The 116,513-nt window shown below is 42.8% G+C and overlaps 3 protein-coding genes across 12 annotated transcripts; 1 reads left to right on the forward strand and 2 right to left on the reverse strand.

Moving 5' to 3' along the window:
• Window positions 1–9,425: 9,425 nt before the first annotated feature.
• On the reverse strand, window positions 9,426–58,374 carry tom1l2 (target of myb1 like 2 membrane trafficking protein). 7 transcript variants are annotated; one of them, XM_068002959.1, is made up of 16 exons: window positions 58,291–58,374; window positions 50,377–50,461; window positions 45,502–45,580; window positions 44,336–44,485; window positions 43,249–43,383; window positions 41,903–42,073; window positions 39,985–40,101; window positions 38,943–39,076; window positions 33,655–33,703; window positions 33,106–33,229; window positions 31,020–31,149; window positions 30,798–30,873; window positions 20,326–20,382; window positions 16,663–16,699; window positions 16,455–16,518; window positions 16,083–16,167 (listed from the first exon to the last, which is right to left on the reverse strand). In XM_068002959.1, the coding sequence occupies exons 1-16, from the start codon at window positions 58,340–58,342 to the stop codon at window positions 16,161–16,163; spliced, it is 1,467 nt and encodes a 488-aa protein (XP_067859060.1). In that variant the 5' UTR covers window positions 58,343–58,374; the 3' UTR covers window positions 16,083–16,160. The 7 variants fall into 7 exon arrangements, with proteins under 7 accessions (XP_067859064.1, XP_067859058.1, XP_067859061.1 ...); XM_068002963.1 differs by lacking the exons at window positions 16,083–16,167; window positions 16,455–16,518 and adding an exon at window positions 9,426–13,277; XM_068002957.1 differs by lacking the exon at window positions 16,455–16,518 and having other exon boundaries at window positions 9,426–16,167.
• Window positions 58,375–58,593: 219 nt separating this feature from the next.
• On the forward strand, window positions 58,594–92,836 carry drc3 (dynein regulatory complex subunit 3). Of its 4 annotated transcripts, none has more exons than XM_068002966.1 (13): window positions 58,594–58,868; window positions 62,949–63,126; window positions 64,321–64,437; window positions 66,053–66,219; window positions 66,364–66,510; window positions 69,140–69,259; window positions 71,395–71,507; window positions 74,910–75,084; window positions 81,669–81,800; window positions 82,379–82,449; window positions 83,717–83,840; window positions 85,260–85,391; window positions 88,506–92,835. In XM_068002966.1, the coding sequence occupies exons 2-13, from the start codon at window positions 62,967–62,969 to the stop codon at window positions 88,614–88,616; spliced, it is 1,569 nt and encodes a 522-aa protein (XP_067859067.1). In that variant the 5' UTR covers window positions 58,594–58,868; window positions 62,949–62,966; the 3' UTR covers window positions 88,617–92,835. The 4 variants fall into 4 exon arrangements, with proteins under 4 accessions (XP_067859067.1, XP_067859066.1, XP_067859068.1 ...); XM_068002965.1 differs by having other exon boundaries at window positions 58,595–58,828; XM_068002967.1 differs by lacking the exon at window positions 81,669–81,800 and having other exon boundaries at window positions 58,595–58,828; window positions 88,506–92,836.
• atpaf2 (ATP synthase mitochondrial F1 complex assembly factor 2) lies at window positions 91,248–99,162 on the reverse strand. Its single transcript, XM_068002969.1, has 8 exons — window positions 98,885–99,162; window positions 97,827–97,871; window positions 95,802–95,950; window positions 94,843–94,940; window positions 93,804–93,884; window positions 93,360–93,472; window positions 93,024–93,139; window positions 91,248–91,492 (listed from the first exon to the last, which is right to left on the reverse strand). The coding sequence occupies exons 1-8, from the start codon at window positions 98,988–98,990 to the stop codon at window positions 91,355–91,357; spliced, it is 846 nt and encodes a 281-aa protein (XP_067859070.1). The 5' UTR covers window positions 98,991–99,162; the 3' UTR covers window positions 91,248–91,354.
• Between the last annotated feature and the right edge of the window lie 17,351 nt (window positions 99,163–116,513).

Here is a 116,513-nt window from a genome sequence, read left to right on the forward strand (position 1 = left end):
GGAATCAGGGGGAAAACTCTCCAGTGGCTGGAGTCATACCTAGCACAAAGGAAGATGGTAGTGGTTGTTGGAGGCCAATCATCTCAGCCCCAGGACATTGCTGCAGGAGTTCCTCAGGGCAATGTCCTAGGCCCAACCATCTTCAGCTGCTTCATCAATGACCTTCCCTCCATCACAAGGTCAGAAATGGGGATGTTCGCTGATGATTGCACAGTGTTCAGTTCCATTCGCAACCCCTCAGATAATGAAGCAGTCCGTGCCCGCCTGCAGCAAGACCTGGACAACATCCAGGCTTGGGCTGATAAGTGGCAAGTAACATTCGCACCAGACAAGTGCCAGGCAATGACCATCTCCAACAAGAGAGAGTCTAACCACCTCCCCTTGACATTCAACGGCATAACCATCGCCGAATCCCCCGTCATCAACATCCTGGGGGTCACCATTGACCAGAAACTTAACTGGACCAGCCATATAAATACTGTGGTTACAAGAGCAGGTCAGAAGCCGGGTATTCTGAGGCGAGTGACTCACCTCCTGACTCCCCAAAGCCTTTCCACCATTTACAAGGCACAAGTCAGGAGTGTGATGGAATACTCTCCACTTGCCTGGATGAGTGCAGCTTCAACAACACTTAAGAAGCTCGACACCATCCAGGACAAAGCAGCCCGCTTGATTGGCACCCCATCCACCACCCTAAACATTCACTCCCTTCACCACCGGCGCACAGTGGCTGCAGTATGTACCATCCACGGGATGCATTGCAGCAACTCGCCAAGGCTTCTTCGACAGCATCTCCGAAACCCTTGACCTCTGCCACCTAGAAGGACAAGAGCAGCAGGCACATGGGAACAACACCACCTGCACGTTCCCCTCCAAGTCACACACCATCCCAACTTGGAAATATATCGCCGTTCCTTCATCGTCGCTGGGTCAAAATCCTGGAACTCCCTTCCTAACAGCACTGTGGGAGAACCTTCACCACACGGACTGCAGCGGTTCAAGAAGGCGGCTCACCACCACCTTCTCAAGGGCAATTAGGGATGAGCAATAAATGCTGGCCTCGCCAGCGACGCCCACATCCCATGAACGACTAAAAAAAAATGTGATGAAACCTCCAGGAATACGTCCAACCAGAGTTGGCAACCTTATGTTGGAGACACTCGTGTGTTTCCTCCATCCCTATTACCACACCGCTGTATAAATGGAGGGGAGTTCTGTGTCTCCCACAGTGTCCAGGTCCCAAATTCCCTCTATTCCTATGATAACATGCTGTTGGAGACATTGGAAAATGTGAACCTACATCATTCCTCTTCAAAATTAGGGTTCAAAATATAGAAGATTAAGGGGTGATCTAATTGAGGTGTTTAAGATAGTTAAAGGATTTGATAGGGTAGATAGAGAGAAACTATTTTTTTCTGTTGGGGGAGTCCAGAACAAGGGAGCATTACCTTAAAATTAGAGCTAGGCCAGCCAAGGGTGATGTCAGGAATCACTTCTTCACACAAAGGGTAATGGAAATCTCGAACTCTTCCCACGCCACCCCAAAATGCTGTTGAGGCTTGGGGTCAATTGGAAATTTCAAAATTGAGATTGATAGATTTTTGTTGGAAAAGGGTATTAATAGACATGGAACCAAGGCAGGTAAATTTAGTTGAGATACAAATCAGCCATAATCTAATTGAAAGATGGAACAGGTTTGAGGGGCTGAATGGCCTACTCCTGTTTCTATGTTCCTAAAATTATGAGGGGTTGTGATAGAGTAGATAGGGAGAAATTGTTTCCACTGGCAGGAAGGTTGGTAAGCAGAGGACAGAGATTTAAGATATTTGGCAAAGGTACCAGAATTAGTCAAGGAGAATTTTTTTTTTACACAGCGAGTTGTTATGATCTGGAATGCACTTCCTGAAAGTGTGCTGGAAGTAGATTCAATAGTAACTTTCAAAAGGGAATTGAATATATACTCAAAAAGGAAAAATTTGCAGGGCTATGGGGAAAACGTGGAGAATGGGACTAATTGAATAACTCTTACAAAGTGCCGGCACGGGCACAATGGGCTGAATGGCCTCCTTCTCTGCTGTAAGACTCTATGATTCCTGTCATTACGATGGGCTCAATAGGGGCTGGTGGCACACTTCAAAAGAAAAAAAGTGGTGCTCGTAGGTCTTGGGTGTGCTTCTCTGCTGCCCTCCTAGCGCTCCAATCTACAACCTAAAGACAGCTCAAGTAACAGGGATTCATCCAGTAGAATTAGCATGCTGCTGATGTGCCTTGGAGCACCAGCACATATCGCCAACTGTAGTGCTCTTAGGCCACTCTCCTAAGACCCGAGACCTGTGACCTCCACACTGCTGCTTCCAATCGAGCCTGGTGACCTACAATTCCCAAAGCTCATGGGGAGGGAATCTGGCCTTGTGCTTTAAGTTTTAAATGCAGACATGATGGCAGGTATAAGACTCAGACACATGGGTCTCTGATTGTCAGAGGTGCTGACTTTAGGATGAGATGTTAAACCAAGGCCCCGTCTGTCCTCTCAGATGAATGCACGAGAGTTCTCCCCTGGGTCCTGGCCAATGTTCTTCCCTCGACCAACATCACTAAAATAGATTATCTGGTCATTTTCATGTAGGACCTTGCTGTGCATAATCTGACTGCCATGTTTGCTTGCATAATAATAGAGACTGTACTTGAAAAGTAATCTATTAGTTGTGAAATGCTTTTGGACATCCTAAGGAGGAAGTAAGATGCTATATAAATGGAAGTTATTTTTTTTCCCTTTAGACACTGCGATAGACTGCAAATGGCATGTAAGCTTTGAATGTGAGATTTTATGCTGCTATTACTGGACTGTTCTGTACTTTGACCTAATACATGAATCTCAGAGCGGCAATGGATAGACCATTACATCAATGCTGTATCATTTACACACATACATAATGGAAAGACTTAACACTTTTTGCAATGGATACAGTGTACACAATTCTACATTAGATCACTATACAATTAGTATCTGTGCTGTAATTGCTCATCGCACTGTTATAATACCCTGGGGTATACTTACTCAGCACATTGATTTTGGTTTTATTTATACCTCTCCTTAAATCTCTCCATTAAGATTCTGCTCACCATTGCTGTGACTGTCATGGTAATTTGAACCTCCATTTGCTGTCCGGTTAAATCAGTAAAATGTACTTCAGATAGCATAGAAGGGCCAGTGTCTGTTCAGTATAGGATCGGATGGTGATAATGAACTCCAAGCATACAATTCTCAGAGTAAGTCCAATACATATAGGGCTTTGGTTTAATGATCAACTACTACTTTATTCCGTCCCCCGCCCCAAACCTGTAGGTCAAACACACCACACTTGTTTAATGCAACTTTCCATATTTTATGTAGAACAACTAACAGTTAGGAGGTGAATTACAGAGCTGTTTGCAGACTAGTCATTTTAAATGGACCTTTGAAAATAATAGGGGTTGCACAGTTCTGCATTGAAAGAAGTTAAATATATACAACAGTAAGCTTTTGGCATTTCAAAAGAAAAAGTTTGATTTTAAATTAAATTAAATAATTATTTTAATGACACTGCTATAAGCCTCTTGTTATAATAAATCTATGGTGGGAGACATACCCAATAAAATGAGGGGTGCAGCCATTTCATGTGGTTTTGTTCCTTAGTGAGGGGGCCATGATAATGTGCATGGTTTTGCTACATCAAATTGTTTATAACAAGGGTCTGTAATTACCCTCTCAATGTGCAATAGCTGGCCTCAGCACCCCCAGGCTAAAAGGGGGGGGGGGGAAAGGGGGAAATCAGCCAGGGTTCTCACTCCCAATCCAGTGACCCCCTCCCCTCCCCTCCCAACTCAGAAAGTATGCATGTGGGGACTGTGATGACTCCCCTGGTCAAATATTCTGCATGTGAAGAATAGCCCAATTGTTCAAAGTATCAGAGGGCCGCTGGCACACGTGGAACTGTATCCCAGCAACAGTCAAGTGCTTCATGAAGGCAGAGAAAATGGGAAAAATAACAATACGTCTAACAGAGCGCAGCTTCATCCCATTCATCCACTAATCAGTAAAATTCCAGCATTGACATTGCTCAGTTGGTGCAGTGAGACCTTGGGGTGTGGCAATGAGTTTAAACTTTTTAAAAATAATTTTCTTGGCCTTCCCAAACATAATGCGAAACATGAAATGCAAATTACATAGGAGCAGGGATCAAAATTCCAGTAAGTTCAGGTGACCAAGATATTTCTCAAGCCAGCAAATTATGAATATCAGAAGTCAAGTTGACTATCCATTTCTTAATACACGACAACCTATTACACATTTATTCCTAGTTCTACAAATCAAAAAAGAGATAAGACATTGTGATTATCTTACCAATATTCTGCTCTGTGGTAAGACACGAAGCAGAACTATGTGGGTGCACATACAAATTGTTAATGAGTTTAAATAAAAAGAAGAAAGCAGAACCTTTCCATTCAATTAGGATTAGTCATTTAGGTCGTTAACTTCCCATGTGCCTTCTTCAGTATGTTTGTGTGTCTCATTAAAGCTTCCTGTTGCAATTTCAGTGCCATCTGCCCAGGGATGCAGTCCCTATGGGCACAATTTAAGATTTCCTACTCAGTCTTTGATATTTCCGAGTGGGCTGATTTCCGTGACAAACAAAAATAAAAAAGTAATAATACTGTGTTTGAAACTCAGAACCGTTCGAGCTCCGACATGCTGTGGCACCGAATGGTTTATTGCCCACCAGCCTCACTCGAAACCGAATTCCAAAATTCAGCTGCATCACTTATGGGAAAGTTGCCGAGTGTTAGCCAGGTGGTCCCTACAAGGAGATTGATTTTGAACTACATTTGCCCGAGGTGGGGCTGTATATGTGTGTACATGCTGGTTGTAGCCAGGACTCACGCCAAGATCAGTAAGATAAAAAAAGTTGTTGAAGACTTCGGTCAGCTTGAAGCAGCAACATTTCAGAATAAGACTTGTGAGGGGACTCCAGGGTGCCGTTTCCTGCTCTCGCGTCGCACTGGGAAATTTCATCAACTTTGCATCTAATTTCCTCCCTTCCCTCGCCTTCACATGGTCCATCTCCGACTCTTCCTTGATTTTTCTGAGGATAGGCTGTCAACCAATATCTAATTGTAAACAATTTTACAACACCAAGTTATAGTCCAGCAATTTTATTTTAAATTCACAAGCTTTCGGAGGCTTCCTCCTTCGTCAGGTGAACGATGTGCATCACCGGCATCTCCACATCATGACAACCAATATCTACTATAAGCCCACCGACACCCTTGATTACACTTCCCCCTGCCGCATTTCCTGTAAGGACTCTATTCCCTTCTCCCAGTTTCCCCGTTGCATCTGTTCCGACGATGCCACCTTCCACACCAGTGCGTCCGATATGTCTTCCCTTTTTCCTCAACTGAGGATTCCCCTCCACTGTAGTTGACGGGGCCCTCGATCGTGTCCGTCCCGTTTCCCGCAATTCTGCCCTCACCCCTTCCCCTCCAGAACCAGGAAAGGGTCCCCTTTGTCCTCACCTTCCACCCCACTAGCCTCCACATTCAACATATCACCCTCTTCCATTTCCGCCACCTCCTGCACGATGCCACCACTAAACACATCTTTCCCTCCCCTCCCCTTTCAGCATTCCAAAGGAACAGTTGCCTCCGCAACACCCTGGTCCATTCTTCCATCACCCCCCAACACCCGCTCGCCTCCTCACGGCACTTCCCCATGCGAGCGGAGGAGATGCAACACCTGCCTTTTCACCTCCTCCCTTCCCACTGTCCAGGGCCCCAAAGACTCCTTCCAGGTGAAACAGCCATTCACTTGTACTTCTTTCACTTTAGTATACTGTATTCACTGCTCACAATGTAGTCTCCTCTACATTGGGGAGACCAAACACAGATTGGGTGATTGCTTTGCTGAACACCTCCACTCCGTCCCCAAGCGTGACCCTAACCTTCCGGTCACTTGCCATTTCAATTCTCCGTCCCACTCCCGCTCCGATCTCTCTGTCCTTGGCCTCCTACACTGTTCCAATGAAGCTCAACGAAAGCTCGTGGAACAGCACCTCATCTTTCGATTAGGCACTTGACAATCTTCCGGACTCAACATTGATTTCAATAACTTAAAATCATAACCAATAGTCCCATTTTCTCAGACAGCAGCTGTTGCTAATGGTTCTGCTGTTGCCATTTACAGCTGTTCTAGACCCATCTTTTGTTTCTCTACTTGTCCCATCAACCCTTTTGTCATTCAATCACTCCTGTCCCCCACCCTATCACAGACATTCCCTTTTGTTCTTTCGTCTCCTCCCCTCCCTTTCCTCCTCACCTTTGTATGGCTCTGTACCAGCTTAAAAACTGTTAAATCTTTCATTTCTGTCAGTTCTGATGAAAGGTCATCGACCTAAAACGTTAACTTGTTTCTTTTTCCACCAATGCTGGCTAATTGCTGGTATTTCTGGCATCTTCTGTTTTTATTTCAGATCTCCAGCAGCTGCAGTATTTTGCTTTTGATCCAGGGCAATGATGTTTGCTTTGCAATACAAGGCTGCCTAAATTTAGAACTGAGATAAAAAAGGGGTATGATTGAAAAAAATGCTAGTCCCTGTGTGTCTGGGGGACTGGGAATAAAAGTTGTTTTTCCTTCAATTTCATTTGAAAAACAATACAAACACCTGCACTCTCATTCCATAGCTGGGTGAGATCCTTAGAGCATCCCATTCCTTTAATGTACACAGCCCTGCTGTGCATACATGTCAACAGCCAGCATTAAATCCTTGCCATCCTAGTGCCTCAGGTCATTTGCCAGTGGTGAAACTCTATGTTATCTTAAGTGAGGCAAAAGACTGCAGCTCAATATTGCATTACAGTTCAGCTACAACTTGCATTTATATAGTGCCTTTAAAGTAGTAAAATATTCCAAGGCGCTTCAAAGGCGCGATTATCAAATAAAATTTGACATTAAGCCACATAAGGAGATGTTAGGACAGGTGACCAAAAGCTTGGTCAAAGAGGTAGGTTTTAAGAAGCGTCTTAAAAGGAGAGAGGTGGAGAAGTTTAGGGCGGGAATTCCAGAGCTTAGGGCCTAGACAGATGACGGCAAGGCATGGTGGTCAGATTAAAATCGAGGATGCGCAAGAGGCAAGAATTGGAGGAGCACAGAGATCTCAGGATTGTAGGAGGTTAGAGAGAGAGGGGCGAGGCCATGAAGAGATTTGAAAACAAGGGTTGCCGGACCAGGAGCCAGTGTAGGTCAGTGAGCACTGGGGTGATGGGTAAACAGGACTTGGTGCAAGTTAGGATACAGGCAGCAGAGTTTTCGATGAGCTCAAGTTTATGGAGGGTGGAAGATGGGAAGCTAGCCAAGAGAGCATTAGAATAGTCAAGTCTAGGAGGTAACAAATGCATGGAGCTAAAGCAAAGTACTGCAGATGCTGGAAATCTGAAATAAAAAAAGAAAATGCTGGAAATACTGAACAGGTCAGATAGCATCTGTGTGGAGAGAGAAACAGAGTTAACGTTTCAGGTCGATGACCAAAGAAATGCTTGATTCATGATGCAATTAGGAACCTTGAGCTTAACACTTGGTTTTACTTTGCACTTAATCAGTCATTTATCTCTTATTGACACACACACATGCATTATAGAGAGATACATACCTACATATATCCAGAAATCTTCAAGTTTCAATTACTGTAGGACTGCAATACTTTGTAGGGCTGAGTGTTGTACATTTGATATTAAAATCATGGATCAATAAGTGCTTCCTTTCACATTATGTAATCAGGTATTGTCACGGTAATTATAGAGCTAAGGAACCATAAACAAAGTGTAGTTTTAATTGAAGTAGCTTGCCAACAGGGTCCAGTCATGAATGGGGTGCCAGGCATCAGTGCTGGGTTCCTTTCTGTTTATTAATGATCTGGAGGACGGTACAGGCAGCACAGTAATTAAATTGCAGATGACTCCAAATCGTGTGGTAATCAGGACCTTACAAGAGGGTTAAAAATTGCAACTGGATTTGGATTGGGGAAAGTGGTTCCATGATTGACAAATGGCCTTCAATAGACACATGTTGATTTATACACACAGATGTACATAACAGCATAGCATATAACAAGTAGATGTTGGCATCATTTCTATAGTTTGTAACTTGAGAAATGTGTTCTAAAGTGTCTGAGAAAGACATAGGGGTGTTAATTGACTGACCTGTGAAAGTTCAAACGTAGTGGCAGGAGGCTACAGTTAGGGCAAATAGTCCTGGACTGTATGGCATAGACCATTCATAACAAAACTATGACCACAGTAATCATGTTATGTAAGGCTTTGGTCAGGAGCTTGCAACAAAAAGAATGGCCAGATGTGTTCCTGGAGAAAGTGACGCTGCATGTTGTAAATCCATTTGCTGGATACTAAAGGGTACAATGTACAAAACATTGTTTACTACATTTTTATTGGCTGAATAGTAAAATATTTTTTAAAGATGTCAGAAAAGATGAATGTTTCAATAACTAATTTGTTACTGAATGGATGATGAGCAGTTGTTCAATGGTTCATTCATTCTGAAACCAAAATTCCAAGAAACAACTTGAAATAAAATCAATAAACTAGTGTATATTTTGCTTATAATTACCACAACATAACATAAAAACACTATAATGGTGGCTGTTGTAAGTCCAGTGGATTAAGTGGTCGCGTTATGAAGAATATAATTACATTGTACTCCGAAATGCATCAAATGAAGTGCCAAAAAGAAAATTTTCTGGGGGAGCATGTCTCCAAATTCCACTAGATGTAGCTTACCCACTTTTAAAATGGTCAATACACCACTGGCATAAGTGGATGTTTGGTCAGGACAGGATCAAGCTCTGTTATGACGCCCTATGATCGAATTACCTGCAGGCACTTGCTGTTCTGGCTCATGCATAAAGAACTGGCTGCTGGGCAAGGTAACTAAAGGTTGGTGGTGCCTTTGGAACCATATCCTAGGATGAGTCATTGCATACTGGAAGAAGATAAAGAGAAAATGGAGAGAGAGAGAGAGAGAGAGAGAGAGATTGATCACCAATTACCACAATCCCTCTCCAATTCATATCTCCAACAATATTGTCTTGTTGGCATCTTTATGCTGTTCTCCTTCAGGCAAGTCAAACATTGTGGCTGAAAGGTACCTGAAATATGTACATCACATGGCTTTTCCTCTCTCATGCCCTCAGTGCAAGATAAAATTGACAGAGCTAAGCACCGCTGAAACCCCCTCAATGAAACAGCAAAGCTTGAACATCTGCTAAAGCCTGGATTCAAATTTGAACCTTCTAGTTCACAATACAATGCACCAGCTCTAACTGCAGGTCTGTGCCACTATTAAGTAATGAACAGAACACTAGGGCAAAAAAAAAAACAGGTACACACACTAGTGTTTATTTATAACATTACATGCAAGGGTCAAGCACTACAGAATTTAAGCAGTAGTGACAGTTCAGTACAAACCACACATTCATTCCATTTTTACATGGATGACTGACATAATTTACAAGTCTGCAGAAACACAAAGTCAGTGAAACGACAGGTTACAGACAAGCATATATGCTGTGTATTCTCATATGTGGAAATTAAACCCAAAAAGCTAAAATGTTCATAAATAAATTAAACCACACTCCTACACCTACTGACTAACATACAGGGGTTTAGCTCTTACAGCCTACAAAGTTAGTGTTATATGAATGTAATTGAACAGGTCACTGTTAAGCTGCATAATTTTGAGTTGGTTATATGTATACCAAGCCTTTGTAAAAAGCAATCACTTCCCTGCAGTGGAAACCCACCATCGAATGGCAATGATAATCATGAACCTTACTTGTAATGAATGAGATCCAGGATCTAAACCGGGTTAATTCTTTAATTCATCCCCCTCCCCTGTTCATTTACAAAAGGGAAAGCTTTGTTTGAGAAAATCAATTAATTAATTTTTGAAAAAAGTTTACAAACACTCCTAGTACAGATCAACCACCGAGACAGCTTCATTAAAAAGCATTAGGTGTCCGTTTATAAAGGATCAAGTCTTTCCTGACGAAATTAGGAGTGACACCGGAGTCTGAGGTTGCATTTACACTGTAGCTACTGGTTGGAGATCACTGCAGTTTGGATTTTAGCCAAGGTGTACCTGGTTTAATTCCCTGCTGCCCAGGGGAGATTTGCACATGTATGCTTATACGCGACCAGAGGTTACTCCAAGCGTGTGTGCAGAGAGAGAATTAAACCTCCTGGCCAGACCTGTCCAAATGAACACCCTCAATTAGAACAGTTCTTTTTCCCAATCTGGCTAGTTAAGCCAGGAGTTGTAAGGACAATATACCTCCTAACAAAATGGAGGAAAAAAACACACAAAATCCATCATCTATAATTTTAAGCCTCATAATAACAGGATTACACAACTGGAAGCACAAAATGCCACTGGGGAGAAGTTAAAAAGCCACAATAATTTTTAACTGGGGGTGGGGGGGGTTTGGAGTTCACACTGCAGTCGGTTTGGAGAAGGCAGGGAATTTCACACTGCAGTCTGTGGCCCCTCCTCATCCCCTTCTGAACTTAAGTGAACAAGTGGAATAACATGACAGCATTGATGTGCTTTAGTTACTGAGCATTTGTAAATTATTTTATTGCTTTTTTAAATATTACATTTGTTTCCCATTTAAAAAAAACCCAACTGTTTTACATATCCTGACAAACAGTTTGCAGTTGGACAGCACTTTATTAACTTCAATAAAAATTTTAATATGATCAGACGTAACATCTAAAGCAACAGTTCATCTCGTGGGGAAGGGAAGGGTAGTGTTGTGGCCTTTTGACTATTTTAAATGGGGTCTCCATAATCATTTTGCTTAGTACCAGTAACAGGAGTCATATATCCATCTCATTCTCCCAAGATCCAGAGGGGAAAGGGATGTATGCTATCCAGTACCCAATAAGAAAGCCCTGGTCCCAAACTGGGGTGATTACACACAGTCATCCACAGGACAATGTTGTTTTGTTCGACGGCATTTCTGAGTAAGGTTGTAGTGAACAGTAAAACTAATTTTAGACACTAGTGTTTGTTTTTTTTTTGAAGGAATTCACAAGACACCAGTGAACAATTTAGTCCCATATTTACAATGTTTATCCCACATTATCTGCTCATTGGTTTAAAATTCTTTTAAATGTAGTCAGTGGTTAGTATCAAGAAACAATCGTTATTTGTAGTATATGTAATCCTTGTATTTTAACAGTAGCTGAGAATTTATGATGATTTAATGACAGATGAAGGTACCAACTCAAAAAATATGTATCTCAACAGATGAAAATGAATGAAAGAAAACCCCAAACCATCTAACTGGTTTTCCAAGCTGAAAGGCTGGTTTAGAAAACTCACCACTGCACTCTCATGAAGATTTGTGAAAGTAAATTTTAAACTGTTACAAAACGCTCACATTTTCAACCCATTCCTTTAACAAGCATTCGATTGAAGTGATTCGCAAATCAGAAGGATTCTTTTGCTACTATGCAAGTGGCAACACCTACAGGGGCTACCACTAAGGAGGTAACATTTACTCCACTCGGTTGAGGTTATTAATAATTACTACACCGTTTGAGATGATCAGATAGGTGTTGCTAAACACTGTTGATCATAAGGAGTTTAATGCTACTAGTGTCATTGCTATACACCATACTACCCTACAATAACAGAAATATTATATTTGAATTCCATTGCTGTTAATTGCTTGGGCACATCACTTTTATTTTTGTTAATTAACATGTTTGGCAGGTTATCAAATTATACATACCTTATACTACCAACACATTGTCTACTTATCAAAGTATCATTGAGGATTTTTTTGTTACTGAAAGTTTTTTTTTTACAATAAATCCATTGAACTGTACATTAATATTCGTATAAACAGTTACTAACCCTTTTATACACATTTGAACAGCATTCCTCCAGGATGGTATAATACTCTATTTTGATCTGCAGGGCTGTTTTTCCAGTTTTTTCCCCTTCAATCATTGCTTTACAATCATGTAACGTTTTGGGAAGGAAAATGAAGCAACTCGACTTTAAGCTCCTGGGAAGCTCATGTGACTGAGCACTTAATTCCCAAACCCGGGGAGTGGATTTTGCATCCCAAGCCAATTCAATCCATCCCACTCACCTGGATAGGAGGAAGAAACGAGGATACGTTCTAAATCATTCCTCAGCTCAATGGAGAGATGAAGCAAACTTGTAGATGGGAGGCAAGAATCTGCTAGAATCGGACTGCACTGATCAAAAGGACTCTAAGGCCTCAGTTTAATAGACCTGGATGGGTTCAAACAATATTCACACCTTCACTGTGGTGATCCTTCTGTTGTTTTCTTAGCTTTGACCTCTTTTCCACAAGTTACATCACCAGTGCCCCTCAAAACATTAAATAGGATGCACAAAAGGCTGAGCAAAGTACATCGGAAATGCAACAAACAGCTTCTACCAGCAAAGCTTGTTAATGTTATTTGGGCAATTTAATTGGGAAAAGCTCTGCAAAGAGATCTCACAACTACCCTAATCCTAATCCTTTCATATTATAAAGGTGCTTAAAATAAGTAACCACATGGCCACACCTTAGTGTTTGTATTTATACTGTAAAATAGACCAAGTTCGAAAACCCAACAAAATGCTAATTTAACAGCCATAGTGTCCAACAACAGCCCAGTACCTGAAACACTGATCTCTCAGCTGTGAAAAGCTCAGCATGACCAGCGAGTTAGATGCTCAATAATTACAGTTTGTCAGTCTTACAACAGTTCTTGATGGGTCTGAGCACTGATCAAGAGAAAAAAATTAATGGATTTATTTTCATTACCAAGCTTGGATTTTCTGTGTTGTGAAAAATAAGATTCATGGGTTGATATTTCATTACAAAGGAGGATACTACTAACCCTAACCATGCATAACATACATATACTAACCACCTTACCATGCATACATACATCCATCCATCCATCTTTTAATTGCAATGCAAGACAGACACTGATTCATCACACAACTGCATTAATTTGTGTATTGGGGGGTAGACTCAATAGATCAGATTCTGAATTATTTTGTATTACTTTGCATTGTTTGGTGTTCAAAATATTCTGGCAGTGCAGAAAATTTATAGCATGAGAATGCAAAGACAATATTTAAAATAGTTGAAATAAAAACAGAAAATGCTAGAAACACTCAACAGGTCAGGCAGCATCTGTAGAGAGAAACAGAGTTAACATTTCAGGTCAATGACCTTTCATCAGAAACGTTTAAGGTCATACGAAATTTAACCCTCTGGATCTAGTAACTTGGGTTTAAAAAAAATCCTTAGCGTCTACTATTTTTTTTACAAAACAATAAATCCTGAAACAGCACAATGCAGTTACTGTCGTTCGCCATAATTCTCATGGTGTTGACCACTTATACAGATGAGTTCCACTTTTTCAGAGAAAGAATTCATGCGAGTTTGAAAGGCAATAATTCTCTGTAGCTCTCCTGATTTTGAGGTGGTTTTATGTTTGGCACTTTTGTCAATCAGACTGCGGTAGATTGAAATCTGTGTGCTAGCTCCCCCCATTTATATTGTTTAACCTTCCCCCTATTCCCAACAGCAGAATCAGATCCACATTTTCATGGTTGTGATATTCTCCTGTGGGGATAAGGGAGCCATTTAAAAAAAAAAGTAATGGAAAACAGGTGAGAGATGGCTCATGCCCAAAATTGAAAAGGTTCTTAATGCATTAGACAAAGAAGGAAGAATAAAGATGCCACTTTTTTTTTTCAGAAAATGAGTTCAAGTGCCAGAGGCAGTATTATTCATTAGACTGAACAACTTGCATTTAAATAGCACACTTAACGTAGGAAAACGTTCCAAGGAACTTCACAGGAGCGTAATAAGACAAAAAATGACACCGAGCTAAAGGAGGAGATATTAGGACAGGTGACATAAAAGCTTGGTAAGTTTCAAGGAGGCTCTTAAAAGGAGGAGAGGTGGACAGGTTTAGGAGAGAATTCCAGAGCTAAGGGTCTAAATGGCCACCAATAGTATCATCCAGTGTGGTCATTAGACATATTTAGGACTTTGCTACCAATACACTATGGGGGAAAAAAACACTTCAGCAAATACACTTTAATGTATGAAACTCTTACTTCATCAGCTCAACTTGCTCCCACCATTAATGACCAATACTTCACCCTATTGCTTTACAGTTCAAAATACTCTCCATAGGGACAACCCAAGTTTGGGAAGGAGAAAATCTCAAATTACATTGCTGGTGTTTTTGCACAGTTCCAAGGGGCACCATAGGAAAAATTCACACCAATCGTTAAATTTTACTGAAATCCTTGTGATAACACTGGAATATATAATGACCAGCTTTCAGCATCACTCTTGGGTACTGTTACAGCTATACAAACTGGAAAGGGAAGATTGAAAGGAAAGAGAAAACATTAAAAATATAAATACATTAGGGCCATCATCAATAGCAAAATAACACACTAAATGCTCCTAAGGACTGAGGTACAAGAAAAGGGTCAAACTCTCCAGCCTTGAAAAGAGGCGAATGAGAGGGGACCTTGTAGAGAATGGAGAAGGCATAGAGAAGGATACAAAATGGTAAAAGGCAGGTTCAGGATTGAGGTCAGGAAGCACTTGAGTGAATAATATTTGGAATGGTCTTCCAGATAGGGTAATGGAGGAAGAAACTCTGGAATCATCATTCAAGAGACAGTTAGATGCTGCAGCAACGGAGCTCTAGGTTTCTATGGAAGAGTGAGCTAGATGGAATGAATGGCCTCCCTCATCTGTATATAACCCATTTAAGCTTGAAGGTGGAAGTGGCACAAGCCTACATTCGGTGTCCTCCCCCACCAAACAAACCTGAAGTAAGCAGCATCTGGAATTATATCAGTCTGACTTCAGGAGGTGAACTATTTTTCAGTAAAGCCTCCCTGTGTAAATGGGTTTTCCTGCCTAACAGACTATGGACATGGTTTCTAGGAATTGATGAGTCGTTTAACAGTGGCTCCAGGAAAATAACACTGCTCCTAGGCGGCACAAACATGCTAGTCAGTTACTCTAAAATCATCAGCACTGGCCCCACATAGCAGGGTTTAACTAAAAGAAAAGACCACACACACACAATCCAGAAATTGTCAATTCATCGCTTTGCTTCATATAAAGCATGCACAAAAGTGGCTGCTTGCGTGACAATCAGTATCTTCTCTTGGCTACAAGAGTTCATCTTGCATTTAATGCATATTTCCCAGTGCAGTTCTAGTTGCAACACACTGCATTTTAGTGTTACACATGTAATACAATTAGTATAGTTCAACACACTAAAATATAGATTAGAATAAACTTCTGAATTTCTCTAATGTCCCTTATAATACAGACAACTTCTATGATACCTATTGCACTGTACAAGGTGCTATGTCCCAAAACACTGAAGTCTGGCCAGAGGAACTAGTTTACTTTGAGATTTTTTTTAAAAGCACACTTGTTGAAATTTTACAGTTTTATGAACACTTCGTAATAATGCCAAAGTAGCCAGTTTTTTTTCATTTCCCTTTTACGAGATACATGTTAACCAGAAAGTATGTCCTTTGGGCTCGTACTGTTTTAGGAGGTAGTGGGTCTAAACCATTATATAATTATGTACTGCAAGCATGTTGCAAGTCTAGCTATATATGCGCATAATACTTCATACTGTGGAAAATGTTAAAAGCCAGTGGTTTGAAAAAAAAACAGCCCGTCAGTTTTAAACCAAAGAGTGCACACAAAATAAGGCAGTTTATGAATTAGTGGGGAGGTAACGGAAATGCACTAAAGAATTCAAGTGCATCACCAGCTGCGTATTGAGAAGCCATAGCTGACTGTACAGCAGCACTCTGCCCAATAACAGAGATTAACCACACGCACGTACGTACACGCAAAAAACACACACTTGTTATTTACAAAGCGAAGAGGGCATCCTTAGAACGATCCTGCTTCTTTACGCTTGCAGCAAGCACTGTCGGAGGAGTGGAGTTGCTGGAGGGAGGGGAGGGCAGGTTTGGGACTCTCTCTGCTGCTTTCGCTCTCTCTTCCAAAAATTTATCAAATTCTGGAAAAGAAAAAATACATCTAAAACCCAGGTAAGATTTGATGTGCTCTTGAAGGTAGCTGGCTGTTCCTTGTTGGTTTAACCCGTTGCCATGCACCATCAAATTGGTGAGAACATGGGCAGCCGACCTGCTCCCACGCCACTGCCAATGCCCCTCGAGGCAGCTGTCAGAGGGCACGGGAGAGTCGCCCAGTGAGACTCACCTGCCAGTTTTCCTTCCCTTTGGGAAAGTGTGTTGACTCTGTTTAGCCTCTTTCCCAATGGCACAGCCAAGCCTGTGAACTCACCTCTGTGGAGAATCACCAGAGCAGCATGTTGGTGCTCCAACCTCTCCGCCCTCACTGATTATTTCTAGGGTTTATGAACAGACAACATGATAAGAAATCCTGAATGTATGTATTAACACACTTTATGAGCTTAGTATATTAAAGGATGATCTACAACATACTGCTTTACCTGATAAACTACAGCTAAGATATCAGATCAGCAACTCACCTTCACTTGTTACTCCTTCTTCTGCATCATCTCCCTTCTGAAATTAAAAAATAAGTCATTATGACACCAGTCATGGCCTTCCCACAGCTAGAGGATATCCCATGGATATCAACAAAATTAGACATGTCTAGAACATTTCAGTTTAACTTCTTCCCCCCCCCTCAAAGATCTGAAACCGAAGTTAGTACAGTTCTTGAAAAAAAAATCTGTAACAATTTGAGTTTTCTTTTCAATAATTTAGATGATTACTCTTACCACACTCACCCTACATGATTATTAAGAGAATTGTGTAACAAAAGAATGTCATACCACCAACTGGTTCAAAACAACCCACAAAAGCATGCACACGCATACTGTAAGCAAACCAGTGTAGATAGATTTTAGAGACTAGGAGACAAAGCTGAAATCTCCAGCCACTTTTTCTTTATTTAAAGAGATAAAATTGTATAAAGTATTATTATAATAATAATAATAATGTAAAGAGAGAAAAGAGATTTTGTAACCCGGAGGTGAATTTGGAGGTATTATACAGTTTAATCTTTTTCCTTCCAAAAGGACAAAGCAACATTGCTGGGGTACAGTCTTTGTAATACATCCTACACATAATCTCCATGAGGACAAACGGTTAATATTGGGGAAATGTCAGGAGTGAGACTAGTATGATCAAGGAGAGCGAGACAAGATCAGAAACTCATTTAAATACACGGGGCTCTGTTTATTATGTGATCTACATCTACGAAACTCAAATTTTTAAACCAGACTGAGCAAGTTTCATTCCAAATGACTTTTTGCTCTAGGGCAGGATAATGACCCCATGTGTATTTGTACTATGAAACAATGGAGGCAGGGAACAGCAGCACTGGGTGTTTTTGTGCCTCAATCACTGTGCCAATAATCAGTCTCTCTTTCTCTTCCACCGTTCCCCCCACCCCGCCACCCCCACCTTAAAAAAAATTAAACCAGCAAATCCCTTGAATTATCAGAAACTTTCAACAGGATGTGTTATAAATACCCCAACAGTAGTTTTAGGACTTCAGTCTAATTATGTCTACAATTAGTCTGTGAACAGTGGATGCAATATGAGGAGAAACATGGTTCTCACCTGGATCTCACTTTGGGATAAGGGTGTTGTAATCACAAGCAAGGGCGCACACGCGCGCATACACACAAGCAGATGCAGTTTATGTCACAGTAGTTATAAAAAAAAATGTACATGGTTTTCAGTAGAAAACTAAAATCTAGGGGGTACACAAAAACATTCATGCATGGTTTTTGAACGTCTAACTATAAGAGTGACTTGTACATCAGTAAGATTTACAGGATTTTTTTTTAAAAAAGCAAAATAGTAGCAATAAAATAGTGAGAGTGAATTAAACACTCGGAATGTAACAGGAAATTGGAGTGGGAGGATGGAAGTTATTCTAGAGCACTAATGGCAACTAGTGAACCAAATCTAGATACACAAAGCTCTTGGATCATTCAGTTTTTAAGAAATACAAGAATGGGCAATAGATATACAGGAAACAAAACTGATTCAATACAAATGGTACAATATTTATCAGCATGAACTCCTTTGTTCAGTTCTGCCATTAATTATTTCATACTTGAGTCTAAGGTTAGCGGGCTTGTTGCCCTCTTTTGCTCCCTTAGGGGGTTCCCTCCAGACCACATACTTCCTGTGGGCAAGAAAGCAGATGGGTAGCCTGTTCCCAAGCCACAGTTTTAGGTCTTCAGCCTGATTATGACTATAATCCATTATCAGTCTGTAAGGCATGAATGCAATTTGAGGATAAACAGGGCATTGCACCCAAATCTCACCCCAGGAAGCACAGGCAAGAGCAACCTCATCATGAAAACTCTCCATCCAATTTCCCCCCTCCTCACCCCCAACAGAGACGCACCTGATCTCCACTAAGGACTTCTCTGCAACAGCTCGCTGGGATTGGGAACTCAGTGGAGGGTGGTGGTAGAGCAGAGTGAGTACAGGTCAAGCCTGCAACTCACCACTTTGTGGTGCCACTACTCCAGAGATCTAATGTCTAAGTATTGTAAAGTGATACACATCACCTGGGAGCCATCTGTAAAATATTACTCCCCCTGCACAAGACATTGCAAAAAAAAATGCTCTTGCACTTCAACTTTCTCTCCTGCCTCCACTAAGTGTGTAACCAATTTACAACTGAGTTGTAACTTTATTCTGATAATTAGGATAAATATTTCAGTATGCATCAACTTGGACAGAGAACTGATTATAGAATGAGCTACACAAGAATTCTTTCATCTGCATTAGCACCCCCATTCCTCTAGAATAAATCAGGCTGTAACAGTATTAATCATTCAAAAGAGATGTCAATACTAAAATGAGGTAGTTCGGCTTATTCTGGGAACATGGGCTTTTCCCATGAATTAATTACTCCTTTGTTTAGCTCACATGAATACTAGGACAATGTACACATTATGTGACGTAGACATTTTTTCAGAATCCACTTCTCCCTCCCCTTTTTCTATATCCCCACAGAACAGATTCTTCCAGGGGTACAATTCCACAGGCATCAAGAGCCCTCCAGTACTTCACCCAAATGGCCACGATTAATGCCTCACCCTGTAAGGTGACTATCAATCGGCTATTTCATCGTGGACTACATCACAGTTGAACCAGATCCTGTTTTCAATGAACTTCCATGCACGTGCACTTTCCAGGATTCGATGGAGAGGAGTCAGGAGCAGGAACCCTGGCTGATCTCTAACCCTGGGGTACTTAGGCTAACTCTAGCACACCCGCCAACAATAGCTGAAATCAGAATCCACTTTCTGATCATTATTGGCTCCAGTTCTAAAAGCACGGAGCACAATACATCTCGGATCAGATTAAATCTCTCTGATTAGATTACGTCAGCACTCCAAGCCTCTGCTGATGTTTTCGAAGCAATTATATTGCCAAAGCATCATGCAAAATTGTCAATCAGCAGCTCAATGGACCTGACATAAACCAATAGGACGCATCTTCGTTCACAAAATAATAAAATGTAAACTTTGATAAAATCTGAATTATAATTTTTTCTCCCCAATGTACTCCACAATTTTTTTGATTTGCTGATTTATACAATTAAATCAACTTTTTGCAACAAAAAAAAAGTTTCCGCAGTGGGAAACATTTTCAAAACTCAATTGTGCAAGTGCACTGGAGCCAGAATGCAAAATACATCTAATTTCTTCTCTCTCTCCCCCACCCATCAACGTTAGTCATCATACCCCCGCCACCAAACCATTTGGAAAGTGGGACAGCACAGACTATAATTGCCCCCGTAGACATCATGAACACTGTAGATTATGCATCCTGGCGGACCACACATATGGCAGGGGCAGACTTCCCTTCCCCCAACAGATGGCTGGGCAAAATTTCAGCGAGTGACTGGAGATCCTTTTGCCAACCAATACTTAAAGAACAGGATGTAATTCAAATCATAAGTCTATGTATTGCATATTTTAATGAGTTTGTTCTTTTTTTTTTAAAAAAAAGGAAAGGAGAAAATACAATTTTACTAGAAGCATCATTCATAATATGTTTTCACTCCTGATGTAACAATGGGGGGCGGGGGAGGGAGGCAGAGCAGTAATGAGAAAAGTTCAACCCAAAACAAAAAATAGCAAAAAGCCCCATACCACATCAGTGCTGAGCCATTCTTCAACGTCGTCCATGAGAGACTGTGCGACAGGAATCTACACAGCGGCGGGCAAACCAAACCAGACAACCAAAGTACAACACAACACAGAAAATAAAAAGGAAGAACAAAACTTAAAATGGGAATGCAAAAATTCAAAATTCAAAAAAAAGGACAACACTGCACAGAAATATAATCACAGTGATAACAGGATTCATATCAAAAACACACCAAGATCCAGCCATGAAAAAGTACATGAACCAACAGGCCCTCTAATGGCATCTTTAGGAGACACAAAAAGGACCCTCATAATGAGGAATACATTACAGAGAAAATATTTTATATAGCTACTCTTTTTTTTAAAGTTTTCTTCAGAAAAGAAGATACATATTTTGTGAAGCCACTCAGTATTTATACAAGAATATATGGGTGTCATCAGTACACACATTGGGAGCAGGGAGTTGGGATCATTTGCCGACAGTCCGTGGAGCTTAGCTGTGTCAGGGGGATATCGAGTCCCTTGCCTTCTTGGTGATGGGCCTTGTAGAGTTGGGTCATTGCTCTTTGTGTTAGCTTGTAGCCTTATTCTGGGGCATGGTCTGGGTATGTGTGGGAAGTGACTGGGTTTCCAGGAAAGGGCTCTAGGCTGCCTGGTACTCCCTGAGTTGCCGGTGGAGTCTGTGTTATAAGGTCACTCAATCAGAGGCACAGTCTTAAAGGGGATGTGGGTGGTACAGCACTTTGGAGCTCTAAAGCACCGTGCTAAGGAGTATACGGCATGCATTCTCAGATTCCCACACAGCGAGTTTCCAGTCCCAGCCATGATGTTAGGAGAGGCATGATGAAGCAACAAAGCACTTTGACAGAAAGGGGAGCTTTCCTGTTAAAAAGTGAGTAAATCAGAAGGTAGTGTGTCCAATGTCAGAATTTTCTAGTGTGGGGGGTTATACAGAGGTTTTATACAGTTTCTCCAAAGATGGAGCCATAAACAGTTATTGAAGGTTACCGCATATTCAGGTAATTACAATGAATGTATAGGGAAAGAAATATATAGACCTTGGTTCAAAGATGTTGTTAATCTGCTCCTCACGGAGGTAAGTATCAATTCAAGAAATAGACCTTAGTGTTTAATTGTAATAAAAACACAAAGTTCTTCAAATTCAGGAAGTTTTCACTCTTAATCATCTTATTAAGCAATTAGTTCACTAGGCTGTGCGAATATTAGCACATGAATGAATACCTTCCCATGAAATTCCTTTTTCTACTATTTTCATGGAGAGATTAACCCATTGAAAATAATTGTGCGCTAAAGTTTCCATTGTGTAGCTTCAAGACTTGAATTACTATAGTTCTTTTATTTTGAGGTTCATCATTGAAAAGGTTTAAGAAAATCAGGGATTAAACGACCATCGCAGAGACAAGGTTTCTTCATTCATGATTTCAGATGTGCCAAGATTTAAACCTGCTTCGCAGCAGCACCAAGATAACATTCCTCATGGACAATGCTCAGTTGTAGTATCCCCCTTTTGCACAGCTGCACAAATGGCAACAAGGAGACAAATGCAGCGTATGCTGCACAAATTTCGATCAGATCCTGCCCTGGAGTACAGAATTATCTTACTGCAATTTTTCAGTATTATGGAAAAAAATTAAAGCTCACAGCAATATTTCTTTTGCAGCCAAATCAGTGCACCTCAAATCAGTGACTAAAGATTTTGGGGGTGAAACTGGTCTTGGGTATTAGGGCAAAACTCACTCTTAATGAATCAGCTGCCCATTTTACACTGTGCCCAATTTTCTTTTCCATTGCAGTGTAAAACTTGCTGCCAATTTGCTATGAGCACGTTTCACACTACTAGTGGGGACTAATTTTACCCGTTGAGTAGATTTGTAAACATTTGGAAAAATTACAGCCTACAAAAAGGGATATTTTAGCCTCCAACTATGACCAGTAAAGCATTTAAATTGGGGAAAACAGCAACACAGTGTTACAGGTCTCAGGGTATAGAATTCAACTGGCATATATAAAAAGGAACAAAAGACAGCATCAGATAGGGGAAGATTCAAAAGGCCAGAGAGTTCTTGAAGCAGAAATTGTTAGTCACCACAAAGAGTTATCATTTTTGACCCATGTTTAGAAATCACATCAGTTTATAACTCAGGGTCACATCTTCCAGGGATGACAACTTTTAACATAGCTGTTATATCGGAATAGCCACCCACTAATATTTTTTTTGAATAGCAAAACATACAGATAATGCTATGTAATGTTCCACTCATCAAACATGGATATTCTTTGGGTGCAGGTATCAAACTACCAAGGGTCACACATCCTCTTCCTCCCTGTGCCCCTCTTCCATTCAGGTTCACAAACCAGCTATGTACCTCTGCGACCAAGAGCAATTTGAGCCCAGATCTCCAGCGTTCTTAGCTAGATGCTTGGAGATGCACAAGCGCAGCCGATGAAATCACCCTGCCCCATTCTCCCTTCTGTTTGTGGGGAGATGCCTTGGCTATACTCAGCATCTCCCTGTGCAGCACTGCTGGAGATTGGGAGTCCAGTGGAATGGGGAGACAATATTTTATCCCTGCACTCGCATGCTGGTGCAGAACGCCATCCACGTAAACACATATTAGACTCAGTAATGAGGAAACGGTAACTGGGAAGTGATCTTTGTAGCTCAAGGCCAATGAAATGTTGTACAGCTCACAACTAAAAACTAGAAACAAAAACAGATTCTGAGCACTGAATGCGTTTGAGATTAATATAATTCTTTAAGGGCATTCTTTATAGCTTTCACAAAATAGTCCAATCTCTAGCACTTAGGACAACTTAACATTATCATGACTGTGGAATATCACCATTTTAGATTCAAAAGACCCAGAAAATTTGGTTGAATAATTCTGACTTCCAAATATATTTAGACCCAAGTCACATTAATTTAATTAAAAGCTTGGGTTGTAATTGGAGCACTAAAATGATTAATATTTTGGGAATATTACATGTCCTGGGTTTTTACAGTTTTGTTGTAGTTACTTTATCTCCTCCCTCTCCCCCACCCCCACCACTAATTTTCTCCTTTTCTGAAGACGGTGACTGTTGCAGGACACAGATAGCCCCCAGTACCTCAACCAAATTGCCATTCTTTGTGTTGGCAGGCTAATATTCCATACAGGGAATCAAAGACAAGCCTTTGTGGCACCCTCAACTGCTACCTCAGCTGAGATCAGCTATAGCAGAGACCAGAAATCAAACTTGGGACCTTCTGGCCTGTATGGTGTACGGTACAGAGTGCTGTTTTTACCAACTACTAAACCATTGGCATGCTATCATTTCAGGAGCCTTAAGTGAGGCTCATTAAATCAATTCAACATTGTGGACTCCAGTGGACCTGATCCATCGGCATTGACTCTCAGAAGGGCACCTCCACAGTGATCTTCCATGTACTCGTATACATCACAAGGCTCTGTGCATACACAAATATCCATTATCTATGCCATTATTTCAATTTTGTGAAGTGGATTCCACAAAACCCCAGTCAGAGTTCACAATTGCTCTGCCTCCAAGTTGGTCCCAGCATAAAATCAACCTTGGGGCTCAGTTACTTTACTGGGACGGATTTGAAACGCAGAACCAGCTGCATTTACACTATCAATCGGGAATCAGATTTAGTTGTACATCAAGTTCATTGCAACGACTCCTGTATGAAGGAAGTGCAAGATCTGTGCTTGTGTGAGAGAAGTGACCCAGATTCCATCTATGTAGATGATTATGAAGATTGATCTTTTGGGAAGGAAACAAAAAAAGTCCAATTTAAAGTACACTGTTGAATTGTGAAGAACACAGCATCGTTGAATTAGGAAAGAGGTGAGCGCTAGAGAAGCTGAGGGCTGATTAACGATGGAGTGGGGAAGGTAAAAATCTGGGAAGTAGAAAACAAAATAGGTTGCAATCAAATACAACAGGAAATAACATTTTTTCTCAAGGGAAATGTATTGTTAATGATTATTGTAATATTCAATGTAAAATATCAGTTATTTTATATTTTTGCTTCTAGGACCTAGACAATTAGTAGGCTTAACAGAGTTAATAAATACTACGTTAAATCTTGTTAGGTTGCATTCCAAGCTGGACAGTAAAAGACCAATTGATTCACAGCCTAAATCAGAAGATGACGAATGCAATCGCTGCACAAAAAGAACATGGAAAGCAGGGTGCACAACACAAAGTCTGGCAAAAAAAACATTCTCTCCTCCCCCCAGAAAAATGAACATAGGTTTCTGCATTTTCCGTTGGCTCATCTGTACCATACAGTCGACTTTTATTAGTTTTCCCAAACATCTATACAATCTGATAACAGCCGCTATCTGTTGGCCTTTATGGTTCTACATGAAATGAGTCCAAGCTAGTGGGAATGGGCTGACAGCACAACGCTCCCTGTAATTCAGGTACCAATCTCACCCATAGTGACCACAAAGCCTGCTGGTGCGGGAAGTGGAAAATTCAAGCAGGCAGTGCTAAAACACGTTGTTGGAGTAAAGAGAAAGTCACTTGGCAGCTGGCTGTGCTACCCTTAATGCTGACAATGGATGACAAACTGTGCGAGAGGTCTTCCGCAATAAGCCCCTTCACGCTAAGGAGTGTAAAAATGAACCCTAACAGAGAGGAGAAAACACAGGAAAAAGAAACTCCCATTTGGTACTGCATGCCTTGTGAACATCTCATGTATCACACAGTTTGCTGTTGGGCTATCATAAGTGATATCCAAGATTAGGACAAGCTGTCTTTCCTATTGGAAGAGTCAGTATTAATTGATAGAAGTAGAGAAGCCACACAATTCATGTACTGTACCTCTCCAGCACAGTGCAATCTTCAATACAAACAGCTCTTATTCAAGGAATGGTATCAGAGAAAGATTGCAGCACGGAAGGAGGCCATTCGGCCCATCGAGTCCCACTCCCCCGCCCTATCCCCGTAGCCCTGCAAATTTTTTTCTTTCAACTACTTATCTAGTTCCCTTTTGAAAGCCACGATTGAATTTGCCTCCATCGCCCCTCCCGCACCCACGCATTCCAGATCCTAACCACTCGCTGCGTAAAAAAGTCTTTCCTCGTGTCACCTTTGGTTCTTTTGCCAATCGCCTTAAATCTATGTCCTCTGGTTCTTGTCCCTTCCGCCAATGGGAACAGTTTCTCTCTATCTATTCTGTCTGGACCCTTCATGATTTTGAATACCTCGATCAAATCTCCTCTCAACCTTCTTTGTTCCAAGGAGAACAACCCTAGCTTCTTCAGTCTATCCACGTAACTAAAGTCCCTCATCCCTGGAATCATTCTAGTAAATCTTTTCTGCACCCTCTCTAAGGCCTTCACATCTTTTCTAAAGTGCGGTGCCCAGAACTGGTCACAATACTCCAGCTGTGGCCGAACCAGTGTTTTATAAAGCCTTGTTTTGACTTCCTTGTTTTTGTATTCTGTGCCTCTATTTATAAAGCCCAGGATCCCGTATGCTTTTTTAACCGCTTTCTCAACCTGCCCTGCCACTTTCAACGATTTGTGCACATATACCCCCAGATCTCTCTGTTCCTGTATCCCTTTTAGAATTGTGCCCTCCAGTTTATATTGCTTGGCACAAATAGGTTTAGATCTATTCACGTTACACTGTAAGGATGCACACATCTACCTGATGCTCAAGCTTGGTCTTTTACTATCAGTGTTGGATCAGTAAGGATGTTGTTGGGGGGGGGGGGGGGGGGAGGGAGGGAAGGGAGGTTGTGCTTTTTTTAATATAAGTATAGCAGGGTACAGCAAATCAATGTGGTGAAAGCTCACCATTCCTTGTGTCATGAGCCACTTGTCTATAGGCTCGATGTCTGGATTGCCAGCTCTAATGCTCAGCTGCATCAGTTACAGAACATTCCCACAGGCCCAAGAAAGGAGAAGACAAATTAAAGAGAAATCCACATAAGATTACCGTAGAATATCTTTAGCACACCCTTGCTGCACACTGCTAAGCTTTTTTCAAAAAAAAACTTAAATACATGCACAAAGGTAATGACCTTCAACTCCAAAGTAATAAAAATAACAGATAGTTATGCATGGATTACAAAAGAAAGTCATTCGCTTGTTTGAAGTTGATACCAGGCCAAAAATAAAGAACCTCTTACTTGCCTTAGTAACATTCCCCAGCCATCATTTATCTAGTATGCCCACTGGCAAAACGATGGGTTTACCGAGATTTAGAGTGAAAATTGATTGGCCTAATAAGCGGATTACGTGGTCGAACAGAACAATGCATTAAGAAACAAATGCACGTATGTAAGCTTCTGAATATCCATCAAAAACAGCGCAAATTTGTGCACTTGAACGGGAAGCGCTGTGCACTCATCCAAAATATTTTAACACTGGTTAATAGCAGAAGAATCAGGACTCCGAAAGTGTGGATTTAACTGTGATGTGCATTTAACTGATGTGCACTTGAGTGGGCTTCAGTGTATGTATGTAGTTTTTTTTCCAAAAATGCCCCTTATACAAATTTATTTGCAAATTGCTGTAGTGAAGATTTCCTTTTGTTCTGGTTCTCAATCACTAGAGAAAAAAAATCTAAGCAATTCTCCGTGAAACATTTATAAAAATATTTGCACATATGTGTATTCTTATACAACTGTGCCAGAAACAGACCTCACAATGCACCTTCACATGCCGAGGAGCATGTTACTAAGTCAAGCTTGCATAGCTCAACTTAGCAGCTGATGTGGTCTAGGATATTAAAAACAATACTTGAATACAGTTCTGTGCTCCAATTAACCCATGAGGACTACAGCAGCATTTCTGCACCAAACTGTGTTCACAGTACCAGTTTACCCACAGATGATTGTGAATTGAACAAGGCTCAGAGTCCATTCACTTCTCAAGTTTCACTTTAGCACATTCGACATGGCTAAGATTCATGTCCTCTATTATTCAGAGGTACGTGCATCATGGTGTGATCTGTACAGACCAAGCAAATTCCAGGTTCTCTCTCCAAGTCTGTGGTGTCTTACTAACTCAGCTGGTGAAGTGGTGTGAACACTACAATTAGCCCAAGTGCTCAGTGCTCCTGGGATTGGGGGTTGGGGAGGAGCAGGTCAGCCACAGTTCTTCAGTCTGATCACTGTCTAATGACCTCTGCTGGAAGGACAGTGTTACATCGAAACTACAGCACAGAAACAGGCTGTGTTGCCCTCCCCTCCAAAAATCAATTAATCTGCCGGCGTTCACTTCTCATACATAGAGAATTGCTACATGGATGAGGTATCAGAGAGCTGCCGCTACCCAAGCACTAGTTGCTGTGTTTAGGAGAGGTGGGGTAAGGAGAGAAAGTACGAGGGAGGGGAGAAGAAGAGCTCAAAAAGTCCCTCCAATTAGGAAAATAAAATGCTTTTCTCAATAAAATCATTTTAAAAAAAACTGCATCACATAATAAAGCACACTCTGGAGCATTAATACTATTCACTCTAATTGATAAAAAGTGGGGAGGGAGTGAACACACTAACAAAAACTCATGGTTCAGAAAGCACTGCAACATCAGCCTTGGATTTTGCTGTTCTCTTCCATTACTTTGCTTCCCCTCTTCCTCCAAAACCTATCCATTATTCTTAAAATGAAACGCATTTTGGTGCAGAAATACAACTGCAGTCCTTGAAACAGCTTGATTAAATGGATTTGAATTTTTGATTTGCTGATGTATTTCAAACATTATCATTTTGCAGAGCAAGATTTCAGCCATCAAGATTGGTTGCCTTTTGAAATGCCTGTCAGTCCTTTCAAAACAGTTTCAGAGTGCACTTAACAGTAATAATCTGATATTCGCTGGTCTGGGAGGACTGTGACCATTTCATCAAATGTATGTATGTATGTACACACACACACACATCCTCTTTCATGTCTGAACATTCCACTTTATCTATATGGTAACATGACCCTTTCCAGCAATTTCTGAATATAAAAAAATGTAAAGTGAAAAAGTGAAGCCCTTGAAGTAAATAACCTTTACAAAAGACAAATCTTAACACCTGTCGTGACAATTACCAACAGATAACAACTATGGTTTGCCCAAGCAACAAATTATTATATTGGTTAAAGTCAAGCTCAATTAAGCAACAGCTTTGATTGCAGCTGGTGAACTGGGGTAAGTAGATAATCACAAACACAATAGTACGGTAATTTAGTGAAACATGCAGACAGAAAAATGACAGCAACAATTAGTAACATTTCAAGCATAAAGGGGATCCTCACAAAAAAAACCCCAACTGTTTACCAATCTTTAAAAAGGACACAGGTAATTATCCAGAAATAAAGCTGGAGAAGTTATATTTTTGCTTGTAATTACATACAATCACTCTAGGATCCTAAACCTATTAAAATATATACGGTTCCAGAATGAACATTCCATAAGGATGGAGAAACTATTATTCATGTTAGGTGGTTGTTTTCTTGTGATGTCACAAAGCCAGTGCCAGTCAGATTTTTTAAATTAATAACGGATGTGTGGACAGAATACTGTCAAGAGTTAACAGCAGCCCCCCCAAGAGTAGATGATAAGTGATGGTAAGTGCCAACAAAACTAGAGTTTGAATTTGGAGTTTTCATATTCAAATCTAAATCTGCCCATTCAGATGACTGGAGTTTCACACATTGATTAAAGTAATAAAGTAGATATAGAGCTAAATAAATGTCAAATTGTACAAATTACACAATTCTTATTTTCACCTAAAACAGAAGTCCACTGTAGCCAACACAATGCATAAAGTTAGAGAAAAGTAGGTTGAGTAAAAGTCCTCAAAAGTATTGTATCCAACTCTAATTTGAAACCCAGAACAAGCTATCATTAACCCTTTAAGGGTTGACGGGACTAGTATTTACTGACATACGTAAACCAACCCTGCATATAGATCACACTCCAAACTTGATCATGCCCCTATGAGGAATGGGGGGTTGGCAAAATAAAAACTTGCATATAAGCTGAATTGACAATCTGCTTTGGCTTTAAATCTATGCATAATTAATACAGGAGGTTTGGGGTCAGAATAGATTTTTGTTTCACATCAACATTAGATGTCCCGTACCATGTCGTAGCCAAGCAGTCGTGTAACTTCCCTATACCTTACCTCTGCATACTTCTTCAGCCCAATGTTTCAGCTTACTCCCTCCACTCTACTGCACATTCCCCTCTTCCTCAGCTTTGCCATCAGAAGTCGCAGAGCTTTTGCTGCATGCCCTTGTACTCTTCATCTTCTCTCACTACCCTCAAAAGCCTTCTCAAAACTTAATACTCTTGTGCCTTCGGTCATCTCCCCCAACTTCTCTCCTACTTTCTGCTCAGTGTGCACTGTTCGCGTGTAAAGTTCCTTGGGATGTTTTATTATGTAGAAGATGTTATATAAATGTAAGTAGTAATTGTTGTCGATGTCACTTTGAAACTGGGAGGTGTTGATGCAAGAGCATTTGTCAGACATTTATTCCTCCCTTGCGATGGGCAAGCATTTGGCCTGTAATCTGAACTTCCCTGTGATAAGACAGTCAAGATCAGGGAATCACCAACATAAACCTGCAGCCTACCGCTCTGGAGCACTGTAATCTACAGCATTAACGCATCGCTGCTCATATTTCTCCGGCTATATTATATTTAGCCATTCGATATATTTTCTAATTTTGCAGGTGTTACATTACAAAAACCATGTGTGTTTGAGAAATGATGAACCATCTAGCGGTTTGACGTATTGGGAGATTTACGTGCTACACCATGGAATGTTTATACCGGTCATTTTCCAAACCTTGCACCAATCTCAGCCGCAACACTGGGGAGGTGGCAAGTGAAGGCCTCATTGCTTTCCCACAAAGCCCATGAGTATCTGAATAGGACATGCACCCTGTGCTGATTTATTCTAACTACATTAGCAGCCAATTTCAGGACAGAATAGTCAGTGATATTAAAACTGGTCACCTGTCCCATGGCCTTTGGCCAAGAGCAGTGCAAGGGGAGAAGATATTTTATTAAAAGTTTCAAGGTTATTTAGTACTCAAAAAGGGATTAAAGGTAAGCTTTTCTCTTGAGCAGAATGAATAATATGAATAAAGCAACATCTAGCGGCATCTTCGGGACTGTTGGTTAAACTGAAAGCAAACTACAGCAGCCAATTGCAGTAGCACACAACATGCAAGACAACAAAAAATGTACAGCCAAAATACAACAGTTTATTCTGAAGCTACAAACGGTCTTCTTTTAAATTGAATTCCTTAACTACAGTTTTCATGTATATTTGGCGCCACTCGTCAACTGTGTAAGGCCAAATGTGTGGATAATTTACATCGCCAGTCTTTCAGATGAGATACCAAAATAGTTTACCATCATTAAAACTTAAAACATTTACACAGAAAGAATAGTTTATTTCAACTCAAAGATAACTTCAAAGAAAAGGTTAAAGCTCTTACCACTGCTGCATTATTTTGTCGAACATCGAGGGCAGTTGCCAATCCCCCAAGTGACTGTGGGTCCTCATATGTTACACTACAAGCAAGAAATGTACATTTCAAACATTCACAGTATATAAGCACCCGGTGGGGAGTTACAGCACTAACTCCGTATGTGTAAACATCACACATGTTCATGTTTAGACTATAAAATGCTCATGTACATTTCAGTAAGAGACTTACTTTTTGCGCTGATCAGCCAGGGAGCTGCTTCTGGTCTGTGCAAACATATCAAAGTTAGCCAAATCTCGAGTGCCAGGATTGCAGTTGGGCAATGAGCTCAGGGTGCCACTAACACTATCTGTACCCAGGTCTGAAAAAAAAATTTCAGTGGCAGTTACATCAATATCAGACTGGAGCTTAAAAAAAAACTTCATTCAAGCTTGTTTTTAGGCCTTCTCAATTTAATGTGTCAAATAGGCAGAAATTCAGGTTTAAAAAAAAGACATCGGTGAGGGTGATTTCCTCTAATTGCTATTTGTAGTAAGTTTGTAAACAAATGAGACACGATTTCCTCTGCTGATAACTCAGCAATTAATTCCAATATCAGATGCCTTATCCTAAGGTAACTAGTAACACCAAGCAGAGGAAATCTTTCTGTGTTTGTTTACAATGTTGCTACACACAGGGACTAGAGGAAATTGCTTCACAATGCTCCCCAATAACCCGGAGTAAAGATATCGCCTGCCAAAGTACTAAGCTTAACAAACCAGAAGGCTCCAGGTTTAATCTTCAGTCTGTGCCGAGTTAGCTATCTCTGTTGGGGTCCCTTTAGGGGTGCAATAATTGAACAGTATCCCTGGGTTAGGGAGAGGAAATCAGACAGGCATCCTGCTCCTGATCACTATCGAGTGATCTCAGAGTATGTGTCTACGTGAATATCGGGTGAGGACAACATTCGGATCCAGTTTGATTCTCTCCCTCAGTCAAACCACTTTGGGGCATCTTAAGGGCATGTTAAAGATGTTATGTAAATACAAGTTTTTTTCTGTTCTTTCTAAACAACAAGTGTTGGCAGGCGATTCAACTGTAGAAAGGCATCCTATCCTCATCTGACACATATATGTCCAACAGAGGTTACTGGATAGAGATCGGGGGGAAATGATGGCCAATTTTTCTCTCTGTAATTCAGGGGCGCTGAGGCTAATGTAGCACCCGTACTGCTTTGCAACAGGAGTTAGCCATTCAGCCCCTTGAGCTGGTGATTAGCTAACTCAAAACAAACCTGGTTTTGAATCTGAGACCATCTTGGTCTGCGTGGTTCAGCTACTCAACGGATACACTTGCTGAGCCATTAAAATTGTTGCGCTTAGATTTATCTTTGTTGATTTTGAAAACATTTTGAGTTTTAAAGTGTGCATGCTGATATCAGGTGAATTAATTGAGTGTGACTAAGATTACCAACTCAGTGTGCGTTATGGGAGAAAAGAGACGTGAATATCTCAATGGTGTATCTTCCATGGCGCTGCTCACAGCAAATTAGATGAAAAATATTTTATTTGACAGTAACACTATACGATGTGATGTATGATGTATTATTCTGCTGTTGCAGTGCAGCTGTGTTTAAGGCCACAAAGTCAAATTGCCGTAAAGAGGGACATCCGAAGATCAAACAGAAGTCAATTGTTGTTGAGGAGGGAATTTCGTAAATTGCAGGTGCTTGCAATTCCCTGCTCCAGGTCAGAAGAAACCAGCATAAAATAACTGGCTTACGTTTTTTTTTAAAAGGAAAATACTTCTAACTATTTGAAGTGTGACAAACTCAAAACATGTATACAGACAGAGAGATGGGTAGATAGATAGTTTAAGTGAACGATTGAGCAGGTCAGTGTAGTGTCTTAGGCACAAGACATTTTCAATACAGATCTCCAGCAGCACATTGAGGTAACAATATCAATCTGTTTGTGTCTTTTTTTTTAATGTTCACAAACCTTTTTTTATGCTGCAGGTAGTAATGAAACACAGGTGAACTTGAGGTTGCACAGGCTAATCTTGTCTGCTGAAATCCGACAAACATGCCAACCACCCATCACCCTGGAAAAGGTTACAAGAGAACTCACGTAGCCAGATTATGATAAACTCCAGTTGGGGCTACATGTTGTTGGCTGACAGACGAACAACTCTTCAGAGCAATTTTTTACATTTGGCAACAGTGATCATATTTTAATGCTTTATTTACTGGGATTCCAAGCAGGAGTCAGGGAATTCTGGATAATCTTGGCTGGGTCTGGTTATCCGGGTTAAAAGGCAATGAAATCAGCTTCCTTACCTAGTCCGGCGAGCTGCGAGGACAGAGTGGGGGCGGTCGTATTTCCAACCATCGGGCTCACTACTGCAGGGGACCCTGGGCCCAAGTCTATTAGATTATCCGCGTCTGTCACCTCATTCAATACCTGATGAAATGAGAGCGAAGTGAACAAAATGTGAGATATTAAAAACTTCCATCCTTTGAAAACTTCTGTCATATTTTAAAAGACATCAAGCTAGATTTTTCTGATTACAACTGGCATATACATTTATAGTCTCTCTTTTCACTTATTTGGTCAAAAGACCTCTAGAGCCCTTTAACACAGCATTCGAAGAAATTTACACAGGCATTAAACTTTTAATATAGATTACATAAAATAGATAGTGTAACAAGGTGCAGCTGGAGATAACTTGATTCCCTATGGTTGCTGGAGCCACAGACAGATTTATAGGAAATTACATTGGGTACCAATATACAATTCGCAGCCTAATGCCAACTCTAACAACCCTGGTTCAGCAGATGACTGTGATAAAGCGTGTTTTTAAAAGAAACTGTGTAGTTATTACTTACACCATCTTCTGCGTTCTGAGTTCCACGTCCCGATCTGCATCGTTCAAATCTGTACAGAAGACATGGCAAATTACAAAAAGCCATTTGTCTACATATCAACCGTTAGCTTCAAAGACTCCAGCATGTCCCCATGGAGATGCGCCTGAAATAGAGATCCCAACATCCTTGCGCTTGGTTAGTTAGTGTTAAGAGTTTCAGTTTGCTGTGACATCTCTCACATTCCTGCCTTATAAAACATCAAAACTAGGTACAGAATCTGAACCACTTGGGCTACAATATCAATGTTGCTTTTTGCTTCTTTCCTTCTGACATATCCCTCCAGTCTTCCCAATTTGGTTATGTTCCCAAGTTCCCCGCAACATTCCCTAAAATACAAGGTAACCACAGAGCCTATCGCAGGGTTCTGCCTATTTTGAATAGTAAATTATAGACTAGAATTGAGTAACTACTGTACCATAAGACCATGAGAGATAGGAGCAGGAGTAGGCCATTCGGCCCCTCGGGCCTGCTCTGCCATTTAATGAGATCATGGCTGATCTGATTTTTACCTCAACTCCACTTTCCTGCCTTTTCCCTATATCCTTTGACTCTCTTGCTGATCAAAGATTTGTCTAACTCAGCCTTGAATGTATTCAATGACTCAGCCTCCACAGCTTTTTGGGGTAAAGAATTCCAAAGATTCACGACCCTCCGGGAGAAGAAATTCCTCCTCATTTCCATCTTAAATGGGCGACCCCTCATTCTGAGACTACGTCCCCTAGTTTTAGATTCCCTCATGAGGGGTAACATCCTCTCAGCATCTACCCTATCGAGTCCCCTCAGAATCTTGTATGTTTCAATAAGGTCGCCGCTCATTCTTCTAAACTCCAATGAGTATAGACCCAACCTGTTCAATCTTTCCTCATAAAACAATCCTTCCATATCCGGAATCAACCTAGTGAACCTTCTCTGAACTGCCTCCAATGCAAGTATGTCCTTCCTTAAATAAGGGCACCAGAACTATACGCAGTACTCCAGGTGTGGTCTTACCAGCACCCTGTACAGTTGTAGCATGACTTCCCTGCTTTTATACGCCATCCCCTAGAAATAAAGGCCAATATTCCGTTTGCCTTCCGGATTACCTGCTGCACCTGTATGTTGATTTTTTGTGTTTCATGTAAGAGGACACCCAGATCCCTCTGTACCGCAGCATTTTGTAGTATTTCTCCATTCAAATAATATTTTGCTTTTATTTTTCCTCCCAATGTGGATGATTTCACATTTTCCCACATTATATTCCATCTGCCAAATTTCTGCCCATTCGCTTAACCTGTCAATATCCCTTTGCAGACACTTTGGGCTCGATTTTACCGTCGGGTTTCCAGCGGGGGGGGCCCCGAAAATCCCGATATCCAGTCACGTGACCGGATCGCGCCGAGATCCCGGCCACTTCCGGGTGCCGCGCTGACGTGCGGGGCTGCGTGCGCAGGCCCCGCTGGTGGGAATCCCGCAGGCAATTAAAGCCAGCGGGGTTCCACTTGAGTGTACTTACCTTGCTTGTTGAGGTCATTAAATGAGCTGAAGCAGCTGTCAAAACAGGAAGTGTGGGATTTTAGGTTCAAGGCAGTGTGTTTCACACACTGGGGGAAAACAGTCTCCCTTCCACCGGTCGTGTTCCAGCCAGCAGCCTGTGGCAGCTGCCAAGGTGCACTCCACAGCGGGTGGGAGAGCCCTCACCCACGCAGGAGGCCACCGCGTCACGTAGGGCAACCCCTGCCCTCCACCACCCCCCGCCAAGCCAGAGGACAGACCGACGTGAAACCGCAGCCCCAGTGCGAGGAACCACCTACCTACCCTGCACAACCCCTCAGACCAACACCTGCCAGATGGGTGGTGCGTTGACATCCTCGGAGGACGAACAGCATGACCAGCCCCAGCAGCCTCGCAGTCCACCTCTGACACGTGGAGCTCCACAACAGAGTGCTGTGACACATCCACCTGTACAGCAGGAGGGAGGGCTACCGCAGAGAGAGACGCGTCGCAGAGGGCACTACCCTCCGCACAGGGTCCACAGACCGAGGCACAGCTCCCCGGACCTCTCTGAGCAGCAGTGCACACGGAGGCGCAGATTCACTCGACATGTAGTCGTGGAGATCTGCAGGCTCTTTCATGCCGAGCTGCTCCTGGCTGGCCCCAGCACCATCTGCTTACCTGTCGCTGCCAAAGTCACCACTGCCCTCCACAACTTCTCCTCCGCATCCTTCCAGGGTGCAGCCGGGTACACCGCCGATGTCTCTCGGTCGTCTGCGCGGAAGAGCCCTGCAAATACACCTGCACCTACTCTGCAGTAACACAATGGGTGGCATCAGTGGTGGGTCCTCAGTGATACCCAGGAGCGGGCATTATTGGACACAACAGACAGGATTCGCGGAGACATGGCAGTGGTGGTGCCAATATAATGTGTGATGTTTGCTTCTCTGAAATTCAATATAGGTAACACCCATGGCAAACCCTCAGACACCCTTGTGCATCCCCTTCATGCTCACGACACGTTTGCCGTACGCTGCCTACTGCACGTATGCGATGCATGCCCTGTGGCTGCAGCACAGGTGGTGGCAGGTTGAGTGAGGCTGGCCGTGAGAGAGATGCACGAGAGGGTGAGTATGGGATAGAGCCATGAGATTGTATGAGGATTGGGTTGCGTGTTAGTGGCGGGTGAGTACTGGCGAGGTGAGTAGGTGCAGGTAAGATGAGGATGGGGTTTGAGTGGGTATGAGGGGTGATGTGACAGAGTAGTGTTGGCGGTGCCAAAGGAGATGTGGGGTGGGGGCAGTGTTGTGGCAGACGGAGTGTAGGGGAAAGACTACGTGTTCTCATTGTGGCTGACCTACTGAGGTCATTGGAGCGCCTCCTGCACTGTATGCAGGTGGGCGATATGTTGGTGGTGCAGGTGACCCCCTCTGCCACCTCGAGCCAGGCCTTCTTGGTGGCAGAGGCAGGCCGCTTCCTCCCGCCCACTGGGTGGAAGATCTGTGTCCTCCCCCTCCTCCTCACCCCATCTGATGATACCTGGGGTGAGGCATCATTAAACTGGGAGCAGCCTTCCCCCTGGGCTGCTCCGTGCTGTAATTTGTTCCATTGGTTGCAGCATGTCAGTGGAGGACTGCCCCTTTAAGTAGAGAGCCTCCAGCTGACAGATCGTACTGCGCATGCGCAGCCCGCCCGACGTGCAGACCAGCAGCGCGGAACCCAGAGGAGCAGGTAAGTGATTCCAATTAGTGGATTGCCTGCTACGATCGCGCGGGCAACCCACTAATTTCACCGGGCGCGGAGGCCACGCACCCGAAACCCAACCCGTCGGAAACCCGCAGGCCTGCTAAAATCAGGCCCTTTGTGTCCTCATCGCAACTTGCTTTTCCACCTATCTTTGTATCAGCAGCAAATTTGGCCACAAGACACTCTGTTCCTTCATCCAAGTCATTGATATATATTGTAAATAGTTGAGGCCCCAGCACTGATCCCTGTGACACCCCACTAGTTACAGATTGTCATTTTGAAAATGACCCTTTTATCCCGACTCTTTGTTTTCTGTTAGTTAGCCAATCCTCTATCCATGCCAGTATATTACCCCCAACACCATGAGCTCTTATCTTGTGCAGTAATCTTTTATCTGGCACCTTATCGAATATCTTTTGGAAATCCAAATATGCTGCATCATTTTATCCATCCTGCCCGTTACTTCCTCAAAGAGCTCTAATAAATTTGTCAGACATGATTTCCCCTTCATAAAACCACGTTGACTCTCCTTGATTGTATTATGAGTCTCCAAATGTTCTACTACTACTTCCTTAATAATGGATTTTAGCATTTTCCCCAATGACAGATGTTAGGCTAACTGGTCTATAGTTACCTGCTTTCTGTCTCACTCCCTTCTTGAATAGGGGTGTTACGTTTGCGGTTTTCCAATCCGCTGGGACCTTTCCAGAATATAGTGAATTCTGGAAGATTACAACCAATTACCAGTGCCCTCCCCCTCACCTTGGGAGAAAACTTCTGGCCTCAAGTGCCAACCTCCTCTGGGAAATTCCTCCCCAGCATAAGGTAATCAAGTAAATCTTAACCTTTGGAGGCACAGCTAGTTGGTGCACACATACACTGTGCCATCATGCCACAGTAACACACATTGATTTTCAAAACCATCTATGCAGATGTTGACAAGCAAACTAGTAGGGCTTCTTTGGTACACAAAGCAGGATTAAAAAAAGATGCAGTTAGAGACAAGGTGAGATCGCTCACAACTTGAACCTGGTAGTTGGGAGCAGAGTAATTTGTTGAAATTATAACAGGGTACTGGATAGGCAAGTCAGATTTCCTCATCTTGCAGTTCAGCAAGTTATTGGTAAAAATCTGGCAGAGTGTGAAATCCCCATCAATTCTTGTAAATGTTTACACTTACTGCATTTGGCACGATTTGTTATCCAACTACTGTACTTTGAATTAAAAATATGGAGACAGTGAAAATGCAGGTTTCTGAGCAGATCAGAGCAAGAAGAAACTGCTTGCCACAATAAATCACTTACCCTGGTGATAATTAATTCTGCAATTGAACTTCTCCACACAACGGAGAGAGGTTTAGGTGTCAATACTGACTGGAAGAGATCTAAAACTGTAAAAGGTTACAGCACAGAAGGAGGCCACTTGGCTCATTGCATTGGTGCGAGCTCTTTGCTGGAGCAATCGTAAACTAATCCTACTGCTCTGCTATCCGCCCCCCCCAATAGCCCTGTATCTTCCTCTGCTTCAAATATTTATCCACTTTCCCTTGAAAGATGCAATGGTCTCTGCCTCAACTAGTCCCTGTGACAAAGCATTTCATGCTCCAACAACTCGCTGTTTCAAGAAATTTCTGCTAACCTCTCTTTATTCTTAGTGACTATTTAAAATTGAGAACTCTGATCACTGACACCACAACTAGAGGAAATAGTCTTTTCCTATTCATCCTAAAGAAATCCTTCAATGGTTTAAAAAAAACCTCAAATCTCCTTTTGGCCTTCTCTGCTCCAGAGGAAATAGCTCCATAATTGCAGCTTCTCTTGCAATCCTGTCTTAAAACATGAAAGTCTGGCAGTTCTAAGGGTTGTGGCTACAAACCATTGCACACTGTTTTTGCATGGCAGAACTAGCCAGTGACATTTAGGAACTATAGTGGTGAAGTGCAACACATTTCGCTCAGTATTTTAGTTTCATGCTCAACCTGTTGCAAATGAGGAAAACCTTTTGCAGAAGACAGCAGGCAGCTAATCACTCACCTCTCATACCGAAGGAAGACATTATTAAGATCATCGTTAACGTGCAAAAGTTCCTCTGTGATCTCTTCATTGGTTACATTGGAGAGAAGTTCCACAACCCGTTGCTGCATCGCTCGGCATGTATGGTTCAGTTCCTTGTTCAAAGAGCACAGGACATGTTAATCAGTTCTTTGTCACTTGAAGTACAATAAAACAAAGGTTACTTTTTTGTTGAATGTACATTTTCATCAAGGCAATGAAGATCAGCGAATTGAAAATAGGTATTATTTTTTGCTTGTCTCAGTATCATATCAAGCAGTCCCGGGGTGGGTAACGCACAAGAATTGCCCCTAAAACGCTTAACTTCAGGCCATCTGTGTGAATTTTTTTCATTTCTCACATGAGTCATCCTTATGGCTTCTGGGTCAGGCTGTCAATTTAGTGACAATCTGTGCTGAATTATGAGGCATTTCAGCACCTCTTCAGAGGTCAAGACCGCCTCAGACCCTGGTACCCTGACGGCTTACATTACAGATGACTTTCATCCTAATTGGATAACCATTTGAAAAGGATGAATGTAAATGATACTGGTAAAAGACAAGGAAATGGAATTAGAGTAGATAGCTCCAGTTGAAGAGTGATGGGCCAAATGGCTTCCTTCTGTGCTTTATTTTCTATGACTTTGTGTGGACTGGATTCAGATCCTAGAGAGGAGAGTGTTCCAATGCACTCAAAACAGCCACCCTCCATTAAAACAGCAACCTCATGTCACTTATTCTAACAGTATGTTTCAACCATCTTATGAAAAGATGGCTTAAACTCTGGACACCTGAATAAGCCACGAGGCTGCATATAGACTGTACGGCAGATAATATCAAGTTGTCCTATTGGAGAACTCGTAGATATTGAAAAATTCTCTTGAGTTAGAAGCAATCTAAAATTTAGAGAATTTAGCCTCGACATTAATGAGATGTGGATCCCTGTTTTATTACAGTTTGGTACTATGCAGTAGAAACACTCTTTTGTGTAAAATGCAACTCTCAAATAAATTCAGTATTCTTACCTGCAGCAACTCAAAGTCCGATTGATTTTCCTGTCCAGGGACTGTTTCAGTCAGCATCTCAGACATCACTTTTGCATTTCCACGGACAACATCCAGCTCGCTGCGCAACCTGGCAAGCTGCCATACAAAAGGCTCAACTTAAAACAAAGGGTAAACCCTTAGATTAGCCAACACAGGTTACATTGCAAACACAGAAACAGACTCACTCACACATTGAAAAGCCAGAAGGAGGTTAGAAGTTCTTTGCAGCAGGCTGATTTTAGTCACTATTCACCAATTGGACTTTAAGAAAAAGACAGACTTGCATTTATATAGCGCCTTTTACAATCTCAGGATGTCCCAAAGCACTTTACAGTCAATTATGTACTTTTGTAGTGGTCACTGATGTAATGTAGAAAATGAGGAGCTAATTTGCACACAGCAAGCTCCCATATCAGCAATGAGACAATAACCAGATAATCTGTTTATTTAGTGATGTTGAAGGATAAATATTGGCCAGAACACCGTGGAGAACTCCCCTGCTCTTCTTCGAAATAGTGCCATGGGATCTTTATCATCCACCTCACAGAGTAGATGGGGCCACGGTTTAACGTCTCATCTGAAAGACAGCACCCCCGACAGTGCAGCACTCCCTTAGTACTGCACGGGAGTGGCTCCTTTCCTCACAATGAATGATCTTTTGCTGGGTGTTGGGCATTGTATCTTTAAAGCAACAGTACGTCAATCACGTATGAACAATTTTTTTAAAAATCACCCAAAAAATAACTTTTGTGACTTTCTGCCGATCAAGGTGAGGGATGATAGCGCTGAGAAATGGAACACTTTCCCATTCCAGACACCAAGTATCAGCAATAAAAACTTCCAAGCCAAGACACAGATTGAAGTATCCTTCCAAGAATGTGCCTTGGCCCCTTCAGAAAAAAGATAATCCCTACTGCACCAATCCAATATCACCCCCTACACCAAGTCTTACATCTTGAGCGACACCTCCCTCGCAGTGCTAAATCAGGGGTAGTTGTATGCTGTGGATCCATGCCAGTTAAGAATTGGATGGAGACTGTACGACCTCATTTTGTGTAGATCCTTATCTAAAATGCCCTCCATGACATCACCCACCCTACCGCTGCAACCTCCTCCAGCAGCCTTATATTCCACCTTGTACCCTCCATTTGTGCAGGGCTGACCTACTGTATGTTCCCCCTCCCTCTCGACGGCAGAGCCTTCAGCCATCACACACCCACTCTCCAGAACTCACTCCTTAAACATCTCCATCCTGCAACATCTCTCTCCACCTTCAAAAGCCTCTTCAAAACTTATTTCTTCAACTGTAGATTGTCACCTGCTGTTAACCCTTTTCCTAAGTCCTGTAACAGTGTCCTTTTCTTCTCCAACTCCTCCTGTGAGGTACCTTGCATCGTTTTGCAACATTAAAGGCGTTATATAGGTGCAAGTTATTGCTGACCTTTACAGCCAGTAAATTGATGAGGCTTCATTTTGACAGCCAGTCCTATGGGTGTAAGGCCAGTGTCTAACCCACTGCACCAACCCAGTCATACTCCATTTTCCTGATACTGTATCATAACAGACAGACATGATGAGTCCAGCATCACATCTTCAGAGCTGGCTGGAGCAAAAGCCAGCAGGAAGAAATGGTTTGAAGTGCGCTACTCCACTACTTAAACAACTCGTGCATTACCTGTCCCACAGGAGGGGTTAAAACAACTAAAAGTACGTATAACCCATTGATGTCCAAGGCAGAATGTACACCATATCATTAACTGTCAAGATAAATTATTATTTGCACTGATTTTGAAAATAATAAATGCTCCACTATTCTGCTTTCTGTATGGATAGAGACCTGAGATGTCTACAATGAAGTATGCAAGCTTTGGCAGGATATAGTCTCAATTTTTGGCACCTGGTCAGCATTTGCAGTGATCGGTCCAGTTACATGTACAGCTGGAAGGCCTTGAGGGACTGAATAGGTGGTCAGCGTGGACGGTGCAGATGGAAAGCTGTTTGTGGAAGTGGTTTTCTGCAGGGACTGAGGTATTGGTTTGTTCATTGCAGGATCGACCTCAGGAATAAACTGCAATTGAAAAAAATATATTCACATAATTGTATGGATTCTATATACTTAAGTGTAATATGTAGCAATGTTTGAACTTCAATAGCTTCCATTTTTGGACGAAGTTCACAATGAATGTTAATAATCATTTTCCAACTTCTGGCAAAGCAACCATATTCCCTCGTTGGTGCAAAGTGAGTTAAGATCCAATGGCTCATCCGGCTGAATCACTGTGCATTCTCAAAATGAGTGCTCTTTTTAAATTTAGCGTTTCAACAATGACATAATAAGTTTTCAAAGCATAGCATCAAATCTACCAAAAATCCTGAACAAACATGCACAGAATAGACCAGTTACAGTGATGGCAACATAAATTGAAAGCGGAGGCATCCCTAAACAAACGTGGAAATGCACAGAAACTCTAGAGCATAGATAATGATGAGGCTCTATAACTACACTCAGGGTGCACAGAAGCAACATCAGTTAGTGTATTTCAGAAATGTCAAGGAGCCAAGACTTGTAAATGGAAAAAATCTTTTTCCCAGATGAAGATAAGCTCGACAATTGCAGTATTTATTCTGTGGATTTATAAAAAACATAACTTGAAATTTGGCAACCAATCTGGAAGCAGATCATCCTCATTTCAAAAGGAAATAATTAATTCCAACATTCTACACATCCAAACCAAAATTATTGATTGTCCCCATTATGAAAGGCAGGGTTAGTTCTGTTGAGGTAATCTGCATGCAGATGGAATATAATTTTATTTTCATTCTTTTGAAAAATAAATGTGGAGATAAACTGGGGAACAGATTGCTGAATTTTCTTAATTAAATGGCTGCAATATGTAATCTACACCAAAGATGGCATTCATTACCATATTGACAAACATATAAGCTGCACACCAAGTTAAACCTCTCCCATAATAAAAGGCAGCCCCCTGTGCTTTTTAAAGTAGGTGTTAACCTGGACCAATGTTCCCATTAAAATAGTGAGAAAGGAGTTTGATACAAATATACTAATCATTTGTATCATTCTTTTGCATCATTTCCAGCTATTATTATTAATTCACCTATTGGCTGCATATTCAAGTTCAACAACTGATTTTTTTTTGTCTTTAACAAAATGCAGTCTATATGCAAGTTAATACTTGGAAGCATCCGGCTAATAACACACTGGCACATGTTAAAGCTTACTCTCCCTGGTGTGTGTATTGGAGACAGTGCATCCAGGTCTGCCATTGGGAATTCCATCCCTTTTCTCTTTAACTCTTCATAAATATGAACTACTCCAGTCAGATCTGGACTACTCCTGAAAGCATCAGCCCAAGCCTAGGAGTGAAGACACCAAGCATCAGAATCTTTCCAACACACATGGAAGATTAATAATTGTCACTGCGCAAATTCTTATAATGACCTGCTATGTCGGGTCTCTGCTCCTTTTAAATTGCCAGGGAATTCCCGGTTTCAACCAAGGAGCAGAGCAGGGCATGCATCTACAATAGGTGCAGGCCCACTATTCCACTGTTAATAAGGCCGAAGGGGATGTTCCCAGTCTTGCATCTAAATCTCCTGTGGTTGCAGCCTAGGGGCACAGAAATGCAGGACTGTCCCAAGAGGTTGGTGGTGGGCCTTGCACTGGGACTGACACCAAGTCTGGGTACAGCTCAGCTTGGACAGTGCAGCACGCTTTAGGGATGCCTCACTTGTCCAGCAACCAGGCAGGGAGTGATGGGGGTGCCAGAAAAATCGGCCCCCAAACGTGGGACCTTCTGGTCATGATGTCTTAGTACAGTACCATACTACACTGCACATTCACGCACTAAGCCATTGAGGGAGCTTAATGGCAGAACGATGCAACTGGCTGATGAAATTCCACTTTGGCACTCAATGTTACCCAATGGGCACTCACTAAAGAGCAGTTAAATTAATAAGTTAAATTAGTGGCTTTCACTGAACAACAAACCACGTTTATGACATACCAGCTAATCACTCGTGGTGTTACTTATGGGTAATATGGGGTCTGAAGTGCAGTTGTATTATTTATCTGCTAACCTGGTCCATCGCTTTAAAGCTTTTACTCAGGTATTCCCAGGAGGAATGGTCTAAATTGGACCTGAAGTCCATGAAAGGCTAATTATAGTTGGAAGTGATTTGTTGATGCTTTATGCCAAATATAACATCTCGAATGTGAAAGATGCTCTCAAAACTTTTATATGAATAAATAGATATTTGCACAATGAAGAAGCAATTTCACCGAATGTGTTTTTTAAAAAAAACACACCTGTATCAATCCAAGGACTTTATCCTGCACAATAGCTGGTGGATTATTCTTGGGTAAGACAATTTTTACCAATACGCCATCAATGAAGTCACGGTTGGCTACAAGGACATGGAAACGATGACCACAGTTCTTAACACACGTCTCCAAAATCTAATTTTGAAAGTGAGACAAATGAAGTTATTTATTGAACTTAAACATGCAGCATTTACTCAATACCTCGCAACAAGTTAATCGGACAGCAAGCATGTGATAAGAACATTTTTTCTGCCCTTACCCTATAAAACGTGGTGTAGTAGGAGTGTTACTTTGATTGAAGTTCAATTTTAAAAACTGCTCAAAGTTCTTCTTAGAGATTGCTGGTGGCAGAATTAGCTATATTACGCCACTCTTAAGAATCTTACTGAAAACCCTGACAAATAAGTTACACAATTGACTTTTTATTCATTAGGTTTCAGGATATTCTAAGTGAAGGCTGACAATACTGGCAACTACTGCAAGAGCTTGGATTCTGAAAGCCCATTCAGACTCCCACATTCAATCTTCAAGAGACTAATTTTAGAGTCAAGGAATTGAAGTGGAGAAACAGTTGGTCTTAAATATCTTTAGCATGGTGGTCAAATATAGTAATTATCCAAACAAGCATTGGCTTGCATGTCATCTAAGAACCCTTTTGTTTAGTAAAATTCAAAGTAGTTTCAAGGGGCTTTGGGGTAAAAGCAATAGCTGCCGAAACAGGGTGGGAGGGGAGAAACAAAAGGTGACGAGCAATGAAGTACACTTAGTTACTGCAGTGGAAGGGGTGCCTGCATGTGAAAAGCAGAAAATATTTTCACACACTTGTGGAATAGCGAGTGGATTGGACAAAGCGTTGCTCGTTAAACTGAGGCCCCATCTACCTGTTCAGCTGGATGTTAAATATCCCAGGGCTCTATACAATGCAAAGCATAGAGTTCTCTTGGTGTCCTGGCCAACATTCAGCCCTCAACCAACACCAAAAACAAATTAACTGGTCATTCAGCTCATTGCTGTACGTGAGAATCCTGCACAAATTAGCTGCTGCGTTTGCCTACATAACAACAGTGACTGCATTTTAAAAGTAATTTGTGCCAAGCAGTTGGAGACATTTCTCAGAGAGGTATATGAAAGCAATCTTTTTTTCTACTCACCGTTAAAGCAAGCATCACTTCCCGGTAGTTTTTGTTTCCACTCAGCCTTTTTTTGAGAGCCCTGATTGCATCCTTTGGCCTACAAAAAGGTGGATTTTTTCTTTTAAAAAGTCAGTTTTCCTAAGCAGGAGTGCAGCACAACATCAATTTTAATAGTGGAAGCAGGGTGATGGGAACCTGAGCAGGGAGACAGAGGAGGGGGAAACAAGGATAGAAACAAAAGACAGAAAGGGAAGAAGCAATAGTGGAAGGCAGAGAAAACAAGGGCGAAAAACAAATAGGGCCATAGTGCAAAATAAAACTAAGATGACAAGCAATCTTAAAAAGACAAGTCTAAAGGCATTGTGTCTTAATGCGCGGAGCATTCGCAATAAGCTAGATGAATTAACAGCACAGATAGATATTAACGGTTATGATATAGTTGCGATTACGGAGACATGGCTGCAGGGTGACCAAGGATAGGAACTGAACATCCAAGGGTATTCAATATTTAGGAAGGACAGCCAAAAAGGGAAAGGAGGTGGGGTAGTGTTGTTAGTAAAGGAGGAAATCAATGCAATTGTGAGGAAGGATACTGGCTCTGAAAATCACGATGTGGAATCTGTATGGGTGGAGATAAGAAACCCAAGGGGCAGAAAACGTTGGTGGGGGTTGTCTATAGGCCCTCAAACAGTAGTGGAGATGTAGGGGAGGGCATTAACAGGAAATTAGAGACGCATGCAAGAAGGGTACGACTATAATCATGAGTGACTTTAATCTACATATAGATTGGTCAATCCAAATTAGCAATAATACTGTGGGGGAGGAATTCCTGGAGTGTGTACGTGATGGTTTTCTAGGCCAATACGTTGAGGAACCAACTAGAGAACAGGCAATCCTAGACTGGGTATTGTGCAATGAGAAAGGATTAATTAACAATCTTGTTGTGCGAAGTCCCTTAGGGAAGAGTGAACATAACATGATAGAATTCCTCATTAAGATGGAGAGTGAAGTAGTTGAATCCAAAACTAGGGTCCTGAATCTAAATAAAGGAAATTACGAAAGTATGAGGTGCGAGTTGGCCATGATAGATTGGGGAACTTTACGAAAAGGGATGACGGTGGATAGGCAATGGCTAATATTTAAAGAATGTGTGCAGGAATTACAACAATTATTCATTCCTGTCTGGCGCAAAAATAAAACAGGAAAGGTGGCTCAAGCGTGGCTTACAAAAGAAATTAGGGATAGTATTAGATCCAAAGAGGAGACATATAAAATTGCCAGAAAAAGCAGCAAGCCTGAGGATTGGGAGCAGTTCAGAATTCAGCAAAGGAGGACAAAGAGATTGATTAAGAGGGGAAAGAGTATGAGAGTAAACTAGCAGGGAACATAAAAACTGACTGTAAAAGCTTCTATAAATATGTCAAGAGAAAAAGATTAGTGAAGACAAAAGTAGGTCCCTTACAGTCAGAAATGGGGGAAATTATAATGGGGAACAAAGAAATGGCAGAACAATTAAACACATACTATGGTTCTGCCTTCACAAAGGAGGACACAAATAACCTGCCAGAAATGTTAGGGAACCAAGGGTCTGGTGAGAGGGAGGAACTGAAGGAAACCAGTATTAGTAAAAAAAAGTGCTAGGGAAATTAATGGGGCTAAAGGCTGACAAATCCCCAGGGCCTGATAATCTACATCCCAGAGTACTAAAGGAAGTGGCCCTGGAAATAGTGGATGCATTGGTGATCATCTTCCAAAATTCGATAGAGTCTGGAACAGTTCCTACAGATTGGAGGGTGGCAAATGTAACCCCACTATTTAAAAAAGGGAGAGAAAAAAAAAAACAGGGAATTACAGACCAGTTAGCCTAACATCAGTAGTGGGGAAAATGCTAGAGTCTATTATAAAAGATGTGATAACAGACACTTGGAAGGCATTAAAGGGATTGGACAAAGTCAGCATGGGTTTATGAAAGGGAAATCATGCTTAACAAATCTACTGGAGTTTTTTGAGGATGTAACTAGTAGCATAGATAGGGGAGAACCGGTGGATGTGGTGAATTTGGATTTTCAGAAGGCTTTTGATAAGGTCCCACACAAGAGGTTAGTGCGCAAAATTAAAGCACATGGGATTGGGGGGGAATATACTGGCATGGATTGAGAATTGGTTGACAGACAGGAAACAGAGAGTAGGAATAAACGGGTCTTTTTCGGGGTGGCAGGCAGTGACTAGTGGGGTACCACAGGGATCAGTGCTTGGGCCCCAGCTATTCACAATATATATCAATGATTTGGATAAGGGAACTAAATATAACATTTCCAAGTTTGCAGACGACACAAAGCTGGGGTGGAATGTGAGCTGTGAGGAGGATGCAAAGAGGCTCCAATGTGATTTAGACAAGTTGGGTGAGTGGGCAAGAACATGGCAGATGCAATATAATGTGGATAAATGTGAGGTTATCCACTTTGGCTGTAAAAACAGAAAGGCAGTTTATTATCTGAATGGTGATAAGATTGGGAAAAGGGGAGGTGCATTGACACCTGGGTGTCCTTGTACACCAGTCGCTGAAAGCGAGCATTCAGGTGCAGCAAGCAGTTAGGAAGGCGAATGGTATGTTGGCCTTCATTGCAAGAGGATTTGAGTACAGGAGCAGGGATGTCTTACTGCAGTTGTATGGGGCCTTGGTGAGACCACACCTGGAGTGTTGTGTGCAGTTTTGCTCTCCTTATCTGAGGAAGGATCTTCTCGCCATGGAGGGAGTGCAACGAAGGTTTATCAGACTGATTCCTGGGATGGCAGGACTGACGTATGAGTAAAGATTGAGTCGACTAGGCCTTTATTCACTAGAGTTTAGAAGAATGACAGGTGATCTCATCGAAACATATAAAATTCTATCAGGACTAGACAGACTAGATGCAGGGAGGATGTTCCTGATGGCTGGGGAGTCCAGAAAGAGGGGTCACATTCTCAAGATACAGGGTATGCCATTTAGAACTGACATGAGGAGAAATTTCTTTACTCAGAGGGTGGTGAACCTGTGGAATTCTCTACCACAGAAGGCAGTGGAGGCCAAGTTATTAGATGTATTCAAGAAGGAGATAGACATATTTCTTAATGCTAAAGGGATCAAGGGATATGGGGAAAAAGCGGGAACAAGGTACTGAATTAGACGATCATTTTGAATGGCGGAGCAGGCCCAAAGGGCCGAATGGCCTACTCTTGCTCCTATTTTGTAAGTTTCTATGTCAAAAATAAAAATTATGGCCGTCACATCAACTCATCCCACTCTCTGAACCAACAAATACAAATGCACCAGTGACCTCAGGTGGCAGCTAACAAATACTACAGCAGTTAGTGGCTTGGGTGATAGCAAAATCCAAACAGTTCGAGTAACTTAAACATATATTTGTGCATTGGGATTATCTTATATCATTAAACCCACTTAGCTATGCGGATTCTTGTTGGTTTTAAGGTCTTAAACATTTGCCTTGTAATTAACTGTCCAGAATTAGTTTGATGTAAATAACAAGAAATCAGACATTGGATTCTTACATTCCTCCTACTTTAGTTCCTTTGTTGAAGTGCCACAATTGTACTTTCAAGGACACATGGAGCATTTTGGTTTTTGTGGAAAACAGAGTTTTTTTTATTCTGGATTCAAATTTTCTCTTCTTTCCTGAAGGGGTATACTTGCCTGAGCATTTCCAGCCCTCCAGTACCTTCCCCAAGTTGCCATTTCTCATGTATGAGCCTGAGTGAGGCTCTAAATGTGGGGAAAACGTGATTCTAAAGATGTGCCAGAGTGAGGGAATTGACATAACAAGAGTAAACTCAGGCAGTCATCCCCCCTTATTTCTATTGATTCAGCAACTGGGTCTCCACATTGCTGGTGGAACCCAGCCCACCATCACCCAACTAAGTGAAAGAGGGAGAATGTTGCATGGAGGTGCTCTCCCCAGACAGGAACACCAAAATTACAAGCAATATCAGAGCGCCTTAACAGTATTCCAGAACAATTAGTAACAGGCTCGAGGAATTATACCAGTGGGGCTGCATTCTTTGGCCTTGTTACCACAGCAATATGTATTTTTGTCATGACCTATGACTTGAGTTGTGTGTATAGAGGGTCTATTGGAGACCAAAGACAAGTCTTGCAGAGTATGAACTAACATAACAGTTACAGACGAAGTAAAATAGTTTCTTAGCTAGTTGCCAGAATGAAAACTCTTTCCTTAATCTCAAATATCCTTTAACAAGGCTAAGGCATCTATGACCTGAAAGAAATAATGGGGTTTTTGGATCAGTGTTGGGTTACCACCTTTGGCCAAGTCCAAAACTGACAGAGGCAAAAGCATAAAGTGGGATAATTGTTGCAGTTCTGAGATTTGCTTTGTTACTGTGGAAAATTCATTGAAAACCTTAACATTAATAATTATAGATGCAAATGATGGAAGTAATTGGAAAAATGGTCTTTCATTCAAAAAGGACTGCGTGTGTCCAGCTTATATTTTAGAAATTTCTAGTCAGCTCAGTCAAAAACTGGACAGTCTTGTCCAAAATTGGATGGGTGGCAAAACTAGATCAATGTAAACTAGAAATTGTATGAAATATTTAAGCTACTGTTCTCATAACAGAAGAAATTCAAAAGATTCAAATAATATGAAATAATAGAACACATTCTGCAAGTGGGAGCATGTTCCATTCCATCAGATATTTGAAGAGATTAGAAAGACCACAGGCAGCACATAAATTAGCTCACCCATGTACTGTAATGTACATGTCTTCGCCCACATATTTAATATTCATATACTCAAACATTTATTACTTTCCCTGTTTGAAATCATCTGATACACAAAAGGACCATAACATTTCACGACACCCCTGCTTAATTCTCACCCTTCTTCCGTCTCATTGATAATATCACAGATTTCCATATTCAGAGCCCAGTCTTCTGTCTGCAGGGATCCATCTGTAGCTCGTTCTGTTAATACAGAATAGCAAAATACAGGAACTTTGTGTAACACATTGCCTTCAACAGGTGCCATAAGAGTAAGACTGTAAATAAAACAAATAGCTGAGAGGCTATTTGTCTTAAAGTTGCCTGTGCACAAAAGTCAGTTCACCAGCCTGATGAGTGAAATCTAAGAGACCAACAAGGCTCTAATTTGAAAGGACTATTGCAAGTTTGGGTGCAATATGCTGGTTACACTGCAAAGCAAGGATCAGAATCACTCCAAATTAAAAATTCAACCAAAACATTGTTTATATGCAACTCAAACCAGCCAATGTGAACATACAAACATAAAAAATTGATGGGCAGGAAAAGACCAGCTGGTCCATCAAGCCTGCCCCACACTATAATGGCCGGAGCACCATGACGAAACACTTTCTCCCCCCCCCCACCGCAACCCCACCTCCCTGAGTCCAATACCAAAGCACTGTATCAGGGAGATTGAATAGATGGGGCACAGTCTATAATAGAACATGTCGGTTGAGGGAAAAGGCCAGATGAAGAAATGTTTTTCCTTATCCACATTTTTTCATCTTCTTGTCTCTGTTGTGCTAGAATGACGGCTCATAAAGTATTTGGGAGAGAATTGAAGATAACTGAAGTTCAGATTTTCATTAATAATACAGAAGTCATGTTAGTATACCATTACTTCATTAACATAAATACTAAGAATTCAAACTTATGTTACATATGCATATTAGATTTATGGATTACACGCTAGGCTTTCTGGGTTTTAGTTCTAACTTCAAACCTGTTGCGCATATTATTTATGTAAAAAGTGAAATGAAATATCCAAATAAACATACGGAGACAAAGTCAACGGCCAAAGCACATTTTACACTATTGGCTCGTCTATAATCTGCAATCCATTCTGGTAAGACTATCAGTTGGTCATGCATCATTCTGTTAAGGACTTCAATTTTACTGCAGTCTTTGCATTTCAATTTGGTGACTGATAGCTTTCCTTTAGTTTCTTCAGCGAAACTAATTTCAGAGAGATTTGTACATCAACATATAATCAGAGCAGCGGTTTGAAGGAATGCAGTGGGATCATTAAGGAATTAACCAAGCCACAGAATTTCCTGCAGAATGAATATGGATGGAATTAATTTTGCATTTTCTTCTTTTTCCCTCATCTTCAGAAGGCATGGACTCTTGATGGGATACAGTTCTATGGGCACTGGCAGCCCTCCAATACCTACCTCACTTGAAGAGCTGTGCTCCATACCTGACCTAAACAGTAGGTATGAGCAGGCCATTTGACCGCCAGTCCTCTTCACATATACACACTTTTCAGCAGGGGATATTAGATAATGATCAGCAGTGGTTGATTTTTCCCTCCCTATCCCAAAGGAGCTGAGATCAGCTAACACAGCAAAGAAATTATTTGCATTTTTTAAACCACCACCTCCTCAACACTTGATAGTCAATTAATTACTTTTGAAATGCAGCTACCGTTATGTAGGCAAATGTGGCAGCCAATTTGCATACTGCTAGGTCCCACAAACATATAATTAGATATATGACCAGTTGCTCTGTTTTGGTGTTGGCTCGCACACCCTGTTCTTCTGTCATGGGATCTTTTATGACATGGGCAGATGGGCCTTCGGTTTAATGTCTCATCCAAACGATGGCACCTCTGACAGTGCCGCACTCCCTCGGTACTGCATTGAAGTGTCAGGCTAGATAATGTGTTCAAGTCCTACTGTGGGACTTGAATCCACAGGTTTATGGCTCAAAAGCATGAGTGCAACCACCAAATCAAATTGACACAAGTGAATCAAACCTTGTGTCCTCTACTCTGTACTAGAGCTTAGGCTTCAGTTCTGAAATTATGGAATAGCTTTGATTCAGGTTTCAGTTCATTTGGCACCTTCTCAAATTGGTATCACTAGACAGATTGCACTGTTTGGCACAATAATGTGTGACTAAGAACACACACGACATTCCGTTAGTAATACAACACTTGAGCTCTAAATATCAAGTCCATGTCCTCTCAAGTCCTTGAATGTTTAAAAGTGCATGGTTGCAAACAGATGTGACAGAACTTCCTATAGCAGGTAGAGGTCAGAAACTTATCTATAAATAGAAAGTACGTTAGACTCCTGGGTGGAGGGAGTAGGTCTGTATATGCGAGTAGAGGAATAAATCACGGTCAAAGAAACTGCTATTTTGAAGCTGTGGTTCTCCTTCACCCACGTAAACGAGATCAAAGAAACACTGTACACTGCAGGTTGCAAATTTATTATAGGCATACTGACAGAAATATTTTTAAAAAATTGTTTACAGAATATTCCATGTTTCAAAGAGTTTGACAACAAAATGTGGAGTATGTTTGTCTTGAACATACTATCAAAGACTAATTTCACCCCTCATCGACAACCAATACACCACAGACTAAAGTAAAAGGGTAGGAGGCCTTTATGAAATATCCTGAAAAGTCTAGGTCGTATAAACATTATATTAGTCCAATGGAATGAGAACTGATGCACCATCGTTGAAATAACCTTGTTCTGGAAGTTATTTTCTGCTGTCTTGTCATTTCATGCACTCTCTCTGGCTAAAAGGGAATGCTGCCAACCTGCTCCCTGATCCCCAGCAATCCCACTCAAACAGACCACTGGTAAGATACTCCAGAACAGTTAGCAAAACAGGGAAAGGGAGTGAATGGATGCAGGTCTTCCACAACTATGTGTAGTTTCCCCCACCCCCAATCCTCTTTCCTGCTCTCCCTTAGGCTCAGTTTCTTGCTGGGATAAGGAGCCAGCCCTCCAATATCCCAACCAAGATACCATTCTTGCCGTTGCAGCATATGCCAGTGGGCCATTTAACCACAGAGGTCATCACAGCAGAGCACAATCTTGTCCTCACCTGAAGTCCACACACACACTCTAATAGGAGTTACTGGGTAGCAAGCAAGAGTGAAAAACGTGGTTCATTTTTTTCCTTCTCCCTAGTCCAGGGAGATGGATGCAATCTTCAGCACTCCAACTGCCGAGATCAAGTAACTCAACACAAACTTTCTGGTCTGTACGGCTTAGTATCACATCGCACAATTACCCATTAAGCCAGCAGGGGAGTTCTCCGCTGCAGTTTTGTTGAGCACTACAAATCAAATTATATACATCAAAAATCAATGCAAAATAAATTGTGCATGCACATGATTTACTGTTGCATATGTAGTATACTTGGGTACTACTCCCTCTCCTCCTACCGATTTTACAGACATTAATACGATGAGAGGAGAAGCATGACTGAGCGCAAATAAAAATTCTGTAAAGGACATTAGAGTACTTGTGGTAGCCATGCCTTTGTGCCATTACAAATCCTGCTGCGCAGTGTGCCATTACTGTGGGATAATGTACACTCTATGAAAAATGTGAGTGAAAGAAGATTACAGATTGACCTTGCTGGCTTGAAACAAATGTTGGAGAGAAAGGAAATCTCTAAAATTAAATGGCTGGATTCAAGCCATCAACTGTCGGATTGTTTTACTAAAAGTACACGTGCGAAGAAATTATTAAGGGTCCTGGAGAAGGGTCGCCTCACAATGTAATGCTTTGAGTGGTATAAGTTGTACAGAGTATGGAAGCTTTTTTTTAAGTCCAAAAAAAATCGTAGTTTCCGACCTCCACCTTTAGGCAGCCATCCTCCGCTACCGTGTAATAAACGAGATAGCCAGGTGGTGAAGGATAGACTACTGGAGCCTAGTCTTCAGTTGCTTCCAAGCCTTTATTCTCAGATCCCCTTACACACCCTGCTCCCCCTAAATAAGCTCTCATGTAAATGGATACAAGAGAGTCCCCAATTGATACGCACCACCTGAATACAATTAACACTAATTGATATAAATCATCTGGATACAATTAACAATTACATCTGTGGAAGCTCCAATTTTAATCAAAGGGGAATAAATGAAATCCACCAAAACAACATGTTTTACTCTGGTTCAACAGAATTACCTCTTATTTTTGCCAATGCAGCTCCCATTTCAACCTACAAGCAAATTATAAGATTGCAAGTGCAGTGTGCATTCACCAGCACAAGTCCACTTTGTGGCACAATGTAACAGGGGCGCTAACATACTAAGCTACCGAGTTGCTTTGAAATAAGTGGCATCTAATAACACCGCAAACATGCAAAAAGCTTCTGCGGAGGGATAAAAGTTTCCAAAGGATGTTGATTTTATGCTTATTTATTTTAATGCAAACCAAGTGAATTCCAAAAGAAATGAGACACAGCCCTGTAGACTGCTAATCCCGGCTATGCACAGCTCCATTAATTTGTTGCCTTGTTTTCTGTAAACTGGTGGACAGATTTACAGTAATTAGTGCTGACATTATGAAGGATTTCTGGTACAAGAGTCATTGTTTGCAAAGAATTCCTATCTGTAACTGCGTGGATCAGAAATGCTGCATAAACCTTTTAAAACAGAAAATTCTGTACACTTACGACAGGCTTCAGACCTGCTTTATCATCATGCTGGTCAGAGGCAGCCAAGAAGCAGACATTTCAGATAGAATCTCTTTCCCTCCAAGTGAAATCCTAAATTTGTCATTGGCATAATAAATTGGAAATGCGAAACGCTGCCCCAATTCACTGCAGCAGAGCTTCTGAATATCACTGGTACGGGAAGTTTTACAAATATCTGCTCCTAGGCCACTTCTGGCAGCAGACAACAACTCTCAGTGTCCTCAGCAAGACTGTTCACACTGTAGGTTTGAAAGTTGTAATTCTGTTACTGTAAGTTGCAGTCGACGACAAAATCGACAGAATATAGTAGCAAATGACTACAACAGAAATCATCTTCCAACAAAACTAAAAACAGCTCCTTCACTTTTACTAATGAGAACCATGTGCTGCTTACTATAACTTCAAACTTGTTGGATGAGATAAGTGTTGCATAATACTATGGCACCAGTCGTAACTTTACTTTTTAAATACAGTCACCCTTGGAAATCAGCGATAGTACTATCGTGGAAAACTATTCGCAGCCACCGTAGTTACTATATATCGAAGGATCTAAGAAAAAAAAAAGCTATATACAAAAAAAGTAAGCAAATGGGAAACTATCTCTAGCTTGTATGAACAGATCAGACATTCAGCCTGTCGACGTCCAATTAAAATGGTTTATGTCATCAGCAGTGTTTATATTTGACACTGGAGTGCTGCTACCATGGAGAAGCCAGAGAACCCCACCTCCTTAGTTTATTTCTGGAGGCAGCAGCATCACCTCATTTACTTTGTTGCACTGTGAAGTGAAGTTAAATGTGTGCTCATTTACAGACAACTGTACTTGGTTAAGAAGTGGATTGAAGACTTCCAAGTAGTATAGACACAGATGATCCAAACATTTGTGCAAAACTGTCTTGTTGGGAGTCATGGGTATGTCATGTAAAATGTCATAAATGCAACTGGTCAATGTTGAATAGTGTAAACTGGATGCTGGATCGATATGCTGTGCAAATTTTGTTTAATCCCTTTCATGACTCGGAGACAAATTTCAGAGTTTTCTTGGATTTTTTTCAGTAAGCTTTTGTACTTAGGTACTCGTCAAACTGAGGAATGTCACTGCTGGGTAACACAGCACTTGTGTTCTTTTTGGCATCCAGTGTCAATATCAAGCTTAGGTGGGTCAGGTTCGAGTTAGGTGCAAAATAAATCTCCTCCTACACTTTCCTCGAGGGATCGAAGTGTAGCACTTTTATCCCTTCTATGCATTGCTGTGAGAAAACAACCAACATTTTAAGATCAATCCTTCCCCAAACTCCACCAGTGGGCATTTTCCATTTTGCACATCTGCAATTCTAATGCTGTCTTTGAAGATGTTTGCCAGTTTAATGGCAATTAATGCTGAATATTGGGTGCTTTTGTGCTTTGAGCAGGAAAGAGTCCTTTTTTAGCAATATAATTTATTGGCAAGTTTAATGTTTTTCTAAGAATTCTAAATTCACCATCAAGTCTCACATATTAACAATGGGCACTTGAGTGGCAGTATGGGAGGGAGACTGCACCTATGAAACCATACCCCAGTAAGGAATCAACACCTTCAGGAGATGTGGGAGCAAATTGGCAAAAAAATAAGGAAAGCTCCCTCCAGATTAGAATGAATCTACTTTGGCAGTTAAATCTTTAGAAAAATACAATTTCCAAGTTGAAAATGGCAATTTCCAAGCATAGTGGAGTACCAACAAGGTGTGCAACTGAGTGCAATGCAAATTTGTAGCCACAATTTCTCACAAAGCTGTACCTGTGGCAGAGATAGAGAAGAATTAAAACACCTCTCTGTGGGGGTCAGTGGGTAGTGCAACAGGTTAAATAGCTAACACTGTTGCTTCACCACAAGCTGCAGTTTGGATCCAGCATAGTAGGTAGGATGAAACTTTTCTCCCTCTAGCAGCCATTAGGGATCCAACACTGCCATTTTGGCAGTGACACAACATATTAGTGGCCTAGGGAGTGGCCTGGGCCTTACTCCCCAACTAACCCTTACAATTAGGCATGGTGCATAGCATAGGAAGAACCAGAGAAAAGACAGCTTGAACAAAAAGATCATAATTTTTTCTATAAAAAGATTCTTAGACACCCCCAATCAACAGCAGTAGTAACAAGGTCTACAAATCCTTAATTTGGACACAAAATTCACATTTAAAATACAAAAATATCCCATCAAGCTTTGAAAATATGCACTTCCTTTAAACTATACCTATTTAAACCCTCATTTAGATCACAGTTCATCCACTGATCATAAAACTATAGCAAGTTATTAGTTGTGCATCTGTTGACATGTAATATATAACAACTGCATTGAAAAGTGTAGTATACAACAAATATTCCTAAAGTATTCATTTTGATGTATGAAACAGATTTTAATGCCTCAATTTTGGGGGAAAAGGGAAAATTCTATATTTATAGTGAGTTTGCATCCTGTACCGCATTTGTGGTGCTCATTAAAGCTCGTTTGGTGAGTGCACCAAGGTTGGTGGTACCTTTGAGCAACCAGCCAAAAACAAATCACTGTGATGGGTACAGTCGCCTTTTACAGGCTTTTTGGATCTGCTCTTTAGTTTGTATCCAGTCAAACCATCTAAACGCGTGTCAGTCACCAAGACGTTTTGCAAAGGCTCAGGATTTCTCAAGACTGGCGAGTAAACGAATCGCATGTTGCAATTCTAATCTTGGATAAGAGCTTGCGTTTACTCAGCTTCTAAACTGTTACGAATTATGCCTTTTTTTGCATTAAAGTTGAAATAAATAGAATAAGAAAATCATTGACTAAAAGAATGCATTGACACAAACGGTTCAAGCTGGTGCCAGGAGCGACCAGCGTCCAACAAGGACCAAGGAGGAGAGGGCAATCTGATTGCTCCTAAGCTCCGTTCCTCTCAATCGCTTTCAGTAGCTGCAAAACTTGATAAATTAATTTGTCCAAAAAATTATAATAAACCTCTTTGGGCCGTTTCGTTTTCAAATGACATTGCAAAAATGTAAACAAACATTTTTCTTTTGGGCGGAAACCATTACGCTATGCGTCACCCTGAAAAAACATTTAACAGGCACTGTCCTAATAATTTAAATGACTACCTCCCTCGTTATTTTTTAAAAAGATAAAAACTAAATCCAGAAAGTCGCTGAAGCAAATTAAATGCCAAAAGATGACGCGACATCTTCATGAGGAGATTGATTTAGAAACAACAACAAACAAAAAATGCTTATTTTACTTCAGGAATAAAGTGAAAGATTATAAAGCAAGGTAGATTTGAGGTGTTAGGGTTGACTATGCGGTGTGAAGCGCTCACCTATACATTGTCCTACAGGAGTACTGTACGGGTTCCCAATGAAGAACTCCATCTTGATGCTTCCCCCCCAAACATCCAATGGACGCGGGTGACGTCAACTTTGTCTCAATCTAGCTTGATAGCGCAAGTGTCGGGGAATGTTCCCGCCTCTCCTTCACCCTGATTGACTAACGATCCGCACTCTGCCATTTCCCTTGTGTTTATTGGTCAACATCCACGTCAATCAATCTTTTTATCAAGTTAGTTTGCCTTCATGCTTGGCGTGATTATTTTGCCCATCCCTCTCTCCATTAAAATTATGCCTTAAGTAGCATGTTTTTATTTCATTTTAAATTCTTTGCCTAAGATGCTAAAATAATTACTAATTAAACCCGGTACGAAATCCATATGATGATGCTGCTGCTGCTGTGGGGAAAAGGCTCTGGTCACGTGATGTTTATCCTAGCAACCGTGTGAAGCTGGGCCCAGGCAGGCGTTATCTGAGGATCCACGTGAGATGATTAATTCCAGTCAAATTAAAAAATAAAATAATTCGAAGGTAAGTATTGACTCTAAGCGCTACAGATTTGAACTATCAGGTGATTATGCGTTCGTTATTTTTCAACTTCCAGGTGGTAGATGATAACGTCTGTGATAGGAGAGTTTACCTGTTATTTGCAGCATTATGAATTTATACAACTCTGCGTTGTCCCATGTGATATTATCTCAGACTTTTAATCGCAAAAAAGGAAAATATTGAGGAGAAAAGATACATGAAATATTGTGTGGTGTTGTGCAGAGTCAGAAGAATGATACCAGGGAATATAATGTTAAAATAAGGAAGCTTGCGACCTAAACGTGATTACTTTGTGCTAAGTTGTTAGTTTATAGAATGGCTGCCACTTAGTGCGATATTAAAAAAAATACATTTATAGAATCATGATATAACACATAGTACATAAAAGGGAATCCAAAAGTCTTCACTAGGCATATAAATAGTAAACGAGTCATAAGAAAAGGGGTGGGGCCGATTAGAGACCAAAAGGGGGATATACGCACGGAGGCAGAGGGTATAGCAGTAGTACTAAATGAGTACTTTGCATCTGTCATTACCAAGGAAGAAGATACGGCTAAAGCCACAGTAAAAGAGGAGGTAGTTGAGATACTGTGTGGGAGAAAAATTGATAAAGAGGACCGCTAGGCACCGGACACGACAAAGGCAAACCAAGCCCAGTCGACCCTGCAAAGTCCTCCTCACTAACATCTGGGGACTTATGCCACAATTGGGAGAGCTGTCCCACAGACGAGTCAAGCAGCAGCCTGACATAGCCATACTCACAGAATCATACCTTTCAGCCAATGTCCCAGACTCTTGCATCACCATCCCTGGGTATGTCCTGTCCCACCGGCAGGACAGACCCACCAGAGGTGGCGGTACAGTGATATACAGTCAGGAGGGGGTGGCCCTGGGAGTCCTCAACATTGACTCCTGACCCCATGAAATCTTATGGCATCGGGTCAAACATGGACAAGGGAACCTCCTGCTCATTACCACCTACCGCCCTCCCGCGGCTGATGAATCATTCCTCCTCCATGTTGAGCATCACTTGGAGGAAGCACTGAGGGGAGCAAGGGCACAGAATGTACTCTGGGTGGGGGACTTCAATGTCCATCACCAAGAGTGACTCGGTAGCACCACTACTGACCGAGCTGGCCAAGTCCTGAAGGACATAGCTGCCAGACTGGGCCTGCGGCAGGTGGTGAGCAAACCAACACGAGGGAAAAACTTACTTGACCTCATCCTCACCAATCTATCTGTCGCAAATGCATCTGTCCATGACAGTATTGGTAGGAGTGACCACCGCACAGTCCTCGTGGAGACGAAGTCCTGTCTTCGCACTGAGGATACCATCCAACGTGTTGTGTGGCACTACCACTGTGCTAAATGGGATAGATTCAGAACAGATCTAGCAGCTCAAAACTGGGCATCCATGAGGCGCTGTGGGCCATCAGCAGCAGCAGCAGAATTGTATTCCAGCACAATCTGTAACCTCATGGCCCGCATATTCCTCACTCTACCATTACCAACAAGCCAGGGGATCAACCCTGGTTCAATGAGGAGTGTAGAAGAGCATGCCAGGAGTAGCACCAGGCGTACCTAAAAATGAGGTGCCAACCTGGTGAAGTTACAACTCAGGACTATATGCATGCTAAACAGCGGAAGCAACATGCAATGGACAGAGCTAAGCGATTCCACAACCAACGGATCAGATCAAAGCTCTGCAGTCCTGCTACATCCAGTCATGAATGGTGGTGGACAATTAAACAACTAACGGGAGGAGGAGGCTCTGTAAACATCCCCATCCTCAATGATGGCAGAGTCCAGCACGTGAGCGCAAAAGACAAGGCTGAAGCGTTTGCAACCATCTTCAGCCAGAAGTGCCGAGTGGATGATCCATCTTGGCCTCCTCCCGATATCCCCACCATCACAGAAGCCAGTCTTCAGCCAATTCGATTCACTCCACTTGATATCAAGAAACGGCTGAGTGCACTGGATACAGCAAAGGCTATGGGCCCTGACAACATCCCGGCTGTAGTGCTGAAGATTTCTGCTCCAGAACTAGCCACGCCTCTAGCCAAGCTGTTCCAGTGCAGCTACAACACTGGCATCTACCCGACAATGTGGAAAATTGCCCAGGTATGTCCTGTCCACAAAAAGCAGGACAAATCCAATCCGGCCAATTACCGCCCCATCAGCCTACTCTCAATCATCAGCAAAGTGATGGAAGGTGTCGTCGACAGTGCTATCAAGCAGCACTTACTCACCAATAACCTGCTCACCGATGCTCAGTTTGGGTTCCACCAGGACCACTCGGCTCCAGACCTCATTACAGCTTTGGTCCAAACATGGACAAAAGAGCTGAATTCCAGAGATGAGGTGAGAGTGACTGCCCTTGACATCAAGGCAGCATTTGACCGAGTGTGGCACCAAGGAGCCCTAGTAAAATTGAAGTCAATGGGAATCAGAGGGAAATCTCTACAGTGGCTGGAGTCATACCTAGCACAAAGGAAGGTGGTAGTGGTAGTGGTTGTTGGAGGCCAATCATCTCAGCCCCAGGACATTGCTGCAGGAGTTCCTCAGGGCAGTGTCCTAGGCCCAACCATCTTCAGCTGCTTCATCAATGACCTTCCCTCCATCATAAGGTCAGAAATGGGGATGTTCGCTGATGATTGCACAGTGTTCAGTTCCATTTGCAACTCCTCAGATAATGAAGCATTCTGTGCCCGCATGCAGCAAGACCTGAACAGCAAGTAACATTCGTGCCAGATAAGTGCCAGGCAATGACCATCTCCAATAAGAGAGGGTCTAACCACCTGCCCTTGACATTCAACGGCATTACCATCACCGAATCCCCAACCATCAACATCCTGGGGGTCACCATCAACCAGAAACTTAACTGGACCAGCCATATAAATACTGTGGCTGCAAGAGCAGGTCAGAGGCTGGGTATTCTGCAGCGAGTAACTCACCTCCTGACTCCACAAAGCCTTCCCACCATCTACAAGGCACAAGTCAGGAATGTGATGGAATACTCTCCACTTGCCTGAATGAGTGCAGCTCCAACAACACTCAAGAAGCTCGACACCATCCAAGACAAAGCAGCCTGCTTGATTGGCACCCCATCCACCACCCTAAACATTCACTCCCTTCACCACTGGCGCACAGTTGCTGCAATGTGTACCATCCACAGGATGCACTGCAGCAACTCACCAAGGCTTCTTCGACAGCACCTCCCAAACTCACGACCTCTACCACCTAGAAGGACAAGGGCAGCAGGCACATGGGAACAACACCACCTGCATATTCCCCTCCAAGTCACACACCATCCCGACTTGGAAATATATCGCCGTTCCTTCATTGTCGCTGGGTCAAAATCCTGGAACTCCCTAACAGCACTGTGGGAGAACCTTCACCACACGGACTGCAGCAGTTAAAGAAGGCGGCTGACCACCACCTTCTCTAGGGCAATTAGGGATGGGCAGTAAATGCTGGCCTCGCCAGCGACTCCCACATCCCATGAACGAATAATAAAAAAAATAATCTTGCTTCAAAAACTGATCGTTCTAATTTTTCAATTCTTCCCAGTCTGTATGGCTCAGTACTACATTACGTGGTGCAGTTATCAATTGAGCCAATGGATATTTGTCAGAGTTCAACCGCAAGGCGGCAGCAAAAGACATATTTTTCGACTCCCTAACCAAGATAAGGCAGTAAATTGAAGGCAGACAAATCTGATGGATGTGATAATAACACGTAAAAGGCTCAAGCATCACTTGGACCCCTTGTAATTTGCTTCTGCCTATTTATTGCCTCATTCACAAAAACAGGATATACTATTTATTTTCACTAGACACCATCCACAAACAAGTGGAGAGGGGAGTCACTCCCATATTTCTGCAAATGGAGTTGTGCAATCATCCATTGAGAGGTGTGTGAGAGTATCTGAGGGTGAGCTGCCCTTCAGCTTTCCCTCTCTACAGAGAAGGGTTGAGCCTGTCCTCGGTGCCAACCTCCGACAGTCCTGGCAGCATTTGTAGTTTGTTCATTATACTGTTATACAAAAATTGAATATTTGTTCTGACGTATATGTTTAAAAAAATGTTTTCTTCTTTTTAAGTGAACACAACTGTTCAAAATGAGCCGGCCGAATAAAACAATTGAGCCCAGTGTCATAGATGATGAAATGCTGCAAGAGGCAGTGCAGAAGCAGGGACCACCAGGGAGAGCAGGACAGATAGCCAAACTGGAAGGAATTGACTTCAAAGATGTAAAACATCTTCAACTTGATTACCAAAGTATGTTTTAGGTCTACACCAGTGACTGTCCTTCATGAGCTTGATGAACAAGATGTTGATAGTTTATGGTATAATTACTGCAGGTATACTGATAAACAATCTGCAGTTGATTGCCAGCAAATATACATATGTGGAAAAAAATGTATTCCTCTGTTGCTAAAGCCCACTTGGATCTGAAAGGACTGTGATTATCATGTGACTGTTAAGTTTACTTCATGAATATAAGTTGTTAATATAGAAGATGTCCCAAGTGTTGCAGAGAAGGGGTGGCGGTGTGGAGCGGGGCGGGGGGCGAGTTGGAGGTGGAGGAGGAGAGGAATAGAATCTGAGGTACAGTCAGAGAGTTAGAGGAGGTGACCGAAAGCTTGATTGAAGAAATGGATTTTTAAGAAGGCTTTAAAAAACAGAGGTTTAGTGAGGGAGTCCCAGAGAGTAGGGCCAATGTGACTGAAGGCTCTGCCACCAACAGTGAGGTGAAGGAGAGCCATTGTCAAAGGACTTGGGCGTGGGAGGAAACTTAAGGCTGAAGGAAGTCGCAGAGGTATGATGGGTTGAGGCTGTGGAGAGATTTCAAAACGAGGATAAGGATTTGAAATTCAGTATATTGGGAGACGGGGCCAATGTAGTAATTTTTTCCCCCTTCAGAGTCCTCATGTCAGTCAGTCAGCAGAATGGGGATGGGATCACCCCGCGTGGCTAGGTACAAGTCTGGGATCGAGTGTGCGCGGGGCAGAACAGGATCCAGATCTGAGGATTGCAGGTCTGGGTACAGGCTTCAGCCTCGGTATCAAACAGTTGAGAGACACAGCAGGGCTTGGGGGTGGCGCTCCAGCCCAGTCCAGACACAGTGTGTCCTGAGGGTCGTCACGAGAAGCCTGGGAGAAAGTGCTTCATCACTTTATTAAACCCTTTCCTTTTTTTTTACTTGCGTCCAACACCATGGAACATCACTAATTCTGGAAAAATAAGTTTAGAACAACTGTGAATACTGGAAATCTGAAATAAAAACAGAAATCTAGAAATCCACATCAGGTCGATCAGCAACTGCAAGAAATTGTAAGGGAAAATTATCTTGAAAAGGAGTCTCACCCTCAAAAAGAAAATATTTGTGTAGGTATTCATTTTAGGATTTTAATTTTTGTTGTTCCAAAAATGTTATTACTGTAAAATCTCCGATTTATCTCCCTGGTGTAGATATACTGAAGATCGACAACTTGTGGCGGTTCAAAACACTGACCAAACTCCAGCTGGACAGTAACGTCATTGAAAAGATTGAGGGACTGAACACGCTGACCAACCTGGTTTGGCTAGGTAAGTGTTGAAGAACTCAGTATATCACACACCTTGGCTTTGTTTTCTTTCAGCTATATTTTTGATTTTTAAAAACATTTCAGCCAGGGACATGACAGATCAGCCATGATCTAATTGAATGGTGGAACAGGCTTAAGGGGCTGAATGGCCTACTTCTGTTCGTATGAGTCAGGAGCACTAAAATCAGGCTCCACTGATATACGCACTTTCCAGCAGGAACATGTGTGTCCGTCATGTGAAGACCAAGTTCACTGTTGGTGGACAGAACACTCGCTGTTTAGATTCATGCAAAAAAGCCTCTTGGGCAAGGAGGGCACCCAATGTCATGAAAGCGAACCCCAACATGAGTTACACCTTCTGAGAGGAGGGGGGGAAAGTGAAGGAGGAAAAATTTGGAAGAAAAAATTCTCTTAAATAAAAATGTTTTGCATTTGTACAATTTATACAATGGCTTGAGAGATCTCGCACAGCATTTTCCTTTTCTTCAACCTCCATTCAGATGGTAGCCTTTGAAAATTGAGAAGACCTTGCATTTCTATAGCGACTTTCATATCCCAAAGTGCTTTACAGCCAATTAATTACTTTTGACATGCAGTCACTGCTGTAATGTAAGCAAATGTGAATTTGTGCACAGCAAGATCCCACAAACAGCACTGAGCTAAATGACCAGATAATCTGATTTAAGAGGTGTTGTTTGAGGGATAAGTGTTTGGCCAGGCCGTCAGGTGAACTCCCCTTCTTCCTCTTCAAATAGTGCCATGGGAATCTTATGTCCGACTGAACTGGCACACAGGGCCTCGGTTTAACATTTCATCCAAAGGACGTCTCTCTCTGACTGCAGCGCTCCCTCAGTACTGCACTGAAGCATCAGCCTGGATTATGTGCCAAGTCCTGGAGTGGGGCTTGAACATACGACCTTCTGACTTCCTTTTAGTGCGTTGAGTCAGACAGGGATTCTCCATTGGAAGAGTTGCCAAATATGTTCGTACATGAAGCTGCGGGCTGTAATTCCTGCACCCCATGCCAACATTTTGCTGTGTCAAACCTGTGGAAATTATAAGATAAATGAACTGTTAAAACACAGCAGATGCCCCATTCCCTCTTTGAGCGAACTGCCATTGGCAAATTATACCCATTCATAAGTGTAAAGGTTCCTGCTCTTGGTTGCTGGGTATTTGTTCTGTACAGGCCCTGAGTTCAAATGAGTGGTTAGGATCTGGAATGCACTGCCCGAGGGGGTGGTGGAGGCAGATTCAATCATTGCCTTCAAAAGGGAACTGGATAAGTACTTGAAAGGAAAAAATTTGCAGGGCTACGGGGAAAGAGCAGGTGAGTGGGACTAGCTGGATTGCTCTTGCATAGAGCCGGCGCAGACTCGATGGGCTGAATGGCCTCCTTCCGTGCTGTAACCATTCTATGAGTAGGGTGCTTCTTGCTTTGCAAAATCAAAGATAGAAAGCAATCCCGCTGGTGGATATCAGTAACTGTCCAAACCCTCACATGAAGATTAGCCACCTGGGCAAAGTACTGGAGAGCTGACAGTGCTCCTGGAACTATACGTTAGGAGAGGGGATAATTGGGGAAAAAATGCTTGATTTGTTTTTTTTTCTTCTAGATTTATCCTTTAATAACATTGAGATGATCGAAGGTCTAGATGAATTGGTTAAGCTGGAAGACCTCAGTCTGTACAGTAACAGAATTTCCAATTTTGAAAACATGGACTCGTTAGTAAACCTACAGATCTTCTCTATTGGAAAAAATTACATTGATAAGCTGGAAACTGTAAGTAATTTGATTTAAGTGGAGCCCATCCTTCCCTCCCACCACCCCTAATATTCTGTCTGGTTTATCAGTGTTTTCTGATTAATTTTTAGTGCTTAGTATTTCTGCGCAGTTTTCTAGATTACAATAATGTTATTCTTACAGATTATCTACCTAAGGAGATTTAAGAGGCTGCGCACACTGAACCTGGCTGGGAATCCTATCTGTGAGGATGAACGGTACGGTATGTACATTCCAGCCTACCTGCCTAACCTGATGTACCTGGACTTCAGATTAATAGATAAGACCACAGTAAGTGTTTAATAGCAATGGACCAGAGGTGAAATTGATGTTGTAATGAGATACTACTTGTGCACAATTAAGGATTTGTTTGATTGAACATAATACACATTTGGCACCCAATTTTGTAAGTTTGGAAAATTATTCAAACAAAATGAATTGCAGCCAAATCTTGAGTGATGATTTAGGGTTGTGCTGTCCAATGTTCTGTATCATGCAGTGATATGGAAGGGCTTCAGGTCCATGCCTCCCCACATGGATTCCAATCCTTTTGTACCATTAAGGGAAAAAACTATATGAAACTCATTAGTCTTGAGAATTTCCATTGCAACCATTTGATGAAAATTTTAAACCACCAAATAATTGCATTCCAAGTATTATTAATCTGAGAAACTCAGATATATATATATACTGGCAGCTTGAAGTTTCCACCAATTTTCTCCCCCAACCACATCCTTTCCTAATTGCGTTGAATCCTTGCTGAGGTATAATTCCAACAATGGCAGCCATTCTCCAATACCTCACTCGGGTGGCCATTCTTCATATGTGAGCCCAAACTATGAGTGCTTGCAGGCCATTTGGGTGCAGGAGGTACCCCAGCCAAGCCCAAACCTGTTCTCACCTGATGTCCACACACAAGCCCGACCAGCAGGAATCACTGGATAGCGATCAGGGGCAGGAACCTGGCTGATTTCCTTGACCTTAAAGCACAGACCTTAAGGTATGCTACGGCTATTATAGCACCCCTACTTCTGCCTTGCCTGAGATCAGCTTACTCAGCACAAAACTGGGGATCAGATGTGGGACCTTCAGGTCTGCGTGGCTCAGATAATTCAAAAGTCAAAATTAACGGCAGTGGGAATATCAAGTGTTAAGTTTTATTAAATGTACATTGTGTCCTGTAAGGGACGGGTTGGTTTATTCCTTCATTCAGATTTATTTTGTTGCCTATCGTTTGCAGATAATTTCAAACCATCATCAATTTCTTAAGCAGACCTCATTAAAGTCTTTGATTCAGGTTGATGCAATTTGTGGTTACATTTTGCAGTGTGTGGGGAGGTGATGGCCTACTACTGACATGGAAAGTAGTTCAGTTAACCGCTGTATTGCTGGCTGCAAGCCTGCCTTATATTTTTACATTTGGATATAGCCTCCCTGGCAATATCCTACACCTTTCTATGTCAGGAAGAAATGAATGTTGTTGGTAAAGAGTGGGAGTGGTGGAGGGGGCAAATCCGCCAAACTGCAGACTACATGTAATAAATATAAATACTTTCTTTACATACACCACCCCAAATGCTTTGTAAACACTGTGTTAAGATTTATGAGCCACCAAGCACACAATTCCAGCCATATCTGATTGGTAACAGTCCTTTTTAAGAATAAAATAAGGCTCCCCTTATTGCTCAGCTGCTCAAGGCCGTGAATTAATGAACCACACAGAACAGTGAGGCTCAGGTTCCATCTTCAGTCTGCGCTGAGTTACCTGATCTAGTAGTAGAATACTACAATTGGTCTCCTAATCATTCTCCAACAACCCAGGGGATGAGTATTGTCGAGAAATTGGGCTCAGCTGTGATGTCTCCTATGCTCAAATAGCCCATTGACATTCAATGTCTAGACTCACAAATGGATGGCCACCATGCACTCATACCCCAGCAAGGAGTCCACATCTTTCAGCAATGGGGAGGGGAGAAATTAACAGGAAAAGGAGCAGAAAATATAAAATAAAGTCAGCCAAACTGTATTCTGCGCTTTAAGAACACTATTTGATGCAAGTAAATGATGCTTTCTATACGCCATCACTAGTACAGCCGGACAGAGTAAGGAAACAAATAAAACATGTTTTTGAAAAGTTGCAGGGTGTTAGAGCAGCAACATGCTGTGCTGAGGGGTCGTGGAATGTGGGCAAACACGTAAAGATCTTCCATCCAGAATTCCTGACTGCAGCCGTGCCTTAGGCTTGGCTCTACCCACAAGGAAGGAGAGAACATCATCCCACACCTTTTAGATGTCAGCCGTGGGGGCTCAGTTGGTGGCACCCTCTGAGTTCGAAGGTTGTGCGTTCAAGCCCCAATCCAGAGACTTGGGCACAAAGTCTAGGCTGACACTCCAGTGCAGTACTGAGGGAGTGCTGCACTGTCAGAGGTGCCATCTTTCGGTTGAGACAAAGTACTTTTGAAGTGTAGTCACTGTTGTAATGTAGGAAATGTGGCAGCCAATTTGCGCACAGCAAGGTCGCACAAACAGCAATGTGATAATGACCAAATAATCTGTTTTAGCGATGTTGGTTAAGGGAAAGATGTTGGCCTGGAGACCAGGGAGAACTCCTCTGCTCTTCTTCGAAATAGTGCCATGGGATCTTTTATGTCCTTTACAACAGTGACTATACTTCACAAACACTTTTTTGGCTGTTAAACGCTTTGGGACGTCCTGAATTCATGAAAAGCACTATTTAAGTGCAAGTCTTTCATTTTGAGGCAGCCAGTTTTACAATGGCAGTGGCAGAGATCTGGGAGCAATTACCTGCCTCACATGCTGGGACAGGGATGCTACCTGACTCAGAGTGATCAAAGAAAGTGGAAGGGAAGAAAATGTGTTTTGCAAAAGTCTTGAATTGAAGAATCTCTATTTGTTAAAGAAAGAAATGGCTTTTCAAATGCATCGCAGTGCTATTGCGAATCTGGTGCACCGTGAAGGTGTGGCGTTTAAAAAGCTCGAGAAGATTAGGTTGGAAGAAGAAGAGCTGGCTTCACATAAGGTAGGCAAACCTCTTGTATCGTTAATTAAAGCAGTGCAATCTGCAATCAAATCTTCACGAAATATTTCTCTTAACAAACATTCAGTTCCTTTATTTTAGATAAATGTTTGTGTCAACTGATCTTGGTCAAGGAGGCACTAAAATTGGCCTGGTCTAGGGAAGGGAAAATGAAAATCAGATACACTTTCCACTCGTAAGCCCTGTCCATTGACCTCTGCTGGAAAGTACACATGTGGATGTTGTATGAGGACAGGATCGGACACCGTTGTGACGCCTTCCCACAGTTGAATAACGTGTCCATGCCCAATCTAGGCTCACACATGAAGAAGGGTTATTTGGGAGGACTGACTGCACCCCAGCATGATTCGGCACCTTAAGGAGAGAAAATTAAAGACATAACAAGTTGGGAGCACTGATGCACAGTGACATCGGAGGTAGCAGGTTCACTTCCTCTCATGGGGGGGCGCGTGCAGAGTGGAAAAGATGGAGGCAGAGTTGTCACAAGGCATCTCCCCTTGCATTACATTATTACGTACCCTATGATCACACAGAAAATTCCAAACATCACCATATACTTAGCAATACTGTGGAGAGACTGGAGGTCTGTCTAATTTTGCATTTAATCATTTATTTTCTCCCGACTGGTTTCTGCAAACTCTTTTTATTTAAAAAAAACTAAATGCTGCTGCTGCTGCTGACTATAACACTGCAGATTGGCAGCATTTCTGTGATTATAATAAAAATAGAACAAGCTACAGAGCATTTGCAAATTCTCCACTTCCAATGGAAATTCAAGTCCTGTGGCCCACCAGATGTAACTCCCCTCCTTACTGGGATGCGGGGTGGTGGGGGGGTGCGGGTGGGGAAGCAGGGTCTCTTTGGAGTCCCCAAGATGAGATGTCTGGCAATGAAAGAGGAGAACTAAGACAACCATCCTCTGTGGTAGATTTTTAAAATCTGATACCTGAGCCAGGTGAGTCTGCAGTACACCAGGGCAATGTTGATTGACTGGCCATTCTGGATCACTAATGGAACCCGGAGGGGCAAACCTGTTGACGCTGGCTGGGATTCCTCCTATGCAGTTCCAAATAATCCTGTAAGCCAAAGCCTGAGTGGGTAAGTGTCCTACCTAGACAAACAGTGGGAATCCACCAGTGCTCTGTGCTGGTAAACTTTGCAGTGTTAGCTGGTTAAATTCCAGCAATACTCTTGGAGGTTCTTAAGCCTCGGTTCTGCTGACCTGCATCTAAACTCTTTTTACTTGGGTAAGTGAGCAGTGTCCCCATGGGGAGAGAATGTGCACTCCATATCAGACAATCATAAGCTTCTGTCTGGATTCCTCAAGAGTTTAGTTTGGAGACTCTTGAACAGGGTGACACCTGCACGTGTCAGCTCAGCTAATGAAAAACTCTCACCTGATGGCTAGGTAGATAAATGTACAGCATGGTTTGTTACTGACCAAGAACATTCTTGGTTTGATCCCAAGTCAGGTCCCTTAAGTCGAAGTAACTTCTTTAGTACCATCGCTCCTTGAATAATAACCTCCACTAATTGTTCCACATCCACCTCTTGTTCCACAGTTTCAATATCCACCTTATCTGTGAAAACTGAGGTGAAGTACTTCATACTGCCTCTTTAACCTTTCTAATCTTCCCTTTTGTAGCTTTCCTATATTGTTAAGAGCTAAGGGAAGAAAATCAGAAAAAGAATTGAGTAAAAAAAAGTGCAGAAAATGGAATTGTTACATAAAGGGATCCAATTATCCAAACAGTTTGAGAAACCTCCCAATTTGGATAAACAAATAATTTTGATAACTCGTTAATTGCAATGGAATACTGCATTATACGGTATTAATTCTGCACAAAACATACAATATGGTGACGTAATTATGCACACAGGGTATGCTGAGAGGACCAGTGGTTTTGCTAACCGTTCAGTTGGGGTAAGCACTTTCCACTATAGTAGAATTGTTCTACAAGTGAGGAACACTCAGATTGTGAATACAAACACTCGCACTGCACTGCGATTCTTTAATCACTCCACTGGAAGTTGAAGCTGTGCTCAAAATTGGTCTGTAGCTCCTCCTGCGGTGGGGTGAATGTTTCTTGGTTTAATAACTCCTTTCTTTGCTTAAGGCTGCCTACGTAGAATATCTGAATGGACCCGGTCTGTTTAACTCTATGTTTACAGAAGATCCTGAAGCACCAAAGCTTTTACTGCTACCTGGAGTGTCAGAATTCGTGGAAATATATCCCTTTACAAGTGTGATGTATGTATTGAGCACGTTAAAGGGGCACTGTTGTTGCATCCAACTTAATCTTAATATGTTTGCTCCATGTTCATTTAATATTTACACCCATGGGTAACATACTGGGGTTTACAAAGTCACACACAAGAACGATTTTGTGCAGGTGGTTAGTAAAGCCCAATGCCACCAAAACAATTCCAAGCACTCCCCTTGAACTCAATCCTGTTCTCATCTAACATCCACTTCCAGCAGGGCTCATTGGATGATTTCCCCTTCCCTAATCAGGAGTGCTGAGAGCATTCGTAATGTCTTTACTGTTGGTCTGGGCCAGCACAGATCTGCGTTCAAACTTTCCTGATCTGTATGGCTCAGCTGCTGTTTGGATTAACTTGCTGAGCCATTGGGGGAGTCTCCACTGGTGAACTTTCTGAAAGGAATTAACTGAGCCACTTCGTCTTTTTTAACATTAGAAACTTGAAAACAGTTCAGCCGCTCTTTAAACTTTAGAGCCTGTTAGCAGGTTAAGGCAGGGAGTAGCCAAGCCTTATAGAACAGGAAGATCCCACATGCGATAATCACTTTGTGCTGAGTTAGCCAATCTCAGCTGGGGCAGCAGCACAATTTACCTTAGCACCCTGGGTTAGGGAGGAGAGAATCATCCAGGGTTCCTACTCCTGATCATTACCCAGAGATCCCCGTTAGAAGTGTAGATGCCAGATGGGGATGAGATCTAGTTCAGCTGTGATGCTCCTTGTGATAGAATAAGCTGCAAACATTCACTGTCTAGACTCACACACAAAGTGTGACCACTTGGTTGAGGTATTGGAAGGTGACTGGCAAACGTGCCCCAGAGAGGGAAGAAGAGTTTAATTTTTTTTTTAATAGTTGGTATTGCACCTGATGCAATGCCAAAAAGATTCAGAACATCTATCCAATAGTGATCATAACATGATCCAGTTCAATGTAGTGTTTGAAAGGGAAAAAAGTGAATCAGCTGCTAAGATTCTAGACTTGGGCAAGGCCGACTTCAATGGGATGAGACAGAGACTGTCCACAGTAAACTGGGCAAATCTGTTAATGGGTAAAACGACTGATGATCAGTGGGAAATGTTTAAAGAAACATTTAACGTGATACAGAATCAGTTTATACCCCTGAGGGGCAAGACTCTACTTGCCAAAAAAAACAGCCATGGACAACTAAAGAGGTAAGGGACAGTATAAGACATAAGGAAAGGGCATACAAAAAGGCAAAAAATGGCACAGATCCTGGCGAATGGGAAAGATACAAAGGGTCACAAAACAGATAGTAAGAGCTACAAAGAGAGTATAAAAAGAAACTCGCAAGGGATATCAAAACCAATACGAAGAACTTTTATAGTTATATTAGGAAAAAGAGGGTGGCCAGGAGCAGTGTTGGCCCCTTAAAAACTGAAAGTGGGGATATTGTCATTGACAATGGGGAAATGGCAGACATGTTGAACAATTACTTTGCGTCAGTATTTACAGTAGAAAAAGAGGATAGCATGCCGGAAATCCCAAGAAAACTCATATTGAATCGGGGACAAGGACTCGATAAAATTAACATAAAGCAACAGTAATGAAGAAAATAATAGCACTAAAGAGTGACAAATCCCCAGGACCAGATGGTTTCCATCCCAGGGTTTTAAAGGAAGTAGGTGAGCACATTGCAGATGCCCTAACTATAATCTTTCAAAGTTCTCTAGATTCAGGAACTGTCCCTCTAGATTGGAAAACTGCACGTCACTCCGCTTTTTAAGAAAGGAGAGAGAGGGAAACCGGGGAATTATAGACCAGTTAGCCTAACATCTGTTGTGGGGAAAATGCTGGAGTCTATAATTAAGGATAGGGTGACTGAACACCTCTAGAATTTTCAGTTAATCAGAGACAGCCAGCAGGGATTTGTGAAAGGTAGGTCGTGCCTGACAAACCTGATTGAATTTTTTGAAGAGGTGACTAAAGTAGTGGACAGGGGAATGTCAATGGATGTTATTTATATGGACTTCCAGAAGGCATTTGATAAGGTCCCACATAAGAGACTGTTAGCTAAGATAGAAGCCCATGGAATCGAGGGAAAAGTATGGACTAGGTTAGGAAGTTGGCTGAGCGAAAGGCGACAGAGAGTAGGGATAATGGGTAGGTACTCACATTGGCAGGATGTGACTAATGGAGTCCCGCAGGGATCTGTCTTGGGGCCTCAATTATTCACAATATTTATTAACGACTTAGGTGAAGGCATAAAAAGTCTCATATCTAAGTTTGCCGATGACACAAAGATTGGTGGCATTGTAAGCAGTGTAGATGAAAACATAAAATTACAAAGCGATATTGATAGATTAGGTGAATGGGCAAAACTGTGGCAAATGGAATTCAATGTAGACAAATGTGAGGTCATCCACTTTGGATCAAAAAAGGATAGAACAGGGTACTTTCTAAATGGTAAAAAGTTAAAAACAGTGGATGTCCAAAGGGACTGAGGGGTTCAGGTACAAAGATCATTGAAGTGTCATGAACAGTTGCAGAAAATAATCAAGAAGGCTAATGGAATGCTGGCCTTTATATCTCGAGGACTAGAGTACAAGGGGGCAGAAGTTATGCTGCAGCTATACAAAACCCTGGTTAGACCGCACCTGGAGTATTGTGAGCAGTTCTGGGCACCGCACCTTCGGAAGGACATATTGGCCTTGGTGGGAGTGCAGCGTAGGTTTACTAGAATGATACCCGGACTTCAAGGGTTAAGTTACGAGGAGAGATTACACAAATTGGGGTTGTATTCTCTCGCGTTTCAAAGCTTAAGGGGTGATCTGATCGAAGTTTATAAGATATAAAGGGGAACAGATAGTTTCTCTCTATCCACCCTATTTTCGCTGGTTGGGGATTTTAGGAGTAGGGGGCACAGTCTAAAAAATTAGAGCCAGACCTTTCAGGAGCGAGATTAGAAAACATTTCTACACACAAAGGGTTGTAGAAGTTTGGAACTCTCTTCCGCAAATGGCAATTGATACTAGCTCAATTGCTAAATTTAAATCTGAGATAGATAGCTTTTTGGCAACCAAAGGTATTAAGGGATATGGGCCAAAGGCAGGTATATGGAGTTAGCTCACAGATCGCAGAGCAGGCACAAGGGGCTGAATGGCCTACTCCTGTTCCTATGTTCCTAGTTGCAGTTATACTGCTCATCGTTTGTTGTTGAGGCTCAGAAACCACTCTGCAGAAACTCACAGATGTGCAGCATGATTGCAGTGAAATGTAGCAGTGGCAAAAAAAAATGAAACGCAATGAATTTAGTTATTAGTGAAAGTCAGATTTCAGAAAATCAAATGCAACCTGGGATATGACATCCTTTATAATCCACACATGAGAGCGTCCTTGACTATTTACCACATACAAGGTTGAGTTCGTCAAGATTTGCCAGGTGATCTTTGATTACGGACTCAAAGGATTTCATGCACGTGAGAAGGAAATGGAACATTTTTTGGAATGCTTGCGAGAAGCAAATGAAGAAAACCAGCAAAAGGGAGTAAACATCATCAAGGCATTTGAGGACAAGAACAAAGAGGTAAGGAGGCAAATCATGAAGTAAAAACAGAAAATGCTGGAAATACACAGGTCAGTCAGCATCTGTAAGGAGAAGAGAGAGGTTATTGGTGTTTTGGGTATGCAACTGAAGCAAGTACTGATGTGTTGAAGTGTACTTTAAATGAAGGATATGGCCAGGGAACAGAGGGACCTAGAAAATGCATGCCAAGGAGAGGTGTGATACCATGTCTATCAGTTAAGTGAGACCGGTGTTGTCCTTTATCATTTATGTAGGTCCACCTCATAAGCTTTCACAAATACACTTTCAACCAGCTATCATCAAGCATTTCATTTAAACAATTGTTTTTCTTAAACATTGTAGACTTTTTTTATTCGTTCATGGGATGTGGGCGTCGCTGGCGAGGCCGGCATTTATTGCCCATCCCTAATTGCCCTCGAGAAGGTGGTGGTGAGCCGCCGCCTTGAACCGCTGCAGTCCGTGTGGTGACGGTTCTCCCACAGTGCTGTTAGGAAGGGAGTTCCAGGATTTTGACCCAACGACGATGAAGGAACGGCGATATATTTCCAAGTCGGGATGGTGTGTGACTTGGAGGGGAACGTGCAGATGGTGTTGTTCCCATGTGCCTGCTGCTCTTGTCCTTCTAGGTGGTAGAGGTTGCGGGTTTGGGAGGTGCTGTCAAAGAAGCCTTGGCGAGTTGCTGCAGTGCATCCTGTGGAAGGTACACACTACAGCCACGGTGCGCCGGTGGTGAAGGGAGTGAATGTTTTGGGTGGTGGATGGGGTGCCAATCAAGCGGGCTGCTTTATCTTGGATGGTGTCGAGCTTCTTGAGTGTTGTTGCAGCTGCACTCATCCAAGCAAGTGGAGAGTATTCCATCACACTCCTGACTTGTGCCTTGTAGATGGTGGAAAGGCTTTGGGGAGTCAGGAGGTGAGTCACTCGCCGCAGAATACCCAGCCTCTGACCTGCTCTCGTAGCCACAGTATTTATGTGGCTGGTCCAGTTAAGTTTCTGGTCAATGGTGACCCCCAGGATGTTGATGGTGGGGGATTTGGCGATGGTAATGCTGTTGAATGTCAAGGGGAGGTGGTTAGACTCTCTTGTTGGAGATGGTCATTGCCTGGCACTTATCTGGTACGAATGTTACTTGCCACTTATGAGCCCAAGCCTGGATGTTGTCCAGGTCTTGCTGCATGCGGGCTCGGACTGCTTCATTATTTGAGGGGTTGTGAATGGAACTGAACATTGTGCAATCATCAGCGAACATCCCCATTTCTGACCTTATGATGGAGGGAAGGTCATTGATGAAGCAGCTGAAGATGGTTGGGCCTAGGACACTGCCCTGAGGAACTCCTGCAGCAATGTCCTGAGGCTGAGATGATTGGCCTCCAACAACCACTACCATCTTCCTTTGTGCTAGGTATGACTCTAGCCACTGGAGAGTTTTCCCCCTGATTCCCATTGACTTCAATTTTACTAGGGCTCCTTGGTGCCACACTCTGTCAAATGCTGCCTTGATGTCAAGGACAGTCACTCTCACCTCACCTCTGGAATTCAGCTCTTTTTGTCCATGTTTGGACCAAGGCTGTAATGAGGTCTGGAGCCAAGTGGTCCTGGTGGAACCCAAACTGAGCATCGGTGAGCAGGTTATTGGTGAGTAAGTGCCGCTTGATAGCACTGTCGACGACACCTTCCATCACTTTGCTAATGATTGAGAGTAGACTGATAGGGCGGTAATTGGCCGGATTGGATTTGTCCTTTTTGTGGACAGGATATACCTGGGCAATTTTCCACATTGTCGGGTAGATGCCAGTGTTGTAGCTGTACTGGAACAGCTTGGCTAGAGGTGCAGCTAGTTCTGCAGCACATGTCTTCAGCACTACAGCTGGGATGTTGTCGGGGCCCGTAGCCTTTGCTGTATCCAGTGCACTCAGCCGTTTCTTGATATCAAGTGGAGTGAATCGAATTGGCTGAAGACTGGCTTCTGTGATGGTGGGGATATCGGGAGGAGGCCGAGATGGATCATCCACTCGGCACTTCTGGCTGAAGATGGTTGCAAACGCTTCAGCCATGTCTTTTGCACTCACATGCTGGACTCCGCCATCATTGAGGATGGGGATGTTTGCAGAGCCTCCTCCTCCCGTTAGGATGAGTGCATCTCCAACAACACTCAAGAAGCTCGACACCATCCAAGATAAAGCAGCCCGCTTGATTGGCACCCCATCCACCACCCTAAACATTCACTCCCTTCACCACCGGCGCACTGTGGCTGCAGTGTGTACCATCCACAGGATGCACTGCAGCAACTCGCCAAGGCTTCTTCGACAGCACCTCCCAAACCCGCGACCTCTACCACCTAGAAGGACAAGAGCAGCAGGCACATGGGAACAACACCACCTGCACATTCCCCTCCAAGTCACACACCATCCCGACTTGGAAATATATCGCCGTTCCTTCATTGTCGCTGGGTCAAAATCCTGGAACTCCCTTCCTAACAGCACTGTGGGAGAACCGTCACCATATGGACTGCAGCGGTTCAAGAAAGCGGCTCACCACCACCTTCTCGAGGGCAATTAGGGATGGGCAATAAATGCTGGCCTCGCCAGCGACGCCCACATCCCGTGAACGAATTTTAAAAAAAAGTTGCTTAATTGTCCACCACCATTCACGACTGGATGTGGCAGGACTGCAGAGCTTTGATCTGATCCGTTGGTTGTGGAATCGCTTAGCTCTGTCCATTGCATGTTGCTTCCGCTGTTTAGCATGCATGTAGTCCTGAGTTGTAGCTTCACCAGGTTGGCACCTCATTTTTAGGTACGCCTGGTGCTGCTCCTGGCATGCTCTTCTACACTCCTCATTGAACCAGGGTTGATCCCCTGGCTTGTTGGTAATGGTAGAGTGAGGAATATGCCGGGACATGAGGTTACAGATTGTGCTGGAATACAATTCTGCTGCTGATGGCCCACATTGCCTCATGGATGCCCAGTTTTGAGCTGCTAGATCTGTTCTGAATCTATCCCATTTAGCACGGTGGTTGTGCCACACAACACGTTGGATGGTGTCCTCAGTGTGAAGACGGGACTTCCTTTCCACAGGGACTGTGCGGTGGTCACTCCTACCAATACTGTCATGGACAGATGCAATTGTGACAGGTAGACTGGTGAGGACAAGGTCAAGTAAGTTTTTCCCTCGTGTTGGTTCGCTCACCACCTGCCACAGGCCCAATCTGGCAGCTATGTCCTTCAAGACTCGGCCAGTGGTGGTGCTACCGAGCCACTCTTGGTGACGGACATTGAAGTCCCCCACCCAGAGTACATTTTGTGCCCTCGCTACGCTCAGTGCTTCCTCCAAGTGGTGCTCAACATGGAGGAGGACTGATTCATCAGCTGAGGGAGGACGGTAGGTGGTAATCAGCAGGCGGTTTCCTTGCCCATGAGATTTCATGGGGTCCAGAATCAATGTTGAGGACTCCCAGGACTACTCCCTCCTGACTGTATATCACTGTACTGCCACCTCTGGTCGGTCTGTCCTGCCGGTGGGACAGTGATGGAAGAGTCTGGGACGTTGGCTGAAAGGTATGATTCTGTGAGTATGGCTATGTCAGGCTGTTGCTTGACTAGTCTGTGGGACAGCTCTCCCAATTTCAGCACAAGTCCCCAGATGTTAGTGAGGAGGACTTTGCAGGGTCGACTGGGCTTGGTTTGCCGTTGTCGTGTCCAGTGCCCAGTGGTCCGTCCGGTTTTATTCTTTTTATGACTTTTTGTAGTGAGATTTTACAACTGAGTGGCTTGCTCGGCCATTTCAGAATCAACCACATTGCTGTGGGTCTGGAGTCACATATAGGCCAGACCGGGTAAGGACGGCAGGTTTCCTTCCCTAAAGGACATTAGTGAACCAGATGGGTTTTTACAACAATCCGGTAGTTTCATGGCCAACATTACTGATAGTAGTATTTTAATTCCAGATTTTTAATTAATTGAATTTAAATTCGCCAGCTGCCGTGGCGGGATTTGAATTTATGACTCTGGATTTTTAGTCCAGGCCTCTGGATTACTAGTCCAGTAACACAACCACTATGCTACCGTACCCTGTGATGGGGTTAGGGCACCAGGTGGCGTGATACTGAACCATACAAACCCTCAGCCTATGCTGAGTTTGCAGATCTCAATCAAGGCAGCAGTTGGGACACTAAATTGGCCTCCGTCCCTTTACCAGCGGGGATCACTGGATAGCAATCAAGATTGAGAACCCTGCCTGATTTTCTTTTTCCCCCCTCTACTGAGGCCGGTTGTAGCAACCACACTGCTGCCTTAGCTGAGGTCAATTAACTCAATACAGACCAGAAATCGAACCTGGAAACTTCCTGCTTGCTGTCTGTTTTTAACCCAATAAGCCACAGGGGACGATATGCTGAAATGGCTGTCTGCTGATCCTAATTTTGCTGAAGAAGATGGAGGGGAGCCCTGATACAGGGCTTTAAAATATTTAAAGGCATCGATAAGTTGAAGTAAACAAGCATTTTAATTTGGATGATGAACACAGGATTAGAGAACACAAGTACAAAATTAACAAGTTCTGAGCAAGGTTTTAAAAAAAAAAACTTTCTCCCACAGCATGCAGTATAGACTCTCAGACAACGGTCAGATGACACCTTTACAAAGAAGCTGCATCAATATCTGTTGTTAGAGGTCTGAAAGTTAGAGATATGAACAGCCCTGCTTGATCTTTATCCAGGGCTGTAGAGGAAGGAACTTATTATCCTTAAATTAAGGAGGTCCACAGATAGTGTGGGTAGGAAGTCCAGTCTGCAGTAATCATACATGGGTCTGGATGGAGTAGAATGATGGGCCGAATGGCTTTTTCTCAATTTGGACTTTATGTTCTGACTTTTGGTGTTTTGTCTGTTATTGAAACAACAACTTGCATTTATATAGCGCCTTTAACGTAGTAAAACGTCGCAAGGAGCTTCACAGGCGCATAATCAGATAAAATTTGACACCGAGCCCTGTAAAGAGATACTAGGACAGGTGACCAAAAGCTTGGTCAAAGAGCAAACACCAACTTCAAAGTTTTCCATGGTTGGAGGGTTAGAAGAGGTGTTACCAGTTTAAACCTAAAACCAGAAACCTCAATAATATTTTCCTACATTACAACAGTGACTACACTTCAAAAAGTACTTAATTGGCTGTAAAGCACTTTGGGATGTCCTGAGGCCATGAAAGGCGCTATATAAATTCAAACCCTATCCTTTAATAATATACCATACCTTGTGAGACTCCTTCTGTGGTATAAATATACGATTGCTGTATTGCTGCCAATGCAATATAATATTTATAAGTGGAACTGATTCTGTAAGACAAGTAATAGCCATGTGTTTAATGCACAATTAGCTCTCTGACTTCCATGAATATTGTATTACATCAGTAGATGAGTGTCCTGCTTTTGTACAGGCCCATTGGTGCTCAAGGGAATGATTTTTTATTTTTTTTTGTATCAACTTTTCTAATGTCCAAATGTATGGGATAAATTCTGTATTTAGCACCTTGTACATCAAGTAGCAATTTAATCTCTTAAAATATGCATAGGCTATTACTGCCTCTCACAGTCCATTTCTTAAAGTTAATAAATATTCCTGTGAAAATACAGAACTAGATGTAGCAAAGCAGAAAGATGTTCATAATTCTTTGCTGCTGGATAAGAAATAGGAGCAGGAGTAGCCCATACGGCCCCTTGAGCCTGCTCCGCCATTCATTAAGGTCATGGCTGATCTTTGATTTCAACTCCACTTTTCCACCCTATCCCCATATCCCTTGATTCCCTTAGTGTTCAAAATCTAACGATCCTCAGTCTTGAATATGCTCAACAACTGAGCATCCACAGCCCTCTGGGGTAGAGAATTCCAAGTATTCATGGCCCTCATTCCTCCTCATCTCAGTCAAAAATGTCCAACCCCTTATCCTGAGTCCATCTCCCCTAGTTCTAGACTCTCCAGCCAGGGGAGACATCCTTTCAGCATCTACACTGTCAAGCCCTCTTAGAATCTTATATGTTTCAATGAGATCACCTCTCACCCTTTTAAACTCCAGAGAGTATAGGCCCATTCTATTCAATCTTTCCTCATTGGACAACCCTCTCATCCCAGGATGACCGGGGTCTTAATGGTGAGACTCCTCCTTTATTCAAAGACTATGCTTTAATATTTTTCTTGTTTTTCTTTATTTTCTTTTTGTAGTTTTTTTTCTCTCTCTCCCTTTATCTTTTCCTTTCTCTTTCCTTTTGCTTTCTCACTCTCCCATTGCTATTTTTTTTTTCTCCTGCTTGCTTTTTCTTTCTCTCGCTCTTCATCTTTTCCAATTTTTCATTGTTTCTGGTCACTTATTTTCCTTTTCAAAGCACTGCTACCTCAATAGTGGTTGGAATTAGTGACAATGAGCATTTTGTATTTTTAAAAAATATATATGCCCTTCTTTCCTGTATCTGCGATCAAATCCAATTTAGTTTACAGGTTGGAGATTTGATTTATCAAACTTACTCTTAGGTAAAAGAGTAGCCAGTATATTTGGATCCAAAGGTAACTGCTGACTACTAGTTTCTTTGTGCAGCATTTTAATCAAATACAGCACATCACTGACTCCCTACGTCTAGAGAGTGTGATTCTGCAGCTCAGGGCAGCGCTCAATCAGCTGTGGAGCAGACTGATGAACCTGGAGATGCAGCTGGTTGACCAGCTGGAGGTAAGACACGACAGATTTCTCATTGTAGCGAACTATTTCCTGATGTGATTTTAAATATCCATTATGGTCAATGGAGGAGTTTAAACCTCCCCTGCAAGTGATGATTGCGTGCTGAGAAACTGTTCCATAGCTCTGCAAGTGCTAGCAGGCCTCTACTATCTCATTTGTAAGAACTTTCTTCATGTATGAACTTAGACACCTTGAGTATTGACAAACTGTTCAACCATCAGGAGGTCACAGCCAAATCTGATCCTGCCCAGTGTAGGACTAAATCAAGATTGAAGAGTAAGAAAGAAGACCTGCTAATCAGAAGGTAGTGATTGGGTGACACCAACCTTGGATTTTAAAGCTTGGAGATTGTAGGGGGAAGAGGCAATGGGCTGAAGGAGTTCCACAGTTCTGAGGCTCTGGGACAGAATGAGATAGAGTAGGAGATTGAATCTTGATTTCAATACTGTGAGGATGCATTTTGGTCAATATATTAGGGAGATTCTTGAGAAGGGAGCAAAACACTGGTTAGTTTGCAGTATGTGTTTCAGCTGCTAATTTTAATGCTTTTTTTTTGGTTGGTTTTGCAGGAAACAACTAGGGATTTTGAACGAAATATTTCAGAAATGGTTTCAACTTACGTTGAAAATGTACAAGCCCTATATCCTTTGACGTAAACACTTCATTGTCAGCAAAAGTTAACTTAAGTACATAAGAAAGCATGGAATGAGAAAAGGTCATTGATCCCATTAAGCCAGGTCCTTTCACAGACCTGTTGTGGACTCTACCTATTCTATTTAGACACCTGAGGGAATGTTCTGCATAAATGCTCCTTGATCCTCAAAAGATATTCCAACAAAATTGTGGAATATTCATCCAATGCCACATCTCATCAGAGGAACCATTCCATTCCATAGGGTGTTTGATAATCTCAGCACATCCTTATAACCTTTAATCCTGATCCTAATCAGATATTTATCTTTTTTGAATTTAATTGACATAGTATCAGCTGCAATTGCCAAGAGTCCACTAGTCTGTGACAAAAAAATCCTTCTAATCTCTAGTCTTCCTTGAGGTCTACTGATTTTGAAGCTGCATCTCTAATTCTGCACACAGTCCAACTTAAATAGTCTACATATGTTGACATTATCTACACTGCTCAGAATTTTAGGCTAGCATCATGTCTTCCTTCCAATTTTCTTCTTTCCGATGAAAAACTTTCTTGTACTATAAGATATACAATATCAAACTACATTTAATGTGTTTCTTCAGATAATTAACTTACATTTTAATCTAGCCACATATAGGCTGAAATGTGTACCATTTTCTGTGGAACATCACATCCTCTTGCCTTATAAATACAATGTAGAAGCTACCTTTTGACTTGTGTGTCCTCCAAAATGGCTATGTTAAAATCCACACATGAGCTTCCCCAATGTTCAGTAGGAACGCGTGCCATATAGTCTGGTACTAAACCATACAGATCAGGAAGATCCTAGGTTTGATCCTGGTTCTGTGTGGAATTATCTGATCTGAGCGGGGGCAATAGTTGGGACCCTAAAATTGACCTTAGGGAAGGGAAAAATCAGTCAGGGTTCCTACTCCTGATTGCTATCCGTTGATCCCTGCTGGAAAGTGTGGGTGTCAGGTTAGAACAGGGTCAATCAGAATCTGTACTACCCTCCCTGATCAGTAGCATGCTGACACCCACTGTCTAGGTTTATTCATGAAAAGTGAACACTTGGGTGAGATACGGTGTCCCAAAACCGTACCCAGCAAAAAGTGCATGCCTTCAGAAGAGGAGAAAATAGGTGGGGGAAATAAAACAAAAGATATGATTATCAGTAGAATCTTGCTATCTATCCTAAATATATTTCTGAATTAAATGGGAGTGCACTTCTGTCCTTTGGAACCTTAACATAATCTACAATAGCTCAGTGCCGGGACTTGGAGAACCATCACAACGAGGACATGTTGGAAATCGCTATAAGCAGTTATGAAAAGATGGGAAAGAATGAGGGGGAAGAGGAAATGCCAGAAGAACTCCGAGCAGTAAGAGAAGGGTTTTTCCTGCACAATGACATTCTACGTTTATATTTGAAAAAGCAAAAATTTGATTGAGTTTCTACACACTTGAACAATAAATACTCTGCAGAAAATGCAATGTTTGGTGTTTCTGGAGGGTATTTTCTCTCTTCCATTCCCTTGGCCCCCTAGAGGAGCATGGGTGAGTGGCATGTACGCAGGCTCTGCCAATGCTCCTCAGAAGCTGGTTCCGTGGAGATGCGCGAGCGCAGCCCAGAATGATGCTCCATCTCGTTTCCCCTTTCCCTCCCTGGCATCACTCTATGACACATCCACTCTACACTTCCTCCTGTCTCTCCAGCAGCCTCAATCGGATGTGATACCACAGATCAATGAGAAAACAATTCAGCCCCTTTTCAACCACCATTACAAGCACACACTCCACCTCAACCCTTATTTTGTCCATTCTTCCCAGCCTCCTTTCCTGCTATCGTGGTCTACCCTGCTCTGCGTACTCCCTCCAACTAAGCCCCACCCCAGTATTGCAGCTCTGGCTCTACCCCCGATCTTAAGTGCAGCAGCCAGCTCCCCACCCAATCCCAAGCCCAATTGTTAGCAGCTAGCTCTCTGACCAGCCCAGTCCCAAAGGCAGCAACCAGCTCCTGCATGACTTCAACTACAGCCAATCTGCTTGGTCCCACCCGAAGGTAGGTAGAGAGTAAACATTGGGCGTCCATTTAAATGCAATAGAATGGCAGCATTGTTTTACTTTTTGTATTAGACACACACTTTATGTCCTTTGAGGTATTTGCATTGTAATTTTTAAGTTTATGTAATTTACAATATTGATCTATTTAAACAACAATTTATAATACTGGAATAATTCAACTATTTAATGTGCATATATAAAGTCTTGCATATAGCACATACTTCCTCTAAATGTCACTTACTTCCTACAACACCTCGCGCATTTCATTAATGACAACCGTACTGTTATAAAACATCAACCCTTCACCATGAGCAATGTCATGGGAGATCCGCTAATATAAGATTTTATTTATGTCCCATGTTGATTGGTCCGTGCTAGCCATGTGACTGGTAATTATTATTGTTCACATGATTACCAGAGATCAATCTGCCACTCCTGTTCCGGTCATCATTTTACAGCCAACCCCAACCCCCACCTCCTTGCTCTCTCTGCGCCAACAGCCCATGCCAAGGCAACAAGACAAACTAAATGCCAACCCACTGTTCCCAGAGAAAGACCAGATCATTTCTGCAGCTATCACTAGAGCCACCTGCACTTCAAAAGTAATTAATTGGCTGCAAAGCACTTTGGGACATGATGAAAACGTTAAAAAGTGCTATATAAATGCAAGCGTTTTTTTATTACCAAACACATGCTTTATCAGCACATAACATGTTTTCTTTGTTTCTTTTATACAGCTCTTTGTAGATAAGGATACAGTCGTCAATACGGTTAATGCATCACATGACCTGCACCTGCTTAAGATTGACAACCAAGAAGACAAAATGGTGACTAGGGCAAATGGCTGGGTCACTGATTTGATTGAGAAGGTAAGGACAACCAGAATGGTTTAGTTCTGTGTTATTTTTATGTATGGTTCAGATGAATAAGCACACAAAATTTGAAGTTAAAGGGCCCATCAGCTTGATATTGTACTGTGGTAAAGACTGGAAGTCAGTAACAGTTCAAAATGCAGTGATTGAACTTTAATTCCAGGTACATGAAATAGGTATAGGGTGAATCCTGTGATAGCTGAGAAATGTAAATGCATGATATGGGACTATCTCTTCCTCGAAGGTCCTAGAATTAAAGAAAGAAGAAATAAAGTACTTGCATTTATATAGCACCTTTCGTGACCTCAGGATGTCCCAAAGCGCTTTACAGCCAATGAAGTACTTTTGAAGCGTAGTCACTGTAGGAAACACGGCAGCCGGTTTGCACACAGCAAGGACCCGCAAACAGCAATGAGACAATGAGCAAGGGACTAGTAAGAAGGAGGAATTAAAGGAAATTAGTATTAGTAAAAAATAGTGCTGGAGAAATTAATGGGACTGAAAGCCGATAAATCCCCAGGGCCTGATAATCTGCATCGCAGAGTACTAAAAGAGGTAGCCATGGAAATAGTGGATGCATTAGTTGTCATTTTCCAAAATTATACAGATTATGGAACAGTTCCTGCAGATTGGAGGGTGGTAAATGTAACCCCATTATTTAAAAAAGGAGGGAGAGAGAAAACATGGAACTACAGACCGGTTAGCCTAACATCAGTAGTGGGGAAAATGCTCGAGTCTATTATGAAGGATGTGATAACAGGACATTTAGAAGATATCAACGGGATTAGACAAAGTCAACATAGATTTATGAAAGGGAAATCATGTTTGACAAACCTACTGGAGTTTTTTGAGGATGTAACTGGTAGAATAGATAAGGGGGAACCAGTGGATGTGGTTTATTTGGATTTTCAGAAGGCCTTTGATAAAGTCCCACATAAGAGGTTATTGTGCAAAATTAAAGCACATGGGATTGGGGGTAATATACTGGCATGGATTGAAAATTGGTTAACAGACAGGAAACAGAGAGTAGGAATAAATGGGTCTTTTTCGGGGTGGCAGGCTGTGACTAGTGGGGTACCGCAGGGATCAGTGCTTGGGCCCCAGCTATTCACAATATATATCAATGATTTGGATGAGGGAACCAAATGTAATATTTCCAAGTTTGCTGACGACACAAAACTAGGTGAGATCGTGGGTTGTGAGGAGGATGCAAAGAGGCTTCAAGGTGATTTAGACAAGTTGAGTGAGTGGGCGGGCAAATACATGGCAGATGCAGTATAATGTGGATAAATCTGAAGTTATCCACTTCAGAAGGAAAAACAGAAAGGCAGAGTATTATTTAAATGGTGATAGATTGGGGAATGTTGATGTACAAAGGGACCTGGGTGTCCTTGTACACCAGTCACTGAAAGCAAATATGCAGGTGCAGCAAGCAGTTAGGAAGGCAAATGGTATGTTGGCCTTCATTGCAAGAGAATTTGAGTACAGGAGTAAGGATGTCTTACTGCAGTTATACAGGGCCTTGATGGGACCAGACCTGGAGTATTGTGTGCAGTTTTGGTCTCCTTACCTAAGAAAGGATATACTTGCCGTAGAGGGAGTGCAGCGAAGGTTCACCAGACTGATTCCTGGGATGGCAGGACTGTCGTATGAGGAGAGATTGGGTCGACTCGGCCTGTATTCACTCGAGTTTAGAAGAATGAGAGGGGATCTCATTGTAACATATAAAATTCTGACAGGGCTAGACAGGCTGGATGCAGGAAGGATGTTTCCCCTGGCTGGGGGGGTCCAGAATGTGAGGGGTCACAGTCTCAGGATATGGAGTAGGACATTTAGGACTGAGATGAGGAGAAATTTCTTCACTCAGATGGTAGTGAACCTGTGGAATTCTCTACCTCAGAAGGCTGTGGAGGCCAAGTCACTGAATATATTTAAGATGGAGCTAGATAGATTTCTAGACACAAAAGGCATCAAGGGGTATGGGGTGGGAGCGGGAATATGGTATTGAGATAGAGGGTCAGCCATGATCATATTGAATGGCGGAGCAGGCTCAAAGGGCCGAATGGCCTACTCCTGCTTCTATTTTCTATGTTCTATGTTCCTATAATGACAAGATAATCTGTTTTGGTGATGTTGAATGAGACATTAATATTTGCCAGGACACTGGGAAGAACTGCTCTGGCTCTTTTTCAGATAGTGCCATGGGATCTTTTACTTCCACCTGAGAGGGTAGACAGGGCCATGATTTAATGGCTCATCCAAAAGATGGCACCTCCAACAGTGCAGCACTCCCTCAGTACTGCATTGGAATGTTAGTTTAGATTATGTACTCAAGTCTCTGGAGTGGGACTTGAACGCGCAACCTTCTGACTTAGAGGCGAGAATGCTGCCACTGAGCCACAGCTGGTCAGTGTAGTGTTAGCAGATTCCATTATAGGAGCATTACAGTTGGTTCCAGAACCCCTTGGTGGGGGGAGGGAATCAGGCAGAGACTCTTGCTCCCGATCATGGTCATTGAGACCTGTTAGAAGAGCGCTCTTGTGGGAATCTTGTGTGAGGACAAGATCGGTCTTGGTTGTGACACCTTCCATAGCTGAATAGCCTGCCAACATGGGCAAGGTATTGTTGGGGGGGGGGGGGGGGGGGGACGCGTGCAACTAGCACCTGTGGAACTGGACCTCAGTGAAAGCCAGCATATTCAGGGAAAGAAATAAAGAAAATTGGGGGTTGGGGGAAGAAGGAAACAAAATTAGATACAGGACCTAATGGCAACTCAAATGTTGGGCAAACTGTTGGGGGAGGAATGGATTTATTATCCTACACAAATAAAACAGAAAAAACCCAGGGGCAATAAAGGGAAAAAGTACCCTGGAAAATTCCTCTCCGACCCCCCCCTCCCCACCCCCCTACCCCCCTCCCAGGCGATCGAAACCAGTCCAGGAGATCACATGGACCAAACCGGTCTTTAAGCACTTTCTCAGTTAGAGGCGGACACATGGGGTTGGAGAAGGGAGGGTTATACAGGAAAGAATATATCTTGAAAAATAAGGGTGGAGGATAAATGTTTTAATTTGCAACGCAGTAACCTGCTTGTTTATATTTTTTTTGTAGCTGCACACAGACGAAATAAACCGTAACCGTAAGCGAGTTTTGGAAATTAACATCTACATCCACCACTGGCAGGATGAGCTGGATTTCCTTGAACTCCAAGACATGAATTGATCCCTAAATGTAATGTGAAGGCAGGGGGGGGGGAGGAGGAGGAGGGAGGGATGGCACCCTGTGGCTGCCAGAATCTTGAGTTGCTGTGAGTGTTGTGTTCTTTTTATAACGGCTGATATTCTGTTTAGGCTCTGGTGTAACCAGATTTAAATTGGAATATTGTAATACTAAGTTTTTAAAATTTGTTCCCCCCTCCCCCTTCCCACCACATGAAGGTGCCGCCTGTACAGCCAGACAGCTTCTCTAGTTCACTGCCCTCTCTGATCAGTGATTAGAACCCTTATGATACAGAGATATTGAAGAATCGATGCCTCCCCATCAATGACCCCACTACAAGCCATGGTGCAAAACCACCCCATCTCAGTGGAAATACAGCGGGTGCTCCTGGGACTTGACCATAACCTGTCTGGTTAGCCAGTGCTGTACTTTTTCTTAGAAATCCCCAGGCCTGGGAATTGACTTCTAGCCACTATTTTTAGCAGCCTCTAAAACTGCATTTGTTTCAGCAAATGAACATTTGTCATTGTACTGGAGAACATGCATTACTTCACTTGCATATCTCCTACTCAAGCTCATTCTTCCTAGTATTCCTCACCTCTCTGTCTGTCCTTCCTTCTACAATCTACACACTTAAATCCCAAGCGTGGTGCTTCCTAACCACTACTTCATTTATCACATGTTCTTTCCTACTCCTTTCAGCCTTGGTGGAGTTCTGAACTGTGAGCCTTATCCCTGGTTTTCTCAATAATAAAAACACAATGCTTGCATTTTGTTCTGTGGCAAGAGTGGCATATTTTAAAATATCTGACAAATAGTGGCTGGAGTTTTCTTTAAACATCAGAATATGAATAAACTATACCCTATACATTTTTCAAAAACCCACCTTTTTAAAAAAGAGCCTTTGCTTTCCTTTACTAACCTTGCCTTCTCTCATTTTGCAACACTGAATGCTAGATTGAGTACCTGTGTAAATTGACATATTATAGTATCAGTTCAATGCATTGATTGCTTAGTGTTAAAAGGATGCAAAACTGTAAATTAGAGAAAATTGTTCCACTGATCTTTTCTTTGTTTTGTAAATGCATCATTTTATGTTTGAAAGTCATAACATGACCTGGTACAGAGCAACTCTATAAAAAGGGGCAGGTTCAAACACGCATCACCCTCCGTTGCACTGAGCTACACAGACCAGGCCGATCATTGGTCTGTGTGAGAGTTAGCTGATCTCTTCTGGTTCCAGTGTGAAGTGCTAAAGTCCTCCTGGGTGGGGGGTAACCGGTAACCAACATTCAGTCATACGTGAACTGTGGTCATTTAGATAGGTACCAGATGAGGTGTCTATAGAATCCTACCCTCCTGAGCTCCACAGGAGAAAAAGGGAAGAAAACTGGGGAACATAGTACATATAAAGGAAGTGATAATAGAAGACCCATTCTATGATGATATGGAGCACCCCAGTAATTCTAGTAGGATTCCTGTGCTCTCCGATCACAATTGTTCTGTACCATCACTCAGTCCCATAGAAATGTGGGCAAGCAGACTATAATCTTACCATCTCCAACAGCCATGTCAAAAGCCAATCTCTTAACCTTTCATAGAACCAATATGGAACACATGATCAGATCATCTACCACACGTTTGATTGTGCTCATTCAATATGAAGTTAACTTGAGAAAAGAAATCTGAGGTGCTGTTGCTGGATCTCATTGCCAAGAAAGGCACTTTTATGTAGGGACTTTAATACAGCAAAACATCTCAAAGCACTTCACTAAAGGAGGAGGAAATTGGACACCAAGTGACAGTGGTAGAAGAGTTAGGGGAAATGGCTGAAGCAAAGTCAAAGATGTTTGGAGTTGGGAAAGAGATATAAAATATAAAGGGGTTTAGGAAGAAAATTCCAAACTGCAATTTTCAAGCTCTGGAGTGAAAGAAAACACATGCCTTTTTAAATTTACAAACCCAAGTGGTGAGTATTAAATTCCAAAATTATGTCAGGGCAGGAAAAAAAAACAATTCAACTAATAGAGGCAATGTGCACCACTGGGTGGTGACGTGGACTGGAAGGGACAAAGTGGAGTTCTTGCAGTGAATACACTGAGCATCATCAAAATATATAGTACTTGAGATAAAAATGGAAGGTGACTGACTGTTCCCTCTGTGGAATGCACCACCTGCTACTGTGATTGTGACTTGTTTTTGTCAGTTCCCAATCACATATGTTAAGAATAATGCATAATATTCCCTAGATCACTGTATTTTAAAATCATTCAAGCCTTGGCAGTGTTGATGATTGTAAACAATTTTACAACACCAAGTTATAGTCCAACAAATTTATTTTAAATTCCACAAGCTTTCGGAGGCTTCCTCCTTCCTCAGGTGAACGGTATGGAAATGACTGGACTGGCAGAAGAAAACCTTATGAAAAATCATTTAATCCTTAATTTCTATGCAAAACTTTTAAAATTCATGTTATTCACATGAATAGATGTACTGCTTGTTACCTCAAAGTTCTTTTTTTTTCCCTTTTAATTATCATTAATCCCTAAAGTTTCATGAAATGAGTTAATGAATTCACCGTTTACAGGTGTGTTTTTTTAAAAAGGAGGCATCAACTCCCAGTGAACAGGACTGTTCAACAGGCAGAACACTTTTTATTTTTTAAATTACGGACTATCATGTACCCATCCGGGGAAAAAAATTCTGCAGTTACATGAAAGCTGGACAGACGATCAGTCGCTTCAGTCCTGCAGTAGCTTGTGTTTGACAGTGGAGCTCTCTGAACACAGATGGACGAACAAGGTTCCTGCAGCCGTGCGGGATCGAAGCTCATGGAGGTCGTAGTCATGCGCCCATTCAACGTTTCCCCAACACTCAATCTATAGAGGAAGAAGGAAAAAAAAGTGTCCCCTCTATGCTTATAACATTGCCAGACCGATCACCGTTTAAGTCTCAACCAGTGTGAAAGATTAGCACAGTTTGTGCCTGAAAGGGTTGTGGAGGCAGGAACCCTCACAACATTCAAGAAGCATTTGGATGAGCACTTGAAATGCCATAGCATACAAGGCTACGGACCAAATGCTGGAATATGGGATTAGAGTAGACAGGGCTGATGGCCGGCGCGGACACGATGGGCCGAAGGGCCTCTATCCGTGCTGTATGACTCTATGACTCTGAGATAAAGGACATTATGAAACAACTGGACTTGCTTGTCGTCTGGGTATGTTTACGGTTTAAATACACAGAACCTGCTCGCTCAACCACCCAAGGGCATGACTCACAGCCACAATTATCATGGGTTTGAGACCCAAGGTCATCCCCCACTCGCTTGCCTTAAAAAGAGTAAGTCTAACAAGATTGCACTGTTGGAATTGACATTTGCAATTCAACTCTCAGCAAAGTTTACACAAACACAGTGATGAATATTTTTATTTATATGAACTACCATCCCCATGTCTCAGAGGCTGTCTTCCTATTCATTTGGTACCGCCATCCAAGTGGACATTATTTATGCACAAGCCTAGACAGGGTGTGTTGACAGGTTATTCAACCGTGGGAGGGGCATCACAGCCATGGCCAATCCTGACCTCACCATGCACTTTCCAGCTGGGGTCACGGGACAGAGATTTAGGAGCAGGAACCATGCTTGATATTTTTCCCGCCCTTTTCTAGCCCAGGTGCACTGTGATTAAGTGTAGAGCCTCCACTTAAATCCCCTCCAAATCATACACCATCCAGACTTGACCTGTATCGTTGTTCCTCAGTCACTGGGTCAAAATCCTAGGACTCCCGACCTAAGCACCATGGGAGCAACTTCACCACATAGACTGCAGCAATTCAAGCAGGAGGCCCACCACCACCACCTTCTCAACAGCAACCAGAGATAGGCAATAAATTCTGGCCTTGCCAGCGACATCCATAGCCCAAGAATGAATAAACAAAAAAAATCAATCATGGGATCTTCCTGGTCTGTATAATTCAATCCCACACCAGGCAGGGCCTTTACTTACTGAGCTAGAGGGGACATGGTGAGATTTTATGTATCCTTTATAAAAATAAAACTATTGTGCTAAAAAGTGTTATCTCTCATCACAAACTCAGCTATATCCCCAGTTACCCTACCAGAAGCGAGCTCGGGCTCAGCTTGCTCACCTCGAGCCGAGCACCTCATGGTGAAACAGACCCAGTAAGAAACCACTCCTCCATTGGGTCACGACTGTAACCCAAAGGTCCCTCGCTCACCGGGTTTGTTAAGGGAATGCACAAACCAGGGAACAGCCACATGCAGCCCAAGCTTTGCTTCACAGTGAGAGGGAACAGAAAGCCAAACCAATGTCAGCCAGTAAGTATAGGCCCGTGGATTGGAGGAGGGGAGAAGACGCGCCCAGTCCCCACCGATATACTCCGTACCTGATACTGTTCTTCTAGCCGAGACAGCAGCACAGCCTTCTCTACATTCAAGTTTCGGTCAATTAGATTTAATGAAAGAACCACTGATTTCAGCTGATGGATGATATACTCCAGACCTACAAAAAAAAAATCAAAGGGAGAAGCAAGCAGAGTCAGTGAGTTCAATAAGCATTTCTCCTAGTCAATTACTACATTTTTAAAAAAATTACAAGGAGTACCGGGAAAAAAAAGTGAGGAGTGAATACTTTGCGCTCAAATGACTCTTAAACATTGTTTTAAGTTTTAACTTTTGGTCCAGAGTATTCAGCTATGACAAAGAGTGAAGTGATCACACACCCACTAGTGCCCAGGAATTGTAAGAGGAGAGGTGTTGCTCAAAGGTCTCCTTGGACTCCTTTGGAATGTTTGGTCCCAAGATACTTGTGGAAGAGCCAATCACAACATTATATCTGTTGGAATAAAACATAGATTAGTATTAAACAAAACAAAATCAGCAAGCTGGCAGTGAAAGAGTATTAAAGGGTGGTTCCATTTTATTCTGAGTGAGTCCCTCCATCACTGTCCGACAAAAGTGGCCAAAAGCTATCGCAAGAACTCTGTCTCTGTACAACTGCTGCCTAGCTGACACAATTCCCGACCAAGGCTCTTAACTAATACAGCAATTGCGTGACCCTTTGTATTCTCCCCTTCAGCAGGTAAGGCTACCTTGCTGCAGATGAGGGGCGTTATTGGCCCACTGCTGTCCCACATTGAGCACCTAGGACGACCCCTTCCACTCACCTGTTTTCTATCCACTCGATGACTGGATCCCATTCATTTCTCTGGAGCTCCACTAAGCCGGGCGGCTCCTCCACTCTGTAACTATACATCAACAAACACAAATAAGTGTGGATAAAGAAGGCCCAGTTTAAGCTCATCCAACTAAGAAAGGCCCTGAAGTCACCCCTTTGCAGCATCCAACTGTTTCTCATCCCTTGTCTTATGATTCTCACTGCCCTCTTACTATTAAAGTACTGAAACAATTTCTTATTGTTACGTTTTGCATCTGCACCTATGCTTTTTCCAGATCTTTTTGCTCCTCTGACCAACCTCTCAACCTTGTGTTTGCATGTTCCTATGTTCATCCCAGTGAACCCCTTCTCCATTCTCCCTGCAGGATTTGTAGGGGTCTTTTTGTGATTATCTTAAATTTGTTCCCTCTTCCACTGAGCAGTGGAAACGTTCGATTATTTTATCATAACCGATCTGAATCTTGAAGGTCACCCCTTAACCTTTTTGTTCCTAATGGAAAAAAGCCCAAACTTCTCAAATCTACTTGAAGTTGCCACCTTTAATGCCTGTGTGATTGCACACCACACTGCCCTGCTCCTCTACTTCATCTAAAGTCTCATCATTTAAGATGTATTTTTGTTGGGCAAGGGTATCAAAGGATGTGGAGCAAATGCAGGTAAATGGAGTTGAGGTACAGATCAAACTGAATGGCGGAACAGGCTCAAGTTGCTGAATGGCCTACACCTGTTCTGAAGTTCCTATGCATTTCCTTTCTCAAGTCTTACTTTCAAAATGTATTCCTTCACATTTTTCTACATTAAACTACATCGGCCACCTATCTGCCTACCTAGCCTCCCTATCTGTGTCCTGCAGTTTTTCCACAGTTCTCGTCACCATTAGTCAACCCCCACCACCCCAACAAAAGAATCGGTGCCAGAAGCAAATTTCAATATTGTTCCTTCAATTCCTAAGTCCAGATAATTTATGCATATAATAAATAAGTGCACGCAGAAATTCGACAATCTCACCCACAACAAACATCACTTACCAGACGGTGTCTGTGTCCAGGTATTTAAGAGCCGCCCTAATCAACTGTTCTTTTGTTCTTTGTGTGGGATTATCCAGTGCAGTGTTGCATAAAGTTGTCTAATCAAAGAGAATATCATCCAGTTTAGCTTCAGGTAATCATAATTTTCCTACATAATAGTCACTGTACTTCAAAGACATTCTGACTCCTGTGTCAGTAAGGTATTTTGAATTGCTTGGGAATTTCTCTGTACAGTTCAAATTGGCTTTCTTCATAAAAGTATGATCCAGAAAATTTGCATATGTGACACCCAAGGTATGGCAGACATAAACATATGCTAGACATACCCTTTTTATATTATTAATAATAATAATAATTAGAGAAATACATCTCAATGAAGTCTCCCCCCACCCCTCCCAACATCTTCTCTCTAGACTGCAATACTTAATCCTTGCCCATACTCGTCCTTTATACTTTGGGACACTGGTTTATATTGTGACCCCCTGACAAAAAGTTAGTGATACTGGTTTCTTTTTATAAAAAACGACTTGTGTTTCTGATAGTAGCACCTTTTTTCCTAACCCGATTTTGCCTCCTCATCTCCTGATGACGCTGACTCTTGCTGATTGACACCTCCACAAGTTCCAGAAACTATCGCACCTACACGAGACCATTGGCAGGTTATTTAACTGGAGAATCACCAGAACCACTTCTGACCCTGATCCTGTCCTCACCCAACACCAATGCATACTTGCTTTCCTGCAGGCACCTGGTTGATTCCCTTCCCCAGTCCGTGGACACTGAGGCCAATTATAATGTCCCCACCGCTGCCCTGGTGCAATCAGCTAACTCAGTACAGACCAGGGACCTTCCTGGTCTATGTGGCTCTGTACCACAGTGTGTCCACTTTGCCAGGCATGAAAGGTTTAAGAAGTTCATAAACTCCAGTCAATAAAAAAACAATTAAAACCAGACTCTACCAGGTGCATCGTGAAGAACTGCAGTGTGTCTCGCTGAGACTCCCATTCCGTGGCGACAGCGATTGCCAGAACTTCGCTGGGGACCGTGAACAACTTGCCCTGAGGCGTCTTCAGCTTCTTGCGGTCCAGGTTTATCTCAAATGCTCCTCCTGCAACGGCAAAAAACAGTCCCTTACAAAGTCAGAGCAAAACCCATCGTACAACCTGGACGTTTAGACCTTCACCCGGATCATTGTGCCTCCTTGAAACAAGTCCAGTCAGCACAAGAATTCTTTGTTGTAAACATCGATCCTTGATATACATGCTCTGACAGTTTAACAGATACATTAATTTCAGTAACAGGACCACTGCATTACTATACCAGACGATGGATTTTTTCCTTTCAAGAAATATGTTTACTGTCACTGACCACTCCTTAGTTGATGCTTTAATTAGATGGATGAAATAAGAGCGTAACACACTTCTGGCTGATTCATATGAATTATTTTAAATAGAATAGAAATACAAATGCTTACATCAGAATTGGGCACATTAAAATTACTTTGCTCTGGCTCAGCTTTAAAACTGTCAACAGCTGAAGCCAACCGTGATACCGAACACTTCAATTAACATTTTTTCTGTAGGTGCGGCCATGTTGCCTAGATTTACATCTGAGCGGAGCATTGTTCCCGCAGCAGTTGGAGCTGAAGCAGCTAGTAGTGACAGGAATCTGGCATAACAAAAATAGGAAAGGTTCACAAACTGTGCAAATCCCACGTCTATATTTGCCAGTGTCTCAAGACTACGTTCTGGGAATTTACTAATACCCTGGAGGGGAGAAGTGATTTGGGACGGTATGACACATAGAATCATACAGCACAGAAGGCGGCCATTCGGCCCATCGTGCCTGTGCCAGCTCTCTGAAGAGTTACCAATCAGTCCTACTCACTCCCATGCTCCTTCCAATTTGCCCAGCAAATTTTTCCTTTTACCCAGACATAAATCCTACAAATGTCTACACTTGCCCCATGTAATTTGACATTGCTGCTCTAATAATGCAATTTTCCATTAAAGGTCTTGGTCATATCCTTTTCTGAGGGAATAAGATTTATAATTGCAGTTCCCAGAATAAATCACTTGCTCTGCTAATACTTGGGAGGTTACCAAGCGTACTGAGGTTGTGCTAACAGTTCAGTAATCAGCTCGGTATTGTGTTTCAGGACTTTAAAGATTAACCAATAGATGCAAATATCCTTCAGCTGACTAACTGCACACACCCTGATTGGCACTTTCATGGCTATGCAGATATCTGTTCTTGACCACTCTTGGTTACATTTCTATGGACAGATTAGTCACACTCGTGAGTGACCTTCCCAACACTGAGAGCATTTACACAACACCCTACCATATCTTAGAAATGTCCTAAAGAGCCTCACATAGAGCAGATTATGTAGGTAAACGTGGTGTCAACTTTGCACATAACAAGGTCCCAGAAACAACACAGAGATAAATGGCCCAGTTGGTCTATTTTTGATGGTGTTGAGGGAAGAATGTTGGCCAGGACACTGAAAGAGTCCCTGCTCCATTTTGAATATTTCCCTGGGTTTTCACTGCCCAACTGAACCACCAGAATAGGACCACAGTTTTAACATGTCATCCGTAGGATAGCATCTCTGTATTCCCTCAGCATAAAGAGTAGTGGAAATCTTTCCCCCAAAAAGCTGTGGATCCTGGGGGGGCAATTGAAATTTTCAAGACTGCGATCGACCGATTTTTGTTAGGCAAGAGTATCGAGGGATATGAATCAAAGGCAGGTAAATGGAGTTGAGGTGCAGGTCAGATATGATATGATCTAATTGAATGGCAGAACAAGCTCGAGGGGCTGAAAATGGCCTACTCCTGTTCCTATGTCCGATAATGCTGCACAGTTGCCCAGAAATTGGTTACAATGGTGGTTAGGGGTCAATTTGTTGTGCGGCTGAAAAGGATACAACATTTAAAAAAACAATCTTCAATCGTAAGCGTCAGATAGAACAGAAATCTTACCTTCCCCTTGAGAAATGCTAACATCCTGATAAAATTTCTTCCGTTCTAGAAGAGGTGCAAAATTCAAAAGAGAAATCGGAAAAGTTATTTACCTGCTAAAAACTTGCACCGTAGCAACAATGTATCCATGCAGTATGCCGTTAATACGGTGCAGAAATTCCAGGAAATTAAGGCATGAGTGACTTACGCCATTACGTATGTCAAGCCATAATTTCCTGGGATCTTGCGATTCTCCCCAGAGACCCTCACCGAAAAAGTTGAACAGCTAATTATCATAGCTCCGCCCCTACCCACCCTATTAAAATCAACAGCAAGATTGAGTTTGCTAAATTAACACCACTGTGATCGTCACAGTCACTTAGACTGTTATAAAAAGGCACTTGAGAACTCAGGATCACTAACCTAGTCAGTCAATCACTCACCAGGTTGCCTGTGAGTAACATTCTTTTTTACTGATTTGTTCTAGGAACTTCATTTAGATCTCTAACCTCAATTAAATAATAAGATAAATATTTTGGCATTATTTTTATGTTAACATTTGTTGAACTTGTGTGCTAAGTGGTCATGAAATACGGCTGGGGATTACACGCAGTTCAGAAGACAAGCCTATGCATACGGGTCTCTCAACACTGATTTATATGGAAAGAAATTGCATTTATATAGTGCCTTTCACGACCTTAGTACATCCCAAAGCACTTTAAACCCAATGAAGTACTTTTGAAGTGTAATCACTGTTGTAATGTAGGAATCGCTACAGCCAAATTATGCACATGAAGATCCCACAAACACCAATGTGATAATGACCAGATAATCTGTTTTCGTGGTGTTGGTTGACCAACCTCTCCTCCGAAAGACGGCACCTCTGGCTGTGCCGCACTCCCTCCCTCCCTCCTGCACGGAGAGTGTCCGCCTGGATTATGTGCTGAAGTCTCTGAAGTGGGACTTGAACCCACTGACTCAGAGGCGAGAGTGCGGCCACTGACACCTTGTATTTGGTGCCCGCTCTCGATCCTCTCGGTGTCATTTTATACTCTGTTCCCACAGCTCCTGTCACTCACCTGTTGCCGGGTACCGCCGCCTCCACTCCGTCATCCTTCCCATCACCTGGCAACCAAGCCCAGGCCTCAATACGGCGGGCGCCCGAGCCCAGAAGCGGGCCAACATCCTCTCTAAACGCCCCGCAGTAAAGTTAAAGACAGCCCTGCCTCTCACACCAGAGCGGCCGCGGCTCTGTGCACGTTATTGTTCGCCCGCCGGCCGCCCTTCGGTTCCTCGGCTCCAAAAGACATTCACAAGGGCGCCGCCATTGACCCGACCTTTCACCCCTGCAAACCCCACCCACACGCGTCACCGACCAATTGATCGACGTCTTCGCTATCCAATCACACCACGAGATTTGACTGTCAATCAAGCTGCTGGAAGGCGGGGCTCCAGTTTGAACCGACTGTTTCCCGCCCTTTCCCCAGTCTGATGGGCTGCTGCACCACGTGGCTCTGTTTTTGTCTGCACTTTCCAATAACTCGGCGTGTCCCCTCCCTGGTTTTTGTCTCTCAGGTTACAGCTTAATCTCTGCATAAAACTAGAAATTATTGTTAAAGAAAGAACTTGCTTTTCTATAGCGTCTTTCACAACTTCAGGACATCCTAAAGCACTTTACTGCCAACGAATCACATTTGAAATGTAGTCACTGTTGTAATGTAGGAAACGTGGCTGCCAAATTGCACACAGCAAGATCCCACAGACAGCAATGAGATAAATGATCATTCCAACAGACTCCCACTAAACTTATGGCAGAAGTCCACCAAAACAGCCATGGGTTGTTGGGAGTTGTGTGGTGAGATTGTTCCAGCATGTTCCATGCCTGCGTGTAAGAAAGTGAATGAATGCGCGAGTGGGGAGCTAGACATAAGTTTGGGGAGGCTCCTATCACCTCCTATTGGTTCCAGGCCCAGAATTTGGACTGACTTCTCACCACATCATTGATGTGCTGGGCCCTCTCTGATCTCCTTTCGCTGCGGGCTGTTATTTGCTGTCTTCTGCGAGTAGATAGAAAAGAGAATGAGAAAAAATGAGAGATGTATGTCATTTGACTGCCCGTGCGCTACCTCACGTGAGTTCCTGAACATGCAGCATGCAGGCAGCTAGTGTTAGCAACAACAACTTGCATTTATATAGCATCTTTAACGTAGTAAAACATCCCAAGGCGCTTCACAGGTGTGTTATCAGTCAAAAAAATTAACATTGAACCAAAGAAGGAGATATTAGCACAGTTGATCAAAAGCTTGGCCAAACAGGTAGGTTTTAAGTAGCATCTTAAAGGAGGAGAGGGGGGTGAAGCAGCAGAGAGATTTAGGGAGTTAATTCCAGAGCTTAGAACATGCTTGATGTCCGTAGCTTGTAAGATTTAATGGACAATAGTGTTACACAGGGCAAGGGCAACAGGCTCATGGGAACAATATCACCTCCAAGTTCCCCTCGGAGTCACACATCATCCCGACTTGGGTCTTATATCAGCCATTCCTTCATCATCGATGGGCCAAAATCCTGGAACTCCCGACCTAACGGCACTGTGGGAGCACCTTCACCACACGGACTGCAGCAGGTTCAAGGCAAAGGCCCACCACCATCTTCTCAAGGGCAACTAAGGATGGGCAATAAATGCCGGCCTTGCCAGTGATGCACACATCCCCAGAATGAATTTTTTAAAAATCCGGCACTAGTGCAAGGTGCCATGCAAAAACATGGATATATGTGGGCATTTGGAAAGTAGATGAATAGTTGGCAGACTGCTAGGCATGTTACCTCCGGCGATACTGCACCAAGCTTACAGTGCTGTTGGCTTGTATTGTAAACTAATACTATTTAAGGTAGGCAAAATGTGAGCATATCTGCCCTAACGATCTTTCAGAGACCAGCAAATTTCTTCCTCATCCGTTCCCTCAAACTCATCTTTTCTCACCACAGCTTTCAACTGTGGCTCAGTGGGTAGCACTATCACCTCTGAGTCAGAAGGTCGTGCCTTTGAGCTCCACTCCAGAGACTTGAACACAAGATCCAGGCTGATTCTGAGGGAGTGCTGCACTGTCGGAGGTGCTGCCTTTCAGATGAGATGTTAAACCGAGGTCCCTCAGGTGGATGTAAAAGATCCGATGACACTATTTCGAAGAAGAGCAGGGGAGTTCTCCCCGGTGTCCTGGCCAATATTTATCCCTCAACCAACATCACTAAAACAGATTATCTGGTCATTATCACATTGCTGTTTGTGGGATCTTGTTGTGCGCATATTGGCTGCTGCGTTTCCTACATTACAACAGTGACTGCACTTCAAAAAGTACTTCATTGGCAGTAAAGCGCTTTGGGATGTCCTGAGGTCATGAAAGACGCTACATAAATGCACGTCTTTCTTTCTGCAGCCGGTTACCTTGGCTGCTCTGGTGCTTCTCTTAACTGGATGGATGTTCCTTTGCTCCAAATAGGAGCACCCTTCTAGAGAGGACTTTCTGCAGAACAACCTTCAAAGCTACAGCTTCAAGAGGGGAACAGTCTCCTCCGTCCTATTGGTGGAGCCATTTCTCCGCCCTCAGTAACAGGGCAGATTTAACGGCAGCCCTTGAAAAGCTGCTGGCCTCAAACCCTGGCGCATTCCTAGCACGTCATTGGATGTCGGTCAAGAGTGCTGGTAAATGAGGTCAATTAGCAGCACTGATCCCACCGCCAGAGTGGCAGAACTGTGCAGTGAAGAGGCAGAAAATGATAGCCAGCCGCTCAGTAATTGCAGGAATAGTGTACATCTTGTGCATCTGCTTCAGTCCCTTAAACAACACCCGTCTAAGTCAGTTCCACTCCCTCGTTCCTAATTTATCAGCAGCCCATTAGCTGAGTGCTAGCTGATTGAATATTGTGAGCTGCTTTTAAGGATCCTCTTCTATCCCATTACTGGCAAGTGCACTCATCCTGCAGGTCGTAAACTCACTTTATATCCGACCGAAAGCACTTTGCTGCTGATGGAATTGGAACAAAGTGATCTTTGTATCTAACGTTATCCTTAAATGCCACTTAAGATAACTGACCCTGTGTCTTTGAAAATATATATCGCCTTTTTAAAAAAGTAAAATCAAAAATGTAAACTCTGTTGATTTTTTGAGTGCTTTTTGAAGTATTTCAATGTCTACTAATTTAATTTAAACGTTTCTGTACGTCATTAAGGTTTATTTTGTTCTGAATAAATTTGGATCTCGTTTTACCCTTTCTATTCCTTTAAAAAAAGATGTATTTTCCCAGCATGATTTTTAGTTGCCTTTCTTCCCCTTTTAAATTTGACTTGTTTTCTTTCGTGACCCAAATCTTGTTCAGCTTGAGCCTCTCTCTACCTGTGATCAAACTTGGCCACTCAGAGTTATGGTCTGTTTGTGTGGGACCAGAGAGGGAAAGATGGTAGAAAGAATTTGGCTAAAAGTTAACCATGAAACAGCAACGAGAAATGAACCGTTATTATTTCTGACTGATCCTACCTTGTCAATTGAAAGTAAACAAGTAGGTGTGCATTCTTTAGATGGATGAAAGTGAGGGAATTCAAATCCCTACGGATAGGATAAAAAGGAGAGCCACGACAGTGTCTTTCTTCACACAACATACTGAGCAGCGAAGGGGGGCAGGTATCGTATTCCGCAGTAAGCTGTAAACAGGTGAATACTTTGTTACGATTTGAAAGAAAGAAAGAACTTTCACAAATCAAAAGAAAAATACAGTGGATGCTGGAAATCTGAAACAAAAACAGAAAATGCGGGTGTTTTTGTGACTGGAAGGTTGTTTCCAGTGGGTCCCGCAGGGGTCAGTACTAGGTCCCTGGCTTTTTGTGGTATATATTAATGATTTAGACTTAAATGTAGGGGGCATGATTAAGAAGTTTTCAGATGATACAAAAATTGGCCGTGTGGTTGATAGTGAGGGGGAAAGCTGTAGACTGCAGGAAGATATCAATGGACTGGTCAGGTGGTCAGAAAAGTGGCAAATGGAATTCAATCCAGAGAAGTGTGAAGTAATGCACTTGAGGAGGGCAAACAAGGCAAGGGAATACAGAATAAATGGGAGGATACTGATAGGTGTAGAGGAACAGAGGGATGTTGGAATGTATGTCCACAGATCCCTGAAGGTAGCAGGAAAGGTAGATAAGGTGGTTAAGAAGGCACACGGGATACTTTCCTTTATTAGCCGAGGCACAGAAGAGAAGAGCAGGGAGGTTATGCTAGAACTGTATAAAACATTGGTTAGGCCACAGCTTAAGTACTGCGTACAGTTCTGGTCACCACATTACAGGAAAGATGTGATTGCACTAGAGAGGGTACAGAGGAGATTTATGAGGCTGTTGCCAGGACTGGAGAATTTTAGCTATGAGGAAAGATTGGATAGGCTGGGTTTGTTTTCTTTGGAACAGAGGAGGCTGAGGGGAGATTTAATAGAAGTGTATAAAATTATGAGTGGCCTAGATAGAGTGGATAGGAAGGACCTATTTCCCTTAGCAGAGGGGTCAATAACCAGGGGGCATAGATTTAAAGTAATTGGTAGAAGGATTAGAAGGGAGTTGAGGAGAATTTTTTTCACCCAGAGGGTGGTGGGGGTCTGAAACTCACTGACTGAAAGGGTGGTAGAGGCAGAAACCTTCAACTCATTTAAAAAGTACTCGGATATGCACTTGAGGTGCCATAACCTACGAGGCTACAGACCAAGAGCTAGAAAGTGAGATTAAGATGGATAGCTCTTTTTTGGCCGACACAGACACAATGGGCTGAATGGCCTCCTTCTGTGCCATAACTTTCTATGATGTAAAAGATCGCATGACACCATTTCGAAGAAGAGCAGGGGAGTTCTCCACAGTGACCAGGCCAATATTTATCCCTCAACCAACATTAAAGAAACAGATTATCTGATCATTATCACATTGCTGTTTGTGGGAGCTTGCTGTCCACAAATTGGCTGCTGCATTTCCTACATTACAACAGTGACTACACTTCAAAAGTACTTCATTGGCTGTAAAGCGCTTTGGGACATCCTGAGGTTATATAAATGCAAGTTCTTTCTTTAATAGAGCAGCTGATAATAGCTGATGCCAGGCTGACCCTCCTCATAGGTTTTCTGAATAATGTAATAGAAACATAAGCTGCTTACAGGGTGACTGCTAGTTCATCACAGCTTTGCTTTGGAGACGAAGGATTGGACCATAACTGGATTTCCCTTTGTGTTGTTCGTTAAATGATAGGTTTAATAAAAGTGTAAAAGTTGCCGCAATTACATTATTATATAAGTTGTTGCCAGTTCCTCAGCACTTTTTAGGGCCTATCGGTTCCTGAGGCTGCTGCAGATTAAGCCTGCTGCACCGATACGACTTTCGGTGGACAGTGATATCGCACTGAGACTCTGCTGCCACCTGGTGGTCCTGCTTCAAATCTACAACTAATAGGTCAGCAAAAAAAGTGTTTATTGTAGCTTTAAAAATGTTAATTAAAATGGATTTCTGATTTTTAAATGCTGTGAATCTCTACTGGCTGCAATATTAAACCAATAGTATTGTTTATTATAAACTCCAGCTGTAGCACAAGGGGACACAGGTACAAACTAATAAAAGGTAAATTAAGGACATAATTAGGAAGTTCTTCTTCACAGAGTGATCAACTTGAAATTGATTTCCAGAGAGAATAGTGGAGGTGGTATCCTTGGAATCATTTATAAAACAATTAGACGCCGTAATGGAGGGACTTCACGGTCTTTCTGAATGGATGAATTAAGTTGGCCACTCGGCGTTCCTTATGGATAATTATTTTGCGATCTTGTGGTTTATCAGCCTTGCAGTACCACCGAGTGTCTGTGAGTGGCGCAATTGTATCATAGATCTGTAGTGAGTAGCTCGACAGCGTCACCAGTAGGACATGAGAGACACTGCAGCTTTTTAAAAAGGGGTTTTGGGGTTTACTTTTTATAATTGGAATGTTCCTCTAAAATTTAGCAAAGGTGTTCGAAGTAATCATGGTTTGCTACATGCTGCATAACTTCACAGTACAAAAAGGACACTTGTACCAATCTAAAAAACCAGCAAAAGCTGACAACTCAAAAATGACCCTCAATAGAAGCATTTGACACGTGGAGACAAGTAATTGTACTGAAAATTCAGTGAGACCGTTGCAACTTAAGCTGCAGGTACATTCAACATTGCTCTACTCATATTGAAAAAACATATGGGTAGGTAAAAGCCAAATATGAGGTCCATATTTTAAAGGCACAAGATTTAGTTGAGATGTAGGTATCTATAACATACCCTCCAAAAATGTTGATCTTTGACACTTTATTTGGTGCCTTTTTCATCTAAAAATGGATATTCCTTCAATATTATTGAAATATATCTCTACTTACCATTTGTGAATTAATTTAATTCCTTAAATTATAAAGCTTATTTCTTCTGGTTGCAGCAAATAATTTATTACTGGGAGATAAAAGTTTTAATTATTTGCTTTTTAAAAAAAATTGCAAATTAGCAACTTTTATCAACCATTTGTGTTAGTTTGACTCAGTAGCTCTCTTGCCTCAGAGTCTGATGTTTGTGGGTTCACATCCCCCTCCAGGCTTTAAGCACATAACCTAAGTTGACATTTCAGTGCAGTACTGAGGGGGGGCAGTGGTATCAGAGGGGCAGCACTGAGGGAGTGCTATACTGAAGGAGGGGCAGTACTGAGAGAGTGCTGTGTTGTGGGAGTGGCAGTCCTGAGTTGTGCTGCACTGAGGGAGTGCTGCACTGTCGAAGGGGCAATACTGAGGGAGTGATGCACTGTTGGAGGGGCAGTACTGAGGGAGTGCTGTACTGAGGGAATGCTGCACTGGACTAGTGGGGTACGGCAGGGATCAGTGCTTGGGCCCCAGCTATTCACAATATATATCAATGATTTGGATGAGGGAGCCAAATGTAAAATTTCCAAGTTTGCTGACAACACAAAACTAGGTGAGATCGTGAGTTATGAGGAGGATGCAAAGAAGCTTCAAGGCAATTTAGACAAGTCGAGTGAGTGGGCAAATACATGGCAGATGCAGTATAATATGGATGAATGTGAAGTTATCCACTTTGGAAGGAAAAACAGAAAGGCAGAGTATTATTTAAATGGTGATAGATTGGGAAATGTTGATGTACAAAGGGACTTGGGTGTCTTTGTACACCAGTCACCGAAAGCAAACATGCAGGTGCAGCAAGCAGTTAGGAAGGCAAATGGTATGTTGGCCTTCATTGCAAGAGGATTTGAGTATAGGAGCAAGGATGTCTTACTGCAGTTATACAGGGCCTTGGTGAGACCACACCTGGAGTATTGTGTGCAGTTTTGGTCTCCTTACCTAAGAAAGGATACACTTGCCATAGAGGGAGTGCAGCGAAGGTTCACCAGACTGATTCCTGGGATGGCAGGACTGTCGTATAAGGAGAGATTGGGTCGACTCGGCCTGTATTCATTCGAGTTTAGAAGAATGAGAGAGGATCTCATTGAAACATATAAAATTCTGACGGGGCTAGACAGACTGGATGCAGGGAGGATGTTTCCCCTGGCTGGGAGGTCCAGAAAGAAGGGTCACAGTCTCAGGATACGGGGTAGAACATTTAGGACTGAGATGAGAAGAAATTTCTTCACTCAGAGGGTGGCGAACCTGTGGAATTCTCTACCACAGAAGGCTGTGGAGGCCAAGTCATTGAATATATTTAATATGGAGCTAGATAGATTTCTAAACACAAAAGGCATCAAGGGGTATGGGGAGAGAGCAGGAATATGGTATTGAGATAGAGGATCAGCCATGATCATATTGAATGGCGGAGCAGGCTCGAAGGGCCGAATGGCCTACTCCTGCTCCTATTTTCTATGTTTCTATGTATGTTTTTATGTTTCTGTCGGAGGGGCAGTACTGAGGGAGTGCTGCACTGTCACAGGTGTCGTCCTTCAGATGAGACTTTAAACTGAGCTCCTGTCTGCCTGTCCAGGTTAAAGTTAAAAATCCCACACCATTATCCAAACAGGAATAGGAAAAGTGCTCTGACCAATGTTCTTTCCTTGACCAAAAACACCCAAATAAAAATAATTAGCTGGTCATTCATCTCATTGCTATTTGTGGGATCTTGCTGTGTATAAATTGTCTGCAGCACTTGCCTACGTCACAACAGTTTGTGCACTTTAAAAATGAATTTGGAAGAACTGTTTTGAGACGTTTTTCAGAGACATGATGGCATTCCCTCCCGAACCACCTTTTCTGGCTTCTTTTCTTTCCCATACCCCCAGCCACTGACCTCAGCTTCTCCCCTATCTTCTCATATGCCCTCCCCTGAAAGCACGACTCCTTACTTTTCCCCTGTCCTCCCATCCCCCGCAAAAAGTTCCACGACAAATTTTTTTTTTTTTTTTTTATTCGTTCACGGGATGTGGGCGTCGCTGGCGAGGCCAGCATTTATTGCCCATCCCTAATTGCCCTCGAGAAGGTGGTGGTGAGCCGCCTTCTTGAACCGCTGCAGTCCGTGTGGTGACGGTTCTCCCACAGTGCTGTTAGGAAGGGAGTTCCAGGATTTTGACCCAGCGACAATGAAGGAACGGCAATATATTTCCAAGTCGGGATGGTGTGTGACTTGGAGGGGAACGTGCAGGTGGTGTTGTTCCCATGTGCCTGCTGCTCTTGTCCTTCTAGGTGGTAGAGGTCGCGGGTTTGGGAGGTGCTGTCGAAGAAGCCTTGGCGAGTTGCTGCAGTGCATCCTGTGGATGGTACACACTGCAGCCACAGTGCGCCGGTGGTGAAGGGAGTGAATGTTTAGGGTGATGGATGGGGTGCCAATCAAGCGGGCTGCTTTATCTTGGATGGTGTCGAGCTTCTTGAGTGTTGTTGCAGCTGCACTCATCCAGGCAAGTGGAGAGTATTCCATCACACTCCTGACTTGTGCCTTGTAGATGGTGGAAAGGCTTTGGGGAGTCAGGAGGTGAGTCACTCGCCGCAGAACACCCAGCCTCTGACCTGCTCTTGTAGCCACAGTATTTATATGGCTGGTCCAGTTCAGTTTCTGGTCAATGGTGACCCCCAGGATGTTGATGGTGGGGGATTCGGCGATGGTAATGCCGTTGAATGTCAAGGGGAGGTGGTTAGACTTTCTCTTGTTGGAGATGGTCATTGCCTGGCACTTATCTGACGCGAATGTTACTTGCCACTTATGAGCCCAAGCCTGGATGTTGTCCAGGTCTTGCTGCATGCGGGCTCGGACTGCTTCATTATCTGAGGGGTTGCGAATGGAACTGAACACTGTGCAGTCATCAGCGAACATCCCCATTTCTGACCTTATGATGGAGGGAAGGTCATTGATGAAGCAGCTGAAGATGGTTGGGCCTAGGACACTGCCCTGAGGAACTCCTGCAGCAATGCCCTGGGGCTGAGATGATTGGCCTCCAACAACCACTACCATCTTCCTTTGTGCTAGGTATGACTCCAGCCACTGGAGAGTTTTCCCCCTGATTCCCATGGACTTAATTTTACTAGGGCTCCTTGGTGCCACACTCGGTCAAATGCTGCCTTGATGTCAAGGGCAGTCACTCTCACCTCACCTCTGGAATTCAGCTCTTTTGTCCATGTTTGGACCAAGGCTGTAATGAGGTCTGGAGCCGAGTGGTCCTGGCGGAACCCAAACTGAGCATCGGTGAGCAGGTTATTGGTGAGTAAGTGCCGCTTGATAGCACTGTCGACGACACCTTCCATCACTTTGCTGATGATTGAGAGTAGACTGATGGGGCGGTAATTGGCCGGATTGGATTTGTCCTGCTTTTTGTGGACAGGACATACCTGGGCAATTTTCCACATTGTCGGGTGGATGCCAGTGTTGTAGCTGTACTGGAACAGCTTGGCTAGAGGCGCAGCTAGTTCTGGAGCACAAGTCTTCAGCACTACAGCTGGGATGTTGTCGGGGCCCATAGTCTTTGCTGTATCCAGTGCACTCAGCCGTTTCTTGATATCACGTGGAGTGAATCGAATTGGCCGAAGACTGGCTTCCGTGATGGTGGGGATATCGGGAGGAGGCTGAGATGGATCATCCACTCGGCACTTCTGGCTGAAGATGGTTGCAAACGCTTCAGCCTTGTCTTTTGCACTCACGTGCTGGACTCCGCCATCATTGAGAATGGGGATGTTTGCAGAGCCTCCTCCTCCCGTTAGTTGTTTAATTGTCCACCACCATTCACGACTGGATGTGGCAGGACTGCAGCGCTTTGATCTGATCCGTTGGTTGTGGAATCGCTTAGCTCTGTCTATAGCATGTTGCTTCCGCTGTTTAGCATGCATGTAGTCCTGAGTTGTAGCTTCACCAGGTTGGTACCTCATTTTTAGGTACGCCTGGTGCTGCTCCTGGCATGCTCTTCTACACTCCTCATTGAACCAGGGTTGATCCCCTGGCTTGTTGGTAATGGTAGAGTGAGGAATATGCCGGGCCATGAGGTTACAGATTGTGGTGGAATACAATTCTGCTGCTGCTGATGGCCCACAGCGCCTCATGGATGCCCAATTTTGAGCTGCTAGATCCGTTCTGAATCTATCCCATTTAGCACGGTCGTAGTGCCACACAACACGTTGGATGGTGTCCTCAGTGCGAAGACGGGACTTCATCTCCACGAGGACTGTGCGGTGGTCACTCTTACCAATAATGTCATGGACAGATGCATTTGCGACAGGGAGATTGGTGAGGACAAGGTCAAGTAAGTTTTTCCCTCGTGTTGGTTCGCTCACCACCTGCCGCAGGCCCAGTTTCGCAGCTATGTCCTTCAGGACTCGGCCAGCTCGGTCAGTAGTGGTGCTACCGAGCCACTCTTGGTGATGGACATTGAAGTCCCCCACCCAGAGTACATTTTGTGCCCTTGCTACCCTCAGTGCTTCCTCCAAGTGGTGCTCAACATGGAGGAGGACTGATTCATCAGCTGAGGGAGGACGGTAGGTGGTAATCAGCAGGAGGTTTCCTTGCCCATGTTTGACCTGATGCCATGAGATTTCATGGGGTCCAGAGTCAATGTTGAGGACTCCCAGGGCCACTCCCTCCTGACTGTATATCACTGTACCGCCACCTCTGGTGGGAGGACCCTAGGCAAGACAGAGGGTCAGAGGGATCTTGGTGTGCAAGTTCACAGATCCCTGAAGGCGGCGGAACAGGTAGATAAGGTGGTAAAGAAGGCATATGGGATACTTGCCTTTATTAGCCGAGGCATAGAATATAAGAGCAAGGAGGTTATGATGGAGCTGTATAAAACACTGGTTAGGCCACAGCTGGAGTACTGTGTGCAGTTCTGGTCGCCACACTACAGGAAGGATGTGATCGCTTTGGAGAGGGTGCAGAGGAGATTCACCAGGATGTTACCAGGGCTGGAGCGCTTCAGCTATGAAGAGAGACTGGGAAGATTGGGTTTGTTTTCCTTGGAGCAGAGGAGGCTGAGGGGGGACATGATTGAGGTGTACAAAATTATGAGGGGCACAGATAGGATGGATACTAAGGAGCTTTTTCCCTTCGTTGAGGGTACTATAACAAGGGGACATAGATTCAAAGTAAAAGGCGGGAGGTTTAGAGGGGATTTGAGAAAGAACTTTTTCACCCAGAGGGTGGTTGGAGTCTGGAACTCACTGCCTGAAAGGGTTGTGGAGGCAGGAACCCTCACAACATTCAAGAAGCATTTGGATGAGCACTTGAAATGCCATAGCATACAAGGCTACGGACCAAATGCTGGAATATGGGATTAGAGTAGACAGGGCTGATGGCCGGCGCGGACACGATGGGCCGAAGGGCCTCTATCCGTGCTGTATAACTCTATGACTCTATGACTCTATGACATACCCAGGGATGGTGATGGAAGAGTCTGGGACGTTGGCTGAAAGATATGATTCTGTAAGTATGGCTATGTCAGGCTGTTGCTTGACTGGTCTGTGGGACAGCTCTCCCAATTTTGGCACAAGTCCCCAGATGTTAGTAAGGAGGAACTTGCAGGGTCGACTGGGCTTGGTGTTTTGCCGTTGTCGTGTCCGGTGCCTAGTGGTCCGATGCCGGGTGGTCCGTCCGGTTTTATTCTTATTATGACTTTTCGTAGCGAGATTTTACAACTGAGTGGCTTGCTAGGCCATTTCAGAGGGCAATTAAGAATCAACCACATTGCTGTGGGTCTGGAGTCACATATAGGCCAGACCGGGTAAGGACGGCAGGTTTCCTTCCCTAAAGGACATTAGTGAACCAGATGGGTTTTTACGACAATCCGGTAGTTTCATGGCCATCATCACTGATACTAGTATTTTAATTCCAGATTTTTTATTTAATTAATTGAATTTAATTCATTAATTGAATTTAAATTCGCCAGCTGCTGGGGCGGGATTCTCCCCTTCCTCTCACCCTCCCACCCCCCCCAAGAAAATACGCTGCTCCCAGTTTCTCCACCTACAGTGTACAGTGATATTTAACCACTTACAGCAGCGGTGATGACAGGAGGCAGGAGTTTGGGAACGGAGCTGTACGGGGAGGTGCTTCCTGCCCTGATTTTTATCCACTAACATGGGCAAGCAGACAGTGCCCCCAAAATACTAATTGTCTATGTCAAACACAAATGGTTGGTATCTATGAGAGGGATAAACATATCTGCTGAATAGGAGTTCCATGGAGCCTGAAATCAGGCATCCGCCCCGTTCTCGGAGGGAAGGGTGGTGGGGAGGGTCAGTTTAAAATCCGGGCTTATATATTTTAAATATCTGAGATGTGACTGGTTACCGTGCTAGTTGTCAGTGTCAGCCATGGCTCAGTGAGTCGCATGCTCGTCTGAGACAGAAGGTTGTAGGTTCAAGCCCCACTTCAGAGACTTGTGCACAAAATCCAGGTTCACACTCCAGTGCAGTGCTCGGGGAATGTTGCACTGTCGGAGGTGCCGTCTCTCAAATGAGACATTAAACCGAGGCCCCGTCTGACCTCTCAGGTGGAGGTTAAAGATCCCATGGCACTTTTTAGAAGAAGAGCAGGGGAGTTCTCCCCGGTGTCCGAGCCAAATTTAATCCTCAACAATACCTAAAAACAGGTTATCTAGTCATTATCACACTGCTGTTTGTTGGATCTTGCTGTGCACAAATTGGCTGCTGCATTTCCTACATTACAACAGTGACTACACTTCAAAAAGTACTTAATTGGCTGTAAAACGCTTTGGGACGTCCGGAGATCATGAAAGGTGCTATATAAATGCAAGTCTTTATTTTCCTCAGGTTGCAGAAAATAGGCATTCCAATCTGGTATGCGAAAGGGGCAAATTTCAAAGGCGCTATTCTTTGCAGATGTGTTTTGAATGCAAAGCAAGTAGAAACCTTTTACCACAGATTAGGGGATTTGTCCTGTAATCTGTCAGATTACAGTAAAATGCCTGGTAATGCAGCAAACGGGCAGTCCTTTCACATCTGAAGGAAATTCAGGAAACCTTTCCTTTAAATTGATAAACTTTGTTTCCAATGTGGAAGGAACCTTTTATTTCCCTTTTTCTAATGTTTTAACTTTTAAGATACATTGCCCACTAACATCTCCTGTTTATAAATCCTGTGGATTTTAAAAAATCTGGTGCAATTTTGAGAGATACATATTTGAGTTCCTTTGTTCCTAGATGAACTTCAAAAGGGCTTGGATTGTACAGTGTAGTCCATCTAATTTGAAGTGGCTTATTGTGGGGAAAAAAAATTGAAATTAGCTGGCAGCAGAGATAAATTGAGTTTAATGGTGTTTCAATGAAACGGCACGGAAACACTTAAAATGCCATAAAACATCAAACAACAACTATTAAAGTCAAAACGACAGGGCTGTACAAGCTGTCCAGCACAAAGTTCAGTCGTTTCACAAAATAATCTGTGACTGTGGTTTGCTTCATTGGTCCCCAGAACTGCCAACTCTGTTTAGCAGGGAGAAAAAAGTTCCAGCCAGACATCTGGCTTAGTCATCAGCCAATTCCTCAGCAATCGCACATAAACGGACACGGTGGCTTTGGTGGAGGCCAGTTCCTCCTCCGTCTGCTCCTAGGGTTCGTTTGCTTGCACTCCCATGGGCGGTAGCATCCTTCCACGAAACGCAACAATATTTCTTATCTTGCTCGATTTTAAAATTCTCTTTAACCTCCTCCACCCCTACAACCCTCTGAGATCTCTGCTCCCCTCCAATTCTAGTCTTTTGCGCATCCCCGATTTTAATCGCTCCACCATTGGAGGCCGTACCTTCAGCTGCCTTGGCCTTAAGCTCTGGAATTCCCTCCCTATACCTTTCCTCCTCTCCACCTCTCTCTCCTCCTTTAAGACGCTCCTTAAAAACTACCTCTTTGACCAAGCTTTTTGGTCACCTGTCCTAATATCTCCTTATGTGGCTCAGTGTCAAATTTTGTTTGATAATCGCTCCTGTGAAGCGCCTTGGGATGTTTTACTACGTTAAAGGTGCTATATAAATGCAAATTGTTGTTGTTGCGGTGTGCAAATTTTTCTTTTCAAAACCAAAAATGGACGTGGAACTCACTGCATGTACAAACTCTCGCTGTCAGCTCTGATTTAAAGGGATACGGTCACTTAAAGGTAAATGGCTGCATACAGTGGCAAATATATCTGTAGACAGCCAACTGTTCAATTTGACATTTGATGGTGGCTTGGAAGGATCCAGCGGCTGAAATGTTTAATGTTTGTCCAAGAGATGAGCCTCCCCTGTGGTGAAATTATCAGCAGCTCAGCTTGCAGGAGCTGGCAGCCTCACCTGTGAAGCAGAAAGCAGCAAAGGCAGGTCTCCTGTGACATGTACTGGTAGGTGTGGCAGGGTCTGTAAAGTTGGGTCTTGGGATAGTGATGGGTGTGAGCATAATGATATCATTGCACCTGCATTTGTTGCCTCCCCCATGAAACCATCTTCCTCATCCAGATCATGCAGAGCTATCAGACCCTCAAAAAGGAATTCCTATCTTCATCACTTTGGTGCCATTTAAATTGCAGCAACTATCAAGAATACTGAAGGAAAGCATCGGCAAAAGGAAACAAACAATGAAAATATGAAATGGCACACTCTCCAAAAATTACAACCAATACATGGAACAAAATGCAAAGAATCTTGAATGCTAATTGAAAAAAAGTCGCATTTAGGAAAGAAAGAACTTACATTTAAATAGCTCTTTTCACGACCTCAGGACGTCCCAAAGTGCTTTACAGCCAATGAAGTACTTTTGAAGTGTGATCACTGTTGTAATGTAGGAAACGCAGCAGCCAATTTGCACACAGCAAGATCCCACAAACAGCAATGAGATAAATGACCAGATAATCTGTTTTAATAATATTGGTTGAGGGACAAATATTGGCCAGGACACCAAGAGAACTCCTCTGCTCTTCTGCGAATAGTACTGTGGGATTTTTTACATCCACCTGAGAGGGCAGACATCTCACCCAATAGACGGCATCTCCAACAGTGCAGCACTCCCTCGGCACTGCACTGAAGTGTCATCCTTGAACACACGACCTTCTGACTCGGAGGCGAGAGTACTATTCCTGATCCATGGCTGACACTTGGCAGACAAAATACAGACACGAGGTTTATCAGATTCGGGGTTACCAGTGAGCGAAGTTAGTGAGTAGCATTAGGTTCAGGGTTAATGCATTCAGAGTTATCATGTTTGGGTTAATTTTGGTCAGTGCTGCTGGGTTCAGGGTTATTTGGCTCATAGTTATCAGGTTTGGGGTTATCAGGCTTAGAGTTATTAGGTTCAGGGTTATTAGGCTTGCAGTTATCATATTCAGGGTTTATTAGGCATAAGGTTATCCGCCTCACTAATATCAGGTTGTGGGTTGTCAGACTCTGGATTATGAGGCTCAGAGTTATTAGATTGAGGATTATCAGATTTAGGGTTATCAGGCTCAGGGTTTCTTAGCCTTGGCATTATTAGGCTTTGCATTAGCCAACAGTGAATTTCATTTGCAATTTCTAAGCCCAACTTCTCAATCTATCCAGATCCCTCTGCACCTGATCAGGCTGCTCTTGATTCTTTGCCCTCCCCACCCCACCTTGGAGTTATTGGAAAAGTTTTCTCTCGATTCCCATTTCCAAATCATTGATATACGTTGTGAATAGCAAAGGTCCCAGGACTGATCTTTGGGGATATTAGTGAGCAGGGTTATCAGATTAGTTCTGGGTTATGAGGATCAGGGTTAGCAAACTTTTGATTATTAGGTTCAGCTTGTTAGGTTTGGGATTAACAGGATTATGGTTTTTGTTTATGGTTATTGGTCTTGGTTACCAGACTCGAAGTAATAATGCTGTGGGTTATTAAGCTCTGGATTCTCGGGGTGTTAGCAGGCACAGGCTTGACGCATCTGGAATTACTAGGTCTATCAGGCTTGGGTTAGTAGTGGAGACCTTTAAAATCAGATTTGACCAATATATGTAATAAATCAGTAAAACACAACTTCTGCCTGGTTCCTCTCTCTTTTCAGAAGTTTCCCCCCCCCCCCCCCATTTAGTCATGACCCTTACCTTGGCATCTGGGAGGCAACACGTCATTCTGGCTGTGGGTAATGGGAGTCCTATTGATAATCACAGACGCCTCGATGTTCTCCTACTTTACATACAATCATACCTGTGTCATTACTAAAGGTTACATCTGGAATAACCTTCATCTGCATTAACTGTTTGACAAGCTAAGTAGGGAAGCAATCCTGTGCCACCTCAAGAAACCGACACAACACCTTAGCTTTTCCTCCACTGTTTTCCTACATCTTATCTGGGTAATGGAGATTCTCCTTGTTTACAGGCCTTCCTGATCTGTGAAAAATATTTCATCTTCTCTCACTTCCTGTCCAACATCCAATAATTTCTTTCTTTTGCATCATTGACCTCAATCCACATTGTTTCTGTTGCATCACCCGAGTCACTCATATAATTTCTTTCTGTGCGGTGTTCTCTCCTATTCCTTCTGTAGGCTCCGTGCTTCTGTATTTTGATCTGCCCAATATCCTTGCTTACCTTAGTCACTGCTATTCCTATTGCATTACATTTTTCCTCAGGACCTAGATTTCAAATTACCATTTGCTTCACATGTTCCTAGCGTGTGTATACAATACTTAGCTCTTCAATTTTGTTTTTCTTTTTACCCCCCACATTTCCTTGTTGCAGACTCACCCTTTCCTTAGTATTAATGTATATTGAAAAGGTATGTTTAAATGTGGGAGGCCATTTGGCTCAACTGGCTCATCCTTGCGCAGAAACCTACTGTCTCGACGTAGCATTCAACTGCCCATTGAATGACTCCACTTTGCCCCCACTACCCGACCTGGGTATTAAACGTTCTTTTTTTGGAGTGCTTCCTGAACTTGCCTGTTACCAATTGGTACCATTGGTTCTAATTGGGTTCAAGTTCCACTGCAGAGACTTAAGCATAAAATCTAAGCTGACACTCCAGTGCACTACTGAGGGAGAGCTGCACTGTCGGATGTGCCATCTTTCGGATGAGACGTTAAACCAGGCCCCATCTGCCCTCTCAGGGGGACGTAAAATATCCCACGGCACTATTTTGAAGAAGAGCAGGGGGAGAGTTCTCCCTGGTGTCCTGGCCAATATTTACCTCGCAACCAACATCACTAAAAAATAGCTTATCTGGTTATTATCACATTGCTGTTTGTTGG

This window comes from Heptranchias perlo, chromosome 22, assembly GCF_035084215.1.
Source record: "Heptranchias perlo isolate sHepPer1 chromosome 22, sHepPer1.hap1, whole genome shotgun sequence".
In the NCBI taxonomy this organism is placed as follows: domain Eukaryota; kingdom Metazoa; phylum Chordata; class Chondrichthyes; order Hexanchiformes; family Hexanchidae; genus Heptranchias; species Heptranchias perlo.

Excerpts from the sequence above, each read along its gene's own strand:
- tom1l2 (XM_068002957.1), bottom strand. The coding sequence starts at position 58,342 with ATGGAGTTCTTCATTGGGAACCCGTACAGTACTCCTGTAGGACAATGT. Across the intron at positions 40,102-41,902 it reads TCACTGCAAATGCTGACCAG|CTTGCCAGGTTGCGCAGCGA; the intron begins GTGCCAAAAATT and ends TTTGTATGGCAG. Across the intron at positions 31,150-33,105 it reads CTCGCAGCTCGCCGGACTAG|ACCTGGGTACAGATAGTGTT; the intron begins GTAAGGAAGCTG and ends TTTTTTTTTCAG.
- drc3 (XM_068002966.1), top strand. The coding sequence starts at position 62,967 with ATGAGCCGGCCGAATAAAACAATTGAGCCCAGTGTCATAGATGATGAA. Across the intron at positions 83,841-85,259 it reads TGCCAGAAGAACTCCGAGCA|CTCTTTGTAGATAAGGATAC; the intron begins GTAAGAGAAGGG and ends TCTTTTATACAG. Across the intron at positions 85,392-88,505 it reads TCACTGATTTGATTGAGAAG|CTGCACACAGACGAAATAAA; the intron begins GTAAGGACAACC and ends TTTTTTTTGTAG.
- atpaf2 (XM_068002969.1), bottom strand. The coding sequence starts at position 98,990 with ATGTTGGCCCGCTTCTGGGCTCGGGCGCCCGCCGTATTGAGGCCTGGG. Across the intron at positions 94,941-95,801 it reads AGTTCTTCACGATGCACCTG|ACAACTTTATGCAACACTGC; the intron begins GTAGAGTCTGGT and ends CTCTTTGATTAG. Across the intron at positions 93,140-93,359 it reads CAATTCCTGGGCACTAGTGG|GTCTGGAGTATATCATCCAT; the intron begins GTGTGTGATCAC and ends TTTTTTTTGTAG.